Source organism: Triturus cristatus, chromosome 12, assembly GCF_964204655.1.
Source record: "Triturus cristatus chromosome 12, aTriCri1.1, whole genome shotgun sequence".
Classification (NCBI taxonomy): Eukaryota; Metazoa; Chordata; class Amphibia; order Caudata; family Salamandridae; genus Triturus; species Triturus cristatus.
Window position 1 is genome coordinate 757,741,354 of NC_140595.1, and position 144,179 is coordinate 757,885,532.

At 45.1% G+C, this 144,179-nt stretch overlaps 1 protein-coding gene across 1 annotated transcript; it reads left to right on the forward strand.

Moving 5' to 3' along the window:
* The first annotated feature begins 46,288 nt into the window (after positions 1-46,288).
* LOC146782726 (extracellular calcium-sensing receptor-like) lies at positions 46,289-104,859 on the forward strand. The gene is made up of 5 exons (XM_085637210.1): positions 46,289-46,370; positions 73,487-73,581; positions 79,418-80,248; positions 103,729-103,852; positions 103,931-104,859. Exons 1-5 carry the CDS (start codon positions 46,289-46,291, stop codon positions 104,857-104,859), a joined length of 2,061 nt encoding a protein of 686 aa, XP_085493336.1.
* The last annotated feature ends 39,320 nt before the right edge of the window (positions 104,860-144,179 follow it).

Genomic DNA, 144,179 nt, shown 5'->3' on the forward strand with positions numbered 1-144,179 from the left:
GACACGGAAAAACAGATTGAAAAATAATAAAAATAACATGGACTAATTAACTTTGTAACGAGAGAGAGAGAAAAAAACAACTGTCACACTCTGGTGTTACTGCCAAACTTGAGCGGCTTCTGGTTAAAGAATTCAAGCTGCTGAACTGGGTAAGAAGACGCCTTTTTTAGGTGCTACTTTCTAAATCGTGCAACGACGAGCAATATTTACTTTAGAATAACGGCCCGAAAATCTACACGTGCCTCATCTCCAGGGATGTATTTACAATCTGAGGCCAGAGTATAAAAATGCTCAGATATCTGTGGAGGGCTTGTTGCTACAAACCGGCTGTTTGTAATGAATATACTGTGTAAAACGTTTTGAACAGTTGTCAGCCCCAAGACACCCCCTACCCCGCCCAGTAGCACATGGCACGCAGTGGTGCCCTTCTCCCCTCTCCGATGCCTCCTACCTCCAGGTGGACTCTGGGCGCAGGGGCTGAGGGCAGGTGGCGGGCTCCTCTCTCATTGCGGGCGGCGCAGCATTACTTGCAGTGCTGGAGTTTATCCCAGCTCGGAGCCCTCCTCCTCAGCCATTCAAAGTGCTCCCGCTCACAAGCACCGGCTCTGCTCTGGTTCCGCATTCCTGGGAGCCCTCGGGCCTGCAGATGCTCAGAAGGTACCCCCTGGCGGCAGCCGAGGGGCGCACAGCTGTGCACGGCAAAGAGAGCATTGAGACCCTTCGGTTACCTGTCTCCTGAGTCCAGATTTTACAGATATTTTTCGGTTCTTAAAACACGAACATGTTTACATTTCATTTCAGGGCAATCCGGCACGCACAGGTCTCAAAACAGCACCTAGTGGCTCCATTTCAAAAGCATGCCCCCAGTCCCCCGATGGTGTCACGGTGTCACCCCATGCAATGGTGTCACCCGGTGCGGTCTGCATCCCCCGCACCCCCCTAGTGACGCCACTGGCTGGAAGGCATGTAGAACACTGGTAGAAGAAAACCCCAGCACTAACTACGACTCCATAATCAGGGACAATTTAGAACCGACTAAGATTTTCAGCAGAATAGGGATTGGTATATAGCGCCATTTGACCCTAAGTTCCTGATCTTTTGAGGTCAAGCCAATCTATCCTGGACTGCTTGGTACTCTTGTAAGATAGCTGTGTGTTCTTCTGTCCAATGTTTTTCAGTCAATATGGGAGAAATCAAAGCATACCAGGGCTTCAATAATAGTAAGCCCTTCCAAAGTTAAGAAATCCTATCAGTTCTTGTAACGTTTTTAATGTATTTGGAGGTTCTAAGGTGGCACACTTCTGCAGGAAGTCTGGTGCCAGACCATTATAGTTTGTACTCGAGAAAAACCACATCCAGATAATGATGATCTTAGATTTTTTTTAAATGATTGTATATCTCTAAGCGGTCAGTACTGTCACTATCTGGTCCACCTTACCTAGATGTGGATTCATGTTCACAACTGAAAAGCAAATATCTTCACTATATAATAACATCTTTGGATCTTTCTGTAAGATCTACATGATATATACTTTGAATACACCAAGACTATTCTTATAGCCAATAGGCAAGTGATTGAACAGAAATTAAATCTGTTTGATAGGAAAGTGGTTAAGTACTCACTTCATTTTGACAGAATGAATAATTGGAAGTGTCCAGGGCCATTTTGTAATTTTTCGGTGGATGTGAGGTTAATAGGGCCTGGATACAAACATTCCCATTTTTAAAACGCTCACGTTTAAAGTTTATATCTTTTTATACGATGTCTTTTAGAACACTGTGATTGTGAGCTTGAATGCAATAGTGTTCTTATAAAGTGTTTTGCCCACAGAAAACATCTGTGGTGGCAGTCCCTGGACCGCCAAACATGCGGTCCACCCAGCGTATTAAGAATACTGTGGTAAGACCCCAACAGGCCCTCCGCAACTGCCGAGGATCAAGGATCCCACGGTGGTGAGAGGTCAAAATATGCCTGCAGGGCCACTGCAGCACTGACGAGCATATTAGGAATTTCCTCACCACAATGCAAACTGTGGCAGTGAATAAAAAAAGGAGGGCCTACAGGGCGCCCTGTTACCACAGGGCAATGGGGTGCCTACAGGGGGGCACATGGTGTGCATTCAGCCCTTTTCCTGTATGGAATAGACTGCACTGACCATGCGGTGCAGCAGCAGCCTTTGATGCTGCCATTGCAGTGCCTTTTTGATGGGCATCCCTGTGGGGCTGCCAAATTACCACCCGCACGACAAAAGGAAACTCATAATCTGGCAGGCTGTGTCAGTATGGCTTTGGCAGTGTGGGGGCACTCTCTCAGACTGCAAAAGTTTTATTATGGCCAACAGACCATGTCAGTTGCAGTTATGATATAAAGCTTTCGCATTCGGGAAACTGGCCTTGTGACAGCCTTTAAGACTGGGTTTGGAGTTACAACAATTATGCATTTCCCTTAGACCAGTGATCTTTCTTTCACAAGGGCTGTCTGAACTGCAGTCAGTATTGTTTCTGGAGGTGCAAAACATATCTCTGCATTGAAATATAAATGTGGTTTATATGCAATCAGTACCATGTCACCCTCACTGAAAGTGACATATGTGCATCCTGTGGTCCTTGCACTTACACAGATCACCAAACGTGTGACATTAATGCGTTAGTGTAAGTGTTTTGAAGCTAGCATGTCGGTTTGTACTGAACGCAAGATCTGTGTATGTTCTAGTGTCAAATGTATGCTTGAAAAGCCTGGACATATTATTTCATAAAACAGTTCTAACCATTGTGCAAAATCTTGTATGTATGCTCTTCCAAAATTTAGAATGCCCAAAAGTGATTTTAGCATTTTGATTGCGTTGCATGGTTGTAAGAGTGCATATTTTTCTAGGAAATGTTCGCCTAGCTCTTTCCTTCATAGTTAGCTCATGTCCCAAGAACAGGACACTGAGGAAGCACGTTTTTTATTTCTAGAAATTGAATTTGCATCCTATTTGAATAAACCCCACACCATTGCGATCTACACTAGCTAAGTGTGTTTCTAAGTCATCATCCATAAGATATATGTCATTCACATACGACAATGCTTCTTGGTCAAAAATCGGTAACAGTCCTGTTACATGGGCAGAGAAACACCCCAGGCAGTTCTTATAACCATGGGACAATTGACAAAATTATTTTTGTGACCCAAGCATGGAAAATGCTGTCAGATACCTGCTTTCAGGTGCTATGTTTTGGCAGAAAAAGCCATTCAAAATTTCTAATGTTCTTTTATACATTTTACGCACAATATTTCTCATTTGAGATGCACTGGGTGCAAACGTGTGAGTGTTACTCTTCAATTGTCTGCAGTCTAAGACTAAGCAGCAAGAATGGTATAGTTTTGATACCAGAAACAAAGGATTGTTCATTATTATTAGTGAGATGCAAGGATCAACAATGCCTTGATATTCAAGTTGTTTTAAAATTTCTATAATTTGAATTTTAGCTTTGTGTTTTATGGGGTATTGTGTTTGCACTTGTGGACTGGACTTTATGGGTATTATATGGTAGGGTGAATTTTCATATCAACCTACATGGTTGCGATACAATACCAGTGCTTGTGCAAGGGCCCACTCATTGGTATACGCCTGTTTAACTGTTTCAGGAACAAGGCTGGAGAAGGATAATACTATCAAACTTTCCCCTTGTGGGACGTTTTGCACAGACGCAGGTGGCCAATCTTTTCAGCCAAGAGAATGTCCTAACCTAATATTAGGTTCTCCAAGAAGTTACTTTAATAGTACGGAGTAGATCTTCTCAATTTGGAGTATACATGAAGTAATAACTATCGGATCAAGTATTTCCACCTGAAAAAACTCTTAAAGAGTCCGGTCACCTATCATGACCTCTGCTGCACTATCATGGCAGTTGCTTCAATCAGACAAAGGGTCATCACCAGAATTGGCTTTCAAGCCTCTTTAACTTGCTGGACAATTAAACATTAATTGAGTGTCCCATTTCCTGCATGCCCAGGCTTGGGCTCTTCCACCCCTTTATGTTCTCTGTGGTTCCCAGTTAGCTGGAGGTCCAGCTGTCTCCGTGACACTCTGCTAGTATATTACTCTCCCTGGTCCCAGGCTACCTCAGGGTCTGTAAAAATGCAAGATTCGTGGCCAGCTATCTACTTGCATTTTGTAGGGAACAGCAATGCATATTTAAGTACCATTGCCTGCATGTTTTTCTTCACTCCCTTAAGCCTGGCTCTTCTACTCTTGACCTCTTTAGTGTAGTTGAAAGGAAGAAGAAAGTCTTGTTATCAACTACAAAATGACCCACTCTTCTCACCACCTAATGGATGATACTGCAGTCTATAACATTAAATGGCTAAACTGCAATGGGCCTAAGGCTTCTCCAAGGATGTATGGCATGCAGGGATACACTCTCCACTGAGCAGAAAGGGATCAGAGCCTGAGGTGCAACATCCTCCATCAGCTATCTTTTGAGAAAAAACACAGTGTAGCTTTCCTCGTTTCATTTGGGCATGTCCAACAGCATGTCGAGCCCTGCCCATGGTGTCCTTCATCCTGCCCGGTCCTCCAGAAATTGCACTCTATTGGTGTGGCCTTATATCATGAGCAGAATATGCTTAGTTTGAGGGCTGAGCTGTCGAGTATTTTTGGTGTCAAATATCCTTTTGGCTAGTTTGTGCTGATCCTCCCTTAGAAGCCCTCAATGCACTGCAACTGTGTTAGTTTCTAAATAGTCCTGATTTGTTTTGATTGCATTCAAGCTAATGCCCAGATAAGTTGTGTTGCTGTCCCTTCCAGATTTGTCAGATCCGGGATGTCCCTTTGTCTTCAGGGCTGGGCTGGGCATGAGTTATTGTTACATTAGAGCATAAGCTATAGTTATTTACAATAACTATAATAACTTGTGTGTATTATTCTTTAACTGAAATTTTCAAACATGTATATTGTCCCTGTAACCTCTGTGCTTTCTCAAAACCCTTCAGACATCGAGCGACGAATAAATTATACAAAAAAAAGAAGCAGAGAACTCAGGCCAAGCAAATTGGGAGAATACATAGTCTTACAATTCAACAGTATGGGTTACATTGCATTGAACCGGCTTTTCCCTATCGACACGCCACCAGCCTGGACAAGAACAAATAGTCATACCAACTCATTTCTGGATTTCAACAACAATGAAATGCTTCCTCTGATAGAAAATGTATTTATTGCATCACCCCGGCAAGAGCGATCATCAATCTCAAATAATAAGTATATCTTTCAATGTCACCCACCGTTTGGCAATTGGCCATACAGCAAATGGCACCCATACAGAGAATCTTAACAGACTGAAATGGACAGATCACTCAATCCCTACAATAATGGATAAATGCAGATTTCTCCTAGGAGGATGGCACACTGTGGATGCAGTACCAACTGAGGTATGGGATTCTCTTGCACAACAACTACTCAGTGAATTCCCGTCTTCCTCACGTAATCCATCAACCTTCAATCAAACACGCATCTTAGCCGAGACAAAAAAAATAAAAACTCAACCCATCTCTGCTCTACGCCACGCCAGGAAACGCCTGGGAGACATTACCAAATACATGCAAGCACAAAAAGCATTTAGGATATCCATTAACAGTGACAAACAAAAAACTGTTGACCAGTTCTGGTTGAAATTAGTACACACCAGCAAAAATTCTAACTCAAAACATTTTGGGTCACTTGTGAATAGGAGGTCACTGGGCTCAATCGGGCAATGCAGTGCAAACATAAGTGAAGACAAATGGGTCCTCTTTTTAATAGATCACTTTAAAGATCATATTAATGGAGATGATCAATATAACATCCATTTATCATCTGAAGCCATGCAGGTTTCACTAGAAGCAATGAGTGATGGCACATCAACTACGCAAAAAAAAACTGCCACCCCTGCTTCAGCCACTAACATTACTGACAGTGTGAACCAGCAAGATGATTTTTCGTCAAAGTCCCTGATGGCCCCGGAAGTCCTAAGAAATAATATTGCTCGCACTATCAGCAACGCTCAATCAGATGGGGCTCCAGGGCCTAATGTTATGATAGTCAAAAATAAATGGAATTCTGTTGCTTTATTCTGATGTTGAAATTTCAAATAAAAATGCTTCTATTTCTACCTGCAAATATTTGTACATTTGTTGCTGTATGGTATGCAGAGGACAGCCTGGCATTTGAAATAATCTAGCAAGTTCCTCTAGATGTTTTTGACAAGTGTCCTCGTTACTGTAGATGCTGTGTTTGGTGTGCTATAGATATATGTATATGTATGCATACATTGAGATTGTAGTTTGAAAAGCTGTTCCCATCATGAAAGAGATAAATTGCTGTGATATTTGAGAGTGGCAGAGAACGTTCAGCTTGAATGGCAATGGCATGGTCTGGGTCTACAGACTATACATCAGATTTCTCAAGGCTTTACACTGCTGAAGGGTCACTCAAAGTGACACAAACTGGGATTTTCTTCCAGCACAAATTTTGAATTTTGAGGTATAGTAGCACAAGTTCTTTGAGCTACTTTACACCAAGAGGGTGGTATATGGGTGTTCCCATGCATAGATTTTCGAGGCCTATCTTCTAAAAAAAGGGAGACAAGGGTTTGGTCAAAACATTTCACAAAATGTTTATAACTTTGCATGTTTGCTCTCAGGTACACACATGTAAAGTTAGAAAAGATTTAAGCTATGCTTAAGCATTGCATTTTGTATAGGCATGGTGCCCTTCCAGGACAGACCTATCCTAGACATTATGCACAGATTACGTACACACCCTTGCACTATGGTTCAATGGTGCCTCCATGGCCTAAGTCAGCCTAAAGTGTACCAGTGCAGCGACTGACAGCAGCTGCGCCATATCTCGGTAGGCTTAGTATGGATGGCAGTGTCCAGCTGTCTCGCTTTCATGTAAAGCAGTGCAGCACTTTTGTTTGTTATATTATGTTATAATAGTATGTAACATATAATTTGGTGAAAATAGAAGCTAGCAAGACAGCTAAAGCTGTTTCTACACCCGACCAAAATGATACTGCAGATGTCAATGTTGTTCTACGATCACTCAAAGTTTGTTAATCTTTAGCATTCTGCCTCTATCAGGACCACTGGCATTTTGTTACAGAGGAAAACAACATCAAGCCTAAAACTATATATCAACATAGGGAAATTATGTGGTGTAATGTGCCTTTTTTGATAGTATTTCATCATTATTTTGAACTTTTTACATATGGTACAAACACTGTCTGGACAAAGGTTTGACGTCATTGGTATTGGTTTAATTGATGGCTTGTAATCACAGCTGTAAATAGTAATATAGTTCTTCAAAAACAGATGTTAGGAATACACAGGAATCATAAATGATATTTGCTAACCTTTTTTGATGTTTCTTTAATATTCATGTCCTAGGTTTGTCTTTCAAAACTATCAATGGGTCCAAGCCATGGTATTTGCCATTGATGAGATAAATAGAAACCCTGACCTCTTACCCAACATCACACTGGGCTTCCAGATCTATGACTCATGTGGCAATCCACTTCTTGCTCTTCAGGGCACACTATGGATGCTGACAGGGCAGAGAAAGCACATTCTGAACTACAGCTGTCTAAGGGCTGGTCTTCTTGCTGGAATTGTTGGAGATGCTGGTTCCCTGTGCTCCATCCCTATGGCACGAGTACTGGGATTGTACCGACATTCACAGGTAGGATACAAAATAGTATCCTGTGCTAAGGGCAACTATATGTCTATATTGTTTTAGAATTGTTCACGCAAAACATCTCTCTGTTCAATTTCATATGGTGTCAATGATGGGGATGAAGTTTTTAAAGGCCACAATGAATACAGAGATCTTGGTTTCTGAAATCTGGAAACCGGGCTGATATGAGCTTGTAGTAACTCTAATTGACTTTATTGGAAATGTTTATCTATATCTACATTTACACATATTGATATATCTATAGCAATGAAAAGACTTAGGGGATCTTTATGCATTCTTTATCTACAAACTAAAACTTAATCTACACAAATATAAAAAAATTGTAGAGCTTAATTTATAATCTACAGAACCATGCACACTCCATACACAGTGTATAGAGCTTGGTAGTCACGATATATTAACTATAACATGCGTGTTCTCATTGCACTGCATAAACCATTTCATATTCTATTACTTATACCAAATAAAATACCAACATTTACAAAAACACTTATGACATCACGGATCACATGTAGAGAGGTGAGTTGTAGTTAATGTAGTGTGGGTATCGAACTCAATAAAATTTGTGTGGAGGTGCGTGAGTTATAATAATTTGAAGGTGTTACGCACATGATACACTAAAAGTTTAAGTATAACTTTAGATTTTCTAATATTTGTGTAGTTTAAGTTTCATCTGTACCTCAAGAATAAATAAAGGTATAGGAACTTTGCAGTGTCATAGTGTGGAGTTGCACAGAGTGGAATAGCACAGAGATTAGTGGTGTTGAGTACTCCACTCAGTAGTGTAGAGTAGAGTGGTGTAGAGTGGAGCTTTGAATGTAGCAATGTGCATTGGAATATTTTACAATAGAGTGGCATAGAGTGGAGTGGAGTTTAAGTTTGGTTCATATCTAAAGAATGAATAAAGTTATAGTAATTGAAAGGTAGTGCAGAAAGTATAAATTTAAAGTATAACTAGAACTTTAGAATAAGTTTGCTTTGTACAGAAAGATAACTACAATTTTCCTAAATATAACAAAGGTTTAACCTTTGTTTTACTTTGAATTTCAATATTTTTTTATTTTAATAAAAATGTGGTTCAAATCAAAGAGTTCTGTGTCATTGAATGGAGTGTTGTTAGATAGAGTTTCGTACAGTAGAGTGGAGGAGAGTGTCATACAGCGTAGTATTTTAGAGGGTAGTGTTGTAGAGTAGAGAACAGTGGAGTGGAGTTGAGTGTGGTATAGTGCAGTGGCATTCATTGGAATAGGGTATGGTGGAGTAGCGTAGAGTAGATTGTTGCAAAGGGAAATATAATTGAGTGAAGTGTCATACAGTGGAGTGCTGTAGGGCGGAGTGTTATACAGTGGAATAGTGTAGAGTGGTGTGGAGTGCAGTGGAGTGACATGCAGTGGAATAGCATCTAGTGTAGGGGCATACATTGGGGTGGTGTAGACTTGAGTAACATAGAATGGTGTGGAATACAATGTAATAGCATACAGTAGAGTGTTGTACAGTGGAGTGGCATATGTTGGAGTGACGTACAGAGGATTGTCATAGAGTGGAGTGGCGTACAGCAGAATAACATACAGTGTAGTAGCGTAGACTGAAATGGCACAGAGTGGAGTTGTCCCATACCAAAAATAAGCTTTGCTTAATTTATGCAAGGGTCTGAACTTTCTAACTTATTAGACTTAAAGACTCAGTCTTAATCTTTAGTTTAGAGGTAAAATGATTCCAGGTGAATATTGCAACCCAACTTATCTTCCAAAAACACAGAGATAAGATGTTTCAGGTATACTAACAGATTCCCTGTTGTCTCCTAGACCCATGGTAGTACCAGGGTATAAATATGGTGATCGGAAGAACCCCTTTAATTGTCAAGGAAATGCTTATATTCAAGTCAAGACTCGAATACCAACTAAGACACAGTTTGTATTTTACAAGCACAATTTATTTATTTTAAAAAATTGCTAAAAGGTTGTGTGCTACGATCAATAAACAGATTAGGCCTAGATATTGAGGCAAGGAGGAATGTATAACAGAATCAAAGCTCAACCACTTTATGGATTTATGCCTCTCTAGGTCTACCCGAGAGTTCCCTAGACTCCCTAGATCAGTATGCTAGGCAATCCTGATTTCTAATTCCCATTCACTACATATTAGTCTTGTTTGTTATCATCTGCCATTCTAAAAGGCTATTGTCATTTCTGACTCATTGGGAGTGACGCAATTTATACCTCTTGCCAAGTTTGGCCAGGCTTGGGATTCAAGCTAGCATCTTCAAGCACTCCACAAATGAGAAAGAGAGAAAGGAGGGCTTGAACTGCTCCATTCTGTGCTGAGCACTTATCTCCAGCTCCCGTAAAGGGAAGGCTCAGCTACTCTCAACCTGGTTGAATAGATCGTCTGCACCTGTGCATGAGTTCCTCAGTCCCACACCACTGCTCCGACTGACAGAGTTCTCACTCTTTTACCTTAGGTTCTGTCCAGACTTATATAGAGAATCTGACCAGAATTGTTCTCATTGTACCAACCCGGAGTGCACTGCCTTGACGCATGAATTGGACAAGTCTTGGAATTTACTGTCACACTATCTGCACATCCCCAAAATTGTTTGTACATCTTAAACTCCTAATAATCTATGCGTGTTGCTTATCTATAGTGTGCAAATCCTCATCTTTGAATTTAACTGAGGACATCATTCAAATCATAATAGGTAATCCCCATGGCAACATTCGACTGGGATCTGAAAGGAATTTGTTGACATTGCATCACCTACACACAGAAATATGCATCAAAACAATCCTAATGTGATGGCATATTTGAAGAATCATGTTAAAGATGCAAAACTCATGCATAAAAAATGGAGGAATTAAATAGATCAGTTAACACCCCACTGTTGTCAGAAAGTCTCTGGAAAAGTCCAAAAACTGTATTATATGCACAGTTGAAAAGGAGATAAATGTTCATATAGATACAAAATGCATGCATATTCATTCCTACATTGTTTGTACTTGTAATCCTAAATGGATTATTCCAAGTACATAGAAAAGTGGCAGATATTGCAGTACTCCATTGTTTTAACTCTGCAAACCTAGAAGCATCAATCAAAACTTGGAGCATGAAATAAAACCAAGCAAAGCATTGACTCACAATATATCCATTTGTACAGATATTCAAAAAGCCTTGCATTTCAGAAGAAGTCAGAGATCAAATATATATAATGTAATGCTCAAAAGTCTGGAAACATATGTGCATTCATAACAAAAACCTCACCACCATTATTTGGAAGAGAAACCTTTGCTTGATAACCAAAGTAAATCGGGCACTGATATTTTTCAAAGCCAATTAGGAAAAATGAAGTGGCACAAACAACAGTGAAAAATAATGGCCTTTGTAAGTCCCCAAAAATAAAGTTCTACTTGTGATTTACCTAAAAGTTCATGAATAAAACCTTGTCCTACTTTCTTCAGTATTTCTATGCCATTCAGCGCCCAGATCACATACACAGTGAAAGCTGTAGCATCTGATCCGGCATGCATGCAGCGTAGGCCACATTATCCATAACATCCATGAACTCAAAGGAGAAGGTTTCAAGCTCCATTTCACCAATTGCTGAGGAAGGAGACATCAATGGCCACATCACAGAGTCCATATGATTAAGCTGCTGGTCTAGCCAATAGTCTTGGATTGATTCAATGGTCACTAAAATTAGAAAAAGTGTTTTGTGATTTGCTCTCACTCTCATAAGACCAGCAATATCCTGGTCGGCCATTGGATCTTCAAGAAGGATTTCCAGGCACAAGTTAAAAGGATAGTTGAGGCACCAAAATAAAGGGCACATGCTTCGACCTGCAGTCTGCAAAAACTCAGCAACCAGAAGTCAAAGAGTTTGATAAGACGACCTCCTCCCAAACACATCAACAGCCACTCTCTGCAAAGTTGTTCATTGTAGGACATCACTTAATTTTAAAGAAAATATGCATCCACTGTGGAGAAATAGATAAAACACCACAGCATTAGAGCAATAGCGAGGATCACAAAAACTACTTGAATGCCAAATGCACTTGCAAACAGCAAGTGGGAGATCGATGATAAGATGCCTGCAATCTTCTGAAGCAAACACAATAAAATAGAACTGACAATCTTATTGACATGAATGACTCCTGTTTTAAAGGAGCTATTAAATATCCTATGCACCAGTTGTATAAAGTGGACTGGAAATTGTGTTCTCAGAAGGGCTAGGACTTCAGCTGATGACCTTGCCACTTGCAATTTAACATTTTTAGCAGTGGAAGTTAACACAACTTCTTTCTGATAATAATAGTATAACCAGTTTACTCATTTTATTGTTTTTTAAAAGCATCAGTTTTCTTTCAAGACCAAGGCAGAGCCTACAAGATATCAGTTGGCCCTGGAAAAATTGTTATGTCACAACATTGCACTGATCTGGAAATGGTTAATAGGTGGCACACTCAGGTTCTCATACTACAACCAGTGGAATTCCCTAAGAAAAATGCAGAACCATTAGCGAATTCTGTGCATTCTGTGGTAATGTACAACAAAGGCCTAGCACTTAGAAAACACTGAAGCCCAGGAACATATGCACTACAAAGTCCATGCACCATGACTGAACTGCATACCAAGGCTTTGGATAGCAGAGAATTTCAAGTATTCACACGGATACAGATCTTCTTGTCTTCACTAAAGCATCAGTATGAAAACGGAAATGACCACTCATGTTTCAAATACTGTTAATTAATTTCCTCATACCAGTGGACAGATGTATAGTTCAAACATTCAATATAGTGAAAAGTTGTTACTGGAAAAGCTATAACACCCTGAAGCAACCAGGTGATATCAGCCAAATCACCCACAGAAAATGGAATGTGTTTCTGTTTTGCTTTGGAAGTATCCCTGTGTTTGAGACTTTGGTGCCGATTAGGATCCTGGAAAAAATTTCCCTGTACGACTCGTATCCGGTCTTTTTACCGTACGAATCGTACAAGTGCCGTACAAACTGCCAAGTACGATTCGCATGGGAAAAAGTCCATACGAATCGCATTGGGAATAATTGCCCACACGTCCTCGGGTCGGAAAAAGTGTCCGACACGTCCCCGGACGATTTACCGTACAAATGTGAAAAGTGAAGTCCGACCGCGCAAGTACGATCTGTCCCGTCCGTCCGAATGTACACCCGTATGGAAAATGCACCGTACGGACCGAACTCCCATAGCAACCATGGAGACATGTGCCCGCATACGCGCCGACCCTCCCCCAGCCCCCGTGAGTACGCGCCGAACCCCCCCGCTGAACCCCACCCGTGTATGTACACCCGTGTACGTACGAGTCGTACCCCCACCCGTGTATGTACACCCCCACCCGTGTATGTACACCCATGTATGTACGAGTCGTACCCCCACCCGTGTATGTACGGTGTGTACCCCCAGAGCGTAGCTACGCGCTGGGGGTATGCACCGTACATACACGGGTGGGGGTACGACTCGTACGTACACGGGTGTACATACACGGGGGGTACGACTCGTACGTACACGGGTGTACATACACGGGGGTACGACTCGTACGTACACGGGTGTACATACACGGGTGGGGGTACGACTCGTACGTACACGGGTGTACATACACGGGGGGGTTCGGCGGGGGGGGTACGACTCGTACGTACTCGGGGGGTACAACTCGTACGTACACGGGTGTACATACACGGGTGGTGGTGTACATACACGGGGGTACGACTCGTACGTACACGGATGTACATACACGGGGGGTACGACTCGTACGTACACGGGTGTACATACACGGGGGGGTCTGGCGCATACTCACGGGGGCTGGGGGGGGTACGGCACGTACCGGGCCCCCTAATCTGGTCGTTTCGTGGCGTACTTCGCTTTTCCGGCACTTTTTGGGTGCCGTACAAATATTGCCGTCCGGACTGCTGTAGGTTTGAATCGTACTTCCTGGCTCGTGAAACGCTGCCTGAAAGCGTCCCGACGTCACGTCGGAGCATTCCCGGATCACATTCGTATGTATATTTTCGTCGGTCGGTGTTTTTTACGATTCGTACGGAAATGGTGTTTCCGTGCGAATCGTACTTCCATGTTTCTGATGTTTTTTTCCCGGGTACGAGTCGGACGGAGAAAACGCTCCGACCGACGGTTCGTACCCGGTTTTTCCAGGATCCTAATCGGCACCAAATTGTATGACCTGAAAGTGCACCCAAATGTAATAACCACTAGGGTACCCATCCACCCACAATTGATTTTAAAGCCCAATCCAAACTCAGGATTGCTTTCAGCTGTGCCTTACCGTGCTGTAGCATTCTCATGTCAGTGTTAATCAAATCCAAAGCTGAAGAAACAACATGATTCAATTTGAAAATTCTTTCTGACAGTGTAGTCATGCCATTGTCAACAACTTGAAAGGTCATTTATAAATTCGCTTTGTCAATCTGTTAAAGCCTAGCTGCAGCTTCCTGCAGGGATGCCTTCCAAATGTCATTATATACTTCATAGAGAAACCTCTTTGGTAGAAACATGTGTCCCCAAAACAAAGTCACTGAATCCATGCCCTTGTGAATCGATGCCATTTCACAGATTCCAAGAAGTGAGACTGCAACCATTTCTGACTCAATTTACCCACACCTCAAATTGTAACAAACGCAGTTGTGTCTCACATTTTGTAGCGCAGTTCTGGTCTATTAGCTTTAAAACCAGTGTCATTTAACAGGAAACAGTTCACACAAATATCAGTTGACCAGAGTTCCCACTACTCAGAAGCAAATTGTGACATGTTGTATGTACCATTTACAATCATGTCAGGTGTAAGTTCATTTTAAATATTTCATTTAAATTTAAAGTTAGTCAGCTCTCCTGCCACAAGGATTGATTGTGTTTGCATGTTCTTTATGGCAGCAATCCCTAGGCATGATGTCTTCTGCATGGATTTATTCAGAAAAAGCAACATGCCACTTGTTTGGCTTGGATATCCAGCTCCTTAAACTTGAGCTCATGCTCCAACTATTTCTCCTCCAGCCTCAATTTAGTCAGCTCAAATGTCCTCTTTTGCTTCCTCTCCTCCCTCCTATCCTCCAACTCCTTATTGGACAGTGCTCAATCCGAAACACTGCTCGCTGCTCCATCCATCCTGAGTATCCGGTCCATCCATATCCTCTGCTGGGGTAGAGTCAGTCTCTCCTAGGAACTCAGGACCCTGGTCTGGGTTCTCCCTCCCCTCCTCATCCTCAGACCGTGCTCCTCCCTCCTTATTGTCAACCACCTCTTCCTATCCTGAGGTGGCCTGCCATCTTTGTGCCTCCTCAAAGGCCCTGAGGGCTACCAACAGATCCACTCTTGTAACCTTGGTTGCCTTTAACCCCCTCTGTGTGCCAAGCTTCAGCAGCTCATACTTGCTGAGGGTATCCACATTGCAGGTATCCATTGTGCAACAAGTGAAGGTTTAGGGTACTAAAAATTTTAAACAGGGGTGTCCAATGGAAATCTAAGGCAGGAAAAAGGAAAAAAACTGTATGGTTCTTGAAAAATGTGGATAGTAGTGTACACCAAATTACTGTGAGGAACTGCACAAACACAAGTCCTATACTCACCGCTGATCACAAATGTTAGAAAAGTCTCTAGGTGGCAGACGTATGCACCCTGTCTGAGCAGCGACCAAAATCCTAGTCAGGGTAAATCAGATACACTGCATAAATTAACCTATTGTCACCCTCTGGTAGCTTGGTACAGAGCAGGCAGGCTTAACTTAAGAGTCAATGTGTAAAGAATTTGTGCAACACTTATTACAGTAAAACAGCCAAAACCACCACACAGAAATAGACCACACCTGGTTAGAAAAATAGGGCTTGAGTTTTTGAAAAAAATAAGACCAAAACGACCAACATCTTTTAAATAGAATTAGATTAGAAGATTATCTTGAAATCAGTGCTTAAAAGTCAACAGCGTTAAATTTTACTTGAGGTCACAATGGACTGGATCAAATCTGAAAAGTAAGACTGGCCGCAATGGACTGCGGGTTGAAAACAAATGCCATTCAGGATCCGCTGAAACAGTGCCTTTGTATGGAGCAAGGGTAGACATCAAAGACTCCCTGCATCAGTTCTGATTTATGCAGTCAGGTCGATTATTTGAAATTGATGCTCGCAGTTGGTGTCAAGGGGTCGGCGCTGCATCGTTTTTGAACCTTGCAGGCGGGCTCCGCTTTGTCATCGAATCAGCAGTATGTCAACATTGACGGCAAATGCATAAGTTCCTACCGGCGCAGTCAGGACTGTGTGGGTTTTTTAGTAGAACAGAACCCCACTTATGAAGCCCTAGACTGGAGGTGGCACTTCAGCAAAGGGTAGGACTCACAGTTGGAAGAGTCCAGGTGCTGCATGGAGAGTTGCAGGTGTTGTTTTATGTCACTGAGATTGCAAAAACAGGAGGCAAGCAGTTAAGCCCTTGGAGTCACTTGGGGTTCAAGTTGTGAAATTCCAGTCCTTCTCACCCAGGCATAAAGCAGCAGAACTCAGGGCAGTGCAGCAGAAAGCAGTTCTCTCAGGGCAGCATTCCCACAGAGTAGCAGCCCTTCAGCAGCAGAGCAGTCCTTCTTCCTGGCAGAGTATCCACAGGTCCAGCAGAGTACTAGAATGGTGGTGTTTGAGGTCTAGTATTTAAAAAATGCAAAAAGAACTATTGATGGACAGCATGCAGAACAATTTCATACATTCACCCCAGTACAGAGATCTGGGCCTAAATCCATCGTTTTTTTGCTCACCATGCCATTCCAGTTTGGATCCAGCCATATGCAAATCAGTCTGGATTTAGGCCCAGATCTCTGTACTGGGGTGAATGTATGACATTGTTCTGCATTCTGTCCATCAACTGTTGTTTTTGCATGAGTTCTAGTATTTATACTTTGTTGCCCTGGTTCTGGAGGTGGGAGGAATTTCAGGAAGGATCATTTGAATTGCACACAGGTTCTCCCTTTCCTGCCCAGGCTCTGGACACAGTACAGAGTGGTTTACATCTCTTTGTGTGGAAATAAGCACAGCCCTTTTCAGATGCAAGTGTCAGCTTCTCCCACCCATCTAGCTCAGGAAGGCCCATCAACCTGGTGATGGGCAATCAGGATGTGAATGACACACCTTGGCTCCCTTTGTGTGTTACTGTTTAGAGGAATGCAGAAAGCCGAGCTGTCACATAACCAAGACATGTATTGGAGGCAGGCAGAGACACACAGGGCGGTGCAGAGACAGAATATCTAGTCAAAAAATGTCTAAATGCACCAATCTCGTGTCAAAAATATTTTGGGTCTGGAATATCGACAGACAAATTCTCGTGGTCAAGAATATCGATTGTAGGTAAGTAATATTGAGTTAAAAAATATTGCATGGTTAATATCGTTTGCAAAAATATAGTTGTTAAAAATATCGATTTTTATTAATGTTATGCTTTTTAGTATATATTTTATATGTGTGTGATGTATGTTTTTTGTATAAGAATTGCTTGTATGTTTATTATATGAGTTAAAATATTAGTTGTTAATGTATTTTTATTTGAATGTTGCAGTTTTAGTTCCGTAGCGGCTTATGGGTTTATAGGGAAATAGGGTGGGAAGTAATTTATTTATATAAAATGTATTTATTATTTGTAGTAATTATTATTATTATTGTTTTAATTTTGCGTTTTTAGTTCTGTAGTGGGTTGTTGGTTTATAGGGGAATAGGTTGGGAAGTAATTTTATTATATTACATGTATTTAATAATTCTAATTTATTAATATTTGTTTAAATGAGATGTTATAGTGTTAAATGTGTAAATTAATTTATTATTATCGAATAATTAGTTGTTAATTAAATTAATGAATTGGCAAATAATTATGGTAATGGTGTACTTAATTTTAGGTGTGTGTTGTGGTGTTTGTAGGTGAAAATGGTGAGAAGTGTGGGATTTAATTAAAGAATTAATAATTAGTTAATTCATTTGAATTAATCAATTACTAAATAATGAAGGTAATTGTGTAATTAATTTTAGGTGTGTGTTGTGGTTTTTATAGATGTAAATGGTGGGAAGGGTGAGAAGTAATTTATTTTTTATTGATGGATTATTAATTAGTTGTTAACTGATTTAAATTAATTAATTAGTAATTGATTATGTTAATTTTGGAATTAGTTTTTAGGTGTGTGTTGTAGATATTATAGTGTTAAAGAATGTGTACTCAATAAATGGTCATTATTTTTTTTATTAATGATAATGATATTTTTTAAATTCATTATTAATTATGTTAAATTTGGGATAAAAATTAAATACAAATGTTGAAGTCTTCTTTTATTGGTGTGGTGTTAGAGGGTAGCAAATAATATAAATATAAATATGTTTTAAATCATTTTTTTTTGTTAATATTTGCTACTTTTAAATAAATATTTTTTATACATGTATTTATTAATTTATTTTATATATTATTTGCACATTTTTGTTCTATGGAAATAATATTATAATATGTGTTCTTTTATTTGTGTAATATATTTAATCGTATATTTTTTAAATATTGTTTATTGATACCTAACAAAATTTAAATTCTTTCATTAGTTTAAATGTTATTAATATTTTTTGTTTTTCTGCTATCCAACACTTTCCCTACTGTTGCAGTCACTGGAGTGGGAATAGTAATTATTACCCCTCCGCTATCCAACACTTTCCCTACTGTTGCTCCCTTTGGAGTGGGAATAGTAATTTTTACCCCTTGGCTATCCAGCACTTTCCCTACTGTTGCACTCACTGGAGTGGGAATAGTAATTTTTACCCCTCCACTATCCAATACTTTCTCTACTGTTGCACTCACTGAAGTATGAATAATAATTTTCACCCCCTACTACACAATAAAGTTCCTACTGTTGCACTCACTGTAGTGGAAATAGTAACTTTTACCCCTCCGCCATCCAAATCTTTCCCTACTGTTGCACTCACTGGAGTGAGAATAGTAATTTTTACCCCTCCGCTATGCAGCACTTTCCCTACTGTTGCACTCACTTGAGTGGCAATAGTAATTTTCACCCCTCCGCTATACAACATTTTCCCTACTGTTGTAATCTTTTGAGTGGGAATAGTAATGTTTGCCCCTCCGCTATCCAATACTTTCTCTACTGTTGCCCCCACTGGATTAGAAATAGTAACTTTTACCCCTCTGCTATCCAACATTTACCCTACTTTTGCATTCGCTGGAGTGGGTATAGTACATTTTACTCCTCCGCTATCCAACACTTTCCCTACTGTTACACTCTTTGTTTTGGGAATAATAATTGTTATCCCTCTGCTATCGAACACTTTACCTACTGTTGTATTCACTAGAGTTGGAATAGTAAATATAAATATTCCGCTATCCAACATTTTCCCAACTGTTGTATTTATTCTATTGCAAAATGTATGTTTTAATTTTTTAATACTTTGTTTGAATTAATTATAGAACATTGTTTTTATTTTAAATTATTGATATTTATTTTTATATAATTTGAAAAGTAAAAAAATCTAATAGAAATAAGAGTTAAATTATTTTAAAGTAAATGTATGTATATATTTGTCTGATGATATGTTTTTAAATTAAGTTGTTTTTTATTTAGTTAAAATGTATATTAAATTTAAAATATTGTGTTAAAGATAATATTAATATTTTATTTATTTATTATATATTATTATTATTTTTTTTTTTTTAAATCATTGTTTTTTATATCTATATTTTTTACTTTGATACTTTTGATTCCATATTTTTGTACTTACCGGTTTAGGTAAAGGGAGTTGATATTTACCCTAAACTCCTGAGGCGGAAGCCGGGAGCAACGCATAGCACAAAATCGTAGTTCTTTTTAAAACTGTCTGAATTTGTGTTTGTTTTAAACCCCCTGTGCACTTCTCCCCCCTGCACTCACCTGTGTCACTGGCAAACAGCTGATTGATCGCTGTGGTACACAGGACCCACTTGAAGCCGCCATTACCGGCCGCGAGGAGACCAGGACACGCCCCCTCAGGGTGGCCACGCCCACCGCCCACGAAAACAGATAAAAGCGTGCTCTGATTACGAGAGCTGCACTTTACCCTAAACTCCTGAGGCGGAAGCCGGGAGCAACGCATAGCACAAAATCGTAGTTCTTTTTAAAACTGTCTGAATTTGTGTTTGTTTTAAACCCACTGTGCACTTCTCCCCCCTGCACTCACCTGTGTCACTGGCAAACAGCTGATTGATCGCTGTGGTACACAGGACCCACTTGAAGCCGCCATTACCGGCCGCGAGGGGACCAGGACACGCCCCCTCAGGGTGGCCACGCCCACCGCCCACGAAAACAGATAAAAGCGCGCTCTGATTACGAGAGCTGCACTTTACCCTAAACTCCTGAGGCGGAAGCCGGGAGCAACGCATAGCACAAAATCGTAGTTCTTTTTAAAACTGTCTGAATTTGTGTTTGTTTTAAACCCACTGTGCACTTCTCCCCCCTGCACTCACCTGTGTCACTGGCAAACAGCTGATTGATCGCTGTGGTACACAGGACCCACTTGAAGCCGCCATTACCGGCCGCGAGGAGACCAGGACACGCCCCCTCAGGGTGGCCACGCCCATCGCCCACTCACACCCCCTCCGCCCATCTGTCTGGGCGGAGGGGGTGTCTGGCTCCGTCTGGCTCCGTCCGGGCCCAACCGGGCCCAGCCGGACCCAGGCCCAGTTACTCTACCAGGCAGCCCTCGTGACCGTGTGATATATACTGGAGAGGCACTTCGCGTACTACAACCTAAGAAAATTCTTGCCTGTCACCACACACATACCGAAGGTAATACCTTCTCCAATTGTATGCGCTGCAACCCAACTCCCGCGAACTTGACAAAACCCGCACTAAAGATGGGACTCCTTAACTGTCATTCCCTCCCCAAACATGCGATCGAAACCAATCTGCTTATTCAAGATCAGGATCTCGACCTCCTGTTTTTAACGGAAACATGGCTCTCAGATAGCACCGACTCGGACATTGTCACGGCCCTTCCCCCAGGGTATCTTTGCCAAGCCCTACACAGACCCAAAGGGAGGGGAGGGGGGGTAGCTATAGTCTTCAGGGAACTATTCACCTGTAGAACTTCCAACGCTCACATTGAGGACTGTGAGAGCTGTCAATTCTCCATTCAAACGTCCCCAGCTCACTCCCTGTCAGGGCTACTGATCTACCGCCCCCCAGGTGCTCCTGGTAATTTTATTAATGCTGTCATCGAATCAGTGACACAGCTAGCTTCGTCCACCTCTAACTTCCTTATGCTAGGTGACCTAAACTTCCACTTCATGGACCCTACGGATCGGTTAGCTTCTGACCTTCGGCAAGACCTAACATCTCTAAACATCCGATTGGTCAACAACGCGCCTACCCATGAGAAGGGACACTTGTTGGATCCCATTCTCACTAATATAGCTACCATTACCACCAGACCTCCCGTAACCCTTCCATGGACAGACCATTTTATGGTCCCCATATTCTGGGAAATTTCCACCACGAACTCCCTAACGTCTAAAATCCAGGTTACCGACCGACGATGGCGCAAACTCGCACCTGATGAATGGGCCGCCGCCCTCACAGACTCCATCCCCGAACCTTTAACCGACCCTGCCATAGCTGACAGACAGTTCAATGAATGGATCACCTCCTCATTAGACACACTTCTCCCAAAATCTGCGATGCTTAAACATCCTAAAAGACTATCCTCCGCTCCCTGGTACACCCCAGAGCTCAAAGCTCTGCGTCAAGAGTGCAAGAGAACGGAACGCTCCTGGAGAAGATTTAAATCAGAGATCAATAAAGACATCTATTCCATCTCTCTATCTACCTATAAAACCGCTATCCGAAAAACCAAAAGCATGTTCTTCCAGGGGAGAATAGAGAAAGCTGGATGCTCCCGTAAAGAATCCTATGCCATCCTTAAAGAGCTGTTGAAAACCCCAGAACCGGGACCGAGACACCACACTGACCCCAAAGCTGATCAGGAGAAATGCCAACAATTGGCTAATTTCTTTCACGACAAAATTCAAACAATTCTTGCCTCAATTCCCTCTGTGAATTCGTGTGAAGAAATTGCCCCCTCGTACCCTCCATCATCTATCTGTCTCTCCTCCTGGGGCCAAGTTACCACCGAAGAAGTAGGAAACACGCTCAAATCCATGAAGAGCGGATCCCCCAGGGACCCTGCCCCATTCTGGATCCTTAAGGAGGTAGCCCACACGATCACTCCCCCTTTGACCCATTTGATTAATGCCTCACTCCAACAGGGAGTTGTCCCCCCGAGCTGGAAGACGGCGGTCGTAAAAGCCCTATTAAAAAAACCATCCCTCGACCCCGAGAATCTGGCGAATTACAGGCCCATTTCCCTTCTCCCAGGAGTCAGTAAGATCGCGGAAAAACTAGTCAACAGGAAACTCTCGCAGTTTCTCGAGGTCAATAATAAACTAAAAAGTTCCCAGACGGGCTTTCGACCAGGACAGGGCACTGACATCGCCCTCCTGGCAGCGGTAGAAGAGGCCAGAACACTATTGGACAGAGGAGGATCAGTGGCAGTGATCCTCCTCGACCTAAGTGCGGCATTCGACACCGTCAACCACCATCTCCTTATTAAAAGACTTAAAAGAGTTGGCGTGGAAGGCTCGGCCTTATCCTGGCTTTCATCCTTCCTAGCTCAACGGACCTACCAGATCTGGGAGAAGAACGCCCGCTCCTCCGAAATGCCCCTCCAATGTGGTGTGCCTCAGGGCTCCTCCCTGAGCCCCACATTATTTAATATCTATATGTCCACATTGGAGGAGGTCATCACCCCATTCGGAGTGAGCGTCGTCAGCTATGCTGACGACACACAATTAGTAGTATCTCTGTCTCACCCCAGACAACAATCAGCAGACCTATTCAACTGCCTTACGCAGGTCCATTGCTGGATGAATAAGTCAGCTCTAAAATTAAAGGGGACAAAAACCGAAGTCCTGCTCCTCGGCCCGAAAGGCCTCTCACTCTCCCCTAACATCTGGCCCGCTTGCCTGGGCCCTCCCCCCGACCCAAAAGAAGAGGTTAAGAGTCTGGGGGTCTGGATCGACACTGACCTCTCGTTCACAGTTCAGGCTAAGAAAGTAGCTGGGACCTGTTTCGGCCTCTTAAAATCCCTGAGAAAAGTCCTGCCCCTCTTACCCTTCAACTCACAAAAATTGCTAATTCAAGGCCTTATACTATCAAGGCTTGACTACAGCAACGTGATTTATCTGGGCACTCCTGAAGCGACTCTCAACAAGCTTCAGAGAATCCAGAATACCGCAGCCCGGATTATCACAAATACCCCTGCCAGAACTTCCGCTAAACCTGCTCTAAAAAACCTCCATTGGCTTCCCATAAGGGAGCGAGTCAAATTCAAGGCTCTATGCCTAGCCCACAAACTTCTGCAAAAACAAGGCCCCCCAGTCCTTAGTAAACTCATCACTCCCTATAAAGCCACAAGATCCCTCCGGTCTGACACAGAAAATTTCATTACTTCCCCCAGATTCAAGAAAGCCCGAGCCGGAGGAAGACGCTTCTCAGTTCAAACCGCACGTCTTTGGAACTCGCTCCCCCGCGACTTGCGACTCGAACCACAATACCTTCGCTTTAGGAAGCAACTAAAAACTCATCTTTTTCCCAAATAACTCACGCCTTCCCCTACACTGAGTCTTTGTCCCCTCCCCCCCCTCCTCCTCACCTCTGTTTTGCCCCTGGCCCACCGAACTGGAGAGTTAGGGTTCTCGTTAGCGCTGGGATACCTCAGGGTGACTATGCGCTCTACAAAAATAAATAATAATAATAATAATAATTTTTGCATTCTATATTTTTCATCTATATTTTTGCTGTTGATATTTTGTCAGTGAACCACACAGGGCTTAGGAACAGAAAAATTTAAATTTCTTAAAAGGTGCATTTTCCAAGTTGTAATCATAAATCCAACTTTACCATTAAAGAAGATTTATTATATGTACCAAACACTGCTATCCTATACCTTCTCAATCAGGAATTATACTAATGGATGTATTAAGTAATCACCAATGTTAGCCTATGAGCGGGGTAGGCCTCACAGTAGTGCACAACTAATTTGGGAATTTTTCACCACCAGGACAAGTAAAATTGAAAAGTATATGTCCTGCCTTTCACTTACACAGCACCCTGACCTATGAGCTACAGAGGGCCTACCTTAGGGGTTAGTTATATAAAATAAACAGGGAGTTTAAGACTTGGCAAGGGGTTTTAAATTCCTAGTCAACATGTACAGCTCTGCCCTTGCAGGCCTGAGACATGTTTAAAGGGCTTCTTAAGTGGATGGCACAATTCGTGATTCAGGCCCACTAGCAAAAGGAACAAATGATGGATGGAATGCTGAACAATGCAAACATATACCACCAGTCACAAGGATCTGGGTTTAATACATCGTTCTTTTGCTCCGCACACCACCCCAGTTGGGACCCAGCTATATGCAAATCAGTCTTTATTCAGCCCCTCATGGGAACATTCCAGCCCAAATTGCCAAGCCAGGTCCTCCCTGGACCAGAAACATGCATCCTGGGAACGGTTTCGGGTCATCACCCCTCATCGGCCATGCTAGCTTGAATCCAGTGGCCAGTGAGCCCGGGACCCATGTCTGGGCATATGCTTCCCACTTAGGGCTACAAAAGCAACAGGAACAAATGATGGACATAATGCCGAACAATGCAAACATTCACCCTTAGTCACAAGGATCTGGGTTTAATCTATTGTTCTTTTGCTCACTACGCCACCCCAGTTTGGACCCAGCTATATGCAAATCAGTCTTTATCCTGCCCCTCATGGGAACAGTCCAGCCCAAACTCTCCAGCCAGTTCCTCCCTGGACCAGAAACAAGCATCCTGGGACCTGTTTTGGGGCATCACCCCTCATCAGCCAGGCAATGATGAATCCAGTGGCGCAGTGAGCAGGGGACCCAAGTCTGGGCATACCCCTCTCAATTAGGGCAAATAAAGCAAAAGGAACAAATGATGGGCGGAATGCTGACCAATGCAAACATTCACCCCTAGCCACAAGGATCTGGGTTTAATCCATTGTTCTTTTGCTCACTAAGCCACCCCAGTTGGGACCAAGCTATATGCAAATCATTCTTTATGCTGCCCCTCATGGGAACAGTGCAGCCCAAACTGCCAAGCCAGGTCCTCCCTGGACCAAAAACAAGCATCCTTGGACTGGTTTAAAGGAATCTCCCCTTATCAGCCAGGCTAGCTTCACTCCAGTAGTGCAGTGAGCACGGCACCTACGTCTGGGAATACCCTTCCCACTTAGGGCAACAAAAGCAAAAGGAACATATGATGGACGGAATGCTGAACAATGAAAACATTCACCCCCATTCACAGGGATCTTGGTTTAATCCATCATTTTTTTGCTCACCATGCCCCCACAGTTTGGACCCAGCTATATGCAAACCAGTCTTCATCCTGCCCCTCTTGGGAACACTCCATGCATGCCATGCCCCTCATGGGAACACTTCAGCCCAAACTGCCATGTTCACTTTTCCATGCCATGGTTCTTCTCGGTTGTTATTTCTCTTAACTCTCTTTGTATTCTTTAGTTGTTTTATTTGTCTTGTCCAAGTGAGAGCTATCATCCAAAATCGTTGCGGGATAATCTGCCATATGGGCAGTTCCTGAGGCTGCGACAGAACTGTTCCAGCACAGAGAAATACAACGTGCATGCTGCAAGGTTAAAAAGCAACCTACTGGAGAGACATTATCCTGCCAACCTAGTCAGAAAATCGGCGAAAAACGCTCTCAATAACAACTGAGAAGTCCTATTGGAACAGCCAAGTGTCAAACAAACATCATCCAAATTGGTGTGCGTAAACACTTACAGTTCCCTCTCTAACATAGTCAAGAAGTCAATACTACATAACAGGAATATCCTCAATAAGGGACAGCTGACCCTTAAAAAAACCCTGTTTGCGTTCAAGAGAGGCCGTAATCTGAAAGATAGCCTTATTCACATCAGACCTCCACCTAAAAATGCACCAAGATCTAATACTCTCTGGAAATTACCTAACGTCCAGGGCCATTATCCATGTGGGTCCTGTGCTGCTTGCGCCCAAAAAGAAATGTGACCAAGAGTATAGACATAGGAACTTCTAGACCCTGGGTCCTAAAACAACACAGCAATTGTAATAGTGAGCGGGTTGTCTACCTCATTACCTGTCCTTGTGGCTTGAGGTATGTGGGGATGACTACAAGGAAATTACGCACCAGAATCCTTGAACACAAAAGCATGATCAGGTGTGCAAAGCAAATTACGAGACTCACTAAACACTTTTTTGACATGAAACATGGAGCGGACTCGCTCAGCTGGATGATCCTCGACAAACCCAATTTGAATGCAGCCACTCCTGGTCTGGCAATCAAACTTCTCAGACTAGAGCAGAGATGGGTGTATATGCTGGGCACCGCGGAGGCGGGCTCAATGATGAGACCCCTTGGTTGGCGCTCTCCTGAGAACCATCCTTCACTTTGTGGCATTCTACTGGAGAGCCACAGTTCTTGGTACCCCCCGGCATATACGTCCATGTACTTATATGCTCATCTGCATGGGTGCAGTTTTTCAATTTACACACAAGAGTCTTCAACTCGGCAACCTCTCTGCCCCCGCATGTATGCTCTTGCAGTTATAAGCTTTTATGCACCTTTGCCGAGTTCCAATGCATCCTTAGGCACTGTGCTCACATGGGGTAATTCCCAGTCTGGTCTATAGCAATACTGTCCTTTACTGTAACATAGAGCATTTAACAAAACAGAGCAAGGTGTGCCCTTAGCCCTTGCCACGCACTTCCTGCCTGGACGTCTTTTGCAACCCTGCAATTCACTGACATGGCACACTTCACCGTGGTAGTTCCCAGGCGGTCTCCGCCTGAACTACATCTCCCATTATACCCTAGCTTCCGGCGGACATCCAACCGCGTTTCTCTCTGCAGCTGTTACTCGGCAGCACTAACTGAGCCTGCCTATTTAACCACAATGGCTCTGAGGCACTGTCCCCCTGCTCCCTGGACGGGCATCACCTGGTCCCTGGACTCCACAACTGGTAGTAAGTTTCGGCTGAGCACTGCCTTGCACCCCTTTGCAGTTGTTCTGAGTTCGGGCAGCGCGATTCCAACACTTCACGATTGCTGAGTAGGCACCTCCACCTGTCCTTCCCCCTTGCGGCATTCCCACCCGAGTTAGCTTTGCCGCCAGCAGAGTAGATGTTTGCTTACACTGCTACTACGCTTTTCCGCCAGCCCTGTCAGCGCTGGCGCAGTTAGTTCCCTACATTGAACCAGGGGTCCACTTGTTACTCCACCTCACCACCACCGGCAGTTTTAGACCCCTGGTCCATGTTCTCCGGTCACCCGGTCCACCACCTGATAGGACCGGAGCTCTTCCCCCAATAGCCCTGAGAACCCCTCACAATAGCTTTGAGAAGAATTCTCAAAGCCCGGCCCCTCTAGTGATGTCTTCCTTTTTACAATCCTCCTGTGTCGGGTCAGACATCTCTGGATCCCCACCCTTTCACCTCTAATTATTTTGTTTTTGTTTTTACTTTGCCTTCAGGTAGGCCTTTGTTACCATACCAAACACGTGCCGGGTCAGACATCTCTTGACAACCTATTTGTTTTTGTTTTTATTTGGCCTTCAGGTAGGTCCTTGTAACCATACTACACCTTAGAATGACACATAGACCTTATTCATTGTGGCTGCTATCGGCGGTCCTTTTCATGTGCGCCCATCTCTGCTCTTACCTCTGTTTCTCTGATTCAGTGAGTTTGTTTAGACATACAGAGTTGCCTGACTGCCAAGGGACAGATAAACACTAATCCCCTGACTGTTCGAGTCGCAAAACACATACAACATCATTGCCTTCTGTCTCAACATCCCTCTCTTGGGGTTTTCTGTTTCTAATGCTACAAACCTTCTTTGATTTGTCGCACGTACCATATGGCTACTATGCCTGCACAGATGCGGTGAACTTTACAACCTAAAGTGGTGAGTCACACATCGCAGTTTATTTCACATTGGTCTAATATGTTAATGTGTTTCAGTGTACTACTTAGGGGCCGATTCCGATGTCGGTCGGACTGAGGTCCGTCCGACATCGGTCAGGAGCCGTAACCAACCGGCCTGCAGTCGTCGGTTACGGTCCTCCTAGTACGATGCAACCGAACAGGGTTCGGTCGCACTCGCATACATCACAATGCAACATGCATTCCGAGCGGAATGCATGCTTGCATCCTGGAAAGCAGGGGTGCAGTTCATCCCTGCACCCTGTGGGCGTCACCCTAAGGTGCCTGCCACCGGGTGCAGGGATCCACAGAGGGGCACCATAGGTGCCCCCAGGCCACCATACAGCAGCCTTGCACCCATGGGGGCCCTACTGGGGGCCCCCAAAGACAGTTTCCGACTGCCTTTTTGTGCCAGAAAAACCGGCACGAAAAGGCAGTGAAAAACTGCCATCGTACTCCCTCGGTCGCAAAGAGGTGGCCGGGGGAGTACTGAGGAATTCCGGATGGTGGACGGGCTCTCCGAGCCTGTCGTCCGCAATCCGGAAATCAGAGTTGGATTTCTTTCCGACCGAGCCCATGAGAATGGCTCGGTCGCAAATTAATCCGGCCGACACAATCCAATTCGGTCAGAAGGGCTCCGACCGCCGGTCGGAGCCCCTCCGACCGAAATCGGAATCGGCCCCTAAATGGGAGGATTAACTGTATGTTGTACTCACGCTACATCTAAATCAACAATTTTGTATGCAAATGTGACATGCTGTTCTCTGTCTCCATCACAGGTTGTGCGTTGAACATACTGAACAGCCAATTCACTGGTTCAATGTTTTATACCATTATTTATCACACGTGTTTTATCATGTTCTTTCATGTTTTGTGCACCTATTAATTGCAGTAGCTAAACCTTTTGACCCTGAAGAAGGCTGCGACACTAGTTTAGGTCCTTTGGACGAAACATGTTGGTCTTGCACTAACACAGAGGCCTCTAATGACGGCACCTGAGTTACCAGCTATTTTCAGTTTTTAATCCTGACTCCGGGTAGCTGAATAAAGTTGCAGCATAGCAAACCCCGTAGCCAGTTTTATTCACTCACATTACAGCACTGCACTTTTTCTAACACACCAGGCTCACAAAGGGTTTTAGTACACCCGCTCCTGCTTTCAATAAAAACTTGAGCTCCTCCCTCACAGCGAAGGGGTTGTAGCCTGGGTGGAGACTAGGTCTCTCACGTGAGGAGGCACCCCTATGATGAAGCATGACACCTCTGGTGTGTGAGGGGAACCGTCCTTAAAAGGGGAATCCCCTTTGTATGCAAGAGTACACCAAGTCTGACCTCCCGTTCACTTCAGACCCGTGGCCTTTTCTGTGATATGATTTATGAGTGGGGAGGTGGCCCACGCAGGTCCTAAAATCTCCTCTAGCTCCCTTGTGTGATTACATTAAAAATAAACTTTCATATCTAACAAAGTTTTCATCTGTAGTGATTGAAACAAAAAAACATGTCAAAAACACCAAACAGAACTGCAAAGCAAAAATCTACAATTAAAATGAAAAGGAGACAACATCCACTAAGTTAAAATTCATGCCTGCAATGTACAAATGTAGCATTCAATACAATCATCATCGATTGATTTCTAAAATAGAAAAAAAATATTTACTTTAAAGCCTACAGGCAAAATGTCAGAAACAGCAAAAAATGCATACATACCCAAAAAAGCGAAACTGTTATTAAAATATAGAGGACATACTTATAGTAAGGAGACAAAAGATACTGGAAATGCACCAAATATTATTCAAATGCATTCTATGGCATGGCTACCACATAAAATGGTATTTTTGAAAGTTTTAGGTAATATAACCACCTGGTTTTACTGAAATTGAAGTCAGAAATATTTTACAAGGCATAAAAGAGGCCAATATAAGCTCACAAGAGCCAACACTAACACGATTAGAAACATTTATACCAAACATTCCTGCTCAAATATGAATATAGATTAAATAAAGGAAAATACAAGAGGATTTTTAGCAAAACAGGAACAAGTTGTTTTAGTAAACGCAGTGGCCAGGAGAGTATCAAAAGAGGTGCGTCTGAAAGTACAGAGGTTTTGACTGCACATATATACATATAAACTTGACCTTTGGAAAAACTAATGTGTTCCAGTGTGCGCATGTCCAGGTGTCCGGAGTTGTGAGCGCGTGATCACTCCGTGCAGTGTACATGTTGTGTCCTGATTGGCTGAGTGTGCCTAACTACATGTGGCATTTAACTTTGTGGGATTTTGAAAATAGGGGGCTTTGGCTAAACATGTTTTATTGGGTCCAATCTCCCTGGTCCTTTTCGATGTGTGACTACCTATCTGGGGGAACGATCAGGGTTTTCCCTGGGTGCACATTTGTCTTTGGGCTAAGTGTATCTCCCACCTGTAACCTCTCAATCAGTAGGCTTGGGTTTGGGTCCCAGGGCCTGTCTGACCGCGTATCTCGGACTTGGAGTTGATGGGGAGGTAATTTCGGATGAATCCAACAGCAATGATACGAGTTCATGTGTGCGAGCACATGTAACATGGTGGTCCTTGATATCATATTTACGAATATTCTTATTATTATATGAGCAGTTATTACATCGCACATGAACATTGCAGTCACAGATTGATGCCATTATGTGTTCATAAGTTACGGTGTACTTCAACGTTGGATCTACTGGTATTGACATCATTGTGTATGCATTTATTACAGTGTACATCAATATTGTATTTATTGGTACTGCTGCTGGTATGGATGCATACATTAGAGTGTACATTTCTATCCTATTTATCGATCTCAACAGTATGAACATACAGACATATCCCACACCTACAAATTACATATAAAAACAACAATTGGCAATGCCAATTGGTTCTTGCCATATTGATGAGTTTAGTGTTGTAGTTTTACATAAAGAGCATTATGATAATGCTAATTTACGCTAACCTGCCTATTTATTCACATTAGACTTACTCCAGCTCTTTCTGCCTAGCTGCTCCCCAAGTGGCCGCCATGTTCCTCGGTCTATTTAACTGTCTTGATAGAAAAAGACCAGCTGCAAAGTTCAACATGGTAGTTGCTGCTTGTTTGATTTTTGATAGGCAAGTTGGTTTATTTAATAGCAGATAGTTAGCAGACAATTTATTTAAGGGAAGGAGTATTTAGAGTATAGTTTCTCATTGCATGTTTGACATGCTTTTGGGCATTTTTAAAGGTTTGCTCCATCTTTAAAAACATACTATCAAGTCATGTCCCTGTCTACATCCACGTCTATGGCCCCGGTGTGCCCAACCATTAAGGTATTAGCTCTATCCGGCAGTGAAACCACAAGCAACGGCACTCAGGCCAGCCTAGCGAGAAATGAACCTCAGGACCCCTATGCTGGTAGAATGGGCAAGTGAACGGACAAACCATTGGGAGCTTTGGTTCATGTACCAGCTCCGGTAGTGGTGGTAACCGATCCTACACTTTCATCTATAGTGCCTGAAATTAATTCTGTGGTCCACCCTGCGGTGAACCTTTCTAATAGATATTCTGTCTTGGGAATACAAGAGAGGCAGGAGCAGGAGCAGGCACAGAGGCTTGAAGTTAATCAAAGTGTCCACAAAAGTATAAACACTTCTGTTCCCAAGGAGCGTGTTGCTTCGGCCTCTACCACGCATTCATTAGCTGATATACTTTTGGCTATGAAAGAACAACAGGTTTATAGTTTCAGAGATGAATCAAGCAGAGCTAGCTAGCAGGTTCTCTCTATCTGAAGCAAATCAGGCTGCTATTCGATCATTGGCCCAGAAACTAGAAGAAGTTACCGTGAGGACCGATGTAATTGAGTCTGAGATTCCTAAACTAAAAGAAGCAATTCAAATGACTTCTGCTGACCTGGTAAAGTTATCGACTCAAAATAAGGAACTAAAGGATGACCTCGAGTGACTGGATAATCACTCTAGGAAAAATAATCTGAAGTTTCTAAATATCCCGGAAGCTCTTGAGGGGATGGATATTAAGGGGTTTGTGATTTCCTTACTAAATGGCACAGTTTTGAAAAACTCCCCAAGCATCGATCTTGTACATGAAATTCAAAGAGTACATCGGGATCCCTTTAAGAGAAACCCAGCAAGGCAGAAACCTAGGAAAATACTGGTGAACTTTTTGTCCTATTCAGTCAAGGAGATGATTTTGACTGCTGCACTCAAGGAATGAGTGATTTCTTCTACACTTCCAGATCTACCCCCTTCTCCTTCTCTATTAGATCTGATATCTCCCACATAACTACAATGAGACAGTGGGAGTTGCGGAAGAGGTTAGCAGAACTAAATAGTTTGGGGCGAAGGCTCAATTGAGGTCTCCTGCCACATTACGTGTGATGTCGAACAATCACATGCAACTAATTTGTACAACTGAGGAGGTGGACGCCCTTATTGTTAAGATCCAAAGGGAAAAGGAGGGCAATGAACGAGGGATCAGGGGTTAAGGGGGTTCTCAGCTTCAGGTCCCAAGTCCTTAGAGTTAAGAATTAGTTTATAAATGTTACCCGAGGGGGGGCAACCGAATAGGCTTAGCCTACTGGAAGGTAGGGTTCCTCAGGGTGAAGGAGGTCACAGGGGGGAGGGGGGATTGGTGGGGTTCACTGGGTGGGGAGCAGGGGGTAAAAAAACCAAAAAATAATTCTCATCTCTTGTGTATTTTAAGAAATGCTGTCTAACTGGAGAAAGGGGTTCATTAGTCGATGGCAGGTAATCTTAAAAGGGGCAGTAAACTCTGTTTTATCTCTTGGAACGTGAACAGTTTAAGGTGCCCATGCAGGCAAAGGTTGATATTTAAGTACCTAGAACTCTCCCCAGCCCAGGTCATTCTTTTACAAGAGACACATTTGACTTCTGCAGAATCTCGTTCTATTTTTATAAAAATCATTTGGATAAACTGTTTTTGTTTTTCGCAACAATCAATTAACAGTAGATGTGTTGCAATCTTGGTTAAGAGGGGGACCCCCTGTGTAATCAAATCTGTCCAGACGGATCAAACAGGGAGATGGATAGTGGCCCAGATGGACTATCGGGGATTAGAATTAGCTTGTTCATCCTACTACGGCCCTAATTTGGATGATCCCTCATCTATCTGTAAGCTGAAAGCTAAATTGATGAAGGTGACTCCCCCCTCAATTATAGGAGGCGATTTTAATGTCCTCCTTGACCCATTTAAAGATAGGTCTAATTTGAGCCGTGTAAGAGGGGCTCCGAGATCTCGTCGGGCCATGAAAAATTTGCTGTATGATATGGACCTGGTAAATGTCTGGAGGGCCATGAGGGGAGACCTCCAGGGGTTCACATTCTACAGCAAAAAATATCACCATTCATCAAGAATCGATTATATATTAGTTAATAGGGAAGTGTTAGATAATTTACTCAAGATATCTGTACTACCCAGTCACCTCTCCGACCACGCTCCCATTTCATTTTCATATTCCAGGAAAGGTAATATTCCACAAACTAGATGGACGTTGAATAGACTAATCCTGTTAGATCCCGGAATTATTCAGTCCATTAACACATCTTCCTCAGAATATTTTTCATTAAATATGGGTTCTACGACCATAGACTATGTATGGGAGGCTTTTAAACTAACCTGAGAGGCATACTGCAAGATCTAATAAGTTTCGTAAATCGGGCTAAGGCCCAGGAACTACATTCTATTGAGGAAAGGATTGTGAAATTAGAAGCCGAGAGGAATCACCTCAATCAGGAGAGTTTAGATAGACTGGTACAAGTTCAGAAAGACCTGGAGGGGTGTGGTAAATTTAAATTACCTAGACTTAATTTATGCGGTAAAATTCAATAAGAATAACTCAGTAAAAATAAGAGGCAGAATCCGTGGTATTTGAGGTTATAAAAGGGAATTTATTCCTTACAAAGGAATTATGGTTAGAACCAGGCAATCGGGTTCCGTCACCACGAAGGTTCAGGAAGGGATCGGCGATACATTATTGACAGGTTGTCATATTTATAATAAATGCATTACAGTAAAGACAGATGCAGGAGGCGTAACAGCTGATAGGAAAGATAAGAATACACATACGTAATGAAAAAGGCGTTACAGTAGGCGTGCATAAAGGCGTATACTAGAAACGTCATTAAGAGGATGTCACAGGTGGGTGGATCCATAAGAGAATCCTGCAATGTCAGCAGAAATACATGGCAGAGATGCGCGCGCAGCCGCATGACGTGTGATTGACGTGTAACTAGAGGGTGAAGGGGACTTGACATTTAGCCCTACATGAGGAGACAGAAGTCTGGGATGTCAGAACAACCTAATCCCAAATCGTATCTAATATCTTGTGTTTAAGGAACTATATTATCTGGAAGGAAAGGTCTCTCGGACAGAGTCTATTCTATACTGACTGCTAGCGCGTGTACAAGCGTCTTAGTGTCTACATGAGATGCGAGGGGGCATGGGCCTACCATGGCAACAAAAGCTATGAATTACTTGCACGGAGACAGTAAGGCCGGGCCCTTTGCTCTGTAGCTGGAAGGATGTTTACCTAAACTACTAGACAGGAATGTATTGGATGAGGAGCGGAGCAGATAACTTGAAGGCTGAATACAGTCTTGGCAGGCAACAGGCCGGGCCAGGCACCGTTAGCCGCGCAGGAAGTAAGACAAAGGTCATTGATACAGATGCAGGTCCAGGCTGGAGCATTCAGAGGCAGAAGGCAGGAAAAGGCTCGATGGCAGAATTCAGGGCCTACCTTGCCAGAGCTGTAAAACATGAAAAGTACACCATATAAAGTCGGTGGCAAGGCATACTTAGGAACGGAATATTTGACCCATTCATGGCAGATCTGAAAGAGGACATGTTAACGTTGGACGCATATGTATTTGCGTCTTCATAGCTGGAAGTGGAGGGAACATACATGTACTTGTAGCATGTACATGGAGCCGTTGGGGTCTAAGATAGGGGACACAATTTGCCATAAAAATTCATATTTCCTCATTCCCTCCTTGTCCCCTACGGACCCTTCATGAAATATCGATCCTCAGGAATCCATCAATCTGTTCATGTAACATCATTTGCTCTTCTTTCTTCTTCCGGGATTTTGAATGAAAACTTGAATGTGGAATACACGATGTGGCACACAGACCACAAATCGCTGGCCCACATTGTAGACACAGGCAGCAACTGAATACTATGAGAAGGCCAATACCTAGGAAGGATAAGACTTTCCATCCCCAGGCTGACAACACGCTCCAGAACCAACTGGACCATGTCCAGGTGCCTGGATTCTGATGTATCTGGTTTGCAATCTTGTGAAGACGAGTTATTGCTTTATATACTGATGGCGCGTTTTCTGGAATGAAAACACAGCAACTCGATCCGATGACCCTACAGGCTCCGCCCCTATCGGCTAGGATGACGTCAAGGACAAGACGATTTTGAAGAACAACAATCCGCATCGCAGACTGCTCCTCTGTTAAGTTGCCTAGGGCGGAAGTAGTTTCATTCACTACTGCTTCAAGGGTTCTGGTTAATCTACGTATCAGTTTACTATTAGTGACAACACCTATGTAGGGAAAGAAACCTTTATTGAAATCTGTGTATTGCTCCCATGCTGTTTCAGTGTAGTCAACAATCGGGATATCTCTCTGGGGTCTATTGTGTACTAAATGGGTATTCCTATGATAATCAGGAGGGGCTAGGAAAACAGGTGGCAGAAGGAATGCAATGTAACAGGTACCATCCCAATCTAGAGGTAAACGGATATATGCGGTATGACCACATATGAAGTAGGAATGACGGGAAACTCTAAATGTAGACTTGCCTTGATCACTGAATTCGATCACAGTGGTACATTTACTATGACCCATGTGTACTGAACCATTCTTTCTTACACATAATTCACCTTTAACTGAAAATACTGACATAGCGGGCAAGACTGGTGCAGCTTCGGATTCAACATTCAGAATCATGAGGTTAAGTGTAAAATTACCTAATCCATATACTTCATTTTCTAGGTCAGTTCCTGTTCTTTTGGGAAGTCCCTCCTTGTTAGGATAGCAGACTTTAAGCAAGACTAAGTTCAGGTTTCCCCATACCCAGTTGCTCTGGAAAATTACAGTATTTCAATCTAAAGAATTAATCAAACTAAACCATGCTCCACAGGAACCATTATGTGTGAATGGATACGGAAAGAGGGGCAGAACTCCCTTGTATTTCTGATAGGGAGGGAGTCGGCCACATATCCAACAATTTGTAGCATTGCTGGTCTGATGGGAGTGATGTAACATACTAATGAATGTGTTGTTGCGCAGCGCAAATCTGTAGGACAACTCATGTGGAGGTAATTCACTAAAAGAATGTTCGGCAGTAGCATTGTAAACAGAATGAGCACGCTTGAAAATAGGATAGTACATGTGCAACAGTATACTTGCAGCAATAATCAACAAATTTAGAAAAAACATAATCAACAATGTCACTATACAGTGACTATGAAGTGATTTACAATATGCACGTTTCTTGAGCTGTTTCTGTCTATCTCTCTCTCGATTTCGGTCTGGAGGATACATGTCAGAGACTAATTCAACCGATTCACCTTGGAGAGGACTTAAACAATCGAATTGTCTGACTTGCTAGACCTTAGTTTCAGTTTATAGTTTTGTGATTCGGTTTTCTCAACCAGGGGGAGTTTTGAGTCAGTCTCTGGAAGGGGGCAGGGCTGAGAGTTCAGATCAGACGGCAGTCCATGAAATTTCCTGATATGGCTCGAGTGTAGCCAACCCTTGCGACCCTCAATCTTCACTGCTGTCCTCGTGGTCAGAAGTACCAGTTTTGGCGTTTGCCAGCGAGGCTCCAACGGGCTCCTCCTGTCGAAATTTCTTATGAAGACAAAGTCTCCAGGAACCACTTCATGGGGCTTCACCTCGGTGTTGTCGGGAAAGGCTGCAGCTACCTGTGAACGGCAAGATTGTAGTGCAGACATCAAGGAAGCAAGGTAATCTGTCAGCATATTACAATCGACATCAGTGATTTTACGAGGTATAGGCGTCCCCCACATATTTGGTGGCCTACCGAAGACCACCTCGTACGGGGATAGCCCTGTGCGAGAATGTGCTACCATTCTCATGTAAAAGAGTGCAACTGGTAAGGCTACTATCCAGTCGACGCCGTTCTCTCTACAGATTTTTGAAAGTCGAATTTTCAGAGTCTGGTTATGACGTTCCACGAGACCTGCTGCCTCGGGATGTCGGACACAGTGGAATTTCCATTGATAGCCTAACAAGAGTGAAATGTGTTTCATTAGCTCGGATGAGAACGGTTGGCCGTTATCTGAGTACACGATACGGGGCCAACCATACCGTGGGAAGAATTCACGAACTAACTGTTTGGCAGTAGTCGGGGCAGTGTAATCTGAGACGGGATATGCTTCTGTCCAACGGGAAAGAGCACATACAATTACGAGGACATATTTGAATCCTCGACAACGTTCCATCTGGATATAATCCATCTGGAGGACTTCAAAAGGGTGATCGGGAGGTTGAAATCCACCTTGCTCTACAGGAATGCTTTTACCGGGGTTGAACTGACAACAAATCATGCAAGTTCGGACTTTCTGTTTGGCTGCAGCTCGTAAGTGTTTGTTGAACCAAATGTGTTGAATGCTGTCTAACATAGCTTTTTCTCCCAGGTGCGCTGGACTATGTATTGTGTTAATGATAACTTGAACCATGGAGTCGGGGAGAAACCATATAGATTTTCCCTTCGTCATCCATCCCTGATCTGTTTGGATCCCTCCTAATTCAGTCCATTTCTTTATTTCCTCTGGTGTAGCATGTGTCTGTATGTCAATTACATCAAGGGCGGGATCCTTAACTGTCATGCAGTGTGTCGATGTCGGAACTATTGTCTTTGTCATGTCCGTTGCGTGATTCCGATTCTGAGCTGTCTGTTTAGCTGTTCGGTCTGCTAGGTCGTTACCCTGGGAAATAATATCGGTGACTTTTGTATGGGCCTTACACTTCATGATAGATATCGAAGTAGGCAGATGTATCGCATCTAACAGAGCTTGAATGAGGGGACCGTGTTGAATGTTGGCACCATGAGAAGTTAAATAACCTCTCTCTCGCCAAAGGACTCCGAAGTCGTGTACAACTCCGAATGCATAACGAGAATCTGTATATATGTTAACTTTTTTATTTTTGGCTTGAATACAGGCTTGTGTCAGAGCGATGAGCTCTGCTGCTTGAGCTGACAAAGTGTTAATACAATTCGTTTCAATGACTTCAGTGTCTGTTGTGACTGCATAAGCGGCCACTAACTCTCCTGTACTTGTTCTCATACATGAACCATCCACATAAAGTGTCAGGTCTGGATCTGATAATGGAATGTCTGTCAAGTCTTGTCTGGGTTTCGTCGTAATAGTAATGACTTCAATACAATCATGTGCCAATGGGTCTGTTTCACTTAATGGCAAAAGTGTGGCAGGATTTAATGTACTACAACGTCTGATTTCTATGTGTGGCTGGAACAATGTTAGTTCATAACCCGTCAGTCGTGCTATAGTCAAGTGTTGTGTTTGTGTCCGGTTCAAGAGAACCTCTACTGCGTGTGGTACTTGTACTGTCAATTGATGTCCTAATACTATGGAATCGCTTTGTCTGATCGCTAAAGCTGTCGCTGCGACTGATTTCAGGCACGCAGGAAGAGCCTGAGCTACGGGATCTAATGTGCTAGAAAAGTAAGCACATGGTTTGTGTGATCCTGCTTGTTCCTGAGTGAGTACTGACAAGGCAGTACCTTCGCGTTCTGTAACAAAAAGTGTAAAAGGCTTACTGTAACATGGTGTCGCTAAAACAGGTGCTTGGCATAAGGCTTTCTTTAAGTCTTCAAAAGCTTGTGTATGTTCTGGAGTCCAAGGGAGGACAGTCGATGTCGCTGCCTCCTGGGTTGTCAACTGAATGAGTGGTTTTGCTAGAAATGCATATTGGGGAATCCACTGCCTACAGTACGAAGTGAGGCCTATGAAGGCCCGTACCTCCTTTTGTGTCTTGGGTGGTGGCATGTTTACAATTAACTGGATGCGGTCAGGTGTGAGCTGTCTCCCCCCCTTGGACAGCAAGTGCCCAAGGTACACAACTTGCTGGGCACAGAATTGTAGCTTCGAAGGGGACACCTTGTGCCCCTTGTCGGCCAGAAAATGTAAAACCGTCAGTGATGCTTTTTCACATTCGGGTTCGCTTCGTGCGGTGATCAGTAGATCATCGACATACTGAAGCAGTGCAGTGTTAACAGGCATGTGGATACTGTCAAGTTGTCTTTTCAGTGCTTGGCTGTAGATGCTAGGACTTTCTGTAAATCCTTGAGGCGCGCGTGCGAATTTAAAGCTTCGTCCATTTAAACAGAATCCGAACAAATATTGGCTTTCCGGATCGATTGGGACGCTAAAAAAGGCGTTCTTGAGGTCAATTACAGTAAAGAACGTTGCTTCTGAATCAATAGCTGTCAGTAATGAAGAGATATCTGGGACCACGGGATATTGTGGTACAATGCATTTATTCAATTCGCGCAGATCAATAACTAATCGATATACTGGGGGTGCTTTTGGATCAGTTCGTTTAAGAATCGGAATGATCGGAGAATTACATACATTGGAGTCGGTTTCCACAACCACTCCTTGTGCAATGAGCTCGTCAATGATTTGCAGTAAAGCCACTACAGCATCTGGAGGTAACTTGTATTGTCACATTCGTGGTAATACCACTCCTGCTTTGAGTGTGACTCGATATGGTGTAATGTTCATACAACCTACATCAGTGGGGCCTTGTGCCCATAAATGTGCAGGTAGATTCTGTAACCGGTGATCCATGTCTCTTGACACGTAGTGACCTTTAAAGTCACGCAAAAATAGTCGTACTCCGTCCGGAGAACAACATATTATAGCTCCTAGAGCTTTCAATGTCTTTATACCTAACAAGTTTTCTGGACATGATTTAGTAAGCAATAGATCTGTAGTCCGTGTCAATGGACCAACTGTAAGAGGAAGAGGTTGCGATACTTCGTTAATAGTAGGCTTTCCTGAAAATCCAAGGGAAACATTTTGTGAGCCTGAGAGGGGTGCCCCTGGAACCTCGTCGTGACTTATAGTTGTTCTGCTTGCCCCTGTATCAAGTAAAAACTTTCTGTCTTTCCCTAATACTTGACTCTGTACATAAGGACCCTCTTGATCTACGGGAACCTCAATAAGGGGTAAGCCAACTTCCCTCTCTAGGCTATTTCATGTGTATCGCTGATAATCTGGATAGTCATTTTGTGCATACTGGTACATCTGTTGTGTCGTGTTTTGTGTTGCGGCAATAGGCTGTGACTGTGGTACCGCTACGGTCTGTTGTGCAGCTTGCATAGGCTGTACATTCTGAGGTGCTTGTTGTTGGATCTGATCCTGTCTAGGCAGGCGTGGTCTCTCCTTGGTTTTACCCGTAGAGATATTATGTTTCAGAACTGCACAATCGTTTATATAATGACCTGGCTGTTTACAATAGTTGCATGTCCCTTTAACGGGAACCGCTGAATTACTGGACTGTGTCGCACCCTTTTTATGACCGTCAGCTGGAACTGACTGGGCAACAAGCATTTTCATTTTTGTATCTTTCATACGTCTCTGTTCGTGTTCTTGTTCTTCTCTAATTCTATTCTGGTGATACTGTAACATTTGTAACATTTGTGACGGAGTGTTAGCTTGCCAAGTGCTCTCAACTTTCAATACTCTGTTTTTAACCTGGGGCAGGGAATTCTCCACTAGTTTTGTTACAAAAAGATGTGGATATGACTCGCTATTTGCTTTTAGGCCGCTATTAATACCAAAACATTTTTCAAATCGGGAATAGAAATCACTAGTGTCTTCATCGGGTTTCTGTTTGCAGGCTGAGATTGCACCCCAGTCTTCCTTTTTCGTAGTTAATAAACGTGGCAATACTTGTACTAATAATCCTGGTAATGCTTTAGTTTTGTCCCCAAGCCCTACGCCTGCAGTTCGGGCATTTTCTTCGTTTTCTAATGCTGTCCAATCAATCTTTTGGTCTCCCACCTCCCATTCCTTTTCTTTGAGTTTCTCGTAAATACCGGCAGGCAATAATACTTTTAATATTTTCATAATGTCAGGATAGGTATAATCACCCATGAGTAACATGTCCTTTAGTTCACGGTGAAAACCTGCTGGATCTTTGTCATGGCTGGGCACTAATTTTTTCATTTCCAATAGTTCTATTTTAGTTATAGGCGTGTACACGAACACGCGTCTAAAAGTATTATCATCATTTCTAACTGGTTGTACTTCGCGTAAGGGATTCTGTCTGTCTATGTAATACATTTTTCTTTCCATGGAGGGAGCTGGATCATGTTCTGGACATAGGAAGGCACTGTATCGATGCCGATGTTCTAGAATTTCTTTAATTAGATCGGTACCCATACCTCTCCATTTATTCGTGAGTAATTCTATCAGTATATCAGGTAGGGGACCAGGATCGGAGTGTTCGTTTTTATACAATATAAGGAGGTGTTGTATCATGTATATACCGGCTAAACGCTGTTCGTCTGGTGTGAGATTCAGAAACGTGTGTGCTAGCGCATCATCACTGTATTTTTCAGAACTGTCAGCCCATTGTACTGCTGACCTGGCTAATTCTTGTTCATCCATAGAATCGAGCACATGGTACCCCCTTCGTTCTCGGAGTAATTTATCAGTAGCCTGGAATAAGTGTTCAGGGGTCCTTGGTTTTGAGATAGCTGCTTGAAAAATTCTGTTACATTCTGGACGTATCGGACGCATTGTATTATTAAAAGATTTTCCTTTTCCTACATAAGCTATCCTTTCTCTAGCTGGTAATTCTAATTGTCCTGTGCTCATTTCTGACTGTTCCTCCTCCTCTCCCTCTGATTCAGTTTTATCTGCCTCTAATCTTCTTTCATGTATTCGTTCTACTTCTTTTCTGATCTTTCGGTGCATAACTTCTATACTCTTCTGTTTATCATGTTTTCCATCTGCTATATTCTGACCCCATCTGGTAAGTACCTGCATTTCCTCCGGATCTACCTCAGGCCTATCTCTGTTTCTGATCAAGCAGTTTATGAAAAGCGTAACAATAATTTTTGCATGTCCACTTTCTGGTATTCCATGGCCTCGCCAATACTTTCAGGACCTTCCCCTGTTTGGATAAAGTGATATATTTTGTCTAGATGACCAATCATTCCTGGTAGCGTCATTAGATAGGTCGAAACTCGTCGTAAACGTACTGATGATAGCAACATTCTGTCGTGTTTACCGGGCACTGGATCATATCTACAATCTGTAAGAGGCTCATTAAATATTTTGTCATTAGCTGTTTGGGGTGTACGTTGGTGTGCTAAATCCCTATAAGTCAATCTAGGTGCTGCCGGTGGCGTGGAAAAACCTCCTGTCGCACCTCCTGTTGCACCTCCTGAGGTGCCAAGTCCAAAAGGATTTGTTGGATGTAGGGTAGAGAGTGTAGATGCAGGAAGGACTGCAGAAACAGGTGGAACGTTTAGAACGTGAGGAGGAGTTTGTTGCTGCGGAGGTGGGGGCAGATGATCTTGGGGTTGAGCGTCGTCAACAGGTGGTGTGCGTGGCTGCGCACCATTAGCATATTCGGGGGCGGCATCATCTAAATAGGAAGAAAGGAAAATGTCTTTTGCGGTCTTGGGATGTACTTTAATCGGGAGTAATGGAGGTGGCAGATCTTTTGGTACCTTCAGGGTGGCCTTAGGCAAACCCTCGGCCAGAAGAGGATACATACCATTCATAAGAGTGTTTCGTTGTCTGTCTACTTGTTCTGTTTTTACTCGGATACCTTCGTCAATTAATATGTTTTCTCGGGCTTTGTCTGAATTCTCTCTACTTTTCTCTTCTTTTCTGAACGCTTTCTCTGCGCGTCTATGCGATTCTTTACGCCATAATTCAATGGCATCTTTCTGTGACTGTCTGGCTTTCTTTTTCCATAATACTTCTTCTACTCTCATGATGCAATCTGCATCCCATGTCCCAGCAGCGGGCCATCTCTGACTCTCTGCTAAATCCTTGGTGTAGTCCACCCATAAATCAAGATATAATACGGCATCTAGGCCATGTTTATGATACATAAAGTACCCTGGAGTGTCCCTAGGTGGAATGGGAACAGCTTCCTCGAGTATCCCTTTTCTAGTTTTTATCTGTCTTAATTTCGAGAATAACGGCATCTTGAACCTTGCTACTTGGGTCTTACTCGGACTTGAACACAATTAATACAATAAACACAGTAATGAAGATCGAACAATCACTCATACCACGACATTTAAAACATATCAAAACATTTTAGAACGAACAATAATAATTAGAATAAAACTAGTTAACTGACATAATACTAGATATACTGCTAAACAGTACAGATACACTGCTGAGACAGTGCAGACCGGATCTGTGTACCCAAACCCGTCTTGACCGGCACAAACTAATGTGCACGTCTAGATGCGTCCCCAGCAACGGTACTCACCGGGAAGCACGGAACGGAAGGCCTCGGAAACTGGACTGGACTGGATCGGACTGGACTGGACTCGACTCGTGACTTAGATACTTCAGAACTTCAGAATCTGGTGGGCCTCTGTATACCTCGGATCTTGCTCTCTCAGCTAGGCTCTGGTCGGGATTCTCCGCACTCCTCACCGCCTCGTCTGGGTGTTGATCGCAGCCTCAGTCGCCCCCGTTGGCCTGAGGGAGATACAGGAAATCCTGCGGGTACGCGTAGTTGTCCGTCTGGCTGTGGCAGGAGACCGGGTCTGCAACGCACCTCCGGCGCGTGGGGTGTGAGAGGTGTCCCTGTTCGGGCGCCAATTATGTGGTAAATTTAAATTACCTAGACTTAATTTATGCGGTAAAATTCAATAAGAATAACTAGTAAAAATAAGAGGCAGAATCCGTGGTATTTGAGGTTATAAAAGGGAATTTATTCCTTACAAAGGAATTATGGTTCGAACCAGGCAATCGGGTTCCGTCACCACGAAGGTTCAGGAAGGGATCGGCGATACATTATTGACAGGTTGTCATATTTATAATAAATGCATTACAGTAAAGACAGATGCAGGAGGCGTAACAGCTGATAGGAAAGATAAGAATACACATACGTAATGAAAAAGGCGTTACAGTAGGCGTGCATAAAGGCGTATACTAGAAACGTCATTAAGAGGATGTCACAGGTGGGTGGATCCATAAGAGAATCCTGCAATGTCAGCAGAAATACATGGCAGAGATGCGCGCGCAGCCGCATGACGTGTGATTGACGTGTAACTAGAGGGTGAAGGGGACTTGACATTTAGCCCTACATGAGGAGACAGAAGTCTGGGATGTCAGAACAACCTAATCCCAAATCGTATCTAATATCTTGTGTTTAAGGAACTATATTATCTGGAAGGAAAGGTCTCTCGGACAGAGTCTATTCTATACTGACTGCTAGCGTGTGTACAAGCGTCTAAGTGTCTACATGAGATGCGAGGGGGCATGGGCCTACCATGGCAACAAAAGCTATGAATTACTTGCACGGAGACAGTAAGGCCGGGCCCTTTGCTCTGTAGCTGGAAGGATGTTTACCTAAACTACTAGACAGGAATGTATTGGATGAGGAGCGGACCAGATAACTTGAAGGCTGAATACAGTCTTGGCAGGCAACAGGCCGGGCCAGGCACCGTTAGCCGCGCAGGAAGTAAGACAAAGGTCATTGATACAGATGCAGGTCCAGGCTGGAGCATTCAGAGGCAGAAGGCAGGAAAAGGCTCGATGGCAGAATTCAGGGCCTACCTTGCCAGAGCTGTAAAACGTGAAAAGTACACCATATAAAGTCGGTGGCAAGGCATACTTAGGAACGGAATATTTGACCCATTCATGGCAGATCTGAAAGAGGACATGTTAACGTTGGACGCATATGTATTTGCGTCTTCATAGCTGGAAGTGGAGGGAACATACATGTACTTGTAGCATGTACATGGAGCCGTTGGGGTCTAAGATAGGGGACACAATTGACCATAAAAATTCATATTTCCTCAGGGGGCTAGGCAGGAGCTTAAGAGTATGTTATACCAGAAGTGTAGGGCACAATGGCTTGCGAAAAATATGCAAAACTTCGAATATGGGGAAAAGGCTGGTGCTCTGTTAGCATGGAAAGCCAGAATGGATCGATCAAAAAGTAACATCAATGAATTGATAATCAACAATAATGGAGCTAAATCAAGCAAGGTAAAAGACATGCAACTGTGCCTTCTCTCTCTTTTTTCGGATCTGTACAAGGAGAACCTGGCCTCTCCCCGGGATAAAATACATTCTTGGTTAAGGGGCAAATCCCTGCCCATTTTAACTGAAGCTAGTCGGGCCTTTCTTGACGCTCCTATCACTGTAGAAGAGATTAGGAATCAAATAAAGAAGTCTAAAGATAATAAAGCTTCTGGACTGGATGCTCTTCCGAATGAAGTCTATAAACTTCTGTCGGACGAATTGACCCCGGTACTGTGTACTTTATTTAACTCAGTTTATAGTCCAACAGGTGTGGTTCCTAGATCCTGGAAGGAAGCTACCATAGTTTTGATATTGAAGCCGGGAAAGGACCCACTAAAGGCCTATTCCTATCGTCCGATCTACCTGCTGAATGCCAATTATAAGATCTTTATGGGCATTCTGGCAGGGAGATTGGCTAAATTGGTTCCTAGCCTGATCAATATTGATCAGAAGGGCTTGATAGCAGGGAGGTACATCCATGAACAGACACAATTGTTGATTGGGAATATCAACTTGGCTGTGGTAAGAGCATATCCCTTGGCAGTGGTGGCCTTGGACGCGGCCAAGGCCTTCGACAGGGTTTGCTGGAGGTATCTCTGGGAGGTCCTCGAGGGACTGGGCCTAGGCCCTGTCTTCATCCAAACCTTGAGGAAATGCTACCAGGGAGCCTCCGCAAAGATCCTGCTGAATGGCATTCTGACCCCTAGCTTTGACATCCAGAGGGGAAACAGACTGGGGTGCCCCTTATCCCCTCTTCTATTTAACATTTATATCGAGCCTTCGGCGCAAGCTATTAGATTAGACGATTCAATCTGTCCTTTCAAATCGCAAACTTATCATTGCAAGTTAGCATTGTATGCTGATGATATTATTATATATACTAGTGATCCGGAGGCAGCTATTCCACGGCTCGAAGCCCTTTTGGAGGAATTTGGTTCTATTTCTGGTTATCTAGCCAATTCCTCCAAAACGGAAGTGATGTGTTGGAACATTGACTATAGGGGAGGCCCCATCTGTAACGAGTTGAAGTATTTGGGTATTAAAATTGTTAAAGATCTGAATAAAATCCCCTTGATCAACTTGGAGAAAACCATAAAGAAATTGATCATCTCTTCGCCAGATGGAGAAATCTTCCCTTGACAATCTATGGGAAGGTCAACTTGGTGAAGATGATTATTCTCCCTAAGTTGACCTACGTGTTTAATGCAGTTCCCCTGGTCTTCCCCAGTAAGAGAATCAGTAAGATCCAGGGTAAGATTGGGAGTTTTATCTGGGAGGATAAAAGCGCAAGGATGTCTTGGATCTTGGAAAAAGCTGAAGAGGAGGCTCACTAAAGGTGGGTTGGCCCTCCCCGACATCAGATGGTACTTAATTGCCTTCCAATTTCAGGGTATTAGGATGCTGCTTTCAAACCTGGATGGGACAACATGGGGCAGGCTCCTGGGTGAGATGGCCATGGCTGAGGGGGGAAGTGGAGGAGAAAGTTTTCTATATAAGTTTGGGGCCCCAAGATACTTTAAACGTGTGCGTCTTAAGGTCCTTAAGGCTGCCCTGGAAACATGGTATAAAGTGAGACGCAGATGGGGTATTGGATATTTCTTAGATTTTTCTCCCATATGGGACTCCCCGGGACTCCACTCTGCCTGAGACATAGTCTGGCGATACCAATTAAGAGAGCGGGTGTGGCTAATTGGTCATACTTGATGGATATAGATGGAATTCTCCCATGGGAGGTATTAAGACCTAAGATAGGCCCTGCTCTTTCTAAATTTAAGTATTTTCAACTTAAATCATGGTACGAGGCAGAAGTCAGTGAAGTAAGAGGTGTCTGGGAACTAGAGCGGCTATTGCAAAACATCATTCCAAAAAAGAAAGAGATATCCATGTGGTATACGAGGTTTCTTGATGCAGATGATACGGACCTTCTACCCCAAACATCAGTTTGGAACCATTATCCCCTTGAGCCTAACATTGAAGATTTCTTTGAGCCTTCTTTAAAATTACTCTATAAATACATCAAACCAGCCAGCTTAAAAAATAATCACTTTTTCACCGTTAACAGACTATATTATACCCCGGCCAGGATAGTCAAGTTTGCTCCACTCCCCCCCCAAATGTCCTAGGTGTAAACTACCTAATGCGGACGATATCCACATCTTTTTTGAGTGTCCGGAGTTAAGATTTTACTGGAAAGATGTGGGAGATTCCTTATCCGATATCTTTGAAGTAAACATTGAGATGAACCTACTGTTGGTGTTTTTCAGGGGTAACGGCTCAACTAACTTGGCTTTATCACAGATCCATAGGGGGTTGTTGTTATAACTGATATTGCTTGCTTGGAGGGAGCTATGTATAAGGTGGAAAGATCCTATCCCCCCGAACAGAGAAGACTGGCTTAAAGCCTCTTTTGCAATGGCACGACTGGAGCAAGAGGGGAGCAGGGGAATATCGATCAATATCTGGCAGCCTCTACTGAGCTGGGGCCAGGACTTGCGATCAGTTTTTCTTCGTTGAGAGTAAATAAAAATGTGTTGGTCTTCCCCCCAGGTCCTATGATTTACACCAAGCCCTTACTACCCGGGACTGGTCAGGCCGACCTAGGCAAATGCAGTTAGCCGTAGGGCGCCCAGTTGAAAGATATGACAGCTTTTTAAATCTGAAGAAGCCTTTTGGTGAGATGAGGACAAAAAAAAAAAAGACAGTTAAGTAGAGGCAGTTGAAAAGGAATAAAAGTCCCTAAGGGGAAGCAGACAAGTCCTAGGGCTGACCTCCAGAGCCCACAAAGTACATAGATGTTGGACCCGGCCTCGTAGAATGGCCCTCCGTGCCCCCGCACCACCGAAACCTGGTGCCTGCAGCCCAAGCACGCGGCCCAGCCGACCTTTCCCACCAGGACACCTGCACCAACCCCGGACATCCCCGTCCATGGCCTCTCTCCTTTCGGCCACCCCGGGCCCGCGTGCCCACTCCCTGCAACAAGATGGCCGCCCGGCTCCAGCGCAACCCGGGCCTCTAGGCGCCACTCCGGCTGGAGGACATCACGCTTCCAGGGGATGAGAGAGGGAGGAGCAGTTTCTATCGCACCTCTGAACTCCCCTGGGACGATGGGTTTCGATCGGCCCTCCGGCCTCCCTGCGGGCTGGCTCCGTGCCTGCTGGGTGTCTGGGACTCCTCCCGACCCGGCCCTGAAAGGATCAAAAGACAATAGCAGGAAACCCCGACAAGCGGCCCCCAGGTGACAAGACCCCTGCCTGCGCAGACTCCGGATATCAAAGCGGGGTCGACCTATAACAAGGGGTACTCTGAGACTGTCCGGCAGATTCGACGCTGGAACAACGAGAGCCTGCTGACGTGGTCGCGGCTCCTGGAACTGGAACCCACCTGAGCCCTGCTGAGTGACTCGCGGCTCCCTGAAGATCGTAAGACCTCCGAACTTGTACCTGAGCCCTGCTGAGTGACTCGCGGCTCCCTGAAGATCGTAAGACCTCCAAACTTGTACCTGAGCCCTGCTGAGTGACTCGCGGCTCCCTGAAGATCGTAAGACCTCCGAACGTGTACCTGAGCCCTGCTGAGTGACTCGCGGCTCCCCCAGACTCTCACGGTCCCGCCGGACCCCGACTCCGACCACGTATCCCCCAGCTCGAGGATTGTGAGCTGTGCGCCGGATACGTCCCTGCTTTGAACCGTTACCAGAGACAGTCCCGCTACCCCCTACCTTTCCGAGCGTCTTGAGCCCGTGCTCACCTTGTACATATTTGCAGTGATACCTATTTGATAAAGCTTGTTTCTGAGAATACCCAGTGTGGTCTCTCTGTGTCGTGTGGTGCCAGAAGTACGATCCTAGTTGCGAGATTCCTCCCCCTGGGGAATCTCTCGCCAGTGCCCGGCTACAATACAACACGGGTGGGACTCAGGGAAGTCAGGACCCCTTTCCGGGCTCCTCTGAGGTCGCCGTCTAACATTGGTGGCAAGCGACGGGATTCGGGCCCATCACCTAGAGATCGTACAGTGAACAACGGACGCACGACCAACAAAGATGGCAGAAGGAAGCGCCATGAGCTCCGCAGAAACCAACGCCAACAGAGTGTTCCAGGTGGAGCATCTGGAAGAATACACACACAAAGAGCTAAAACAATTTTGCAAAGAACTTAAAATAGCTACCACTGGCCTCAACAGTAAGGAAGACTTGCAGAAAGCACTGAAAACTTGGGTGGAGACCGGGGCATCCCGCCCGGAAGGCACGGGGGAGCGCCCCGACGAAGCCGAACCCCCTCCAAGTGAAAGCAGCGACAATCAGGTGCAAGGCATTGTACCAGACGGGGGCCTATCCCCGGGAGAACTCGCGGACAGAGAGAGAAGCCGCAGTCATGAACTCGAGTTAGCCAAACTCAAAATCGAGGGCGAATTGAAGTTAGCGGAGAAAAAGCTAGCGGTAGAGCAAATGCGCGTACAAGGCGAACTGGAAGAAAAGAAGCTCCAACGGGAGCACGAAGGAAGAAAGCTCCAACTAGAGCACGAACGCAGCTTAAAAGAACTCGAGCTCAAGGCCCGAAATGAGGACGGGAGGCCCTCGGGGAACCGAGAGACGGCCCCCCCAGCGGAACAGAAGGTCCACATCCCCAAGGATGTGGTCAAAGAATATTATAAAAACGATGACATTCAGCAATGGTTTCGGGCCTACGAGGTCGCCATGACCTCCCATCGGATTCCACAGAAGGACTGGGGGGCGGGGTTGTGGGGGCAGTTTCTGAGCGAAGGAAGGGACACCCTGCTCGACCTACCCCTCTCCCTGCAGACCTCCTACAGCCACATGAAAGAGGCTCTCCTCACAAGATACGGCCTCACCCCAGAAATGTACCGCCAACGGTTCCGGGACTGCAGGAAGATCCCGGGCACCACCTGGGTGGAGTATGTAAACTTTTTTAGTCGGGCCTTCGATGGGTGGGTCAAGGGCAGCAAGGTCACCACCCTTGCCGAACTCACTGACCTCATGTTATGGGAACATCTGGCTGCGAACTGCTTCGTAGAGCTACGTCAACATCTGCTGGATAGCAAGCTCACAGATCCCCGGAAGCTGGCTGTGGAGGCCGACCGCTGGACCAACACCCGGGTCTCCCGGGGCATGGTAGGAGAGTACCCCCGAACCAGTCAGGGACCACCCCGCCAGAGAGGGGGAGGGAACCAGGGAGGGCCGAGAGAGTCCCAGCCTAGCCCCCCGAAGACACCACCTCCACCTTTCCCGGCGCCCCCCCCACCAGTAACAGGGCCCCCTGGGAGACGAGGACACCGGGTGACCGTCACATGTTTTCGTTGCCAGAAACCCGGGCACTACGCCAATGACCCAGAGTGCCCCATGGCCACCCAAGTCACCCCTGCGAGACAGATAGCCAACGTAGCCCTGGGGGAGGAGGTTGAGGAAGCCGAGGAGTGGGAACCCGCCGCTATGGCCCTAGTATCCCTGGGAGATAGGGAAATGATCCCTGGTAGCCTCCTACCGTCCAACACACAGAAATATGGGCAGCTCGTCAAGATCAATGGCCACCAGGTAGAGGCCCTGCGGGACACCGGGGCCAGTATCACCGGTGTCCTCAGGCACCTAGTTCCCGAGGAGCAGATCCTCCCCAATGTCTTTTGCCCCGTAATCTCTGCAGACAAAAGGGAAAGTATGTGTCAGGTAGCCCTGGTGCCATTTGAGTGGGGAGGGGTGATAGGTAAACTCAAGGTGGCCGTAAGAATCTCCCAGCCGGTCGACTGCCTCTTAGGGAACGACCTGGAGAGTTCTCCCTGGAAGCACGTAGAGCGCAAGGCCCACCTAGGAATGATGGGACTCCCCGAGTGGGTGTGTGCCACCACCCGATCTATGACAGCCCGACTCACTCCCCGGAGAGAAGTAGAGAGCACCCGGTCGAAGAAGCCCGTACCGTCCCAGCCGAGGGTCCTCCCGTTCCCCCATCGGAAGGGTCCGTCGCCAGCGACGAACCCGCACCATCCGACCCCGCCCCGGTCCCCGAGTTGGGGGATCTACCCGAGTTGGCCCATTGGCGCCACGAGGGCGGGCCCACCCGGGAAGAATTTTGCCGGGAGCAAGCCACCTGTCCTTCCCTGGTCGGGCTGCGGCGCCAGGCCGAGGGCCAAGCCGCAGGTGACCAGACCGGAACGCACCGAATCTATTGGGAAAATAACATCCTGTATAGTGAGCAGAAATCAGTGGAGCTGGGATCCGGACGGGTACTGGTGGTACCCCTCCGCTTCCGGGATTTCCTCCTGGGCTTAGCCCACGATGTCCCCCTCGCCGGTCACCTGGGTCAGGACAAGACCTACAGCCGTCTCGTGACCCATTTTTATTGGCCTAAGATGAAAGCAGCGGTAGAGGCACACTGCAAGTCCTGCCCCACGTGCCAAGCCAGTGGGAAGAGTGGGGGGAAGCGCAAGGCTCCCCTCCAACCCTTCCCGGTCGTCAGTACCCCCTTCGAACGAGTCGGAATCGACATCGTGGGGCCACTGGACCCCCCCACCTACCAAGGTCACCGTTTCTTCTTGGTCCTAGTAGACCACGCCACCCGCTATCCAGAGGCTATTCCCCTGCGCACCATTACGGCCCCCGTGGTGGGCCGGGCCCTGATGGGGATCTTTTCCAGGGTGGGTTTCCCCCGCGAGGTCGTGAGCGATCGCGGCGCTAATTTTATATCAAGGTATATGACGTCCCTGTGGCAACAATGTGGGGTGTCCAAAAGTTCACCACCCCGTACCATCCCCAAGGGAACGGCCTAGTAGAGAGGTTTAATAGGACTTTGAAAGGGATGATCGCTGGCCTAGAAGAGCCCCTCCGGCGTAAGTGGGACGTCCTGCTCCCCTGCCTCTTGTTCGCTTACCGGGAGGTCCCCCAGAAGTCCTTAGGGTTCAGCCCATTTGAATTACTCTATGGGCACCCCGTCCGAGGTCCCCTCAGTTTGGTTAAGGAAGGGTGGGAGGCAGCACCCCAGACCACCCCCCGAGATGTGTTCCAATATGTCCTGGCCCTCCGGAACCAGACCAGGAGGTTCCGAGAACTGGCCGAAGCCAACCTGGAGGCGAGTCAAGAAGAAATGAAGTGCTGGTACGACCAGAATGCTACTCTGGTCGAGTTCCAGCCGGGCCAGCAGGTGTGGGTCATGGCCCCCGTGAAGCCTGGCGCTCTCCAGGACCGATGGACTGGGCCCTACAAAGTGGTTGAGAGGAAGAGCCAAGTCACCTACTTGGTGGACGTCCAGTCGCCTCGGGATCCCCTCCGGGTCCTGCACGTGAACCGCCTCAAGCCTCACTTCGTGCGGACAGAACTGAGCCTCCTGCTGGCCACCGATGACGGGGCCGAAGATGAGTCGGATCCCCTCCCGGACCTCCTGTGTGTCAAGGAGCAGGATGGCTCCGTGGAGGGAGTGAACCTCTCCCCAGCCCTCACTGCCCAGCAACAAGCGGACTGCCGCCAGCTCCTCAGACAATTTTCTGACCTCTTCTCCCTGACCCCCCGGGTCACCAACTGGTGTGTTCACGATGTGGACACCGGGGACAGCCCGCCGGTGAGACACCGAGCCTACCGGGTTCCTGACCGGGTCCGGTCCTGTATTCAAGCCAAAGTCTCGAAGATGTTGACCCTGGGGGTGATCGAGCCCTCTGACAGTCCCTGGGCCAGCCCCGTGGTCCTGGTTCCGAAGGCAGCAGCCCCCGGTGTCGCCCCCGAGCTCCGGTTCTGCGTGGATTACCGGGGGCTCAATGACGTTACCCGAGCCGATGCCCACCCCATTCCACGAGCCGACGAGCTCATTGACCGACTAGGGGCCGCCCGGTTCCTCAGCACTTTCGACCTCACCTGCGGCTACTGGCAGATTGCGCTCACCGAAGGGGCCAAGGAGAGGTCTGCTTTCTCCACCCCCGATGGGCACTACCGCTTCCGCGTGATGCCCTTCGGGATGAAAAATGCCCCGGCCACTTTCCAAAGACTGGTAAATAGGGTCCTGGCCGGGCTAGAACAGTTCAGCGCGGCCTATCTGGACGACATCGCTGTCTTCAGTTCAGAGTGGAGTGAGCACCTCCAGCACCTCCGGAGAGTGCTAACCGCCCTGCGCCAGGCAGGCCTCACCATAAAAGCCAGCAAGTGCCAGATCGGGCAAGGATCCGTAGTCTACCTGGGGCACCAAGTCGGGAGTGGCCAGGTCGCTCCTCTACAGCCAAAGATCGACGCCATCCTGGCCTGGGACCCACCCATCACCCAAACGGAAGTCCGAGCCTTTCTGGGACTCACGGGCTACTACCGCCGATTCATTCAGGGGTATGGCAGCCTGGTCGGCCCTCTCACGGAACTCACGTCTAAAAAACAGCCAAAGAAGGTGCAATGGACGGCTGCCTACCAGGAAGCTTTCGATGCTCTAAAAAAGGCCATGTGCACGGCCCCCGTCCTCCAGGCTCCCGACTACACCAAGGAGTTCATAGTCCAGACCGATGCCTCCGAGCATGGCATTGGGGCCGTCCTGTCCCAAGTGAATGATCAAGGCCTAGACCAGCCCGTCGCCTTCCTCAGTCGGCGGCTGCTACCCCGAGAACAGAAGTGGAGCACCATAGAGCGCGAAGCCTTTGCCGTGGTCTGGGCACTCAAAAAACTACGACCCTACCTGTTCGGCACTCATTTCAGGGTCCAAACTGACCATCGGCCCTTGCGATGGCTCATGCAGATGCGAGGAGAAAACCCCAAGCTACTGCGGTGGTCAATCTCCCTCCAGGGAATGGACTTCACCGTAGAACACCGCCCTGGTACGGACCACGCCAACGCTGACGGCCTCTCCCGGTTCTTCCGCCTCAGCGAAGAGAACCCCCCAAGGTGATGGGCAGTTCTCTCCGGCTTTCAGCTGGGGGGGACGCGTGTTGGACCCGGCCTCGTAGAATGGCCCTCCGTGCCCCCGCACCACCGAAACCTGGTGCCTGCAGCCCAAGCACGCGGCCCAGCTGACCTTTCCCACCAGGACACCTGCACCAACCCCGGACATCCCCGTCCATGGCCTCTCTCCTTTCGGCCACCCCGGGCCCGCGTGCCCACTCCCTGCAACAAGATGGCCGCCCGGCTCCAGCGCGACCCGGGCCTCTAGGCGCCACTCCGGCTGGAGGACATCACGCTTCCAGGGGATGAGAGAGGGAGGAGCAGTTTCTATCGCACCTCTGAACTCCCCTGGGACGATGGGTTTCGATCGGCCCTCCGGCCTCCCTGCGGGCTGGCTCCGTGCCTGCTGGGTGTCTGGGACTCCTCCCGACCCGGCCCTGAAAGGATCAAAAGACAATAGCAGGAAACCCCGACAAGCGGCCCCCAGGTGACAAGACCCCTGCCTGCGCAGACTCCGGACATCAAAGCGGGGTCGACCTATAACAAGGGGTACTCTGAGACTGTCCGGCAGATTCGACGCTGGAACAACGAGAGCCTGCTGACGTGGTCGCGGCTCCTGGAACTGGAACCCACCTGAGCCCTGCTGAGTGACTCGCGGCTCCCTGAAGATCGTAAGACCTCCGAACTTGTACCTGAGCCCTGCTGAGTGACTCGCGGCTCCCTGAAGATCGTAAGACCTCCGAACTTGTACCTGAGCCCTGCTGAGTGACTCGCGGCTCCCTGAAGATCGTAAGACCTCCGAACGTGTACCTGAGCCCTGCTGAGTGACTCGCGGCTCCCCCAGACTCTCACGGTCCCGCCGGACCCCGACTCCGACCACGTATCCCCCAGCTCGAGGATTGTGAGCTGTGCGCCGGATACGTCCCTGCTTTGAACCGTTACCAGAGACAGTCCCGCTACCCCCTACCTTTCCGAGACTCTTGAGCCCGTGCTCACCTTGTACATATTTGCAGTGATACCTATTTGATAAAGCTTGTTTCTGAGAATACCCAGTGTGGTCTCTCTGTGTCGTGTGGTGCCAGAAGTACGATCCTAGTTGCGAGATTCCTCCCCCTGGGGAATCTCTCGCCAGTGCCCGGCTACAATACAACACGGGTGGGACTCAGGGAAGTCAGGACCCCTTTCCGGGCTCCTCTGAGGTCGCCGTCTAACAATAGACATATAGGTATATGCTAAAGTATATACAAGAGGTCTTGAATGATCAACCTGAATACACTTCATTACTAAATGACAGCCACAATGAAGATAAAAAATAATTATTTATGCTAACAATAGCAAATTGACTAACATTAATTGAATGTAACACAAGCATGATTGATGGCACTTTGAAGTCGTGACTACCACCATCCACTCAAATATACACAATACATTGTCACAATTAAAATACAATCATCCCATTTGTGTCTGCATTTTTACAAAACATATAAAGTGAATCTTACAAATAAATGTTCACATAAAGAGAACAAAAACACCTATCAAACAGAAAAATCATTATAGATTGAACTGGTACATCCCCAACAGGCCTTTATGGTCTTTGTTTATAAAATTAGTAATCATGCCCAAATACAAACGGGCATCTTGGGGCAGATGCATCTTCATGCTGGGTGCTTCCACTAACTGGAACTAGCTCCAATAACATATCAAATCATCCTCTAATCTTCTATCTTTTAGGAAGGTGGTGAAAACGTGGCTATTTGTCTCAATATATTCACCTAATGCACTAAAAGCCTCAAGTACAATCACAGTAGCTAGCGCCAGGACACCCATGGGTATTTGTGCGCTTAACAAGTTAATTCAACATAACAAAACATAATTAGAAAACTAGCCTACTTGAGTCTCAACAACTGCTCCATCGCTTAATCCTTACAAAATAAATTTTTAATACAGCCAGACACGAGAAATGGGAAACCACAATAATAAGCTCTAGAAAAAGCCCAAATAAACAAAGAAAGATCACAAACTAAAATAAACAGGACAAATATCATAGAAAACAAAATAAAAAAAGACTTCAAACCTACAGAATACTATGTTTAAGAAATATATAAAAAATGTGTTTTATATAAATATACACTAAAAATAATAATAAAAACATATGACATATAAGATATAACCAATTGTTTTAGTACTGTAAATATATTGCAATGGTTAAAAAAATTAAAAAATGTTAAGAATGACATGTTTGTAGCACATTACAGTGTAATATGTCTAAAACATTTGTACAAACCCAAATAAAATGATGTACGCCACAAATATATCATATCTGTAATACAAATTATTCTGTAATAACAAAACAAATTTTTTGTTGGTAATAAAACAAATACAGAACACTGAGCAGTACAAAATTATACATATTTAAAGGGATTTGTGAAAATAAATATAATAATACAATATAAAAAACATGGAAATACTCGCAATTTATTGGCATCATGTTATTATTTTGTGAGGGGGTAGTGTTCTACTCCTACTCCAAACTTCAACACAGTATGAAAAATGTTGGATTTTTGGCTGTTCAGATATACTATTCTGACTCCAACATAATTACATTCTAGAATGCAATTAACTCGGGGTCACATTTTCTATATCCACTGAAAACGTAGCCACATTAGGGAACGTATTAGATTTGGTTGGGCCCATATTTTCTATTTAAACTTCACAATTCACAGCATTGGGGAAAATGTTGGACTTGCGGAGTGGGCTGTCAAAAAAACCCAGATATCATGAAAAAGTAAATTGAGGAAAGTACCAAACAAATTAAAATAATAACAGTATTTACTATAACTTTCAAATGAATAAATATAGATCTATTTAAAAGATGACATTTCTGAAGCAATTCTTTTAAAATGAACATTTTAAAAATAAAATTAAATCATAGAAATGTAAACCTCCCATTGTAAACAATAAGGCCATTTGAAACAATAAATATATTAAAATAAATTCCATTCAATAATTTTCCATTTTTTATATGAATACAAATAAAACAATATTTATCAAGCAACCAAAACATTTTGATTAGACAACATAATAATGGAAAAATGTTACATATTAAAAAAATTATATCAATATTAAAATGGAATTTAGAAAACATTTTCTTTAAAAAATTGCATATAAACATTCACATTTTACATGATTAAAAATAAATAAATGTTTTAAATCAAAAATATAATTCCATAAAATGAAATAAAAATTAAAAAAGTGTATACATGCTGCAAAAGAATTACCAGAACAGCAATTTTAAACATGACAAAATACATCCTATTTCTTCTATAAACCCAATAGTCGACCAATATGAGACTCTACATCTGACTTCATATAGTCACAAAGAAGACCTCTTCTTTTCAGGTGCATTGGTAGTTTTGCAACATACAATGCCTTTCTGTTACTTCCATGCTAAAACTCAACAAGACACACCAAACCAGACTTATTTTCTGCCACGCTTTTCCAATATTGTTAGAAACTGGGCTATTGATTGACTAGGGTGTGAGCCCTGGTCAAGCAGCAACCACCATACTAGTCAGGGTAACGTACAAGCAAATGCCAAATTAACCTGTGCTCAAACCCCTGGTAGTTTGGCACAAGGCAGCCAGGCTTAACTTAGAGATGCTTCAAATAGTAAAACAGTGAAAACACCACACAAAATATCCCTTGCCATCTTAGACAAATAGAGCATAATTTCATAAACAAGACCAGATTGACAAACATCTTATCAGTAGAAAAGTTATGACTTTTTAAAGATAAACTGAAATATAACGCCTAAACGCATAAAGCGTCAACCGTGTCCATCTGTTTGTGCTGGACCAGGTCAAAGTCAAAAGGTCAAGCCAGATCAGTTCTCCTCAAGGTATACATTCTCACGTTTTGTGCCAAGAGTCCCTTTCATGATGGAGGGGGTCATGAGGAGAAAGGAGAACTTTGTGGGGGTTGGTTGGTGTGGGTGAAGAGCAGGCTGGGCATCAGAGATGGGTAGGCTGGTGCTGCACAGGGTTGATGCTACTGTGGGAAGAGATGGGCTGTCATCAGCTTGCGCAAATATTTGATGTGAGTGGCACTGTTCCAGTACGCTTGGGCCTAATTGCACTGACAAAAAACCCAAAAGCTTAAATTTTTGAGCTCAAGAGCACCACCACAAATGCAGGACCTGAGAGGCCCTGATAGTGAGGCAAGAACTTCTCTGAAGTAGGGTCCAGGAGCTGTTGGGGAGCCTTTTAAGTCCCTGATGCTCAGATCAGGAGGCTAGAAGACTAGGCCTTTGAGTCACTCTGGGGTCCTGGGTTTAAGATGGGCTGCAGGTCCATTTCTTCCTTTCAAGGCAAGAGGGCAGCAGGCAGGAAATCAGCACAACAGGGCAGCAGTTGCACCCAGTCACGTGACCCAAGACAAGCTGCAGGCACATGGACTAAGGGCAAGAAAATGCCAACTTTCTTAAAGTGGCATTTTCAAACTTGTAATGAAAAATCCAACTTTACCAGTAAAGAGGGTTTACCACTACAATTTTATAGGTGCCAAACATGACATATCTACCTCCTCTCAATTAGGAATTACAGCATATTAAATGTAATAAGGAATGTTATCCTAAGGGAGGGGCAGGCCTCACAGTAGTGAAAAATGAATGAAAAACAAATTTGGGAGTTTTTCACTGCCAGGACATGTAAAACTCAAAATTAAATTAAATCGTTTAATTATACAGCACCCTGCCCTATGGGCTACCTAGGCTCTATATTAGGGGTGACTTATATGTAATAAAATAATTTTTATGGCATGGCTGGGGGGTTAATGTCTAGGTCAACATGGCAGTTTAAAACTGCATTCAGTCTGCAATGGAAGGCCTGGGACATGTTTTAAAGTGTTACATAAATGAGGGTCACAATAAGTGCTTGAGGTCTCCTGGGAGCATGTGTTTTACAGGCCCCGAGTTTAAGGATACCACTCTATAAGGGATATATGAGTAAATTAAATATTCCAATTAGGTGTATGCCAAACAAACATGTTTACAGGAGTGAGCTCAAGCACATTAGCACTGGTAAGCAGAGGTGAAGTGCACAGAGTCCTAAGGCCAACAAAAGCAAAAAGTCTACCAAAACTTGGAGGCAAGAAGGCAAAATATTTGGTGGAAGACCACCCTAAGGCTGACAGGTCTAACACATATCATAACTTGTTACAAAAACAGGCCACAGAGAAGCACACGTTACTTCAAGGCAGTAACTATGAACTTCACATAGACCCCCACATGCTATTATAACCTAATATTGTTTTTGCTTGTATATAAGTAACATATAATTGTATACATTTATCACTTTAACCTGATTGGTGGAGTCCCCTGTACCATAAAAAATGTTTAATGAATGACTAAATTGATGACACAAGGCACTTCCTAACAAAATAGATAGGAGATGAACGTGACCACCATGCTAGACCACCATGCTAGAATTAACTTACAGTCAACATTCTCACTTTAGTCCTCAAATGCTGTTGCTGCCTTTCTATGCAGTTCAACACCAGATAATATTCTGAAGCAATATTATACTGTGCTCCACTTTCCTAAACCATAATTCTCAGTCACATGCCTCATGCTCAGGTGTGCAAAGAATGCCACGCAAGTACATAGACATTATATCCTAAAATCCTTAAAGTAATAGCTGCTGGTTAGAAAATTGCATGACAGCAGGGTAAAATCAAAATTTTAAATTATAAGAACTTTTTCCTCACCATGACATACTGTCATCATGCCAAGATAAATAGCTGAACAATCAACCAAAATGTTCACAAAGTATTTCAGATAATTTTGAAATCAATCAGTCGGCAAGAGTGCCAGTCCACAGTCCCAATTAATGAAAGTCACTCTCACTCATGTATGTAGCAGATCACAACCAAGTAAACTCAATAAATGCATCAAAATCTACCTCTAACTAACAGTAAAATCCATTAGACTCTATTTCCTTCAAGCTTAAAACCAAAATCGGAAAGTTTTTTCCCCTTAATTGTTAAGAAAAAACAGACTGACATAATATGTGCCTCTTTTCGGGAAATTACACTAGGATGTTGCGGTTTTGGTCTGGAAACTCGATAGAGTTACAACAAACAGTACGAAATCCATGGGTCTAAAACAAAAGCTAAGAAAATATGTGCTCTAAGAGCTACAAACAGGTAAATGTTTAATCTATTCAGAAAGAGACACTAAATGCCTATTCACTGATACACCTCATGACCGATGAATATTCTTTATTAATGAGTGGTTTTTGTATTACAGGTATACTCCTCTTCGATTCAAATGAAAGACTGAAGAGGGATTGGGTACATTGAAAAAGTTATATTTAGTATCCTTTTTGTTGCACTGGTTTTCACTTTGTTTACAGTAGCACTTGGTATAGGTCCTGACGAAAGCCTGACCCGAGTTTGGGCATTATGGCTGAAACATGTTGACCATTTTTCACACTATCACCAGAGCGGTTTTAAATCCATACCGCTGGTGCTCTGGTTTTAATCCTGGCAAAGGGTGTATGTGAATAAATCCCTGTTTGTACAACCCTTATCCAGTTTTACTTCACACTGTTGCACTTATATTTTCTGCTCTGTACCTTCACTCATACTTTTGTTTTTCACATGAGGATTTAGGATATCCTATTAGATACTCAAAACATCCCTGTGCTCCTCTCTCTAGTTGAGAGGGTTGTAGCCCTCCAAGGAACTAGGTTTTCTTGGAGAGGAGAATCCCCATGATGAAGCATGTCACCTTCGCGATGAGTGAGGAATTTGGTCCTAACAAGGGAAATGCCCTGTGGCGCTTTTAGGTAGGCATTTAGTGTCTCTATCTGAATAGATTAAACATTTACCTGTTTGTAGCTCTTAGAGCACATATTTTCTTAGCTTTTGTTTTAGACCCATGGATTTCGTACTGTTTGTTGTAGCAATGATTGGGGAATAAATCCAGTGTGGTCTTTAAATTTCCCTAAGACCCTCTTGTTTTCAAGCTGTTGAGGTTTGGTAACTCGATAGAGTTACCAGAATATACCACATGAAAGTTTCATAATTTGATACTTGATACTTAGGGGATTAAAGAATTAAAAATGTATTTCCCAGAATACCGAAAGCAGTGCTGCATTAAGCTTTGGAAGAGTATAATTACATTGCATTTCTCAAGTTTTAAAATGTGGCCATTTGAGAAAACATGCAGATATGTATTACATCGAAAGAGAAGGAACCAATATCAATGTATCCTAAAAAACATGTGCAGCACGGCAACTTGCTGCGCTGGCCTGTGGTGCATAAAAGGGAGAGAGAAGAAATGCATCATATCTACTAAGATACTGTACACTTCTGCTCTCTCATAGCACTGGCACACTTCAGGAAGCCTATTGCTAATGCAGGCATCCTTGCCTTCCCATTGTCCCATTTTACTGCAGTAAATAATGAGGGGGAAACAAATATTTCTCCCCGTTCTGCCATCCTCTGTGAGGCATAGCAAATTTATGCAATCCTAGGTGTCCCAACCTTTGTAAATCTGGGATTGTGTGAAATCAATGGGTGGATATATGGGAGCTTCCATGCTCCACCCATGGAACACCTCCCAGAACAAAATGTCATGCAATGGAGTGGCTTGTGCTGCCTTGTGGTACATTTCTTTACAAAGCCACGCAAGGCAGTGCAAATCACCTCTTGCTTGGCTTTGTAAATATCTACTAGCATTTTGTATTATGGCTGCCCTAAAAAAGTGGCGCAACCATGATGCAAAATATGAGTAAATCTAAGCCCACGGTGTCATGCTTCTGCAACCTAAAGAGAATGGTTTTGTCTATCTTGAAATCTGTGCCTGTTTGTATGTAGTCTCAGCATATGCATCATAGATTCCATGTCTAAAGGTGCACCATTTGACAAGATGAGTGCTGGAAAGGAGTTTGAACCAGTGAATCCAACTGAGGGTGTACCATCTAAAATTATGCAGTACCTAAACCTTTCACTGATGCTAGGGACGCAAACGTTGGGTGGTACAGAATATCTGCCAAAAACTGCTCCAAAGTATTTTTTACTTATGGATCCTTACCTGTCAATTTCTGTAGGCTCAAATCTGTTGTGTCATGTTTGTAATTCCTGAGCTATGTTCAATCATAACTCTTGTCCTAGTCAGTACTTGCTCAGGGTCCTATTTTTTGTACTAAGATTCAGGGGTCGATTCGGACCGACACGGACCCGGACCGAATATCGACCGACACGGACCAGCGCCATGCGACCCATGCAGTACGATGCAACGTGAGTGAATTACAACCGACACGTACAGAATACAAGCCATACGACCGAGCCGTAGGGAAAATAGTGATCCGGACAGAAAACCGACGCGATTTTCACCGACCGACATGAACCCGGAATGAACCCGACCGACCCGTAACTGCGATGTCCGACCCGAGCAGTACGATGCAATGCGTGTAAAACCAGACCGACTCGCACGGAGAGGAAGCCGCACGACCAACACGCACAGACGCGTATCAAACACAGAAGATAGGCAGCATGAACGAGGCGGAGAAGCCCACACAAGACAACAGCAGTGTCTGTTTCCGTCACATGAACGTCTCCATCATGCCTTCAAAACCCAAAGGAAAAAAGACAAAAAAAGGACCAAACAAGCAATGACAAAGCCAATAAATAGCAAATAAAAATAAATGGGACAAAGATACACCCACAACTCTAACTATATAAAGGACTACAATCACTACCATCATCCCTTGCAAACAGGAGACACAGCCAGCAGCAAACACCATTACCCAGCAACCACAGACACACTCACAGCTCACACAACTCACACATCATCAGCACCTCATACAAAAGCACACACACATACACCCAGCAAAACCAACACCAACCCACCCTCACTTGCACCCTCACACACACATCCCTCACCACCACCACCCATCACCATGCCCCCAAAGAAGAATCCAAGGTTCACAGATAGTGAGTTAGAAGTGCTGGTAGACGAGCTCATCAGAGTAGAGCCACATTTGTTTGGTACATTGGTCCAAAGGACCCCCATCTCACAGAAAACCAAGATGTGGGTGAGGATTGTGGACAAGGTGAACGCTCAAGCACCAGCAAGGCGCACTAAGGATGATATCCAGAACAGGTGGTATGACGTGCGCAGGAGGGTCAAGAAACTCAGCGAAAAAGATCACGCCCTGAGTCAGTGCACCGGATGTGGCCCTCCTGCCAAACCAGTCTACTTCAGGACCTGGGAGGCGAAGGTGCGGGACATCCTACCACCAGAGAGCGTCCATGGCCTAACAGACATCCCAGAGCCTGGTGAGTACACAAACAACATACCCAAGATTGTTTGGCAAGGGGACAGTGAAACCATGCCCCGCAAGCAAAGCTACAGTAACCAATAGATAATCAGCCCAAGTTGTGTATGCCAGTCAGACAAACACAATTCCTGCCATCTCAGAGTGACTGAGAACTGTGTCATGACATGCACCAACCTACAAACAAATAGAGCAAGCCAGTGGCACAAAGCTAAATAGACATTGCCAGACAGTTTGCCACCACAAACACACTACCTCACAGTGCAGCTGACTGACAGGAAGGAATAGTGGGGATACAGGTGAAGTGAGTGTATTCAAAAGCATGATGGGGCCTGTAGTCACAGATAATGCTCCCCCTCCTGATTGGCTCATCAAGACCTCTCTGAAACATGCCCACATCACAGGGAGTGGAAAATGACTGACACGATGGCTGACACTGGGTCCTGCTGTGAGAGCACAAGGCCCTGCTAGGGGTTGTGTGCAAATCAGAAGCTGGACACCACTGACTGACATCCTGAAAGACAACTTGCATGCCCTACAATGGAAGAACGTTTCATGATGGGAAGGAGGACTGACAGCCCTGACCATACTTACCAGCATGTGGAGACACCCCCCCTCAACACAAACTCCATATAACTCACTGGGTAGAATGCATTGACACACACCTCAGTGAAATATCAGCAAAAGATACCCCGTAGTGGGTGCTGCTGTGTGAAGCACAGGGTCTCTCTTTGGACTTGTAGCCAAACAAACACCAGGATTTCACAGTCAGCCATCTTGCCATTGCTGTCACACCCCCTCACAGGGAAGCAGAGTCAAGAGGGAGGAAGTATGTGCATGCTGGGAAGGGGGGTGTAGCCAAGACCACGATGGGACTTGCAGTCACAGACAATCTACACCCAGCCACATGGCCCAGCAAGCTCAAACTGAACCATACTCACCTCACAGGGAGTGGGAAGGGACTGACAAGATGTCTGACAGTGGGCTCTGTTGTGGGGAGCACAATGCCATGCTGGGAAATGGCCAACAACAACCATCAGGACTTCACAGTCAGCCATCTTGCCATTGCTGTCACACCCCCTCACAGGGAAGCAGAGTCAAGAGGGAGGAAGTATGTGCATGCTGGGAAAGGGGGTGTAGCCAAGAGTATGATGGGACTCGCAGTCACAAACAATCTAAACCCAGCCACATGGCCCAGCAAGCTCAAACTGAACCATACTCGCCTCACAGGGAGTGGGAAGGGACTGACAAGATGTCTGACACTGGGCTCAGTTGTGGGGAGCACAAGGCTATGCTGGGAAATGGCCAACAACAATATCAAACTCTGTCCATGACAAGCTCGGAAAAAGCAGTGTACAGGCAGGCATCTGTTCGAAAAGTAGAAAATGTCATGTTTGTGAACCATCGATGCATGTAGAAACATAACTCACATTGTGTGTCTCTTCCAAACACAGGTGGTGCTGGACATCCAGCACCAAATGATGAGGATACCCAGTCCCAGACTCTGGTGGACACTGAGCTCTCTGGTCCGACTCTCTCACTGTCCTCATCGGATGACGACGACCAACCTGGCCCCTCCGATGTGAGCCATCATGCAGCACCAGCAGCATCAACATCTGCACCCCCTGTACCCACACCTCCAGCATCTGGACACCGACAGGGCACCCCCGCCAACACGGACAGACCAAGGCCAATCAACACCCACAGCACAGGGACATAGGACCCCCTGGAAGCTACAGCAAACACCACCAGCAACACCACCCAAGGGGTCACAGTGTCACCTGTGCGTCCCGCTGCTGGTCCTGCCCATGTGGATAGGGGTGCTGGGAGGGGTGGGAGGCAGAGGGCACGCCTTGCAGAGGGGTCTGGACTGCATAATGACCCCCACCTGGCACGCATCTTAGATGCGTACTAGGATAGCACCGGAGGATTTGGCCAGGTAGTGGGGATCCTCAAGGACATGCAACACGAGCAGGTCGCCTACCATGCCCGTATGGAGGCCAAGTGGGATGCCATTACTGCGGTGCATCGGGACATACTCCAATAACTCCGCCAGATCAACACCAACCTGTCCACACCTCCCTGTGTGTCCACAACATCTGTTGCAACACCATCTGCCAGAGCCACAGGGAGGGAGGAGGACTCTGGCGGAGCGTCCCCTGCACCGCAAAGGCCTGCACCTGAGGATCCCCCCCACAGAAGAAGAGGGATCGTCCGAAGAAGGACATGTGAGAGGTAGATGTCCCAGCACATCCCCCAGGACCTCTAAACCTGTTCTGGACAATGTTCTTTGTGAGCAACCCGTTCACCTTGTCCAATCGTACACAACTCGCCCACATGACATGGAGGGTTCATGTTGGGCCAATGTAGCAGATGACTGTGGACTTTACTCTGGACATTTCAACTACCAGCACTTCCAACTTTAATGTGAACTTTGGATTCCAAAACCAATGTACAGCACCCACCATCCTGTGCACTTCCCACACACATGTTTGAATATAATCTCACCAGTACACCATACTTGCCTCTGTTGTGATTCCAACTTGTTATGTTCAGGGAGATGTCATCCGCTACACAAGACAGTGCATGCCAAATACTGCAACAATGTGACCAACGTAAGGTAAGTTGTGGTGATGTGACACATGTGAGGGAGACACACCACTATGGCACCACAACACATACTCACCATGGCCATGTTATTCATCACACACAATGATGGTGACCTGAAACACATTGGCATGCACAGACACAACACCAACCCCAGTAAGTGGTAACAAGTCCACAGGTGAGGTAAGCAGATGTCACTCAGATGTGGGAAGACAGACAACGCACATAAGAAAGCGTAGCACAGGTTCATTACACATCAGCAACACGTTTATTCCACAATAGTTGCATGTTAATTCTACTTAATAGTGGACACACGCTCACAATGTGTTGGAGAATGGAAGTCCAGGGATGTGTGGTACATCAGTTGATGGGAATTGTCAACTTTCACACTGGTGTTGGCTTCTGGGTGTTGGGGGTCAGTGTTGACCAAACAACAGGCAAAGTACCCTGGGAAGGACAGACACAAGACACAGTCAAAAGCACAGAAGAACAGGAGAGAACTGCAATACCCATGCACAAAACATGTTGCAAGACACCTACACAAAAACTAGTTAGCAGTACTACCCTATTGTGGAGTACACACCACCTGAATAGACACATCACTGCATGCATCCAGTCAAGTGGCACACAGACACACTCATACAGCAACAGAGCTGCCACAACACATTCCAGGATACCTCCATACATTCACATAACAACCCTTGAAACTCACATTCAGGTGAAGAAGTTGTTGATGAGCTGTGAGCGGACATCACCCTAATCCTCATCATTACTGGCATCTTGGCCCAGGCCGGTATCCTCCACAGGTGCCGGAGGTTGGTCATCGTCATCCTGGAAGAGAGGCACCTCCTTCCGCACTGCCATGTTGTGTAGCATGCAGCATACAAGGATTATTTTGCACACCTTTTCTGGCTCATATGGGTGGGACCCTCGGGTCTTGTCCAGGCAGCGAAAGCGGCTTTTTAGGAGGCCGAATGTCCACTTAATCACCCTCCTGCTCCGACCATGTGCCTCACTGTAGCGCAGCTCGGCTGGTGTCACAGGGTTAATGAGGGGTGTCAGCAACCACGGCATGTTGGGTTATCCGGAGTCACCTATACACACAAAAATGAACAAGTAGCTGAGTTTTGTAGGAGTGCGGAATACAATATTGACAAACACACACAATGAGAAACAGTCAGTACACACACACAAGCCAGGCATGCTGAGCTGGCATCTGTGACATCAGCGTTGCAATGCGACTACTCCTCATAATGTAGGCATCGTTTGCAGAACCAGGGAACCGTGCACACACATGTGTGATAGACATGTCAGCAAGACATACCACCAGAGCATTGATGGAGTGGTAGTGCTTCCTGTTCCGGTATGCCTGCTCATGTGCCTTTGGTGGTATCAGGGCCACATGTGTCCCATCAATTGATCCGATGACGTTCGGCATCCTCCCCAGTGAATAGAAGGCATCCTTTATTTCAGGAAGTTCAGCTGGGCTAGGGAACATGATATACAGGTCTAGGAAATGCAACATCCCCTCCAAGATATCGCGTAGCACCCGACTAAACATCGTTTGCGACATACCACCAGCAGTAGCCACAGTGTACTGGAAGGTACCAGTGACAAAGAAGTGCAGGGCTGCCATCACCTTCACCTCTGGGGTCAGTGCTGTAGGGTATGTCCGGACAGGTAGCAGATGTGGTGCCAACTGCTCCATCAACTCCTCAATCAGTGGCCTGGTGAAGCGGTACCGTCTGATACAGTCGCGTTCTTGCATGGTTGCAAGGTCTGGGAACGGTCGATGGACAGCTGGTGCCCTGCAGTACAGAGATGCACAACGGAAGATTGTCAGTTCATCCACCCATGTGGCCATGACAAGGCTCAATATCACATGCTTGATCATGACATTACACAATGTACTGAGGTGTGTGCTGTTGGGCATGGACACATATGTCACCTACATGACCACCACCTCACATCTCAGTTCCACATGTCCACATGAGTCCCATGTAGTGCAATGGCCAATCATCTGGCTGTGTCACCCAACCTATGTACTGCTGCAACGTTCAAAACACCCACCACAGTGACAAGTGAGGCCTGATGTCTCCCAGGCATCACAGATCTTTGCCATGCAGAAACCCAGGGTCCCTGTATTGCCATATCGACACAGCAATCGACATAGCGTATCACATACACACCACAAGGCAAGCGTAAGTCCCACAGGTAATGGCCACTGTTGTTCCTGCAGGCCCTACATGTACGTCTCTTAGACACACACCCCTTCAATATTGATGCATATACCACATGGATGTGGAGACTGTCACCCATTGGGCATATTTAATCAGAAACATCTGAGACACAACATGCACACAGACTGTGGGTGCACATTATTATTGTGGCTACAGGTCTCACTGTGACATACATGCCATCACCCACAGGACTCAGGTAGTATGTGACATGTCCTAAACATATCCAACCTGAAACTGTGTCCGTGGCTCATGCCCATCAATGTACAATTGCACATCACAGTGGTAATGTGCACAACACCCAAAGGATTCTGCCCCATGTACACATGCACAGACTGGGAGTGGCTTCACAAAGTGCCACCCAACAAACCATATGTGCCCCCCCCAAACACCCAGGGAATGCAGCCTAACATGCCATGGGACACTGTGTGGCCAATGCTGTAGTGTGGTAGGTTTGCACAGGTGTCCATGGCCAGTAAATGTGTGTTACATCCGTATAATAGTCACACCAATGATGTCCGACGCGGGTGACAATGCGTACGCATTGCACGGTCCATGACCGAGCCGTGTGTACGCTTTGTCATTGAATGCAATGAGGTCCGACGCGGGTGACAATGCGTATGCATTGCACGGTCCATGACCGAGCCGTGCGTACGCTTTTGTCCTTGAATGCAATGAGGTCCGACGCGGGTGACAATGCGTATGCATTGCACGGTCCATGACCGAGCCGTGCGTACGCTTTGTCATTGAATGCAATGAGGTCCGACGTGGGTAACTATCATGCATACGCATCGGACAGGCATGGTCTGAGACAGGCGTACGCCTTGGCCATTGAATCGTATTGAGACAGGTGCATGTGTATTTTCAAAATACGCGTTGTACAGTCAGTTGAATGAGCCGGGCGCACCCATTGGCTCAGGACTGTCATGGAGACGGAGGCGGATTCAAAACTTGTACGAGTTGTGCACTGGAAATTCAGTTGGATGCCTACAACAATGTTGCAATTTCAAGTGTTCCATGAAGGTGAAGATTTGAACGATGCGGAAGGCGTGTACGAGTCGTACATTTAAATGGATTGGCCAGATTCATAGAATGCAACCGTGTTGGACCTATCACTTGGGACACATGGCACAGATTCTGCCTCTGCAGCACAGATATAAGGCTGGCTGGCCCCCAGGGAGCTCACTTGCCTGCACTACATGCTACTGGACCACATCCCTGCTACCACTGCTGCTGTCTCTGCATCCTCTGGTTCCTGCTATGGCACATACTCTGGAGAGGGCCCCAGCCTTCACTGAGGAGGAGAACCAGGCCCTGCTGGACGGGCTCCTTCCACAGTACAGCAAGCTCTATGGGAAACCAGGGGAGCAGGTGAGTGTGCAGTCCACTGCCTTCCTAATTATGCATGTTGTCTGACTAGCAGTACTAGCAGTGTGTACACCAGTGGCAAGCATTCTCACTGACCACTTTCATCCCCCAAAGTGTGTAGGTACATGTAATGAACAGGTGTCCTACTGCTAAAGAGCATTAGTGCAAGCTTAAACTATCCAGGCATTGTTAACATGTCAGACATGCAGGGCATTTGTCCGTCACCATCGTTGCACTACCTGTGTAACTCATTTCCCTTTGTGATGATGACATGTCTATTCAAATGTGTGCACTACAAAAATGGGGCATGTGTGTTAATGTACTTTTCACTTTGTCATCCTCAAAGGTTGATGCCCACCAGAAGCAGGAGATATGGCTGACCATCGCCCGGGCTGTTCGTTCGGTGGAGGTCTACAAGCGCCGGATCCGTAACTGCCAGAAGAGGAGGCAGGACCTTTGGGGCTGGACCCGGAGGATAGCTAGAGTCCAGCTGAAGCTGTCACCTCCACGCAGGAGGGGCGGACACCGGACCCTGACTCCCCACATGCTCCGGATACTGGCGGTGGTCTTCCCGGACCTGGATAGGCAGCTGAAGGCCAGACAGCAGCAGGGAGGGGGTAAGTCCATGCCTAATCTGTGTACTATGTCTGACATGCTAATTGCAGTCTTTTGGCCTGGTTACACTGCCACATTACATAGGTCTTGTAGTCCAATACTCAGGTCCCTCAATTGTGTGATGCACCCTCCTCATCTGTTCCACAGGTGTGGCCCCTACAGTCTGTTGCTTGTGTCTCTAGGGCACTGTGTCCCTGCAGTCAGCTATGCTTCCGCTACCGGACAGCATCTGTTCGTGTAACTCTGTTGTGGGTCTCATGGGTGGGTCAATTGTTTACACAATGCCTGAGATCTGACATGTGATCTGTGTGTGCCCTTGAGATGTGTTCCAATTGCTGGTCTGACTCATCACATGTGGCTGGGGTATTCCAAACAAACTCAGGCAGCAGGGGACTCAAATTTCGGGGCCTCAGGAGTATGTATATCAAGTATGTCACACTTGCTTAGCCACCTGACTACTGTCCAGGGCCTAACACTGTTTCAAGTAGACCTGGCCAGTCATGCCTCCTCAAGGGCATTTAGAAACACTCTGTAATCCCACTCCTGTGTATCAAATTACAGGTTGTGCTTAGTGACATGTGCCCTCAGGTGTCTGCCTCTGTGTCATTAGGGTGTGGCTTGTTGTTACGTACAACTGGGGTGTCCATGATTCAGTGTCAGCATGACATCTGAGATGTGACTGTGAGAGACAAGACCTGTGTGACATATGGGTGTGTGATCATCTGACAGCGCACAATGGTGTATGCAACTGTGTCCTTCATGCAGCTGGGTTACATGCATGGCAGACTGTGATGTGTTAATGTACAGGGAGTTGTGTTTGCAGAGACTCATATGTCTGATGTGCATGATGTGGGTCTTCTGGGTCCTGTATATCTTGTTTGCAGGGGATGGGCAAGTGCGCTGGTCATCTGCAGAGTTAGCTTTACCCTTGAGGTAGGATTGTTAATCAGTGCATATTGTTGTTGTCTGGATGCCCTGCCTCTGTGACAGGAGACAGTTTTGACTGACTTTCAGGGCATCCCAGTGCCATGGCATTTAACTTGCTATGAGTGATCCTGCATTGTGTTCAAGTGTGCGCCATGCACCCCATTGTGGCATTGCCCATCAGGACATGAGAACATCATAGTGTGTGTTGCTGGCATGCATCACAAGCATGTGAAATGAGTCTCTACCCATCCCTTCATCCGGATCCCTGTACTGAGTCAGTAGGAAGAGATGTGCTGTGTGTATAGTGACATACTCCTACATGTTCACTTGCATGTCGAACTAATGTGTAGGTGGTGCATGTTGGCACATTGGGGTGTTAGCATCCAACATGCAACAGACATATGTGTGAAAGTCAAGGAGGAATATGTGTGCCATGGTTGATGTTGAGTATTGCAATTGGCTTATTCTAAACAGTGCTGTCACTTTGAGCTGTGTTCAGCTGATGATGCCAGGGCTTGCCCTGTGATGTGATGTACTCACTGTGGTGTGTGCAGTCGGTGCAGGTGACTGATGTTGTTCTCTTATTTCCTATACCTATCCAGATACATCCACGACCACAGGAGGGGACAGCTCCTCAGACCAGGAGGAGCCACGGAGCGTTACAGGGACAAAAGGAGAGGAGTCGGGGGGATCCAGTGGCGCGGAGGGTGAGTGGAGCCACACCGAGGAGTCGTCAGCACCACCCTCCCCAGCTGAGGGCCACAGCAGCTCTGAGGATGACTCCCTTGTGGAGGTGGGTGTCAGCAGCCACCAAACCCCAGCTAGTGAGGCTGTCCCCACCGCCAGCACACCAGCCACCACCACCACCCTCCCATCGGCTCCCATCCCAGAGGTCCCTGTTGGCTCCTGTGTTCGTGAGCATGTCTCCTTTGTGCCAGGCACCGCACCCCCTGCCCCTGTGTCCCCTGCTGCCCTGAGTGAGGAGTCTGTGGACTTACTTAGACAGATCCATGTAGGGCAGACGTCGATGCTGAGGGCCCTCCATGCACACACAAGTCTGTTGACACAACTGGTGTCATTCATGGAGGGCATTTCCTTGGGCATATCTGCTCTACAGAGGACCAATCAGTCCATGGCCTCCTCCCTGACAGCAGCAGTGTCCCTCCTCCTCCGCACCCCTACTACCCCTGCACCACCCACGATCCCTAGCAGCCTACCTGTCCCAAGCACACAAACACCCAAAACAAGGTCTAGATGTGCACACAAGCAAGCGCAGGGGACTGATACCACACTCACAGGGGAAGGTTTGCAGACACACACACAGTCACCCCAACCACTCCGCAGTCCTCCGAGACCTTTCCCTCCCAGCCCCCTTCACTTGCATCACCTTCAACCCCATCTCCCCAGAAGCTCTTCCTCTGTGACCTTGGCCTCTTCCCCACCGACCCAGCAGATCCTGATTACAAGGGGAAGAGGACGTCCCCACACACAGAGGGGAGTGCCCCTCACACCCAGATACCCTCCCCCAGGCCCAGTCAGACTGAGACCCCCACCTGCTAGTCCCCCAGCACCGGAAGAGCAAGACCCCCCCGCCACCACGCAGCTCCAAGGCAATGTCCCCCTAGCACTTGCTCCTCCACACCTGGTCAGATGGTTAGTGCCACTGATGTGGGGACCGTGCCCACCCTGTCCTGCTGACATCACCTGCCCCCATTCCACTCCCATGGATGTAGGCACTGCAGTGGTGACCCAATCCACTCCATCTGACCTGCCCCCTGGAGTTGTGCTGGCACCCACCCCATCTGACTTGCGCCCCACAGTTGTGACAGCACCCACCACTTCAGTCAGCTCCACTGCAGTTGCAAGTGTCTTGCCTGCATCCACCACCTCTTCACTGCCTACTTCTGCTGTGCCCTGATCCTGTCCCTGTGATGCCTGGCCTGCCCCCATGTATGCCCCTCCGAGGGGATGACACCGGTCCTTAGCAGTTCAGGCAAGCAAGGTGTGACAGCTGTCACTCTAATTCACTATTTGGCATTTGAACATGGACTGGCCACTGGCCTTTTGTTTGAACGGACGTTTAACTTTTGATATGCTGAATAAAGTTTTTTTCTTTATCTCTGTGAACTATATTTAGCTGTACATTATGTTGATGATGTTTAACATGCCCTTGCACCTGTGATGTTTGCTTTCCAATGTTGAATACTGATGTGTTGCTGTGAGGTACTCCCTGTGGTCCATGAGATATGTATCCTATTCTGGTGGGTATCCATGATCCATGGCATCCTTTTCAGCTACCTGGGTGTGTCAGGATCAATTATTTGTGGACATCTCTGTGAACATTTAATTTGCATGGTCACATCTCTGGCTTGCACCCATGCACATATGATATGCTTCACATTGTCCAATTTGTCACTTCCACAGACTTGGTGCGCATCACCACTGAACCTACAGGTGTGGGCATCATTGGTATAGGAGCAAATGGGTTCTCTGTTCAACTTGCTAAACATATGTTTTGGGTATGTGCAGATGACTTAGGGGAGACTCATGTACACAGGCTGTTGTGACCTAGCGTTCATTGTGTGGTAACTGATGGCTGACTGGCCAAGTGTTCTGCAGGCATGAGTGAGACGTGCGGTGAATATGTTTGGCGCAGCTGGGCTTCCACAGGAGTTGTGTCCCCTCAAGTAAGTGTGTTGTCCCGTGACATAGCCTGGGCCCATGGTGTGTGTTGTATGAGCATGTGTGTGTGTCCACATCCCTGTTCATACACAGACAGTGTTCCCTTGATATGTTCCTGTTGTTGATGCTTGCTGAGTGGTACTGGGTTCATCCCACTACTTTTCCAATGGGCTACCAGATGTGTGGGTGCAGGACACACTACTGTTAATTGGTGTATCATCATTGGGATTTGTCAGTTCTGAGTGGTGATGATGTTGTCAGACACAGATGGGACACAGTCAGGGTTCCCCAAGGCACCTGTTTATTTGCTAAATCATGTAGTTGTGCCTAGGTGGTACCTTTCAGTGATTGAGACCTTTGTATGTGTGTGTGACTGCTCCCACTTGTCGGGTTCATGGCAGGTGTCAGCATGTGTGCCTTGTGGTTCTCCATGGCTTCTGCATTGTCCTGGGACTGTGGCAGGGATTCTGAAGGTTACATGAGCTTTGAGGTCATGGCCATGTACCGCATACTGTGCAGTATGTCTGTCATTCCCCAGGGCTGTTAACTGTCCTTGTGTGATGTGTCTGTACACCTTAGTTCCTCCCAACTTTCCTGTGTTTGTCATGGGTGCATGTGCAATGTCACCTGTCCATGTGGGCTTCACAGATGCACATTGTTGCAGTTCAGGGTGTGTGGTGTTGAAGGTGGACTGGTGTAAATGTTTGCATGGATGGTCCCCTAGCTCCCGTTTGTCCATGGATGAGGGGCCATGCTGAGTGATTTTTGATTGTTTGTGTATGTGTGATGTACATTTGTGGAACAGGACACATATCTGGGTTTCCCAGTTTGTACGACATCTGCCTTTGTCATCACAGTGGAGGTGTCCTGCATGCTTGTGTCACCCCAATGTCTGGTCCCTGCGGGTAGTGCTGTTGTGTGTCAGTCTCTTGCTGTGTTAGTTGGTGTTCATTCCAGCTTGTGTTACATGTGTCTGTTGTGCTCCCTCTCATCTCACAATGCCTGTTTGCCCACTAAGGGTGTCCCAATGATGGTTTACTTTTGTATGGCACTGTGTCCACATCTCTGTCACTGTGGTTCAGCCCCCCCCCTCATGTGTTGTGTAGTTGCCTGGGGATACTGTGACACACATACACACACATGCTGTGTCAAATGTGCAGTGTGGAGTTGCCTGTTTGTGTTTGTGCATATGCACCAGTGCATTGGTATTGCTGTTGTGGACCTTTGTCTGGATGCTGTTTCTGTGACTTTCACTGCTGTTCCTGTGAGTCATATCACATCATTGTGCACATTCATCATGGTTGTTAGGTGCCATTGCTGGCATGGAATGTGAGTTTGTGAGCTGACACCTACAGTCTACACATTTTGTTTTGATTAGTGTGTCTATTTTCGAGATGTGTGCATGCTTGGTGATGGTCACTTCTGCTCTTGTGTCAATGTACACTATATGCATTGTCAGCCCCCATGGGTGGTGCTTGTCTGCACATGGCCGAGAGTGTGTTATGTTCTCACAGCACTGTTAGCCTCACCAAATCTCTGTGGGAATGGGACACAACCACTGGTTTGCCACAGAAGTGTTTAATGTGTTGGGAGCAGGAATCATACATGCTGTTAGTTATTTGCAGCTTTGACCATGATGACACTTACCTTTTGGTCACTTTTATGAGGGGGGTTTAGACCCCATCACCACAATGCTCAACATCTGCTGCAGCTTGGAAGCCCACACTTAACTTCTGTTCTACACAATGAGGGGGTATTCTTTTTACATTGCCACAGTGCTATAGTGATGCTTGCCTTGTGTATGGCACACTCATGTGTTGGTCACACATGTGCTGTTAGTTACATTATATGTTCAAAGTCATAATCACTGTTGTGGGCATTTGTCACAGACAACAGACTGTTGTTATGATATTAAGGGGGATGTATTTAGCTGAAATACCTGATGTTGGAATATGCTGGATGTGTGGCGCATCACACATCCTATGGCTGGGGGTGGCAGGGGTGATGTGCAACATATGCCCTATGGGTGGGGGTGGGGGTGGCAGTAGTGATGGGCAACAGGTCCCCTATGAGTGGGGGTGGCAGTGGTGATGGGCAACATAAGCCCTATGGCTGGGGGTGGTAGTAGTGATGGGCAACATACGCCCTATGGCTGGGGGTGGCAGTAGTGATGGGCAACAAGGTCCCTATGGCTGGGGGTGGCAGTAGTGATGGGCAACATAAGCCCTATGAGTGGGGGTGGCAGTAGTGATGGGCAACATAGTCCCTATGAGTGAGGGTGGCAGTAGTGATGGGCAACATAGTACCTATGGCTGTGGGTGGCAGTAGTGATGGGCAACAGGTCCCCTATGAGTGGGGGTGACAGTATTGCTGGGCAACACATGCTCTATGGGTGGGGGTGGCAGGGGTGATGGGCAACATAAGCCCTATGGCTGGGGGTGGCATTAGTGATGGGCAACATAGTCCCTATGGCTGGGGGTGGCAGAAGTGATGGGCAACATAGTCCCTATGAGTGGGGGTGGCAGTAGTAATGGGCAACATAGTCCCTATGGCTGGGGGTGGCAGTAGTGATGGGCAACAGGTCCCCTATGGGTGGGGGTGGCAGTAGTGATGGGCAACATAAGCCCTATGGCTGGGGGTGGCAGTAGTGATGGGCAACATAGGTCCTATGGCTGAGGGTGGCAGTATTGATGGGCAACATAGTCCCTATGGCTTGGAGTGGCAGTAGTGATGGGCAACATAAGCCCTATGGCTGGGGGTGGCAGTAGTGATGGGCAACAGGCCCCCTATGAGTGGGGCGGCAGTGGTGATGGGTAACATAAGCCCTATGGCTGGGGGTGGCAGTAGCGATGGGCAACATGGTCCCTATGGGTAGGGGAGGCAGTAGTGATGGGCAACAGGTCCCCTATGAGTGGGGGTGGCAGTGGTGATGGAAACATAAGCCCTATGGCTGGGGGTGGCAGTAGTGATGGGCAACATAGGCCCTATGGCTGGGGGTGGCAGTAGTGTTGGGCAACATAGTCCCTATGAGTGGGGGTGGCTGTAGTGATGGGCAACATGGTCCCTATGGCTGGTGGTGGCAGTAGTGATGGGCAACATAAGCCCTATGGGTGGGAGTGGCAGTAGTGATGGGCAACACAGTCCCTAGGGGTAGGGGTGGCAGTAGAGATGGGCAACATAAGCCCTATAATTGGGGGTGGCAGTAGTGATGGACAACATAGTCCCTATGAGTGGAGGTGGCAGTAGTGATGGGCAACATAGACCCTATGAGTGGGGGTGGCTGTAGTGATGGGTAACATGGTCCCTATGGCTGGGGGTGGCAGTAGTGATGGGCAACATAAGCCCTATGGCTGGGGGTGGCAGTAGTGATGGGCAACATAGTCCCTATGAGTTGGGGTGGCTGTAGTGATGGGCAACATGGTCCCTATGGCTGGAGGTGGCAGTAGTGATGGGCAACATAAGCCCTATGGCTGGGGGTGGCAGTAGTGATGGGCAACATAAGCCCTATGATTGGGGGTGGCAGTAGTGATGGGCAACATAGTCCCTATGAGTGGGGGTGGCAGTAGTGATGGGCAGCATATTCCCTATGAGTGGGGGTGGCTGTAGTGATGGGCAACATGGTCCCTATGGCTGGAGGTGGCAGTAGTGATGGGCAACATAAGCCCTATGGCTGGGGGTGGCAGTAGTGATGGGCAACATAAGCCCTATGGGTCGGGGTGGCAGTAGTGATGGGCAACATAAGCCCTATGGCTGGGGTTGGCAGTAGTGATGGGCAACATAGTCCCTATGAGTGGGGGTGGATGTAGTGATGGGCAACATAGTCCCTATGGCTGGGGGTGGCAGTAGTGATGGGCAACAGGTCCCCTATGAGTGGGTGTGGCAGTAGTGCTGGGCAACAAATGCCCTATGGGTGGGGGTGGCAGGGTGATGGGCAACATAAGCCCTATGGGTGGGGGTGGCAGTAGTGATGGGCAACATGCTCCCTAGGGGTGGGGGTGGCAGTAGTGATGATCAACATAAGCCCTATGAGTAGGGGTGGCAGTAGTGATGGGCAACAGGTCCCCTATGGGTGGGGGTGTTTGTGTTGCTGGCCATGCAACCCCTATGGTGGGCTGTTGTTAGTGGCCAGGATGTGGATCCTCTGTTTGTGTGTGCCATTTTGCGGCTACATGTTGTTTGTTTATGTGGTAGGTGTCTGACTTACCGCCTGCGCTGTCGGTGTCGGTTCCTGAGCCGGTCATAGTTGTAGAGTACTGGTATGACCTGCGCAATGGGATTCATGATGTGTTTGTGTTGTACATGCTGCTTGTTGCTCCGTCTCGTACGCACTGCAAGCTGGTTCATCTAATAGCCGTGTATTGAGTTGTGGCGCGAATCTTAGCTGATATGCTTGTTTTCTGGATGCTGTGACGTCCCGTACGCGGCGACGCGTTCAGTGTGTAGGAAGTACACATCGTACTTGTCGTGCCGGAAATTGCTATGGATACTGCTTCCGGGCGACTCGGTTCGGCATTAGGAGTTACGGCTCGGATGGAGAATGGAGCTTGAATCACAGCGTACTTGCCGGTCGTGTTTTTGGCAGTTCTGCGCATCGTATTTCATCTACAGGACAGACCGGCTCCGGGTACGTGTCGGTCACACGGTAAGGCTACGGACAACTCTCAGAGAGCTGTCTGACCCGGTATCGGAATCGGCCCCTCAGTATGTAATTATTTCGATGCTTGGCTCACAAGTTAGTAACCTGGAAGTTCACTCTCCAGGGTTTGTTACTAGAATATCCCATTTTTAATATAGGGCTACCATATTATTTCAACCAAAATATTGACAACCAATCTATATACAAGGTGAGAATAAATAAGTGAGTAAATATTTACTATACTTTATCCCAAATATATAAACTTTGACAATATGTATATATCTTCAAGATATGTGGACGTGGAGTTATGAACAGGAATCTGTACCAATCTGTTTATAGCTACATTGTCAATATTGTTTTTATTTACATTTTTGGGCTATCATATTATGGGAGCATGCTATGAAACACTTAAGGTTCTGGCATACAAGGCACAGCGTTCCAGTTCTAGGTTTTATTTTTGGTAGCAGCATGCATAGATAAAGATATATTTCACCATGAATGCTCTTATAGCTCAATTCACTTTGCAAACTGGTTAATCCTAAATCGAAATCACCAATTGTAAGCCCATACAATGATTTAACACCCAGGTTCATATTCTCATTCCACCAATTACACTGTCCAATCCTTACCCTGTCAGTCCATCCAAGCCAAATGTACCATAATACTTATCCTGATGACAGAAACACTCATGTTCTCTTCATTTCCAAATTTAGTGAGCTTTTCAAGTCTAGAACATGTTTATGTTTTTCTTCTCCATCCTTTCATAATGATAACTTATGTCCATATATTTTACAGTGAAATTAATTAACTGAAAGGCTGGTCAAAACATTATCTTCTGCGGCAGGGTTTAGTCTTTTGTTGAATTGATCTCCTCTACCAATACATCAGAGAAGTGACATAGTGAAGTGAGTGTCCATCATCTCATGGCAGTGCTCCAAGCACAATTTCTCCTAAAAATGACAGGACTCCCAACTACTTAGCATCTTGGTAAAATCAGTTATTACTGCTTAAAAATGTCTACATTTCTGACTTTACAGATCAGCTATTTTTCAACTAGTCCTGTCCTGAGTGACCGGAACCAGTTCCCTTCCTTCTTCCGGACCATCCCAAGTGATGACTTCCAGTCCAGGGGACTGGCCCAGTTGGTAGTTCACTTTAATTGGACCTGGGTTGGTATTCTTGCAGAAGACAATGACTACGGCCGTCATGGGGCTGAAATATTACAGACAGAACTTCATAAAGCTGGAGCTTGTGTGGCCTTCTCTGAGAATATCATCCTCAATCGAGCAGACAGGAATGCACCCCATATTGTCCAGATTATGCAAAATTCAGCAGCTAATGCTGTGGTCATATTTGGCCTGGATTCACATTTGGTTCCTCTGTTTGATGAAATAGTGAGGAAGAATATGACTGGAAAGACATTCATTGCCAGTGAAGCCTGGTCAACATCAGCACTCCTATCTACAGACAAGTATTTGAAAATCCTCTCTGGCACAATCGGGCTTGCGATTTACAGTGGAGAGATGCCAGGTTTCAAAGAATATGTAAACAATGCCCATCCTTCAAATTTTCCTGACGATAACTACATTAAAACTTTCTGGGCAACAGCTTTTGGTTGTAGGTGGCAAGATCCAGAAGTACTGCCGGGTTCATGGGATAACAAAACAAAATTATGCACAGGGGCAGAGAGGATTGATAGTGTCAATGGCATCTTTAATGATGTCTCCCACCCTAGATTCACGTATAATGTGTATCGGGCAGTTTCTGCCATTTCAGTGGCTTTACATGATCTCAATACATGTCGAACACCAGGAGGACCCTTCTATCGTGGAACCTGTTCCAGTGTATTGGACTTCCAACCCTGGCATGTAAGATAACAAGTCATTTGCTGCTAGATATAGTTTGAATATTCAATTAACGCCATGAGATCAACAGAAGACACAAATAATTGGCTTATTATTGTGTTTAGGGAATCAGAGTGCACGTTGATGCCTTTACTTTTGAGATTCAATAAATGTGTTTAAACTGTATCACAATCAATCATATTGTTTTAGTTCACAGGCAACATGGTGGTTAAACCTGGACTTTTAGTGTGAGGCATAATGCATTGTGCTATGTGAACACTTATTTTTTTTTCAAATAGAGACACCATGTGTGAGCTCCAAATTTAATAGTTGCATGACATTCAGATAGTAGACAGGCTACTATGGAAAACATTCACTCTTATTTAGAAAGACACAGGAAGACCAGTAATTCGGTGATGTAGGACACTGCGTTCTTTCAAATTGCATTCAGAGGATACTCTAAGAAAGGGTGAATTACCACTTCATGAGCTGGAGTTACACATCTAATTCCTTTGATAATTCATTTTCAGTGCTTTTCTTTTAAGTTTAAAAGATAAAGTTTACTTGTTAATTAAAGTAGCGCAATCAACGAAAGTGCAGGCAAATAAATTCAATATGATGTGCAAAGTATGACAAATCTTAGTAAACTCTGGAACTTAGTTTTCAAAGGAAAAGAAAAAAAACAACATAGGAAAGAGAGAGAAAAGTAACATAGCCATATCTTATCAGAAAGAAGTTACACATGTCAAATATCATTGCTAAAAGATAAGTATCAAAGTGGGAAATGAACAGCAGATTATAGTGATTATCCATATTGGTAACATAAAATAAAGTCATTGAGGTTTAAATAACTGTTGTTCTGAGGGTTGCATAGCAGCTGTTTCTTGCAGAGCAATACAGGAAATTCATCGCAGGTAACCAAAGAAGATCTATTTTAATGGTAAGAGCAATTGAATTGATGTATGCTCTAACAGGTCTAGGATTTTAGAAAACACCATACCACCAAGTTTGAAGCGATTACATTTGCATAATCTTTCCATGCTTTGGTAACCTATTGAAAAGCAACTGCTAGAAGTAAATAAAGCACCTGAATATTATCTGATTGGGAGGAGTAGTGCTCTGGAATACTCCCCCAAAAATATTAGTGAAAGTGAAGGGTACATGTGTGTGAAAGATACTGCTGATCTGTCTCCAGACTTACCACCAAAATTGATTGGTAGAGGGACAGCCGAATAACATATGTTTGAAGTTGGATGAAGTACTATTGCTGGATCAACAGGAGGAGGGGAATGTAGAGTTCATTTTATGTAGAGTGACTAGAGTGATCAAAAGTATATTTTAGATAAAAAATAATGTTTGGACAACATTAGCTGCTCTAGAGGATTTCAGTATTTTTTTCAAAATTGTGCTCCATATGGGAAATGAAAAATAAGTCTGTACGTCAAATTCCCATTGCATTTCCACAGCTGTATTTGCTTGAGTTCTGAGCGAGATGTTAAATTCTTATATGTTTGGGATACTGAGAGAAAGTTGCAAAGTAGAGGAGATATGCTAAGAACCTGAGGAGGAGGGATGCAGGCGTTTATCATATGCACATCTGATGATTGAAATTATTGCTGCATATTTAGCCTGATAATGAAATGAGAAACATGCTTGAGCTAACATAGGAGGAAGAAAAGAGTCATTATGAAAAAGTTGATAAATCCATTTGAGTCCTTTACCGTGCCAATCTTTCCCAAAAATGGGTTTATTGTTTAATTTAGTATGTTTATTATGCCAAACTGAAGAATGCAGAAATTGTTATTTAGTATTCTGATGGGAATTGTAAATAGGTTGGAGTAGCTTACATGCATTTTTTTAATATGACAGGGACAAGGATAAAGGTTTGTAAGAAAAGGATCAGAAATAAGAATTCTTGAATAGAAAAGGAGTGGAGAAAAGATTTTTCAATATCAACCCATAAAGGAGGAATTATAGAGTTGTTGTCAGTCAGGGAAAAGGATGCTTGATTAACCCCTTGTGTGCCACGCCCTTTCCCCGCCCTGTGCCGGGCGTTGCATTAGCGGACGGGGTTCATGACGAGCTGGACTCGTCATGGGCACAGCGCGACCGTGCTCCATGACGAGTCCAGCTCGTCATGGGCACAGAAGGGGTTAAGAAAACATTCCGTATAGTACGAGCAAAAATCAGGAAAATGATCACCTATCATGTTTACGTTTTTGAAGGGACATGCACGAGTTTTTGTTATTCCCTTAAAAACTTGGATAAAATAGAGTATATTTTTGTAAAATGAAAACTGGGAATATAGTAGGGTTATTAGAAAGATAAAACAATATTATGGGGACTATCATCATTTTTATTGTATCTAGTTGAACTCACCAAGGTAAGAACTGAGTATTTCATCTAAAGGTAGGAGTTGTAAGGTCCCCTTTGGGTTGAAGGATACCTTGTCTTTACTCGAAGCATTACACCATAGTCCAATATCTTAATTCTATCTGTATTGTAATGAAAGAAAGAAGAAACAAAGTCTGCATGAAAACATAATTTATTTAAGGGAGAATTTCACAGTTATCAGCATTTAACTTGTATCGTGTGATGGAAGCACAATTTGTGACTGCAATCCAGAAGGCTGGCAACAAGGATTGAGGATATGAGAGGAAGAGCAAAATGTAATCCGCATAGACTGAAAATGTTAGATGTTTGTCCCCATATTCAAAACCATAAATTTCAAAGTTTAAATGATTTTTCATAAAAATGATTATAGCACAAACAAATGATCTGGAAGAAAGAGGGCATCCTTGCCGAAGACCTGGATGAAATGTAAAAGAGAAATAAGGCCAATAGCTATTGTAGATGCTTCTGGAGCAGAATATAACAAGGAGAAGAAATGATTGAATTTACAAGCAAAGACGAACCTAGAAAGATTAGAAAAAATTGTGGTCAGCTAACTCAGTCAAAAGCCTTTTAAGCATCCAAAGAAATAGCCATTTACAAATGTTTATATGATTTCAACTTACTTAAAACACTGACGATTAATCTGGTGCTATCCAAAATATGCCTACCTTTTTATAAAGCCAGTTTGTTCCCTTCCTAATAATTTAGTTAATAGAGGATTCACGCAAGGATTTTTGCAAAGATTTTATAATCAAAATTAACAAGGGAAATGGTTCTATACTTTTTTCAGATTGTTGGATCATTGCTCTCTTTAGGGATGAGACATATTAAAACATCTTGGAAGGAATCCCCAGCAGATTTAGAGGAAATGAAATGAGTAAAAAGCAGATGTTGTTTGGGTGTAACAAGTTTGATGAAATGTGTGTTAAATTATATAGTGAAACCCGTCTTAATGGAGTAAATAGAAGTGAGAATGTCATCAATATGAATGTCATCTAATGAAGTGAAATCTATTCTAGGATCGGAAGGAGATTTGATATTAGATAGCTATTGAATATGTCTTCCTATGGGATTTCTCAGTGTATACAGATTGGAAAAAGTCTCTAAATTCAGAAACAATATCTTCATTTTTGTGAACTGATTGCTTAGTGGAGGTGAAGATAGAGTCTATTTGGTACGGTCTTATTTGATTTTGAGGTGATTAGCAAGAAGTTTTCTCAATTTATTTTGTCCTCCGTAATATTTGGCACTAGATTTAAGGAGGTATGAGTTGGTGTTTTCTGTGAATATTGTATTAAAAGCAAATTTAGATTTAATTGACTCTTTGTGACACATTTTAGAGTTAGAGAGGTGATTCTCTAACTGTTTAATACAGTTGATATCTGAATATGTAATGTGTTATGCAGGAGACTTGGAAACAAATAAATAGTCAATTTGAGATTTAGATACCCGTATATAGGTTTTCCTGAATCATGTCCTTATATAGGCACAATTCGCTTTGCCCCTATTAAGGCATAGAACCCCAGTCCTTATTTAGGCATTAGCCATGCTAACCAAATACAGGCATGGTCACCTACAGCCATCCATCCCATGTCACAATGAATTCATAGAAACCAGACCCTTAAGCCGAACTGGACTTTCCCTAGCTAGGATTATTGATTTCTCCAGGAACTCATCTATCATGCATGAACAACTATTCTTTAGGGGTTCATCCATGACGTCTTCCTCTGCCCAACTTTACGTCAATGCTAGCATTTCTAAGCACCTTCCATGTATAAATATGCCTTCCCTTACCATGGCAAACTACGGCACGACTCAGTACGACTTGACTGCACGGTTCGCCACGGCAAGTTCGGAAGAGACCATATCCTTGCCTGACGCACTGAAAAGACGCTGTCATCCCTGCTCGCAGAGAATTCAGCTTCCACTATTCTGACTCCCTTCGCTGGGTGTTAGAGTTTGATAACCCCTTTTTATTGAAATGCCCGTCTATCTATTTCTGTGCAACTCTGGAGAAACTAAACATGCACGATCGACTGAGTGAAACTGTTATCTATTGTTTCCACGATTCTGAGACTGTTACGATTCTACGGTAAACAAAGTTGTCATGTTAATGCGGCTGTCAGTAACGAATCCTTTCTTGTTCATTCTTGAAGTTTCTAGTGACCTCTGAGTTAGCTGGCACACACAAGTAATTAAGTTTAATGTACTCGATAGGAGCATACTGACCTTAGTCCTATACAAAAACTATAGTGTATATTATTCTAATGTGCAGAGCCTATAAGGGAAATAGGAACTACACTACAGCGTCAATAACCATATTACAATCACCATCAACATTTGAATAACTATCATTAAAATATAGCAACTTAGATAATACCTCAGGCCAAAAAGATGTATCTGAGGTAGTGGGTGCATAGACATTAAAAAGTTATACGTATTTTATTAATAGTCATGGATGCAGAAACCCATCTTCGCACAGAATCAGTTTCTTGGAAACAAACTTGAATATATATTACGGATTTATGACATAAGACAGCCACTCTATTGCATTTCTCTGTACCTGGGGTAGCAAAGATATGACCCACCCACTGCTTTTATAGTTTAAAAATGTATTTGTTGAGTACATAAGTTTCTTACAATAAAACAATTTCACCTTTTAGCTTGGAAATATGAGTTAAAATCCGCTGATGCTTTATAGGCGAGTCTAAACCTTTAACGTTCCCGTAAACAATTCTTGAGACCATTTAAAAAGTTGCAAAAATATTATATTCTTGGATATGTAATGGTAACAATAAAACAAATCTTTAATAACAATTAAGGGCCAGATGTAGGTGGGCAAATAGCGAGCTGTAATGCTGAAATTCGCAGAATTTCAGCGTTTGCGATCGCTATTTGGCTGCGAGCAATGTAGGTGAGTTTAAACCTACTAGCATAATAAGGAATCACAAAATTGCGATTCCTTATTTTGCTCTTGCATTTAAGGAATCGGAAATTGCGTTTCCTTTCATGCAATGTAAGTATCACAAAAGAAAGTGCACTTTTGCCTTAAGGAATTGCAAATTACCACCAACTTCAACTTCATGGGTGTGGCCTTCAAAACAATCTATTGTCCCTATTAGTCATATATATATATTGTACATACCATGAATGCACTTTTCAATCACCACATATCACTTTCACGGCTCTGTCACTTTTTAGGAGCACCTTGTATAAGTGGTACATTATGCTGTGTTAATTGATCAATATATTAAAAATGTAGATATGTATAAATAAATGACTAAAACGCATAACTGAATCGTACTCATTGCAGAGGTTTTTTACTTTCCCTAAAATAACACTATTGCTGTTATAGTCAAGGACTACTCTGCCTCCATAGGGACCAGTGTATTGTTTAGCTATTGCTTAGCTCTAATCAGATTTTCATTTCCTCTGCATACAATTTAAAGTTCATATGGTACTTTCAAGTAGCTGTGCCAAAATAGACACATTATTGTTGAACAGCAGACAAGAGTCAATACAACAATACATCAGTTGCAGACCTTAAGTCAATAATAGGGGATCTGTTTGCAGCTAAAGTTATAAACTGGTGCCTGGTGCATTCTACCTTTCCTGTTTTCACCTTCTTAATAAATAATTAGGAATTAATTACATCATCATGTTATATATCCCTCCAACCTCCGAACAATGAAATATGCCAATTTAGTCATGTTCTCCCTTTCTATTCCCCAGCTTAACCACTACATTAAACATGCCAACTTCAAGGATGAATTTCAAACAAAGGCTTTCTTTGACAGTTCTGGGAACCCCCTCGCTCAGTATGATATTGTGCACTGGCAGCTGGGAACAGGAGCCAAAATACAACACCGGACAGTCGGGCACTATGATTCCAGTGCCCCCTCAGGGAAGAGCCTGCACATCAATGCCAGCATCATTTTGTGGCCAGGATCTGCACAGGTTAGACCATGTTAAGAGTACAAAGATCTTCCAAAGGTTCCATGAGTCCTTTTCCTCCAACTGATAAGCACAATGCCTGTATAAACTTAGAATGAATGTTGGTGAAGGGACCTGACAAATAAGATCCACAAACTTTCCCCTTCAAGATAAGGATTAATGTATTTTATGTCTCAGTTAAAAAAAATAATTATTTGGAAATGTTCAAATCCTTTACTGGTTTTGGTATGTTTAGAACCTTACTTCAAAGTGTAAGAGCTGAAGGTGACCACCTTGCTTTCTTCCACTCTGGACACTGTATCCACGCCTGCAGTTTTCACCTACAAATTGTTTTCGCATGTTTCTCAGTCTGATTAGACTACAGCCCTCAATATGCTCTGGTGTATCACACAAACATCCAGGACTTCAAACAGTGTTTGTAATGACGTGGAGAGGGTGGTCACCCTATACACAGCTCAATATTGTGTAAATCTAACAGTAGGACACAAACACGTTAAAGCACTTATATATTTGCACATTAGATGAACTCACCAAGCATTTCTATCAATCGAAAATGAGTTGGCAAAGGTATAAAAAAGGATAGAAGGTCCATCTTTTCTGCAAAAGATTGCTATAAAGAAAATGTTCAGCATTTAGCACCAATGCAGCACTGCTTGCCAGAAACACAAGCATCTTTCATTTTAATAAATGAAGTGCAAGTACTTTTGTATCGAAACATATTGATTCATGAAATGTAATTAGACCGGGTGATAGCCTCCTGAAACCAATATCTCTCTGGTGTAATTTGGAAATATGTATAAAAATGCTTTAAACATTTTTGGTTTATAAAACATATAGCACCACAGAGCAAGTCTTTTTAATAAATATGCAAGTAAATCGATATATATTTAGGACTACAATGGAACTATGGTAACTTATTGCGAGTTGCACCTAATATTACTGAGACCAATGACCCTAGTAAACAATTCAAAAAGAATTTAGAAGAACCCTCATGTTGTTTGAAAGCAGACTCTCAGCCTGCTCTTAGATGGTCATCTAAACAGAACTCTTACATCACAAAATGGAAGGACAGAAATGCCTGAAACAATCTAAACAGCTAGTTGTTGTTGCACTGCATTTTAAACCATCATTAAAAACATGGATCAACCATTTCTGAATTGGCCTTGCCCCCACCACAAAAGGGAGAGTCCAGCTCTTCATGGGACTGACAAGATCAACGTTCCTAAAACCACTAACAATCCTATGCCTTGTTTTCACAACAAACAGCTTTTTTGATGCAGTTCATGGATTTTGAAGTGTTGAATTTGTCCCCAGCTCCAGTTAAGCACACATAGATTCTGGGTTGAACCCTGAGAATCCCCTGAGTACTTATTTATTACCATGGGAATTAGTCCAATTTACCTTGCCATTCCTCATTATTTCCGTCAGGATGCTTTCAGATGCATGAGAGATCTGTGGTAACTCCATGGTTTGTATACTTCCAAACTGGGTCAAAAACTGGGCTACCAGCCTCATTATGAATTAATGGAATTTTGTAATAAGAGTTACCCCCATGGCACGACAAGTTAAGAAGTGATATCTGATAATACCCCTTTCTCACTGATGAGCCTCAATAACCCTGGAACATGGCTCGGCTTTGAGGGTGCTTTCTATTAGATAATCTGTATGATAATTGTACCCAATGAGGGATATGGGCCAGTGCTGTTCTCATAAGGAAGGAACAACTCACAAAAAAAGGGAGTTTGAGATCAAAAATGTAAGAAACACCATGAAGGTTTATGACAAAATTCAAGGGAATCAAAGACAATGTAAGGTTCAGTTAGCGTTATAAATCAACCATGAGGCATAGAAATTTGCCATGGAGGAAGTTAGCTATTTAAAAAGATGCACCAATAAAGAGAAACATCTGAAAAATTGTCCATGTTGTACAGGAAATCAACTGAGAATCAGGCAGCATCACTAGAGAATCATGAAGATGTCTATCTCACCCCCAAATTCAAAGGTCTTACATACTAATTTCTAGCATAGAAAGAAATGAAAATGCAATGTCATCATGGTGCAAGCTAACATATCACCATATTAACAATTCCTATTTCAGCATTATAAAATGGCCTCTAAACCCACCATTCTAGCAGTAACCCACTACACGAATATTGGGTTGCCCCTTCTGACCTAAAGTCACATGAATTGTCAGAACAAACTAGATACATGAACAATATAAAGAGTCATGAATGTATCTACAACAGTGTGCTAGAGGGAAGAGTATTTAAAGGCTTCTCCCAGGGAGCTCTTTGAGAACAAAATATCATACAAGTTACAAAATAAACAGTGCATTATTGCTGCCTGTGGTGCCGGTGAGAAATATAAATAAATAATGAATATTAGGAAGGCTTCCATATTTAAAAAGATGGAGTTGAGGATTAATTGAGATCTAGTTAAAGACCAGAATATACTAGAAATTTCATTTCAACTCCAAATAAATCATAATAATAATAAATAATTTAAAGCCCATTTAGTAGAAAAGCAAAATAGAATTACGGTTTGGACAAAATAAATTTTAAAAAAACACAAGAAAATTAAAAACATAATATTACCTTAAATTGATATGAATGAAGTTAGGCATGGGAATGGAGGAAACAAACTAATTTTGAAATGGGTGAAGGGGAGTTGTTGTGATGCTCCCAGACATAATAAAACATGGGTAGGGTTAGAAGGAGGATTGAGAGAAAAAAAATTGAGAAGGAAAATGGTGTGAAAAGAGGGAAGGCATTTGGGAGATCATGCCTCCAGAACAACAATTTTTATAAAAAAATTGTCACCAGGTAAAATGACATCTCGATGTTGGCCACTCGACAGCCCCTACTCTACTGTGTTCTCAATTGAGCTACTGAAGATTTATGACCCTTTAGAGAGAGTCTTGTAGACATTCTTAAACAGGAATGTTCTAAGGGGATTAAGTGGCTGAGTTATGTCAAAAAATCATTGTACAATCTGGGCCTAGCTAATTTCTGGGAAGATCCATCTTCTATCTTGTCCACTTATTGTGGTTAAATCAAGATACTGGGAGAGCATCGCTGCTCTGAATGAATCCTTTAGTTCTACAGGCAGCCTTACGAGGTTCTTGTTATTGCATAAGTTTGTGCCTAAGGCAGAGGCTTTTTTTTATCATATTCGACCACAGCATGCTTGCTCACTTTTTCTGCAGTATAGGTATGGGACTTCGTAAATTGCTGAGCATACATCATCTTGGAATTCTGTAGAGACTGGGCCAAATTTGTGTCAGTCATGTATGCTCCTTGATGAAACTGAGGAACACATGTTTTTCTGCCCTAGACATGCCAGACCTAGAGCTAGATGTATTGTTCTTTTATGTTGTGTTTTGGGATTGACAAATCGAACAATTTTAGAATTTGTAAAAGTCATTCTATGGGCGTGATAGTGATAGCGGTATCCACATTTCTTTTTATGGCCTCGTTTAAGAGACACAAGTTGTCTGTCTCACTATCTAAGATCAGTACCTGCTCTGGGAATGTTCATGAGCTTGTTTTAATGTCACTTCTTTTGTTTTTATTGATGTTTTCAGTATTTAGTACTTAAATATTGAATTTCTGATTTTATCTATTTATGATGAGTACAATATGCTTGTTGATATGTGTTGATGATGCAATGTTATAATCGATCAGTCAATAGCTTTAGATTTTGGTAAGGGGAGAAGGTGATGGGTAAAAGGATCTATAAAGACCCTTTGGGAAAAAAAGCAAGCGAGAGCCCATATTCACATGTGATGCTTTATACTTAATTGTAAACTGCAATATTCAACTATTGCAACAAATGGTTAAGATCTACCTAAGTATTTCTACCTACCTTGTTTTATTTTTCTCATCCAAACACCTTAAGTGGCAAGGGTATGCCTAGTTGTCTGTCCCATAGCATGCTGCATAAATGGAACTGAAACAGCACCTCATTGAGAGGGACAAACAATTCAAAACAATGTGCCTGGAATAACTTCTGGTCCTATGAAAGGAGATGTATTCTGAACCTTAGGTTACACTGCCTCTTTTGTTGCTGGGTCTCCTTTGATTTGCATATGATTGTGCCTGTCTGATGGGGCGTGGGGGTGGAGAAGAAGTGGAATAATGTTCTACCTTCTTTTGAAAGCCTGGGTAAGGAGCAAATAAGAACCATTAAGACAGAGATATCTGCTAACCAGATATAATCTTTTTGGACCTGGTAAAAACAGAGTAGAGAGCTATTTGAAAAATCAGCTGGCCATCTTCCATTGAGTCATGCCTCCTGAAAGCAGAGTTGCCAGTTGGGTACTTCAGCTACTATAGCTACTGTGGTTTGGCCTTGTCAATTTGTAGCCTCTTTTGCTTACAGTACACTCAATCTTGATTGTGACAGGCACCTTTTCCTGGCACGATTTTTCCTCTGCCTGCTTACTCGTATTTTTTTCACTATGATTTTGAGTCTCCGATATTTGGATTGACTTGGGCTTGAAGAGCTCATCCACCTGACATCTGGAACTGGTTCAATCTGAAAAGATATGTAAAATAAAATATAATTACTCTATTGATTCCAATCAACATCCAGACCAGCCTCCAAACTTGGCCTGGTGTGGTTTGTTGCTCCCCTAGTACATTTAGATGCAGCTGATGATGTGTTTGAAGAACTGACTTCCTCTATTTAATAAAAATAGATACTTTAGACAATATGTTCATAATACTTGACACATTGCACAACCTGCCTTATATTATATTTCTCAATACACTATTCCTTTTTTATAATGTTTTACTTAAACCTGGTATGAAAACTATTTTTTCAATTATAACTGGCGGCTATTTGTGCTGTGTCACTTCATTGGCCTAGCCACCATAGTGGACTTGTCAGCTGTCTATTGCTGAGGTTCAGACACAGGTCACAACAACTCTGTGGCCCTAATTCAGAGTAATAATCAAAAGTCTCTGATTTTCAAATAAAGTATAAAACCAGAGAAGAATCTACCAGCTGATGTTCCCCCAACTTATGGTGGGGGACATTTCACCAGTGCATTTTCATCAAGATTCACAACTTCCTTAAGCACATTTTCAATTATCAGGTATCTTATATTTAATGATTGGGACCTCACTCTTCCCTAGCCTGCCATGTTGTATTCCTACAATGAATATATTTGATCAATGAGCAAAAATAATCAACAAGTAAGATTTAATAGAACATTGATCATGCTATCCCTGTTCAATGACAGAACATACAAAGCTCCATCTAAATTCTCCAATGTAGAACAATATTCATGGGTTGGGGCTGGCTGCTGGGGAAAATAAAGTCACTGAGCTGAAGCTCTCACAATAAGCCTTGGCCCAACACTGTATCCACCACATTGAGGTTGCCGTGACATCCTTGGAAGACAGTGTGAGACACAACAGGGGATTCTAGTTATGTGGGAGGCGGCCCTTCAGGGTGCTCAGAGTTAATGGAGGAAGCCTTACAGTACAATCATGGCAAGCGTAGCAGTGATGGTGGCAAATGAGGAGTAGCGGCTCACGGACAGCAGTCATAGAGCAGGCTACTCCTGACAGTTACCCATTGCAGGAGCCTTCTTGCATCTTCCACAATACACATGATTACAGTCTTATATAGCGCGTAGCTACCCGGAGGCATCCCCCTCTAGTAGGAGAGTTAGGTTGAGCGGAAGCTGTGGAGGAGAGGGACAGCATCCCAGTGAGGGAGAGAACCGAGATATCAGTGCAGACGGCTCATTCTGGGCAGCAGAGCAGCCATTCTGGAAAGAGAGAAGAGGGTAGCTCACTTAAATGGCACAGCATGGAATACAAGGAGACCAATTAGCTGCAGGGCCTAGAATATCTCATCCTGCATCATTTACAGGCAGAAGGCCTGCTGGAGGTTTCCATTTTGAGCCCGGACCATCGAATTGGAATGTCTAAAGTCAAGAAGCACTGAAGAGGACCTCGCTGTGAGTACATAAACATCCTATGGGACAGGACTGGAAGCTGAGAGGTAGGTCTGACCTAACATACTCATTCACCACTATCACTGTCACTTGCTTACAACAGAACAGAAGGAAAATACTCACCCCTCTGATATAATTTTTCTAGAGGCCCTCTTTCTCATCAGTTTTAACCTTACCACACAGACTCCTGAATAAAGGATTTTTTAGGGTACTAGTGTGGTCATTTTTAATTCACTCACCTGTTTTCCCCTACACACCTGCACTCACCACTGCGGCATTACTCCTAATAGAACTCTGACAAAGAGCCCTCTTGTGGTGCCGTGGGAGACTGCAGCACCACCTCCACGAGGAGCAACGCCCGATGATGAAGCATGACACCCGCATGGGTGTGTGAGGGCACTTTTTCCAAAAGGAGGAATTCCCCCACCTCCACACTATTCCATCCCCAACCTACACTGTGAGGGAGTCTCACTCACAGTCTCTCCCAGCGACCAAAATAGCCCAGCTCTTCTTGTCTTTTCTTTAGGAACTGTTACCCCTGAGTGATTATTATTCTGCAAGGTGGTGGACTGGCATCTAAGGAGATTTGATAATTTGAAAGAAGTCTGAGGATCGATGACCCAGGACCACCAGTGAAGCATTTGAATGGGAGATAGGCTTGTTGTGCCAGCCCACATGCCACATGGAAATAAAGCCAACATTTCCAGCCAACTAACCGTTTGTGAGGCAGTGGCTGGGAAAGCTGAGAGCACTATTCAGGCTGTTCCTGCACGGATCATGGCGTTGGTGTCAGGGGCATCAGTAGTGTCAGACAACCCTCCAACAATGCTTTTGAAGGAGCTGGCAGAGATCAAAGTGTCCATTAGCACAATGAATGCCACTGTGCCTACCACCTCAGTGGAAGTACAATCTTTAAGGGGTGACATCGCCAGCTTCTAGACTAGGTTATTTGTTGTTGAACAGACACTGGCAGATGTGGAGTCCAGGTGGGACACTAACCCAGTGTGTGGCCCGACATCAGGTCAATCATTGACCTGGAAGCCCAGAGCTGCTGGAATAACATATGTACCTCTGAGAATTCTTGTATAACTGCTGCTTACTCTACTCTTGATGACTTTTAACCCACCCTTGGAATTTCAGTGAGCTCGCAGGGTAAGGTCTCGACATCCCCCTCTCCTGATCATCCCCGGCAATTCCTCACCTATTGCCTTAGACATCCCCAAACCTGTCGGATTCTGGATATGGACAAAAGGCAATGACCATATCTGTCTCATCACACCGTATTTCTCCTTGGAAATAAATCAAATGCAGAAACGTCTCCAGATAAATTATGTGAAATTCAGTCTGTTGGAACCAGCAAAGCTGTTAATCACTTTGGGTGGGGTGGACACAGGAATATGCTGATGAGGAGGAGTTGAAAATCCTGCTGGACACTCTGTACAGCAAAGAGGCTGCAGGATTGGCTATGTCGTCAACTGAGCCATGCTTGCCAGATTCAATGGGGAAGGAGGGGCTAGGAATAGCAACATCTTGGAGGAACAAAGACATCTGGAGGAGGTGACATGGAAGTGGGGAAAGAATCGAACAAATCCCACAGAGACTCTAGGGGGCATATTTACAATGAAATGCTGCAGCGTGGTGTCACAAGCAGTTTGCTACGCTGAGCTGCAGCATTTAAAATACAGTTCACACCTGTGCTTTCCCCTGCACAGGTGCTAAAACAGCAGCCATGCACCAATGCAGGAACACTTACATCATGGTGCAAGGGAGCCTGCATTGCAGGGATGATTGTGTTTGTGCAGGAAGAGATACCTTCCTGCACAAAAACAATCTTCAATGGTATTTTGCTCCTTCCATACATAGAAAGAGCAAAAAACGAGGAGAAATTAAAGTATTTTTCCTTGTTGCGCCATCTTAATGCCTCCCCTTGAAAGGCGTTAGTTTTTTGTGCAGCTTCAGATTTACCAATACCATGACATACCCCTTTAATGCAGAATACTGTGTGAATGAGGGGCATATTTACAAGGCCGTGTAAAACCACAAAAAGTGGCCTTGTGGTCTTTGTAAACATGGGCCAGCACACAGCACCACCAGAGAATCAAAAAAGTGACGCTCCAGTGGAGCTTGTAAATATGCCCCAAGGACTGGAAGAGATAAGCCTCAATCCCTTCTGAAGCCCAGGTGTTAGCCGTATTTGGGCTTGGGGCCAGTAATAATGGTTGACTTATATGTTGTTTATCTGCTTCACATGCCTTTGTTTACTACATAAAAGACTACCATGGGAATGGTGGCCACAGGTATGGGGGTTGAGGGAGGCGGCGCCTCATCTGATCATCCTTGTGGGGTGGAAGGACATGTCTTGGAGTGCTTCTAGTGGAGCAGCCCACGCCACAGATGAGGCTCTGGGAGGTATGCTGTTGTGGGGGGAAGAATATGGGAGGGGGTGCATGATGAATTACAGAAGAGATGGAACATTAATTCAGACTCTTGGCATTAACACACAAACAAAAAAGTCACTAAGAGATATTGTAGACAAGATGGGTACAACTGAGGTGGGGATTGCCTCTGAGGGAAGAGGGACTGGGGGAAAAGCATGGAAGGAAGCTTTGATTAAGTTAAAGATGCAAGGTCCCCCAGAATGTTGATCACTAATGTTATTTGGCAGTGTGAGGGACAGGGGACTTGTTGAGGACTCGGAGGGAAAGCTACCCCAGGAGCTGGAATTCTACTGGTCCCCATTGACTGCATGTGACAACAGTTCTTAGTTTCTCATGAGTTTTTTCACAGGTCGAGGGCTGGGATACTGATGGTCTGACAGCCACTGGGGTCCCTAGCGCTAAGGAACGTTGAGTAGGAGTTTGGGTATTGGTGGACCAACTCTTATTCTGCTTCCTTTTTGCCCTGGATGGAGGGATCTTATATTTTAGATCACAGACACTTGTCTGCAACCTGGGATATTCCCTGAGGGGGGAGGTGACACCCCGCTGAGATCATGACGGATGCCTTATCTGGGCACAGGATGCTAGTTTTCACCATGCATGCAGATCTTAACACCCGTATAGGTTATTTGCAGTTTGCAGGAGGATCCTGGTATATTACAAGGATGCCTGGGAACACAAAACTAGGGGTAGGATGAACTCATAGAATTTGATTCTGCGAAATTCTGTGGAGTTGCATTTAAACTCCATGAGATTCCACGGAGTTCTGCGATTTGGGCAGGAATAGGCATGTTGTGCTGCCAGCGCTGTGATTTAGCACAAGTAGCACATTCACGTGTTGTGCCAGAGAGTGCAGCTACTTGAGATGATTTTGCATGGAATGTGACTAGATTTTCTTCTCAAGCGGCCTCCTTCTGACCAAAACAGTTGTGACTGCCCATAACCACCAGCATTAGAAAAATCTTGCCGGATATCCTCATACCGACCGAAAATTGGGCCACCAGATGCCAAATTTCACGTGTGCTCAACAACTTTCTAGAGCCATGTGCACGTAAAGATTCCACCATGCGGCGATCAGAGGAATTTGGCAGGAACTCCACGTTACAAGAGTAATGAAAGTCACCAAAATTCGTGAAACTCATTGGGCGGAACAGAATTTTCTGCCTGCCCCTACACAAAACCCATCATGTTTCTGTATTTGAATGTAAATTACCTCAAACACTTCACAAAATGTACAAGGTATTCAACTTCTTGGGTCTGACTAGGTCAGACATCACATTGATTCAGGAAACTGATTTGAAGGCCCAGGAATGTGACAAATTGAAGCAATATTGGGTGGGGAGGGTTGTCTATACATGTCCAGGGGTCCTCCCATTCCAACAATCCAAGTCTTTGAGCCATAGGACCTTCTTCACAAGCATCAGCCATGTAGACTGTATACCAAATAGATTGATGGGGAAAGGAGGTACATTTTTGTTAAGCTCTAGACGCAGTACGCATACTTGATTGTGGCGTCAGTATACACACCAGTTGGAGATAAAGCTGATGTCTTTTCTGGGTTGATTAGACTGTTTGTGTCATTTGGAAGGATGAAGTTAGTAATTGGGGGGACAGGAATAAAGTACTTAACCCTGTGCTAGACAGTTTGGGGCAGCCTAACACCAAACACAATAGAGATAGGGCCAGATTACAAGATTTGATCTCTGATTTCACAATGGGGAGCGCTGGTGATTGTTGCATTCCTTGGCTCGAGATTACACCTTTGCTTCCTGTGTCCATTTAGACTATTTCTTTGTTTCGGCTCCTACCTTACAGCATGTGGAAAAAGCATGGAGCATTTCAGTGCTGGTTACTGACCATGATAGCTTAACTTCAATGCTGCATCCCCTCCTCCAGGGGTGTGGCATCTGAATACAGCCAGATATAATGAGGCAACGGTGAAGCAAAAATAGTTTTTGCTGGTTCAACAGTTCCTGTCTATCATTGTAGGGTCAGTGACTTCCCTCTCAAATTTATGCGGGACAGGCAAAGTTAGCATTAGGGTGGAACTAATAAGAGAATAAGCTGCAACTAGAGAAAGGATGTGGCCTAGCGGCTAGGGTGGTCGACCTCAAAGCTGGGGAACTGGGTTTGAGTCTCGGCAGGGATGTTCAACATCCTGTTATTCTGAGAAAATCACCTAATCTCCCGGTGCCTAATAAAAAATAATGGCGTCCGTCTGTAAAGCAACTGGTTGTCATGTAAGGTGCTCTGATACCTTTGGGTCTAGTTTGCGCTATATAAACCCCCACCCCAAAAAAATAGATAGAGCGCAGACCAGATGAGACGAGAAGTTGTGAGAAACCAGGAATTTATGCAGTATTTATTTATTTATGAGATTTATAAAGCGTATGGCTACCCGCAGGCTTCCCAGCGCTGCCGAGAGGAGCAGACATAATGTAAGGTCTCAGGGGAACAGCCAAGTTTTGAGTTTCTTTCTTAAGCACTGTTCATTCTTGGCTAGTTTTAGATCTATATCCATACTATTCCAAAGATTTGGGGCTAGGTGTGAAAAGGATCTTCCATCCCATCTTGATCTCCTTATTTTAGGTGTATTCATCAGGAAGCTGACTCCTGACCTAAGGCATCTGTTGGGAGCGTAGTGGGAGACCAAGGATTATAACATGGTTGGGTCTCTCCTGTGCATGGCCTTGTGGGCCAGGCAAAGGGCCTTGAATTTAACCCTGGATTGGATTGGTGGCCAGTGGAGCTTCTTCAAAGATAATCTAACTGATTAACTGATTCACGTCTGATTAACGTCTGAGACATATTTGGGGGAACCCAGGTACAATGAATTGATGTAATCCAGATGTGAGACTACCAGGGCCTGTACCACAGTTTTCTCGATTTTTCTGGGATTAGGTTCAGGATTTTTCTGATCATCCGAAGGATGTCGAACGCGATGCCTGAAAGTTTTTTGGCCTGAGTATCCATGGATAGGTTCTGGTCTAGCCACATCCCAAAGTTCTTTATGGAAGTTTAAGGAATAGTCTCCAGTTTCCAGGCCAGATAATCTCCTAGGAGCCTAAACTCTATTTTGTCCTCGTTCAATTTAATGCTACAGTTGGCCACCCAGGTTCCTATTTTTTCAAGGCATGGAACTAGTTGCAGATGTCTTGAGTTGGAAGTTTCTGCCACCGAGACCACCAGCTGAGCGTCATCAGCATACAGATAATGGACAATCCGAATTTCTGCACCAAGTGAGGTAGTGGGCTTAAGTAAATGTTAAAAAGGGTCAGGGTCAGGGACAAGCCCTGAGGCACTCCGCATGGGGCTGTGAAGGTATCTGAGAGGATACCTGCCTCCATACATTTGAAGGATCTTTGACTCAGTAATGAGGCCACCCATTGGTTGGCTGTGTCTCTGATCCCAATCTCTTTGATTCTGTGGATGAGGATCTCGTGGTCTACAGTGTTGAAAGCCATGCTCACATCTAAGAGCAGGATTGCAGCCACTCTGACTTGATCGAGAATTGATTTTAGCTTCTCTGTGATCACGAGCAGTGTGGATTCAGTGCTGTGTTCTGGGCGGAACCCCAACTGGGACTGGTGCAGGATTCCATTAACCTCCAGGAATTGTGAAAGGGAGCTATTAACGTGTTTCTCCTCAATCTTTCCCAGAATGAGTAGCAGTGAGATGGGCTGATAATTTCCCATGAATGTGGGGTCCAGTTGGGGTTTCTGAAGCAGAGGTGTCACTGGTGCATGCTTCCATTCTTTGGGTACTAGGCCTTTCTCAAGGAATAGGGAGATGAGGTCGGCCAAATTGTCCTGGATGGGATCACCCCTTGTAGAATGATGTGAGAGGGAGCGGGATCTATTGGGGACCCTGATTTGATGTTACTTAGGAGAAGGCCTGCACGTTCTTTGCTCAACCTAGCGAAGGCGAGCAATGATGGGGAAGGAGTGGGTTTGAGCAGTTCTGGGCATGGGGAGTACTCTGGCTTGTCTGTTGAGTCCATCGTCTTTTTGGGGATCTCGCCAGTGACTGAGTGAAGTGAGTTGTAGATGTTTTAAACTTTATTCTTCAAAAAGGTGGCTAGTTCGTTACATCTCTCCTTTGAGGACTGGGAGATATGTGCGTCAGATTTGATTGTAGTGAGGGATTTGACTATTTTAAACAGTTCTTTGGGAGAGTTGGATGACCTCTCAATTCTCTCCCAAAGAAAACTGTCTGAGCTTTCCTAATATCCTTATGATATTGTTGAATGGCCGCTTTATATGGGGATTTGAGGTCTGGGGCATACGTTTTCCTTCAGCTCCTCTCAAGCTTTTTACAGTGTTTCTTTTGGTCTGCTAGCTGGGGGCTAAACTAGGCTGCTCTATTACTGTTCCGCGTCTCTGTCGGTCTGGGCTTCTTTAAACTTTTATCTATGGAACTGGTAGTCCAGTCTGACCATAGCCTGTGCGTCACATCTAAGTCTACTGTGTTTGGAGGGATATTTGACTCCAGGTGTCCAGTCCAGAACTCAGGGACAAGCCTTGGCCATTTACATCCCAGAACTGGGCAGCCACCTGAGGGCTTGGCTAATGGGGCATTCTCGTACAGGATGGGAATATAGAAGTGGTCTAACCAGGGAGTCTAGATATAAGTAAGGACCTGCAGTATGGGATCATTAGAGAAGATGGGGTCCAGAATATGCCACTTTCCGTGCATTGCAGAGCCCACCCGTTGTATGAGTTGCATGGCCTCAAGGTCGGCCACGAGTCTTCCATATGAATGTTAAAATCACCTAATGTGGTTTAAGCACTTTTTCCTATGATCATGCTGGCCAGGAGATCAGGTAAGGACTCTAAAAAAGATGTGCAGGTCCCTGGAGGCCTGTCCATGAGGCTGCCCGAAAAGGAGGATGTAGGGGAGAGTGTCAGTCTGAATTGGATAGCCTCACAGTTGGTTAAATTGAAAGGGCTAGAAGAACAACTTGAATGTAATTTATAAATAATGGCCATGCCACCTCCCGCTTTTAACGCACAGTTAAGCCTATGTATCCCACAGCCTTAAAGAAGGGTACCTATGATGTCTGGTGTGGAGCTTTCTTTAAGCCATGTTTCGGAGAGAAACAATGCGTCAAGGTCTTCCTCTTCTATGAGCATCCCTATCTCAATGTTGTGCCCTGGGAGGGATCTACAGTTGATGAGGGGCGTATTTAGTAAAAAGCCGCATATTTGACAACTCGGAGTGTGGTTGACATCAAGGGAGTGGAGGCAGAGTGGGGACATAGATGGCCTGAATGATTCTAGTTCCTTTTTTGTGAACTTAATAACCCTTGCAGGATCTGGGTGGAATTGGGCAGAGTTGGACGGGCACAAACGACTTGCCTTTGGCGTGCCAGTGGTGCGCCGGTTGCACGCGTCTGCTGAGCGACTACGCAGCTGTTGCCATAAGTAGTCTGAGTCTGAGTCTAGACCGCTAACCCATCCACTCCGTGACCAAGGGGAGGAGCGATCCTCTCTATGGTACGAGGGGGTGGAGCGGCTTTCCTTCATGCTATGGAGCTTCCACCACTTTTTTGCCCCAGTTTGACCTCTAGATGCTTGTTGTCTGACTCTAATGGTGCCCTGGCTGCTGCTAATCAGACCCATGTCCTGTGTGTTGATTAAAAGTCCATGGTAATTAGGTGCAATTACAATTGGTACTGACAATCTACCTGTAAGTCCCTAGTAAATAGTATGGAACGTAGGTTTAGAGGCACAGTAGATTTAATGCACTTAAACGTGCACTGATGTGTTGCTTGCTGTCATTTTCAAGGCAGCTCTGCTTTTCAGGCTGCTTTTGCCAGTCAATTATGTCCAAATTCACAGTTAGAATTAAATGTACATCCAAAGTCTTAAGCTACCCTATTTTTAAATTTGTCACCCCTAAAGTCTCCCATAAGTGCCCCGGGAGGTGGGTCCATGTAACTGTAAGCAGGGACATTTCAAATACATATTTTGTATGCTGTGGTGAGGGAAAAACTGCCAATTTCATTTTTCCCCATTGTAACACATTGGTTAACATGGGAATACTTGAATAAAGTAAAACTATTGATAGGAGCGAGCTGAAAATATACTTCAAAGTATTAAAATGATAGTTGGAATAAATCCAACAACTTGCCAAGGTTAGATCTAATAACTATCACATAAAATAAGTTATAGAACTTTCTTTTCTGATTAACCAAAATCCAGCATTCCATCAACCTCTCCTGATTGGCCAGCCTTTGACAGGCCAAGGCAAAGTTCTCTGATGAGGTGTGAAGTGGCCTGCATAAAGACAAAGGACATCTGGTGGGAGGAGATCTGCAGCTGCAGAGCAAAAGGCAGGATGGGGTGGAGTAGCCAAACTGATCTTCAAGAGGGAATGACAGTTAGGATAGGACATAGACTCACCTTCACATCCTGCAGCCCCAGCCAGACAGGAGCCCCAGTAATTGAATTAGCAGAGGGACTTGAAGAGGTGTAATAGGGAAACTTAGCCACTCTAGTGTGTTTGCTTAGCCAGATCTTAACCTACAGGAGAGAGTTTCTCAATTTTGGATTTTAAAGGAATAGTACTTTCTGGGACAAGAATATGCCACACTTTGGAGAAAGTTTTCATACCTGAGGGTGCCAACATGCACCCCTTTGGTCAGGATGCTCCATTGCTTGTAACCCAAGAATACTGGATAAATATGGGAGAGCTGTCCAGCAACTCAGATCCTTAACTTGAAACTACAAGAATAAGTAGGACTGCCCTGCTGGGCCCTTGGACAACACAAAAGAGGTCTCCACGTATAAAGCCTGCACCTGATGCACACTTTGATATTTAGCTCAAAAAGGCTGTTGCCTTGGAATGAAATTTGAATGAGTGATCTCCTTGAAAGCAACATGTAAAAAGAGTTCCACCTGTTTAATTTTCACCAAGAAAAACCCAGCTGAACAGCAATGAGTAAACTTTTAAGGATTTGGCTTGCTACATTGTGGATCTTGTAGTTCCAACTTCCCTAGGAGCAGCTCAGGGATTCTGGAACCTTGGATTGGTATTGTGGACCCTTAAAGACCTAATGGAACAACTGGAGAAGAAGGACTGTCCTGCTCGACTCATGGACTGCACAAGAGAAGACTGCACTCAAAGGACTACACCTGCTACCCTCAAAAGGCTTCACAACAAAAGGATATGCCTGCCTTAAAGGATGAGAAGTGGAATCCCAGATCAGCAACAGGTAGAAAAGTGCTGTAAGGGTTGCCTGCAACACCAACACTGAGGACAGCTCCAGCTGACACCTCCAGCTAACAAACCTCACCTGGATTTTACTTGGATTGAAGAGGTGCATTGTGGGAGTTGTAGTCCCAGTTCCCAAGAGGCAAACTAGAGCTTCTGAACACTTGCGTGGTGCTGTAGACCACTTTCCTGCATCAAGAAACACTTCTGGTGGTAAGTGTAACATTTTTACATCGAGGGCGGCCTGGACTCTTGACTCTGTTCCGGTCCAACGCAGCCTTCTTTAACCCTTTGAGAGCTATTAGCTTAGAAGCGCTAGGTTTTTTTCAATCTTTATAAATTCATATACATATGGGTCCCTACACTGGATTTTATTCATTTTAGTGTCATTTTAGTCATAAGAATATTTCATATTTTTTATAAATTGATGTTGGGTTTTTATTGTGTGTTGAGTCTTATTTTTGTACGGTTTCGGTGCTTTTGAAATGCTTTACACGCCTGTCTCCTAAGTTAAGAATGCCTGCTCGCAGCCAGCTACCAATGGCTGACCAAGGGAATACAAGGTCTTATAATGCGATTGTGGCCTTATTACTAGTGGTAGATACCTACTTACCCCTACTAATAACACACATACCAACAGAGGTGAGGAAAAGGGGGGATACATAGTTACATATATTGTGGAATGCGCTTTCTGGTACACTTAGTTCCATTGCTCGATTTCTCATCATTGCCCACCCCTTTGTACCATGTAAAATGTGTTTCTAACTGCATTGGCAACAGTGAAGGTGGGGATTGTGAGACTGTGCAAAACTACATAGGTACCATCCCATGGGCAGCGGTTGGACAATATGTATGACACAGCAAAGTTTGAGAAGATAATATACAGACCCAATGAAAATGTGCAGATTTTGGGAGAATTGTGGGTTAACTTTTCACAAAAATGAGGATGGAAGGGGAAAAGGGATGGCAGCAGAGCAAGGGGTGTATATATTGAGAGTCTGGGTGGGGGATTATGACAGGAATGGTAAAGTGGAGGGGGTGTATGTTTTCTTTTTGGTCAAAATCATTGGTTTCAAGTAGGTTTATAAAGGCGTGGGGAGGGAAAGTAGGGGAGGGGTGTTGCATACATATGGTACCCGGTTTACTGGCTGGACTGTACTGTATAGTTGCTATTGTACCACAAAAACTAAACATTTAATGTTATCAGAAAACTATATTCACATAGGTTTTGCAATAACATACACTCACAGGCCCAATATTAAGTGTATACTCTACAGGTAATAATCTGAGCAGACGCACATAAAACTATTGAGCACAAATGGGAGGGATAGAATCTGTGGTATTGGAAAATAACCTGTTAAGAAGGGCAGAAAAAGTTGAGACCAATCACCATTGTGTAATACTTATTCAAGCAACAGCAGCAATGGCAAGCAAGATTTAAAGAGGACAGGAAGGTGAATGTGTACTCTAAAACTAAACACTAATTGAACAACTTCATGCACTCTTTGACTTCATTTGTTTTTTTTTCTTTCAAGAACCCAGTCTCGGTTTGCACTCCCAGCTGCCCCTCTGGATTTCGAAAGGCTGCTAAAGAAGGACAGCCTGCCTGCTGTTTCTCATGCATTCAATGTTCTCCGGGAGAGATAACCAACCAATCAGGTACGTACATAAAAGTGCTTATGACTCCTACATGAAGAAAAAAATCAGAGATCACTAAAAACCTCTTCTTGCCTACAGACTCTGTGGATTGTTTTAAATGTCCCTGGAATCAGTGGCCAAATGCGGAGCAAAACCAATGCATCTTGAAGCAGACTGAGTTTCTCTCTTATGAAGAGTCATTGGGCTCCAGCCTGACAGTAATCAGCTTTATTCTCTCAGCAGTCCCGATTGCTATCCTGCTACTCTTCATCCATTACAGAAACACTCCCATAGTCAAAGCCAACAACCGCAGTCTCAGCTACCTCTTACTTTTTTCCCTCACTCTGTGCTTCTTGTGCTCAGTGGCTTTCATTGGTTATCCTACGGAAGTCAAATGCCTCATTCGTCAGGTCGCCTTTGGAATTTCTTTTGCTCTTTGTATTTCCTGCATCTTAGCCAAAACCATCATGGTAGTTGTTGCCTTTAATGCAACTAAACCCAACAGTGACCTAAGAAGATGGGTCGGGCCACAACTGTCCTACTCGGTCATTGGTGGCTCTACGTTCATTCAGGTTCTCGTGTGTGCCTCATGGTTAATTATCTCTCCTCCTGCATCTGCATTCAACATTGAATCTCAACCAGGACTCATCATACTTCAGTGCAATGAGGGTTCTCCTTTAGCCTTCTGGTGTATGATGGGGTATCTTGGACTTCTGGCATCCATTAGTTTCATAGTAGCTTTTATGGCAAGAACACTGCCTGACAGTTTTAATGAGGCTAAATTCATCACCTTCAGCATGATTGCTTTCCTCAGTGTGTGGCTCTCTTTTATTCCAGCTTATCTCAGCACTAAGGGCAAGTACATGGTGGCTTTGGAAAGTTTTGCAATTTTGTCTTCCAGTTTTTCCCTTGTCTTTTGCATATTTTTCCCAAAATGCTACATAATTTTGCTGAAGCCGGAGATGAACAAAAAGGAAAGCATCATGGGCAGAGAAGCAAGCCACAGGAACAAAATTAAAGAGACTTAGACATTAAATTGTTCCTTTCAGGGTGGAAAATCCTTCTGCTATGAATTTCTTAGTTTTACATATCCATGAATTTCTGCCACTAATTTACTTTTTAAGCTTGGGATATCCAATGTTATTCAAAGTCACCTATGATTAAGTTCATTGTAGAATAAAGGTTAAAGGAAATTTAAATTTCTAGAGCTCAGGTGAATAAAAATGTCATTAATGTCCGCCGTGACCACAGAAATCCAATATATTTAAGATGTTATCTTACTCCTTAACAAGTATTTTCTTGTCTTTATATTGTTAATGGCCTATACCATAATTTTTAATGTTTGCTTGATGTACCTAATTGCTTTCATGTATTTGGACTCCTATAATTGGTATTAGAGAAAGTTACACTGTCATATGTATGCTGATATAAATATTTATACATATAGGGGTCATTGCGATTGTGGTGAATCTGTCATGGAAAAGGCTGATGAGGATGTTCTTTGCGGGCCCGTTGTAGGCCCCCCTTGTGCTGCGGGGTGGCGAAGTGCACTGGGTGGTAGTGCAGGGAAATGAAAACATTGCATTTCGGACATTGCGGTGGGTGCTGCAGTGAGCAGAACCTGAGGCAATGTTAGAGATAGACGATGCGACTGCCGCAGTGTCGGTCGCATCATAATCTCATGCGCGGGACTGTCGCCTTACAGGCGGATGCTCCCACTACCGGCAACCATGGCGGATGGAAGTCCGTCCGCTATTGTCATCACCCCCATAGTTTGTTGGAGTTATGATCAGTCCAAAAACATCAAAACTTCACTGTGAGTAGTAAAAATAGAATGACTTCTTCCAGCAAGTTTTGCTTAGCATAAATATCACAGGATATATATTGGACTGGCCAAATATAAACATAAAACAAACATTAAATTTGAAGTTCAAAGAAATAAATGGCAATACATTGTATAGTTAGTTACCAATAACTACATTTCTTTAGTTAACAACAACAATATTCAACCACTAATAGCAACATACATAACAATGCTACGCAAACCATATAAAATGTGTTGATGTAAAAATGTAACAATACTCAAAAGTTCCACCCAGGTGAGCTACTGTACATCATCTTCCATACTGCATAGGATATAAAATAAATTTAGTGTTAAGTAAATCCTAGTGTTTTCCTCTCTCTATATCAGCATAACAAAATAAACAGTCTTGCCAGATGAGGAAATTATCCAAATCTAAGATTAAAAAATATCACAGGGCCAAATTGATCTCTGTGTTCGTTGTAAGCCAAACACATTACAATATTCCATTTTCTCCCAGTTTCTCATATTGTATATCCTCTCACTAAAAAGAAAATAATTATGTGAAAGAACATTTTGATAACCAAGGGTCAGATGTACATAGATTCAGATTTGCAATTACCTAATAGCAAATGTATGTGATTTATTAATAGTGATCCCAAACAGCTATGTACAACAGTGACCTACCTCATTAATATTCATGAGATATTGTGACCCATTGGGAATCTCTAAAATCACAGGGATTTTGACCTGCTGGGGCCTGCAGACCACCATGTCTGTGTTTGCTTTTAACTAATGCAGCATTTTCTTTTTACTTAAAGGAAAATCGGATGTATTTCAAAAACCAAATTGGAAAGTTTTCTTTTAATTTTTGTAAAAGTAGGTAGTGGTCTGTGGGATCACTGCCTGCTCTGAAAAATCGTTTTTGCATACATTCACAAAAGGGAAGGGATCACCTGTGGATATCTCCCCCTTTGCAAATAGCTTACCAAATACTTTAAATAGGTGGTATAATGCTAATTATTTTCATCTGCATTCAGGTTACAAAACATTGACACATGCCACTGTGAGTCGCTAATAGGAAGGGACACCCTAATTACGCCCTATCTTAATATCAAAATGCTAACCCATTTTGCAATTTAGTAATATTTTGCTGAATCATGTTATAGGGTTTGGTACATGGGAAAATGTTTTTTTTTCCAGTTTCAAACAGCCTGATTCTGCTAATCTTGCTGATTGTGACCTGAAATAAGCATTGCCCTTATGGCCCCAAGTGTGGTTTAAAACAAGTACACTAAATTGATAAAAACAAGATCAACAAAGCTAGCAAAGAGGAAGAGACAATTGACTAATGATATATATTTACAGACAATTCATCAGTCATATTGAACCATTCAGTATGTATGTGCGTAACTTCAAAGATGTATTTTGATTCCATTCTGCTTGATTTATGTATTCTATGGTTTCAAATGAAAAAGACAAATACTTAGATCCTTATTGTGAAACTGAGCAAAATTATGTCATTTGATTTGATTTCTCTTATGTGTTTCCATGTGGGCTTAATTCCTTAATATTGTGAGTCTTATAAAGAAAGTCATGCATGGGCCTTTTAGAGCATACAGTGGAAAATCTGCTGTGCATCACAAATATATTTTAATGAGATATGCCATTTTCAGATAAGGAATATCAAATTTCCATATATAATAGCTTTTTGTAGATGCTGCACCTTTCCTACATTTCTTTAAAGCCTTTTGATTTAGGCCAACTATCTTTTAAAGGTTTCTCTAGACAAATGTGGAATAAAAAGTCAATAAGGGATTTTGGAATGCAAAATGTTATCATTAGGTGATTCACTATTTTATCATTGATTATCCATCATTTTGCAGTATGTCCCAATATTTAAATATTATTTCTTTTACATTATTTGTGGTACCATTGAAAGTAGTTATAGAACACATCATTTCTTCATCTTTGTCCTTTTTTTATTGTATTATTAAGACTAACTGCCCGATTTAATTTTTGGTGGTTGGGATCTTCTCTGCCAGCGAGTTGAAGTGACTTTGTAGTCCTGGCAGAGTTTCTGACTGCTAAATTTTGAAATGTCTGTCTTACAATGGACAACAGGAACCAACTTCAAGGTGATTCCTGCCATTGCATTGTAATTTTACTGTACGACTCCCTTCAACATGACAGAGCCATATGGCAAACGTAATTTTATTTTCAACAACAAAACCCCAATGTGGGATTTTTGTGCCAGGGACAGGTCGGCAAAACTGACCTGATTGTCCACCTATCTAAGGGGCTCATTAGGATGGCGGGCAGAGGCACAACAGCTGTGCTGGCGGAAAATGACCTTTTCCGCACTGCAGCAGCGGTCTTCGCACCCGCCATATTACAATGGGCAAACATAGCCCATTTTCCGTCCACCGCAGAGCAATGTGAACAGCCAGATATCTGCGCCTGCCACCGCAGCGGAGGGAGCAAATAGAGACCCACCACCGTGCGGAATGACGGCCCGTCCGCCGTACAAATCACGATGCCCCAAACAGTCCATCACACCGCAGCGGAGAAACCACCCACCCTGAGATGACGGAAGCATGACAGCGGAGCGCGAAACCAGACTCACGGTCCCCTCCACCCGGTCCGGACCGCAATGGATCCCGCTCTTCAAGCCTTTCCAGTGCTGTACCTCATCCACTACCTGCAAATAATGGACAATTGCGGACAACACCGCAGGTACGCAATCACACAACACACAACTCCTGGGCTGATACACTGTTCCTGTCCACATCAGACACTCTGGTGGGAACAGGAACATATCCTTCAGTTTCCCACAAATGTCCCACCTGTCAGAAAATCACCCCTCCGCATCCGGGTCACACATCAACCACGAAATCACTGCAATGTCCCGGTCATTTCACCGCAGCGGTAAAAACGCAGGAAAACCTGCGCACAATGTAGTAGGCAGGGCCAGCTCCTGGCATGGGCAGTCCACAAAGATTCACAGGGCTCAACCTCCACCCTGCACACACTAAGCTTGCCACACCCATTTGGGAACATGCTGTGTGCTACTCCTGTGCCCCCCTGCACAATTGACCTGCCAGGTGTATCCAGACCCTGCACCTCACACACCAAAGGACAAGGGAGCCTGTTCTGAAAGGTGGGAGTGAGGAGGAACACCCTGCACAGAAGCTCAGGGGCTGGATAACCCTCCACCTCACACGTACCTCCCACTCATGTGAAGCAAACCGAGTATAATCACAAAATGGAGACTCACACTATACATGAACATCCAATGAACTGTTCACACTGCCTGTCAAGTCACTCACAGACACCCCACACTGGCACTCTGCCACATACTCATACCATAGGTCAGCAGCAAAGGAAGATAATGAATGGGCCAGCCAAAAGTGAAGTGGACAGTGCTGGAAAACCATGGAGCAAGCCACATAGCATGTGTATATCACATGCAAGAGAAGGAACATATCACACCACCCTTAGACCATCAAATCAGACATGGGTTGCACACTGAGTGTAATTAAACCAAAGTGACCTCTGTGCAACAACTCAGGGAGACAGCAAGGCAAGCCATGCATAGGCACAGGAATGATAAGAAGTGTCTGAAGTCAAACAGTGACCAGCCACACATCTGTGTCAACTTACTTGGCAAGTGTATGACAAGACCTCCTCCTGGCCGCCCTATCATATCAGGGATCGGGTCTCTTCTAGAACCATTGTCCACGTTTGTTGACTTTTTCCTACGGCCGATGGTCAGAGAAATGCCTACTTTTCTCCAAGACACGAAAGATGTCTTGCGCCTCTTACCAGAGATTGCATTTAACACCGAGACTGACCTTCTGGTCAGCTTTGATGTGGAATCCCTTTATACCTGCATTCCACAAGAAGAGACACTTGAAGCAATCAGGATCCTTCTAGACAATAGAGATCGTGACACCACCACACCCACACACTTCATTATGGAATGCGCCAGACTGGCGATGATGGAAAACTTTTTTCAATTTGAAGAAACGGTGTTCCTTCAAATCTCCGGAACATCTATGGGGAGTATTTTCGCTCCCAGTCTGGCTAATCTCTATGTCCATCTTTTTGAACAGAATTGTGTGCTAACCAGCCAGAATCCCTTTCAGGCACAGATTGCATGCTGGAAGAGATACATAGACGATATCCTAGTGGTATGGCATGGGTCAGTAGCCACTTTGCTAGATTTCCACTCTTGGCTTAATGCTCAAAACAATTTTTTGAGATTCACAGTAACCCATGACAAAGCAAGACTCCCCTTTTTGGATATCATGATCTATCCGACATTAGGAGTGCTGGGAAGTGAACTATACAAAAAACCTCAGACAAAAAACTCATTGCTTAGTTTCCAAAGTCATCATCCCAAGTCCCTACGACACAATCTTCCAGTAGGGCAGTTCCTGCGGATCCGTAGGAACTGTTCAGATTTGGGTAATTTCCAGCATCATGCTGAGGCACTCTCAAGGCAACTGCAAGTCAGGAAATACCCTACACATTTAGTCAAACAAGCCTGGAAACGGGCGTCAAACAATAACAGGGACGCTCTCTTAGAGCCCCCGGTAGTTAAGGCACCACTTACAAGAATGACTTTTGTCACCACCTTTAGTACACTATCAAATAGTGTCCAGAAGTCGGTGCGGAAACACTGGCGCATCCTCAATGTGGGAAACACAGAGATACCACTACCTTTGTTCTCTTTCAAGAGAGGTACGAATCTGCGCGACAATTTGGTACACACAAGACCGAGGGCCAAAGACAAAGGGACAACATCTACCTTATGGGACTTACCACCAGTACAAGGCCACTATCCATGTGGCTCTTGCACAGCCTGCCCACAGACACAGTTAACCAAATCTGTTGATTTAGGGTTAGAGAAACCCTGGATCCTACGACGGCACACCAATTGTAACTCTGATCGGGTAATTTACCAAATCACGTGCCCCTGTTCACTTAGATACATAGGGATGACCACACGTAAGATAAAGGTCCGTATCAGTGAACATAAAAGCACCATCAGGTGTAAAAAACAAGCGACCAGATTAACTAGCCATTTTCTGTCCCACAATCACAGACCAGAAGATCTGCGCTGGGTAATCTTAGAACAACCCTTTATTCCACCTCACGTTACAGATATCCACAAGTTCCTCTTCATGAGGGAACAGAAATGGGTGTTCAAAATGCATAGCGACTGTGTAGGTCTGAATGACCAAATACCATGGACCTCGCTTTAAACTGACGGGTCGTTTATAAGAATTTGCTTAAACACCCGGGTTGAGATCATGAGTTACACTTTTAGAATGCCTATTTGTAATTTGACTACGTGATTTATTTGTGGAATACGATAACATCCACCACATTTAAGTTAGATATAATATACGCTAACCACGTAGCCTTTGCACATAGATCAAAAAGCACAATCATCTATGAGCATATGGCACTAAGTTATCATTGTTTCGGGAAGCAATCTCCTTATAAATCATAATAAACTACATTTCCCGATGCGCATTGCGTCTATGCCACAATGCCGCGCCGTCATCAGCGAGGGACAGCTTGGAGCCGCCGACCGCGCATGTCAGTAGTGACGCGCGGCGACTCTTCAAATGGGATTCCCTACTGGTGTGGTACACCTCCCCTTCTCGCTCATACACCGCGAGAGGTACCGACGGAGAGGTAGGTGGACAGATATAAACTGACTAGGTCTGGTGCAGTACCCGTAACTTTATTAATCAACATCTGTTAATATGATAACGGTGCCTTGAGTCCCTGGTCAATTTCTTGGCTTAGTTCTGGGGTCTTCCTTAGAATACCGAACAGGAAACCTTTGACTAAGGAAATGCCGTATTGTGGATTTTTCACTGTTCACTCTCCGGTACCACACACATCAGTCACTGGCTTTTAAATAACGCAGTATAGCAGTAGACTTTGGGGTAGAGAAATGATAGTGCTTTAACCAACTGCATGGGCACTTCGTCTGTTTATAACAGAGACATGTTTGCTGACAACCGTCTTTCGACGCTCAGTCGACCGTGAATCTCCTGCCTTGTCTGTTTTTAAGGGTTGCGCGCAATGTACTAATGTTTTAAATGTTTCACTAGCATTTGTTATGTAATGTTTTACGCTAGTACTTTTTCCTTAGAGCGGTGCCTCCTATACCTGAGCAGTTGCCGGGTGGGGTGAGGCACATACCCAGTGTAATTCGGGTGAGTTACAATTCTAACGTTTCACTTGCGGTGATGGACGTAGAATTATTTATTACACTATTTGGTAATTCTGAACTAAAATCGACATTTCATTGTGGATGCGGTTTTTGTAACATGTCACCACTCTGTTTGCATTGACCACTGTTGTTGCTTTTACAGGTATTTACCTGTACCAAGATCATGGTCCAGGTTGTATGTTTTTGAGTTTTTTTGTATTCACTACACCGTTAATATGCAGTAGCTTTCTGGTCCTGACGAAAGCTGGGATAGAGTATATCCAAGAGCTGAAACATGTAGACCAGTCTTTAAGAACACAGTTATTTGTTTGAACTGTATAGCACTGTTTAGTTTTAACTTGGTATCAAGGTAGCACTAGAATAAACACATAATTGTATCTTGACAACCAATTTTAAATCACTTTTTCTTTATCACTTGCACTGCATACATCACCCACTATCATTACGCTTGTGGCCCCTTTGATCCAGTTACACATTTGGGACATCCATCGAACCAATATCTACATCAATCTGGTAGAAGATGGTTCCTTGGTCAAGTTCCCCGGTTCCCAAATGATGAAGCAAGCCACTTGTCGTGGGTGATGGGAACTTTGTTTACGTGTACATACACTCATGGACACATTGTGTACTTTGTTGACACCAGCAAACACCTTGTTCGATATTTGTAGAGTGGTTACACTATTGTTGCTAAACATTCTTTGGACTCTCAGTTCTTCTACTGTGTATACATGTGCTGGATTAGGGATTGAGAACTGTTTGAGTCGCTAAACTACATCCCTTGGACCCCCACTCTTTTTTAGAGATAATTTACTATAAGTGTATGTCATCTGCACAACACACATGGCTCAATGTCAAACTCCATGACTCTCAAACACAAGTAGGACCTTCACACATACCCCTCCTCCACCCACCTCACACCTGCAACACTCAACACCAGTGTTAAACACATAGAATGGTGCAAATGATGTCCTGTGAGTTCACTGACAACCAATAACACTCCCTGGGGTGCAGCCACAAACATCACACCCACACTCAGGGATGCCTGAGCCAATGCTGACACAAATATTTAGCCAAACACTAAGCTCACAAACAACATACACAGAAGTCCAACAAGCCCACATATGGCCAGCCAAACAGTGGAAAGGCAATGTGACCCCAGACAGAACAGGAGTACACAACATTGTCACTCAGGACCAATGTAGATACCGTACCCCAACACAAACAAGAATTGCAAAATCAAAACTCCATCATGAACACTAACTGGGATCAATGGGACAATCAGGTAACACAGACAGAGACACCACACCACCCATCCAGTCAACATGGTGTCATAGTGTAACACAAGCATGCACATGCACAATCCTGACAAGTGACAGGTTAAATATAGGAGGACAAACCACCAATGTGCACTCAAAACAAGATCAGGCACAATAATCCACCTTGCTGCATGTGACGGACACACAAGTAATGCACACTACACTTGCAACACACATCAGAATGTATCACAATGCACAAAATACTCACACACAATGCCATGCAAATAGTACATCACACACACACAGAGCATCTGTCAGTAGAAAGAGCCAACCCAGGCCAAACACTGCATACATCCACATCAAAAACACAACAGATGCACAGACCAATCCATCGCATTGCAAACTCAGCTGGACATCAGGGGGATGCACAAGAAGCAATTACAAGGCAACATACACTGTCAAACCTGCATTCACAACAAGCAGTGTGTGCACACCAACCAAATCAGTAGCACACACATCTGAGTGCCACACCATGTACTCCCACAACACAAATCATCACAGCGCACACAGAACATCACACTCAGGAAGGGTAGCAGTACCTCAGCAAACACACATAGAGAGTAACCATCACTCACAGATGGACAACTAAGGGACACCCAGGTGAAAACAAAATGACCAGAGGACTGTGCAGCACAAACATTTGCACTGCACATGAGCAACCATGACTGCAAAGACCAGTGCAAGAAAATAACACATAACTAATTGGGAAACTGTCCTGAGTGTCACATTGGTCCTGTGCACTGATCAGCACCACAAAGCATAGTGTAACAAATGAAGTGGTAGGGAGGCTCACACACTGGCAAGCCAAGGGGTAGGTGACATGAGATTGAAGTGGTGTGTACATCAGTAGTGGACAGGTGAGGAGTGTACTGTACACAAACACATAGCAGAGTCACTCACAATGGGTAGGCATCAAAAGCACAGATAGGGGATGGTATGACTCCACATCCCACATACCATACTGGAGCCATAAATGGATCAAGTGACAGAAATGCATGAGAAACTCACAAATAATGTCAGTGTAGCTGAGTAGGTCTGAACGGTAACAAGACAAACGGCTGATCCACAAAACACAACACAGACTTGGCAGTCACAAACTATGCATATTCACAACTGGCAGCAACAACAAGTAGGTGTCCCCCAGGGGTGCAAGGACACACCAACACACTGCACAGTGCTCAACCTACAACTCCTACATGTGCCCACAAACAGAGGCACATGGCTGACAGTTCAAACAAACAGGCACTCAGCTTCTGGGTTATACATGTGTGCAGTTGGCATAGCAGGGGCACACACACATCAACACTACTGACAAAGTCACCCCTTCACACTTCATGACCACTCAAGTGAACACTTACAAATGTACCCTTGTGACTAGGAAAACAGGCCATCACAAGATGACAACACATCAACACTGCTGTTTACCTATCAGGAAAGATCATATAGATATGATGTACCCTGGCCAGCCCACAAGTAATCCTGTGGATAGAATTCCCCTCTATTCTGGTATTGCATCCTAACATGACATGTGTACAATTTAGCAAACCTGACCATAGAATGATTAGGATAACAGTAGATCATCACAAACAACCATCATTGCACCCTCAAGCCTCATAGACCAGAAGACCTAAAGTGCCTGTCACCTCTGGCAAACTCTGAAAATTAAAACAAGCAATTGGCACTGTTAAAGTGGCATATAGAGCACGTGTCACATGAAACCATACCCATACATACATTTTATTTAGCAAGGACATTGATAGAGCAGACAACAGGAATAACTGTCTTTATTACATAATACACAAAAGTAGACAAGAACAAGGCCAGTGGTCAGTCCATAGTGCAAAGGAGGTGCATGTGTGCATGAGAACCTGCACAGGGAATGGGCATTCAAAGTTACAAACAGTAAGGCCAGTGACCAGTCCATAGTTCAAAGGAGGGACATGTGTGCATGAGAACCTGTACATGGAATGGGCATCCAAAGATACTAACAGCAAGGCCTGTCCATAGTGCAAAGGAGGTACATGTAGGCATGAGAACCTGCACAGGGAATGGGCATCCAAAGTTACAAACGGCAAGGCCAGTGGCCAGTCCACAGTGCAAAGGAGGTACATGTATGCATAAGAACCTGCACAGGGAATGGGCATCCAAAGTTACAAACAGTAAGGACAGTGGCCAGTCCATAGTTCAAAGGAGGGACATGTGTACATGAGAACCTGCACTGGTAATGGGCATCCAAAGTTACAAACAGCAACACCAGTGGCCAGTCCTTAGTGCAAAGGAGGGACAAGTGTGCATGAGAACCTGCACAGGGAATGGACATCCAAAGTTACAAACAGCAAGGCCAGTGGCCAGTCCATAGTGCAAAGGAGGGATATGTGTGTATGAGAACCTGCACTGGGAATGGGCATCCAAAGTTACAAACAGCTAGGCCAGTGGCCAGTCCATAGTGCAAAGGAGGGACATGTGTGCATGAGAACCTGCAAAGGGAATGGGCATCCAAAGTTACAAACAGCAAGGCCAGTGGCCAGTCCATAGTTCAAAGGAGGTACTTGTGTGCATGATAACCTGCACAGGGAATGGGCATCCAAAGTTACAAACAGCAAGGCCAGTGGACAGTCCATAGTTCAAAGGAGGTACATGTGTGCATGAGAACCTTCACAGGGAATGTGCATCCAAAGTTACAAACAGCAAGGCCAGTGGCCAGTCTATAGTTCAAAGGAGGTACATATGTGCATGAGAACCTCCACAGGGAATGGGCATCCATAGTTACAAACAGCAAGGCCAGTAGCCAGTCCATATTTCAAAGGAGGGACATGTGTGCATGAGAACCTGCACAGGGAATGGGTGACACCGTGCACTTAAATATAAAAGAACTTCTCCCTTGGAATAAACTCACTTGCAACCGACAATCATATATCCAAAGTGTACATCATACACACAAAAAAATATATATATACATCAACAGGAGAGAAGCCCAATATAATTATAGACTGACAGTAAATCATTTAAAAACATTTAACATATTTTATTTGTTTCACATTATTATAAACATTCATTAGTGAAATAAATTCAAAAACACATATTCATATAACATAGGTACAATCAATCCTAATAAAAAGAGACAACGGCGCGTGATATATTAAATAATATATTAAAAAATCATCATAAAAATATATAGAATTAATTAATATAGAATCATAACCCCATTAGGAAATTCCAGACTCACTAGTTCCTCGAATTTAAAAACAACAAGGGCGTTGACGCGTTTCGGTGAGCTGCCAAATAAATGCACCACCTCCATCAGGACTTTTCAGGGTAAGTGTCTCTCTCTTAGATTTAGCACAAACACATATATCTTATGGGGGATAACTAGTACGATGCCAGTTATGGTAAATATATCCAGAATTCACTATAAAAAGATTGGGTTCGACGTTCTGTTTACAAATAGACACACCATCTTCCAAGTGCAGTGTGTTGGAGGGAGGCAGAAAATCCGTGTTTACGACTGTCTCCAAACTCTTAAATAACTCCTTCAAGTGGGACTAACCCCTCTCAACTTGATGGGTATAATCAGGGGGCGAGTACCAAGGTACCTATTGATGTTGAACTTCGCTGAATCGAAATCCCGATATTAACATCAAACCCCTGCAACCGTATGTATCAATACTTGTTGTAGGGACATGCAATGATCCTCCCTTAAAGATGGATGTTGTCCAAAGTGATAAAGTCAATAAATACAATCAATCAGGTCCCCATGTACGGAAAACCTCAATCTTCGAGTGCAAGTCTAAACAGACATCCGTCACGGTTCTTTAATAAGCGAACTTCTCGATAGGCTCGAATGTAAGGTGCTTAAAATAAATACAGGCTAGGTCACACGGTGATATACCACACCTATGAGACCCAAAAAGTTCGCGTCTGATGTCGTCGAAAAGAAATTTGACACCGTACACTGCCATGGTCAGCAGCACAGCTGGGGGCATAACAATGGGCAGTCCAGGTACCGCTATGGGAGAGATAGGTTTGGGAGGGGGACTTTGCCTTACTTGGCTGTCAGTCGAACTGGGAGGTGGCTGATTGTCGGGCCCAGTTGGAGGACTGGACCTGGTAGAGAGAGGACCAGCTGAGTTAGAGGCATCAGTAGCTTTCAGAGCTGGAGGGCTGCTTGGACCAGGTGGTGTGGTGGCACGTGGAGGTGAAGACATGCTGCCGTGAGACACAGTGTGTGAAGGAGAATGTGGAGGGCTGCCTTTCCACTTCTTGGGGATTCGATAGGTAATAATTGTCTTGGTAGGAGTGGGAAGTGGGACGGGCACAACAGGCACACTCTCCACCAAAGGTGCATCAGGTGCAGGTGGTGGCGCTCCCTCTGGGGATCTGCTGGATCTGGCGGTACGCTTGGCCTGGCATGGCTTTTTCCCCTCCATCCCCTGTTGACCAGGTGAACCCTCCACAGTGCCCTCCTGTCCCCGCTTTACATGCGGTGTGAGTGGGAGATGAGGTTGTGGGTGAATCTGCCATAGAGGGCTTTTTCTGTGGCTACTTAGCAGCCACCAGCTTCACAGCAGGCACGGCAACTGTTTGCCTGTCTTTGGGAGCCTCTTTTGGGACAGGAGTGTCCTTGGATGGGGCTGATTATGAGGCATGTGAGTCTGAGGCCTGCTTCTTGGCTTGATGCCCATGAGTTTCACCTGTATGGCTTTTGCCTTTGCACTCCTGTGTGACTTTTGTTTGTTTGGGGAATGGTGTATGCGGCTTGCGCTGCTTGGGGTGTTACTGTTGTGTGCTGCTTGTGGAGTACCTGGAGCCTGAGGGCTGTGGTGTGTGGTCACTCTTGTCAGATGTTGTCTCTGGCAGGGGATTGCCAAGGGGACTGGAGCTGGACTCTGAGCCTGTGACAGCAGAATGGCTGCCGTCACTATGGATGACAAAGACTCAACAGTTCTGTGTAGCCCACCCACGTCAGAATGAATGCCCTCCATGAAGGCAACTACCTGTGTCCACTTCTTGTCATGGTCTTGGAAGGCATTCAGGAGAGTTGTCTGACCCGCACACACAACTGGCGCAAAAGGTCCACAGCCTCAACACTGAGGGCAGCATGGGAGACAGGGGCAGGGGCAGTGGTGCCTGTGGGGAAGGACACCATTCCCTTTTTACTGTTGTGGGCACGTGCCGCACTAGTGGAAGTAGCTGGGAGGGTGGGCACTGGATATTGTGTGGTACAAGAGGAGGCAGATTTCCCACTTCCTGTGCCAGCCAACATCGAGGAATCACCGCTGGCGTCAGATGACGTTGAGGTTGGTGTTTCTGGGCTTGATTCTTCAAGGGTACTGCTGTCCCCCTCTGAGGTGCTGGTCACATCAGTGTCAGTGAGATCATGTGTAGCAGTCGTGCAACATGCCTCACCACTGGTGTACGTCCCCTGTCCTTCTGTGCCCGCGGTAGATGCTTCAAGAGACAGAGACATAGGTACAGTTTAGTGCCATACTCACAATATTCATATGCAAACAAAGCACATAAATCAATTATGATACCCCCATGTTGCACACCACCCTGGGCAGTCTACATGTGCGACCTTAACGCAAAAAACAAAAGATGCATGGTAACATGCATACTTGGCATTAATGACCCATGTGATGTTCACACAGCCAAATAGCTTGCCCGTGCCTCCATGTAACCTGATATACAGATTCTTGTAAGCATACCTACGTGCCTGTAGGTGACAAAGATGTACATCTCAACATGTTGCCACAGTCACGTATGGAGTCACTTTAAGGGGACAACACAGACACTAACTCAAAAATGTCTTTTTGCAATGGCCATAAGCTCCTGCTATCCACAATGTCGCGCTCTGAAGAACAACTATAGTTGCACAGTGGTTTCAGATGTGTAGTTCAGACAATTTCGAGGTCAGGCACTGCACACATCGACGGCAGCACACTAAGATGAGGCACACTACTGTTCACTGCCCAGTGATGTCCATGACTCCCCTAATGCAGCAGATGCCGTAAGGCCACATCTCAGCATTCAGTCTCAAGGGCCATTACATTCAAGACATGAGAAAGTACAAGTAGCAAAAATGTATGACAGCTGCACTCAACACAGAGGCCACTTGGGGGCGTGGCCTGCTGAGCTGCGGAATGGTCACTCTGTGAGCGACCTCCGCCGGCCGAGACTTCATCCTCAATTATCCTGAAAATTAGAGCATTACTGCCGACTTAATCACTGCTCCAATTACACCCAGACGAGTGGTACAACGCATGAGCTGACTGGATTCCCTGCCTCTAATACTTGTGGCAAGACCTGAGCCTGCGGAGGGGTGGACCTGGCCCTGAGCGCTCGCCCTCCTGGTGGGCAGACAGACTGTTTGGCGACTCGAGCCCGGGGCGCGCTGCATGGTGCAGGCCGCGCCCGGAATAGGAGTCCATTGGAAAACCCTGCGAGTGGAGTAATTGGAAGCCGGGTGCCCGGGGCTGTGTAGGTGAGGAGAGCGCCCACATTTGTATGCCAAGTGGCATAGCTTTGGCCCTGTTGTGCATGTAAACACTCTGCGCAGTGATGCCGTGTGCGGGCGAAGGCCTCACAGGCCTGAGGATCAGTGGCGCGATTACTTGGCGCCAGGCTCTGTAGTGTGCACCCATGGGGCATTGGAATTTGCTGGCGAGACCCGCATCTGGGACAGCGCCAGAGTGACCAGTGAGTGAGGGCGGCATTGATCGTGTGGAGGTTGGGAGCGTCCGTCATGCGCCACTTTCTCCCTATAGGCGCAGTGAGTGGAGGCCCAGGTGGAGGTGCGGGAGGCTGGACACTGGCACAGGGAATCCCATCACCGCAGTGCCCTGCAGGACTGGTGGAGGTTTGATGGGCGCATAATCAGGGGCATCCACAAGCCCTCCCTGCCCTTTGTTTGACCTCATCTGGCATTCACACATGTCACACAGGCTTGCTGTCCACTGTTGGCGTGCAGCCTCCATCTTGTGCACCGGGAGGGGAGGCACTGTGACGGAGAGTTCACATCCGTGGAGCTGCTTGTGGCAGGGGAGCGCGGAGACTGACTGGACTATGGACCCCAGGTGCAGCGGCGCCCCTGCCATGCACATGTTGGGGCTCTGCGTACAGCCAGAGGATTACGCATACACGGTCGGAGACACCTGCCTACACAATGGGAAGCAAGACACGAAACAACCCAAGTTGACTTTTGTTCAGCGACGGATCATGAGGCTCACTGAGTCTGATCCAGAGGCGACCACGGAGAGATCATCGGAGTCCCAGGCGGAAGACCGGGAGGAAGATTTACGCATTCTGATGCTTGAAATGCGATCCAGTCTGCAGAATATCGACACTAAGCTAGACACATTGACTGCCCAACTGGACGCCGTTAAAACACAGGTAGGCTCGCATGAGACCCGATTGGATGTTCTCAAGAATTGAGCCTCAGACTTTCACGAATTCCAAGTGGAAACCAAAGAACAACTTCTGCATATGGACAAGGTGTTGGGCATTATCCGTGCTAAGAATGAAGATTTAGAGGCCAGGTCACTCCGCAATAACCTGCGAATCACGGGCATACTGGAGACGACAGCCATAACCAAGATGGAGACCTTCGTAGCTGACCCCCTCCGTGACCTCTTTGAGAACAAACTCTCTGCAGTGTTTACCGTGGATAGAGCACATCGTACCTTGGGCCCAAAACCACCGGTTGGAGCGTCACCTAGACCCATCCTAGCTAAACTCTTGAATTATCAGGATTGAGGTATTATCCTCCGTTTGGCATGAGAGAAGGGGACCATCACGCGCAAAGGTAATCAGTTCTCCTTCTACCCTGACTTTACGCCTGTGGTGCAGGCAGCGAGGTATGAGTTCCTACCTGCTAAACGCCTCCTGCTGAAGGCCCAAATCCCGTACTCACTTCTATAACCCGCACAACTCAAGGTCTCCTATGATGGAACTGCACATTTCTTCACGGACGCCAAGTCCGCCTTAAAATTTGCCAAGCACATTGGTGGGAAGAAGTCCAAGCAAGGTCCCACTTCTGCAGACCGGGCCGAAGACAGGCTGAGTGATAATGACTAACTTATTGTAGCCTGGAACCCTTTTTCCACTTTGTACCACTGACTCTTTAATTATGGCGGGGATTGTATGATGTCCACACTGTGGAACTGGGGGGTCGTTGCTCCAAGTGGCTGCTCTAGAATCTCCTTGGCTTTGATGTGTCTGTCGTCGTTGGGAACTGTATGGTTGGATGCCACTGCAGGTTTTGTTTGCGGGGTTTAATTGGGGCAAGCCGATTTTCTCTGTTTTGTTTCTTATGCTATGCTATGTCACACAAATTGATAGTCTCATCAGGATGTTCACCGTGCTGGGGTACTGTTATCCTCATTTGTTAACTTCTAGGCACAGCTCTGTGCAGTTCTCTTGGCCACCCTGTGTTTGCAGGGGAGCACGCTGGTGGTACTACGCCCCTATGGGAGGTTTCCCTCATGTTCTCATCGTCCTTCTGTTTTTGGGATTGGGATTTCTACAACCTGATTGGGGGTTGGTGTGGGAGGTGGGTTGGAGGGGGGGGTTTGTTTATCTGTTTATAGCCAGGCTAAGACTAAGTGGAATAGATGTTTGTCACTGGGAGGCATTATCTAAGATGCGTTGCTCTGTTCCTGCTCTCTTTGCACATGCTAGAGAAACGGTCGTAAAATGACTAGTCTCAATTTGTTAACTTGGAACACTCGTGGTCTGAATGATGGGCGGAAGTCCAGACTTGTGCATGCATACCTATTAAGACATCAAGTGGACATCTGTGTCTTGCAGGAAATACACCTTAATGTGGTTCCCTCCTCTAAGCTGAAGCACAAAAGGTGGGGTACGATGTCCTCATCAATCTACTCTAATTACTCCCAGGGAGTCGCAGTATTACTCAGAAGAGGACTAGATTGGAGGGAGGGGGCGGCGCAGACTGACCCGGAAGGTAGATTTCTTATACTCATGGGCATTTCGGGTGGGTTTCCCATGGTGATAGTAGCAATATATGGTCCTAATGTCGATCCCCCTTGCTTCTTTCAGAATATCTGGCCCAGAGTCAAAGCCTTGAAGTGTGACACCATTATCTGGGGGTGAGACTTTAATGCCATCCGACACAATGAGCTAGATAGGAAAGGGATATCACATGCGCTCCACCCCTCTGCCAGTGCCGTACTACGAGCAATTATTACAGATGGGGATTTGGTGGATGTTTGGAGGAACTCGCACCCAATGACTAAAGAGGGGACATGCACATCTGAGCATCACAGGGCTTGGTCACGACTGGATTATTGGTTGGTTTCCAAAGACGTGGCCAGCTGGACGTGCGAGGCCACACACCTTCCCAGGTCCTTATCAGACCATGCACCATGTCTCTTGCGGATCGTACTTCCCGACTCGACTCCACGATTATTTACTTGGAGGTTACCCCCACACGCGCTCCTAGACGAGGTGTTCAAGGAAGAGATTAGTGTAGATATTACTGACTATTTTACCCTCAACTCTGGTTCCACCGACATTGAGGCCTCTCTCTGGAAGGCATTTAAGGTCGTTATTAGGAGTAAATGCATAGCCAGACAAGCGGGGGTGCTGAAGGCCATTCGTAGCACGCTGGCTTCTCTCGAAACACAGATCAAGGAGTTGGAAACCAAATCTTTTGCTTCTACCGACGCACAGTCCCTAGCCCTTATGAAGGAGAAGCTGCTTGAATTTGAGGAGCAGGTGGAGCGGGAAGTGACATTTTTGGGGAACCATGCTCGAGCTGGAAATAGAGGGAGGGGGACAGGCCGGGGAAGAACTCTAGCGGCAATAGTTCGGCCCACCCGCTCTACAGCCTATGTTTCCAAATTGAGGGGCACCCAAGGAGTAGCCATTAGGGGCCAGACAGGAATTTTAAATGAATTCCACCACTTCTACTCGGAGCTCTACACCGCCACCCAGGAGTCTGAGCCGGAGGGCCTGCTGTAATTTCTCGACTTTCTGAAACTGCTATGGCTGAGCCAGAGATATCGGGACTATCTGTACTTCCCCTTCTCTGTGGAGGACATTACTCAGGTGATTAAGAGTTTGCCACTAGACATGGCCCCGGGGTCAGATGGTTTGACCACAGCCTTTTACAAGACGTATGTGGAAGAGCTGGCGCCGTATCTACTAGTGCTAATCGAAGAGGCCCAATCATCAGGAGTTTTGCCACCCTCCATGCGTGAAGCAATTATTATAACACTACTGAAACCCGGGGAGCCCGACAATGAATTAGACTCATTTCGGCCCTTGTCATTGATTAATGTGGACGTGAAAATTCTGGCAAAACTGATCGCTAATCGTCTACAGCCACTGCTCCCCTTGGTTGCCCGCCTGGACCAATCGGGCTTTATCCCTGGGAGAACGACCTCTCACAATCTTAGGACAGTTTTTCTGATGTTGCACTATCTCCACCCGGGTTTACAAGCTGCTGGGGTATTTCTTGACGCTACAAAAGCGTTCGACACGCTTGAATGGCCATATTTATTTGCTATATTGGGCCACATAGGCTTTAGCCCGCTATTCATTAATTTGATTTGGCTACTTTACACGCGGCCGATGGCTCGTATTCATGAATGGACTCATATCTGCACCCTTTGCAATCTCGGGAGGCACGCAACAGGGTTGCCCATTTTCCCCATTGCTGTTCGCGATTGCAATGGAGCCATTGGTTGCTCGCATCCAGCAGCATCACACTGCCAGGGGGATTGGGTTTCACTCGAGGATCCTCTTGATTTCCTTATATGCAGACAACGTCACCCTGTATGTCAAGGACCCAGCGCTACACCTGGATACATTCCTCTGCGAATTCATTAAATTTGGTGAACTTTCCGGCATCTCTATTAACTGGGCTAAATCGATCATATTCCCTTTGATGGATGCCACTATTCCGGCTCCTTCTGAGTTCCCCTTCAAATCGGCAGATGAACCGGTAAAATACCTGGGCGTTTGGCTCAGTAGAAATATGCAGGAAATATGGGATATGAACTACAGCTGCGCCGTAACCTGGCTGGAGGAGTAAGTACTAGCGTGGGCTAAGCTCCCGCTCTTCCTGGCCGGGAGAATTGCACTGGTTATAGTGGTGGTTCTCCCGAAATTTCTTTATTTTTTTGCCAACATCCCCATTCCTCTCACGTAACTTTTTTTCAAATCGGTCAGATCACTTCTAGTGTCCCTGGTTTGGGCTGGTGGACAGGCACGCGTCTCATGGGACTTGCTAATGCTCCCATTGCGGCAAGGGGGACTGGGAGCCCCAGACATGCAGCTGTATGCATGGAGCGCTCAGGCTCAATTTCTCTACTACTGGGTACATCCCACTCCGTTCCAGCATCATGTGGCTGTTGAGGCGGACGCTGCCGCGTCTGACCCTCTGCAAGTAGCGCTGTATCAACTCTATAAGCGCCCCCGTGACGGTCTTGACACGGTGGAGACCCTGCGCTGGGCATTGTAGAAACTGCATAAAAGAGCTGGTGCCCCTATACTGTATGCCCCCTCCATGCCTTTGGCTTATAATCCTATGTTACCTTATGGAGTTCCGGTTGCCCCCGGTTCCGGAGGAGGGTGAGGCGGTGCCTTTCTCAGACCTCTTTCTTTACTATAAACTCCATGCCACCAGCCGGTCCTTGCATGGTACGTTCCCGAGCCCCCCGGAAACTTTGCCTGCACTAGAGAACGTGTTTACAACTACCTACTCTCGCAGACTAATTACGTGGATTTATACGCATATGCAGACCTCGGCACCTGTGATGCAGCCCCTGCATTCCTGGCATGGAATGTGGAACTCCCCTGTCTGCTCACAGACGATCATTGGGCTTATTGTTGTGGCCAACTCATGGTGCTGTCCCCGAACTGTAAACTTCGGGTAATACACTTTAAATTTTTACACAGATTTTAAAGGACACCTATTGGGTTGCACCACATGGGATTGAAGGATGATGACAGCTGCTGGAAATGTGGCACGCCCTCAGCAACCTTCCTGCACATAACATGGAGCTGTCTCCGACTGACATCATATTGGTCCAGTGTCTTCACTGCCATCCATCAGATGATTGCCGGTTCTGATGATCCTGACCCCTTGCTGTGTCTGCTGGGATATGTAAAGGACACTCCGGTCATGGCCCGCATGTTGCATGCCATGCTCCTCTTATTTGCCAAATGTCAAATTGCCATACACTGGGGGCAGAGGGAGATCCCTTCTCTCAATGAATGGATAAGAGATGTCACATATGGACATTCACAGTTGTCCACTTTCTGGGAGTTAATGCCCTCCACATCCAGACCTAGGGACATGTATAGGAGCCGTTTGTTTCGTGGGCTGGTGGTTGTAGCGGGGAGAAGGTGCTACACCATGGTGATATGGAGCGGGCGGTCTGGGAGGGGCCATTGTCCGAGAGTATGGATGCTGGTGCGAGATGTGCAGACTAGAGGGGTGATGATAGGGTCACTTCCATACATTAGTATCCACAAGGTATGCATCATCTGGAACGGGTGGGCACAGACTTCCACACCGAGATTTCGTATGGTCCCTTGGTAATGTTTATTTGTACCTTTACTTTGACCACTCTTAATTTTTTTTCCTTATAGAATTGTGGACCGAGCAAGCAATCATCACATTTGCAATTGACATTCAATGTAAAACAGGGTTGATTATGTCATGAATCTATACTGGCTAGTTGGTTTGTTCTTTAATTTTTTATTTTGCAATGTTTGTTGCAGTATATTAAAATGCCATTAAAAAGAAATAAAAACATTAAAAAAACACAGAGGCCACTTACAAGCCATTTCATCACACTGGAAACATCACAGTGCTCCACACTGGCTCAGGGTTGGGATACATACAGTCACTCACACCCAAAGTCACCCTTCGCAGAAAACTCACCCCCAACTTGCTGCTGATGGGCCCTAAAATATCCATCCAGCTCTGGCTGTGTCACAGTCAAGATGCGGGCCATTAGTGGTGTCATGCTCCTGCGCATCAACCTTCCAGTCCGAGGGAGCAGCCCCAGCGTCATCTCTGCCACGTTTTTGCTCAGCCGGCAGATGTCATCCCACCTCTTGTGACAGTGTGTGTGCCGTCGGTTGGAGACACCCAGAGCCCGCACCTTGTGTGCAATGGCCCTCCATAAGGCCTTATGCTAGTGGACTTTAAGCTGCAGGCATGTGAGACAAGAGGAGAAAATATCAGTAACACTGGGTTATGTTCCACTGTGTCTCAGTACAGGAGCATGCATCAATTTAGCACAGCTATTCAGATATGTTTAGCAGAGGCCATACAGCATGTCACGTAGTACTTTAGCATAAGACAATCTTACCTATATGCATGCATGTGTGAGGATGGACACAGTACATGGCCATCTCATGCACATGCAGAATACCAGCACATAAAGCAATGTGAAGAAGGCCCTCATCTGCAATGCAGTTTGTGAGTCAGCAAGACATACATTACATTGGAAATGATGTTTCGGGGGAGACTCACTGGGTTCAACAATGCACACCCTTCAATGTCATTGGCCTGTGAAGGGCTCACTGTGTCATGGAGGTCACATTTAGGGACATGATCTTACATTCCCACACCCTTCTCACGAGGTCTGTCTTAACAATCCACAGGCATAAGATAGCTCATTCAGGAATAGGGAGACAGACAACACATATGTCTCACTCTGTCCATTCAGTGATGGGTCCCTGTCAAATTGGGCAGTAAATGTGCAGGCCAGGGGGCTCACACTGATGTTAAACATGGGCCATCAGAACAGTCACATGAATGTACAAAATGAGAGGGCAAACAGTGCCTACACATGCAAATCTGTACACATAAGGAAACGAATGGAAGGGGTATGTTCTTGAAGTACAACAATCTGCTGTGTCAAATGTGAATTTCCACCAAGAGTGTCACCCTCAGTCATTTCACCCTTGTGCATACTGCTCAAAGATCCATGGTGGCAATACAAAGTCAAACACACTTCAATCAGTACCTTCTGGATGAAAAGTATTTGTAATGTTGCAAACGAGCATGAGGGAACCTCACGGACTCAAACATCCATAGCACAGGCAATGTTTGAAATTGGCAAGAAACCCCATTTTCCTGAAGTCAGCATGCTAGGCAGTGTATCACAAAAACCCACACTCGCAGGCACATACTGCAGCAGATCAACTTCATGTGTGCACTCCCTTCACTCTCCTACTTTCACTCTGAAACACTTATAATGACATCAGGAGCACCATATAGCCTCCCATACTGTGAGAGCACCTCATCCACCAGGACCTCCAGCTCATCTGTGGTGAAGGGACGGGCCGTGATGTTCTCAGTCCTCGCCATCCTTGGGTCTAGGAGACAGGAACAGCAGCAGTTGGTGGTGAAGAGTTGCAGTCAGCAGTGTCTGTAAGCAGTGACAATGTGTGGCTCTCTCCCACACATATATAGCCCCCTGGGGTAGTTTTAGTGGTACTTAGCTGCTGCAAATGGTGTTCCAGGTCAGCTTTTTTCAAATGTGACCAATGACCGGCCCCGCGGTAGCAGAGCACGCCTACCGCGATTTTCGAAAGTGCAATTGTCTGCCGCGATTGTGATTTCCATTGGCTGCAAGGGCATGGGCATTGGCGGTGACACACCACAGGGGCCAGGTGGTCGCTACCACGATCGTGCATCTTTCAATTGCATCCAATGACCGGCCCCGCGGTTGCGGAGCACGCCTACTGCGATTTTCAAAAGTGAAATTGTCTACCGTGATTGTGGTTCCCATTGGCTGCAAGGGCATGGGCATCGGCGGTGACACACCGCAGGGGCCAGATGGTTGCTATCGCAATTTGACAGCATGAAATTGGTGCCTATGGCAGTGATTGTGGTGGAAAAGCATACGAACCACCATTTTGCAATGTGTTTATCACTACCGTGATTACTGTTCCCATTGGTTGAGTGGATATGGGCATTGGCGGTGACACGCAGCAGGGGGCAAGACAGTCGCTTCCGCAATTTGACAGCATGAAATTGGTGCCTATGGCCGTGTTTGTGGTGGCAGGGCATGCCAAACGCCATTTTGCAATGTGTATATCACTACAGCGATTGTGGTTCCCATTAGTTGAATGGGCATGGGCATTGGCAGTGACACACCGCGGGGCTCAGGCAGTCGCTACCGCGATTTGACAGCATGAAATTGGTGCCTATGGCCATGGTTGTGGTGGCAGAACATGCCAACTGCCATTTTGCAATGTGTATATCACTACCGCGATTGCAGTTCCCATTAGTTGCATGGGCATTGGCGGTGACACACAGCGGGGCCAAGACGGTCGCTACCGCGATTTAACAGCATGAAATTGGTGCCTATGGCCATGGTTCTGGTTGGGACCTAACACACCATGCTGTAGCAATGGCAATGGCCAGTCTTAACATTGAACAGTGAACACTTACTATGAATCATGCCACTAGATATTTCAAGAAAATGGTATTGTTACATTTGACTCACTGATGACTACACATGCCATGTCAGTGCACAGGATTACATGCATTGCCATGTACTCCCTCACATGTCACTTATGATATTGTTGAGCATGTACACAGATCTGTGGTGTGATGGACTCTCCAATATGTACACATGTCAATGTGTGATGTGGCTAAGCAACACACAGTGATGAAGGTCTGACTACATAATGTGCCTATTTCACTGTGTACATTGCTTTCCTCATGTACATACTTGATCTTTATGCAAAGACTGTGTGCATTGTGTTGTTAATATGTGCCCTGTTCAACCTACGCAAGAAGGTGTGGCAGGTACAGCAGCTACGTAGAAGCCAGCAGTGTTGCTGTTTCACACATGTGCTGTATCAACTACTCTCAGGGCTGGTGACGCAAGATATTGAAATGTACCTTTTGGCATTCACATAATCTGAATCTGTTTTGGGGGTACTCACTGTGGGAATACTGGACAAGTATACGACTAGTTTAGCTGAAGGTGTCCCTACATGTAAGCTGTGCTGTAAGCTGAAGTTTGAAGCCAGTCATTGTTGGCACTGTGTCAGTCAAACCATAAGATGTTGGACACATCTCATAGCGGGATTGAATTGACCTAGGAGGCGACCAAATGTGCATCGTCCATTCACATTTCTTGCGGACATGGAGGATGAGGACATCCTATGTAATTTCTGTTTGGATCGACCTAACCTTCCAGCCTTATGTGGTCAGTTGGAGCCAAATCTGAGGCCTTGCAGGACCTAACCGACTGCTTTGACACCAACGTGTAAGGTGATGGCGGCCCTGCATTTCTTTGCAATTAGTTAATTCCAGTACATGGTTTCCAGCACAGGTGGGATGTTTCAACCAATGTTCAGCATGGTGCTATGTGATGTCCTGTCCGCTATGATGACCTACAAGGAGAGCTACATTTATTTTCCCAGGAGACATGAATTGGCAGCTGTGTAGGGTGATTTTTATGACCTTGCCCACATCCCAAATATTATTGGTGCCATTGACTACACATATGTTGGCCTGATTCCACCACAGGCACATGAACACATATACAGGAACAGGAAGCATTTCCATTCCATGAATGTACAAGTGATATGCCAAGCGGATATGATAATCTCCCATGTCTGTGCCAAATTTCCAGGATCAGCACATGACTCCTACATACAGCGTAACAGCATTGTATCACAGCTGATGGCAAATCTGCATCTGGAGTGAGTGTGGATTGTGGGTGAGTATGCAGAGTCAAGTATCATGCTGTCCTCAGCCACAGTCATATTACAACATTGCTCTGTGTATCTCACACCTAGGTGACTCTGCATATCCCAACTGGCCTTAGTTGCTGAGCCCACTGAGGAATCCCAGGACTCCGGGTTAAATCCGCTACAATGATGCCCATGGGAGGACACTTCGTGTGGTGGAGCATACTTTTGGTCTACTTAAGTCATGATTTCGCTGCCTGGACAAGACCGGAGAGGTGCACTGATGTACTCTCCCCATAGTTGCATGCTGCATGCTTCACAACCTGGCCTTGCGCAAAGAGATCCCCCTGATTGTGGATGATGATGAGCAGCTGAGGCCCCCGCCTGCAAATCCACACATGTCCAGTGACGAGGATAGTGGAGAGGAGAAAGGTGTCGACCTGCGTCAACAGCTCATCTACCACTACTTCCCTTGAAGGTGAGTGAAAACGTACAACGGTGCCATTGTCTGCTGATTTTGTTGTAGGTGAAAAGGCCTAGGGGAGCTTTATGACTGCTGCCTGTTGTTGGCTCTCTGCTGGCTGCTAATGTTTCTGGGACAGGGTAGTTATGCACAGCTACAGGATGTCTATGTCGGTACTGTTGCTCATTGTAATGCGTGCAGATTTGAGTACCTTCATGACAAGTGTTGTGTAATGGCTGTAATGCCATCCTCGGACAAGTGAATATTGTTCTCTTGTGTTTTCCTAAGTTCCTTCAGACACTCAATGCCTCAAAACAATCAGTGCTCCTGTTACATTCTAATCATAGTCAACATTGTACATCCTGTGATAAACATGGAGCTGACACAAAAACATAGGTGTGTAAAGAGTGTTTATTTACAATGGGTACATGTGACAGGGAAGTGAATATTTACAAAAAGGTGAAAAGGGAATCAATGAGTTGTCAGTGATGGTAGATAATACAATAGAGGAGTCACCACATTGATGTGGTGACACAGTCCAACAGACGCCTGCCATCAACATGGCAGTGTGGGTAAGGACAGTCAACAAAGTCAATGGCAGGGTGAAGAGAGGTGCCATCATGGCTGGCTCCTTGACTGGCGCTTGGCTGGTGCTTTGTCACATGATCCTCCATTGGTTTTCCTTGGACGGCCCCTTGAGCGTTTGGCAGGGGGCCCTCTGCTGTGGGCTCAGCAGTGTCTGAGGACTCACCCCTCTCTGGGGCCGCAGGGGAGGTGGTGGGACTGTCATCCTGCGGGACACTGGAGGGAGGTTGAGATGTTCTTTGGGCCGCAGGCCTGTCTCTCAGGACACCCACCAGGTGTCCCAAGAGGTCCACAATATGGCCCATACGTGTGTTTATGGACCTCATCAGCAGGCGGGGCTCACGTGCTTCTTCCAGAGCCTGGCCTGTGTGTCCCTGGGCTTGTTCATATGCCCCAAGGACTCTGGCAATGTTTGCCAGGGCTTCGGTCCCAGTGTCCGGTTGATTTTGTCACCCAGTTGCCCTCCCACCTGCCCTGCTGTCCCGGACCTGTGGCATCAACACTCGATGCACCCGCATACTCTCCCTGCCCTCCTCCGATTGTGGGTGGTGTGGGCATCCTCTGAGGCAGGGACAGTGTTGCAGGCAGCACACCAGCACAGGTGGTGGTGGAGGCCGCACATGTTGTTACAGCAGGGGTCAGCACAGTTGTTGGTGCTGAGGTGGTGGCGGTGGTGACAGTGGGGGCCTGGGACTCGTTGCACCCTGGCAGGCCTGATGGGCCAGCTTCTGGGTCCGCATCCAAGGAATATAGGGAGTCTGCATCAGAGAGTCCATGTTCCGGGGGGAGACTGGCTCTGCAGGTTTGTGTTGTCATCTGCAGCTGCCACTTCTTGGTCACCTGTGGAACAGAGGGGAAATGGTCATTAAAGTGCACCCCACATGCTTGCGGTTAGATGTTTTGATGTTACATGTTATACACCACACAGTTTACATTGAGATCCTTTGTATGGCCGCACTGTACTAAGCATCATGACATGATGTGGAGGTACATACATTACTTGTCCATGGTGTGACATGTCAATAGAGAACATGTTCCACATACCGATTGTGTGATTACAAGGATATGTTGTCATCTACCGACTAGCAGCACAACAACTTTATGTGAAGCATCTTTGTTGTTTACTCTGCATGGAAGACATTACATCTGAGCATGAACTAGCCATTGCAATCTCATGCATACCTTTGTCATATCATGTGCTTTGCTTTATTTTTACTACTGACCATGCTTGTTTTGTTTTCATATGGGCCTTGATGCTCTGCCCCCATGGCACTTGCAGATAGCATTCAGTGCTGTGTATTATTGTGCCCTGAATTTCTTAAACATGTGATTTGGTAAGTCACACTTCGGTTTCTGTGACAGTTACATACGCTTAGCTGTCTGCACACTGGAAGTGGCTATTGGATCTATGCCAAGTTTGGTGGGATGTGAGGGCTGGTGTGGCCATATGGCTGCATGCTTTTTGAGAGAAATGAGGGGGGTGCATGCACTGTCTACTTACCTGTTATGTGTCACATTTGGGGTGAATTTCTGACACATCTTTCTGGGTGTGTGGTGCTCCTTCTTGCTCAGCTTTGGAACAAGGGTGCCTGGTGGGAGTTGTAGTGCTGGCTTCCTAACCACAAACCCCTCTCCCTCTTAAGATGGTTCCCTCCATTTGAAGTTGAGCAGAGGGACGGAATAGGTTACACATGGCTCTTTGGTGGGGGGAGTGCTCCATCCTGCTCAAGGTTGAGACAAGAGAGCATAAGATGGCTACCTACCTGTGAGTTTGAATGTAGCAATGCAATGTCTGCCACATGCCTCTGGCTGGGGGCTGCTCCATCCTGCTTGGCTTTGGGACAAAGGTACCTGGTAGAAGTTGTAGTGCAGGCTTCCCAAACACAACCACCCCCTCCCTGTTAAGATGGCTACCTACCTGTTAGGTGAAGGTCGGCAATGCAATGGCTGACACATGGTTGTGGGTGTGGGGAGTGCTCCATCCTGCTCAGGGGTGGGACATGAGAGCATGAGATGGCTACCTACCTGTAAGTGTGATTGGTAAAATACAATGGCTGCCACATGCTTCCGGGTGAGTTCTCCATTCTGGTGTGCTTTGGGACAAGGGTGCCTGATGGGAGTTGTAGTGCAGGCTTCCTCACCACAAACTCCCCTCCCTGTTAAGATGGCTACCTACCTGTAAGTTTGGGGAGGGCAATGCAATGGCTGGCACATGGTTGTGGGTGTGGGGTGAGGCAGTGCTCCATCCTGGTGTGTTTTGGGACAAGGGTTCCTGGTGGGAGTTGTGGTGCAGGTTTCCTCACCACAAACCCCCCTCCCTGTGAAGATGGCTACTACTTGTAAGTTTGGTTAGTGAAATACAATGGCTGCCACATGCTTCTGGGTGGGGTAGGGGGAGTACTCCATCCTGGTGTGCTTTGGGACAAGGGTGCCTGGTGGGATTTGTAGTACAGGCTTCCCAAACACAACCTGCTCCCTGTTAAGATGGTTACCTACATGTTAGGTGAAGGTGGGCAATGTAATGGCTAACACCTGGTTGTGGGGAGTGCTTCATCCTGCTCAGGGGTAGGTCAAGGGAGCATGAGATGGCTACCTACCTGTATGTTTGGATGGTAAAATACAATGGCTGCCACATGATTCTGGTTGGGGGATGTGCTCCATCCTGGTGTGCTTTGGGACAAGGGTTCATGGTGGGAGTTGTAGTGCTGGCTTCCTAACCACAAATCCCCCTCCCTGTGAAGATGGCTACCTACCTGTAAGTTTGGTTGGTGAAATACAATGACTGCCACATGCTTCAGTGTGGGGTGGAGTGCTACATCTTTCTCTGCTGTGGGACAAGAGTACCTGGTGGGAGTTGTAGTGCAGGCTTCCCTAACACAACCACCCCCTCCTTGTTAAGAGGGCTACCTACCTGTAAGTTAGAAGGAATCAATGTCTGTCACATGCTTCTGGCTGGGGTGAGTTCTCCATCCTGGTGAGCTGTGGGACAAGGATGCCTGGTGGGAGTTGTAGTGCTGGCTTCCTAACCACAAATCCCCCTCCCTGTAAAGATGACTACCTACCTGTAAGTTCGGTTGGTGAAATACCATGACTGCCACATGCTTCAGGCTGGGGTGGAGTGCTCCATCTTGCTCTGCTGTGGGACAAGAGTACCTGGTGGGAGTTGTAGTGCAGGCTTCCCAAACACAACCACCCCCTCCTTGTTAAGATGGCTACCTACCTGTAAGTTAGAAGGGATCAATGGCTACAACATGCTTTGGGATGGGGTGGCGTGTTGCATCCTGCTGAGCTGTGGGACAAGGGTGCCTGGTGGGAGTTGTAGTGCTGGCTGCCTGTACTCATGCCTCCATGGTAATGCTTTTAGCTACCTTTAGGCTGAATCAGAGGGAGTGAATGTTGGATCTGTGAGACATGTGCTGGGGAGAGTGCGGTGCACATTAAGGGAATTGGGCCTAGGAGGTGTAGCTTTGTAGTTGTGCAAGACAGTACACAGCAGTGTGATGGTAGACATGTGTTTGTACTTACCAGCCTCCACTCCCCTGGGTATTCCTGTGAGACTCTCTGGATGCAGTATGGCAAGCACGTTCTCCTCCCATGCAGTGAATGTTCTTGGTGGAATGGGAGGGCCACCGCCAGTCATCTGAGCCAGCTTGAGGTTCTTGTTCCTCTCTTCACCTTCCTCTTGAGGTCATGCCAACGCTTCACAATGTCCTTCCTGGTGCGCGGGTCCCCACTGCATTGACTTTGCTGACTGCCCTTCCCTATATTGGTGCTCTGGTGGCTAATGGTGTCTGTTGGACCAGGTTACCAAATAATTGTGGTTCTACTCTGATTACCTCATCTATCATGACTGACAACTCATTGTCAGTGAATTTGGGCATTTTCTTCTGTGCCACGGTGTGTGATGTGCAAATGTGTTCAAGGTGCAGGTGTGAGAGCGGTGAGGGTGATGTAAGTGGTGTGTATGTGTGTGTGTTGTTGTGCTGGTGAGATGTGTGACGGTTTGCCTCTCCTTTGTGGAATAGAGTTGGTTCCTTCAGGGGTGGAGCATTGCAAAGGATTCTGGTCAGGGAAGGGGCTGGTTTTATACTCAGCTATGTGGGTGTGTCAAAATGGAGTATTGCTGTCAGGTGTGTTGTGTAGGTTGTCCTGGGATTTGTATTTTTTTAGTTGCCATGGGCATGTGTTATTGGGGTGTGTTAGGTGTTTTTGGGGGCTAAGCTAGGTTGATGTGTACACTTGATGGCCTTGTTGTGTGTTTGTTTTGTCGACCGCCATAATTGTTCTGGAGCAGGCGCGGTGGTGGGTGTGCAACCGCCCTTCCGCTGGCTCTCCCACTCATCACTGGTTGTAATCGCGGCGGTCGGAAACAACAGATTTTTCCGCTGTCACCTCAATGATATCCTAATTGGACGTGTGGTCAATCCGCTGGCCGTGAGGCGGTTTTGGGTTTTTCTGCCACAATGCTGACCAGCGCGGACAGGTTTTTACCTGCTCCGCCCAATACCAGCGGTCTTTCGTGGCATTGTTCCGCCGTGGTTGTTTTTTTCTGGCAGTTGATTCTAATCTGGCCGCTGGTTTTGCCGCGCTAAGTGTGGACGGTTCATTTCTGCTACCACGGCGGTCGGACTGGTTTTCTTCCCACCATCCTAATCCACCCCTAAATTAGGTGCACGGACATACAGGTCAACTTCCAACAACTCTGACTCTGTAAGGCCATCAGAGGGGTGTAACCACTTCAGAGACGGAGTAGACTCCTCTGTGATTACACTAATGGTCTGTCCACATTTAAATCAGGCAGGCAGACCATTATGTTGGGGAAGGGGTACTCCATTGCAATGGAATACCCTTATTTCCAACATATAAATTGGGCCCTAAGTGTTCTCATGTTTTATGTTCAGGGAAGCAGCTTCATGTTGGGTTCTTCCACTAATTGAAATAGGCTCCTCCAACACATTAAAATTTCCACAAATCTTATATCTCTCAGAAAGGATAAGAAAACATGGCTATTTAACTCTGTATGGTTACTCAATTTATGAAAAGTCTCACTAATGTTTGCAATAACCAGAGCAAAGCCACCGAGGGATATTTGTGGCTCAACAAGTTCATTTAACAACACATAACATAGCAAACTTTTTAAGTAAAGTTCCAATGAATCTTCGTGGATAACCTCTACACAAAACACTGCATTCTGTTTCAAATGATAAGTAGGTATTGCAATTATGCCGTACTCTCAGGAGTGCCCCATAGGGGATAGTGGACTTGAGAATATTACGATGATGACTCCTTACAAGAAGGACAGCGTGGCCAGCTATTGGTTTTATATAGAGATGAGTTGTTAACTTACCTTTCTCTGCCATCACCTTAAGATCCAAAAATAATTCTTCCTCCTTATTCATTGTGCAAGAAAAATATAAATAAAAGTCAATGGAATTAATCAATTCAGAAAGTCAGCAAAACCCTCTCATTTCCTATGCCAAATCACACGAAAATTATACATATATCATAGCCATTCTACAATATCATTAGTCAATTAACTCAGATCCTGTAGCCATTGTACCTACTCCATCCATTAGCCCTTCAAAAGATTGGCATAGCTTGGGGTGAAGCATTGGTGACATGCCTCACTGGCAAATGATCCAGCATTTGCCCTTTGGCTGTGCCCTCTGTACCTGCAGAGTATAGCCAGTAACCATGCGTTGTGGGGAAAGTATACATGGGGTTGTCTTTAGCCATGTGTGTTCTTTGTACCTAGGCCCGAACTACCAATTTGACATGGTCACAATAGTACTTGGAAAAATACAGTATCTTTAGTCAGCTGGGCACTCACTTCCCTACCGAACATAGGGGCCTATTAGGATAAGACTGCCCACCACCCTAGCGGTGCAGGGACCGCCTGCTAGTGGTGCGGTGGTCCCGCACCGGCTATTAGGATGTCACCGTGGCGGTGGCATCCTCTATTCCCAGCATTGTGGTGACAGGCACCACGTGGTGCCTGCCACCTTGTCCGTGACAATGATGTGCATCCCACAATACCCTGGGGGCTCGCAATGGGCCCCCATAAGCAAATACCGCATGGCTTTCCATGGCGGGGTCTCCGCCATGGAAAGCCCTGCACTGCTGCCCATGCTAATATGGATGGCGGTGTCTTCCAGACACCGCAACCATATTCAGCCCCTTTTCTGCCCGGTCGACTGGTCAACTGGCGGAAACCGGCGGATGGTCTTTCCGTCCGCCGGATCCCCCCGCCATACTAATATGGCAGGGGAAATGGGTGGCGGGCGGGGTATGATGTAGGGCAGATCGCCACCGCCATGCGGGCAGTGGCAATCCGCCCTACATCATAATTGACCCCATAATGTGCATGTTATGGCCTTTGGTAAATGTGTTTCTGAGAAAAAGAAACTTATCAAGTCATCTTATTTAGAAGAGGCCTTGAACATGATCAAGAACTTGGTCCCACCCCATTCAAAATTTCAATAACAATGGTGTGTGCATCCCATCTCAAAGTTATGAGAGGAAGCCATCCTGCAAGGGTGATGTCGTTGAGCTTGCTAGTAACTGCAAAAGCCTATTCAGAAAAGCATCTTCGCTGCATTATCGGAAGGGTCTGTGGTTGCAACCAACATTTTAGATAAGGTATCACAGATCTTTGTGCAGCACATACCGTAATACAGATGTGGCCCTATGCAAATGAGGAACTACTTTACATCAGTACTCATGCCATGAGATAGACGCAGGTGCAGAGGCAAAGCAGCAATCAGGGGAGGCACTGACTGCACTGCAAAGAGGTTGTGCATAGTCAGTTTGTCCACAGTGCGAGTCGGTTGGAAGAAGAGAAAGTTGAGGCTTTTGATCTATCAGACACCTCCCTGCAGGTGGGTGTAGTGACTTATTGCACCCATCTGCGTATCCCTACCTCCATTTAAATTGCAGGCCAGGTTGTCACCTGTAAAGTAAAAAGTAGACCGTAGGCACAAAAACTTCATCCTGTTTTTACAATTGCACTGCCCATGAGCAGGGAGGAACTATCAGCTGTGCTGGGTGTAGTGCATTTCTTGTGATAAGGTTCATTGACCCGGTCTTTGCCCAGTGTACCCTGTTAAATGTGTGGCACCGGACAGGCCAGGACAGTGGGCTCTACTTTTGGTTATCACCTCAATCCAAAACAACACACAACATTTGAGCACTGATTCAGAATACAGAGTAATGTGGTTAATGAAAGTATTATTTGTTATGTGATTCACGAAATTGCATCTGTAATCGATACTGGAGTCTTTTACAGCTGTTCTCTCTGTTTGTGACTAAAGGTGTGAGGTGAACATTGCAAGGGATCTACAATGGTGAAATTGCTCGCACTGTGGGGAGAACTGCCACAAAACCCCTAAATATATACAAACAACCCAAGTCTTATTCGTGGTGTGGCACAAATAGGTCCTCCTCTAAAAGACAGTAACTATTCAGCTTCACTCTTTTTGCCCCACCTCATTTGGAGGCTTAGGAACCACTTGGTTTCTGATGGTGAAGTCTAAGCTGGCTCACTGCCTGAAACTGCTACCCAGCCTACAATTCATCAGAGGACCGCTGGCTTTACAGAAGTAGAAGGGGCTTCCCATTTAGGCTGGGCCCTCTGATGTTCTTTTTCCTGGTCATGACCACCAAGGAAGGCATGGTAGGCATTGCTTATTTTGAATTATATAAACATCCCTCGATTTGGGTGTTTGAGTCATTCCGACTCAGTTCCGACTGGCATTAGGAAACTCCTAGTCAGAGACGATTCGTACCACTCAAAGGACAGCGTTCCTGACCGACCGATTAAGATGTTGGATTACAACAGCCTTTCCGACTCGGTCTGAATAACATGAAAAGGCTGTCGGAAACTGACTTTGGGGGCCCCTAGCAGGCCCTTTTTTATCCAAACGTCTCTGTTCGACACTATGGGGGTACCCAAGCGACACCCCTGTAGAACCATGCACAGTGTGACAGGCACCATGGGTTGCCTGCCAGAGGGTGAAAGGTTTTCCCCTTTTATCAATGGGAGCCTGCGTTGTCGGTTGGAACACAGGCTCCCATTGAAGTCAATGGGAGACTTCCCGAACAGTGTTCGGAAGCATCATAATCGGTTGGTTGGAACCTCCGACCGCCAGTCGGTCGGAAAGTTTTCCAACCGACATCCTAATCAGGCCCCATGTGCGGTCGCATCCTGACGCGGTGGTCGGAACCTCCCACCTACGGTTGGTTGGTTCCTATCCGTAAAATGTGTCGGACAGGACTTCGTCATTAGGGCCTAAATATATTAAATAATAACACTCATGTGATAAAAATAAAATATATGTAATGTTTTTGAAAAAAATAAAACAAATATAATTATATTCAAAAAGTAAAACACATATATGTTAAAATAAATGTTTACTTAAATATATTTATTCCAACATACTAAACTAATTTTAATGTAAATTTTAAAGTAATTATTTTCCTGCGTGGTGCATCGTATCTCCTAGCGAAGGTTAATATCCTTCCTTGCTCGTAATCGCGAGTATCTCTTTCAAATTTTTGTTGCTTTCTTATTTGAATTTTTTTCTCGTAAGCAGCCAGACGTTTTTTTATGATCTCCTTCTCCTCATCATGTTTATTTGCTTCCACTGTTTCCAGGATACTGCTTTCAAGGGATTCAATATCTTTTAGGTCTTTTGCATGTAAAAAACGTGAGACAGCGAAGGCTACAGCAGTTCTTGTGTCACTAGCTAAAATACGATGGGCTTCAGTACATCTTTTAGATCCAAAACTTTTACATAAAGGAATAAGCCAGTATTTCCTAGGGGCTCTGTATGCGACACAAAGAAATAATATATGAATTAGTGACTCAGTCGACCTTCCGCACACTGGGCAAATTATTTCAGTATATTTTGTCCAGTTCTTAGTAAAATCCCTGAGTGGTAAAGTGCCCAACCTAAACTGAATATATAATTTCCTCGCCAAAGGTGGGCACAGTTCATTCAGGAATGGCTCAAAGGTATACTGGTCTTTAATTGCCAAAAATTGTTTTGAAAGACTGCAGAGGGTTTTAGTTCCTTGTAGTACGCTTAGCCTGTACTGTCTATATGCCTGTACCAGTTTTACACGAGGGAGCATCAAGGAAAATGCCTCGGGATTAGTCCAGAGTTCAGGCAAACCAATCTTAAAGCACATTTCCTCGATGTAGACAAGCCAAGGAAACTTCTTAAAAGTGCATAGTTCTAGAATTGAGCTAAGGTCACGACAGTTATTATCCAGAAGGAGGTTCTGATCAACCATTGGGCCTGTGGTGGAGGATACTTGGGAAACGGGGATTAATACCTCAAGCAACAATGCATCATGATCACTGTCAAATCGAGAGATGACAGAAAAATCAATGATGCAGTTCCAATAGGATACTTCCACCAGAATATAGTCAATTAATGAAGAGTGGTTAACTCTATTAAAGGTATGTTTCCCTGGCTGATCTGATTTTAGACGGCCATTGCAGGCCCTCAACGAGTGCATAAGAACAAATGCGTTAATTTGCATAATCAGTGGAGTCCAGGCCCTAACCTTCTGAATTTGGGGATCTGGTATTAAACTACGGTCGGTTGGTTCCTATCCGTAAAATGTGTCGGACAGGACTTCGTCATTAGGGCCTAAATATATTAAATAATAACACTCATGTGATAAAAATAAAATATATGTAATGTTTTTGAAAAAAATAAAACAAATATAATTATATTCAAAAAGTAAAACACATATATGTTAAAATAAATGTTTACTTAAATATATTTATTCCAACATACTAAACTAATTTTAATGTAAATTTTAAAGTAATTATTTTCCTGCGTGGTGCATCGTATCTCCTAGCGAAGGTTAATATCCTTCCTTGCTCGTAATCGCGAGTATCTCTTTCAAATTTTTGTTGCTTTCTTATTTGAATTTTTTTCTCGTAAGCAGCCAGACGTTTTTTTATGATCTCCTTCTCCTCATCATGTTTATTTGCTTCCACTGTTTCCAGGATACTGCTTTCAAGGGATTCAATATCTTTTAGGTCTTTTGCATGTAAAAAACGTGAGACAGCGAAGGCTACAGCAGTTCTTGTGTCACTAGCTAAAATACGATGGGCTTCAGTACATCTTTTAGATCCAAAACTTTTACATAAAGGAATAAGCCAGTATTTCCTAGGGGCTCTGTATGCGACACAAAGAAATAATATATGAATTAGTGACTCAGTCGACCTTCCGCACACTGGGCAAATTATTTCAGTATATTTTGTCCAGTTCTTAGTAAAATCCCTGAGTGGTAAAGTGCCCAACCTAAACTGAATATATAATTTCCTCGCCAAAGGTGGGCACAGTTCATTCAGGAATGGCTCAAAGGTATACTGGTCTTTAATTGACAAAAATTGTTTTGAAAGACTGCAGAGGGTTTTAGTTCCTTGTAGTACGCTTAGCCTGTACTGTCTATATGCCTGTACCAGTTTTACACGAGGGAGCATCAAGGAAAATGCCTCGGGATTAGTCCAGAGTTCAGGCAAACCAATCTTAAAGCACATTTCCTCGATGTAGACAAGCCAAGGAAACTTCTTAAAAGTGCATAGTGCTAGAATTGAGCTAAGGTCGCGACAGTAAGATCTTAGCTCCTCTGTGACCCACACTCTTCGCCAGTACGTTAGGGGACGTAAACCTGCTTCTTCGTCTATTGGTTTAATTGCCAAATCAAGACGTAATGGAATTAGAGGGGTACTTTGCGGCAATCCCAATAAAAGCCTAATAAACTTATTCTCAATTAGAGAAAGACGTTTCATCTGGGAATGGCCCCACAGTTCTGCCCCATATAGAGCTGCGTTCCTCACTTGTACTTTATAAATTTCTGCAGCAGGGCCAGGAGCCTTATATGTATTATATTTAGAGGTTCTTAAAATCGCACCAGATAATTGTGCAGGCTGCATAGCTGCTTTATCTAGTTGGGGAGCCCAGGAAAAAGACTCAGAAAGTGTAATTCCCAGGTATTCAAACAATGAAACCTTTTCTAGGGTTGTTCCATTGAGTGTGGGATTAGGTCGAGTTGTGTTAACTGGGTTAAAAACCATGTACTTGGTTTTCGAAATGTTTATTTCAAGCCCATGATCTATACAAAATGCAGAAAAGCTGTCTAAAACACGTTGAACACCCATCGGGGATTTAGATAACAATAAAGTGTCATCTGCAAAAAGCATAACTGGGACCTTTCTACCATTGAGTCTAGGGGAGTCACCGTTGTCCGTCTTGTTAATATGAGATACCAGTGCATTAACATATAGGCAGAACAGGGTGGGGGCCAATACGCATCCCTGCCTGACACCTCTGTCGACTGGAAAGCGCGCTGTTAATTGGCCTGCCTTCCCATATCTGACTTGTGCATAATTGCCAGAGTACAATCTAATGATCGTAACCAGTAGCTCCGAGGGGACTCCCATCTCACGTAGTACAGCCCAAAGTTTAGCTCTCGGAACCATATCGAAGGCTGATTTCAGGTCGACAAATATCAGATAGAGACTGCCACCCTCCACTGATACTGTCTTCCAAAATAGTAATTGCAGCCTTAAAAGTTGGTCCACGGTTGACACCCTTTTCCTGAATCCTGCCTGAAGGTCACTCAAAATGTTCATCTTTTCCATCCATAAATGCAGACGGTTGAGTAATATTCTTGCAAACAGCTTTTGGGCAACATCTATAAGGCTGATTGGCCTATAATTTACAGGGAGCAATGGTGATCCTTTTTTAAATATGGGAAATATTTCAGTTCCTAGCCACGTGTCTGGGATACTCATGCCTTTCATGATAGCATTAAATATGGTCCATAAATATGGTACCCATATAGAAGGTTCTTCTTTATATAGATCCCCCGGGATCTTGTCGAGCCCAGGTGCTTTAGACATGGAAAGAATTTTAATGGCACCCTCTACTTCTGAAGCTGTTATTTCCTCAGTGGATTCAAATTGAACTGATGGGAGGGGGCCCTCCACAGGTATCAGGTCATCTCCAATGGAGTACAGTGACTTAAAATGAACTTCCCAAACAGATGCTGCAATGTTTGGGAGAATCGGAGATCGTTCATCCTTGTTATCCGTGTTAGAGACAATTTTCCAAAAGCCCCTCATATCCTTGTTGGAAAGAGCTATTTTCAGGGCCTCCCATTTTTCAAGTTCCCATGTTTTTTTTTGCCTTTTTAATAGTCTCATTATAAGTTCTCCTGGAGGAGTTCAAGGTAGCCTTATTTTTTGTTTTAATCGCAAGAATGAGAGCAGTTTTAGCCTGTCTGCATGTTTTTGTATACCAAGAGTTGGAAGAATATTTTGGCCTAGATTTACTTGAGGGAGGATTAAAAAAAGTTTTGAGAGCCGAGGTTAGATGGAAGAAAATAGATTCTACCGCTTGTAGATCCCAAACATTTGGAAGTGGGGTGAATAACCTTTCTGTTTCCAGAAGCGCCGGAAGAATCAACCCATAGAGTTCTAACATTTTTTCAGGGGTACGTTTTACTGAGTCCCATCTAATTCTTCTTTTGTTATTATCCAGAAGGAGGTTCTGATCAACCATTGGGCCTGTGGTGGAGGATACTTGGGAAACGGGGATTAATACCTCAAGCAACAATGCATCATGATCACTGTCAAATCGAGAGATGACAGAAAAATCAATGATGCAGTTCCAATAGGATACTTCCACCAGAATGTAGTCAATTAATGAAGAGTGGTTAACTCTATTAAAGGTATGTTTCCCTGGCTGATCTGATTTTAGACGGCCATTGCAGGCCCTCAACGAGTGCATAAGAACAAATGCGTTAATTTGCATAATCAGTGGAGTCCAGGCCCTAACCTTCTGAATTTGGGGATCTGGTATTAAACTACAGATATCCTCCTCGTTAGATAATGTATATGGGAGATCAACAAGCGGTTCAAATTGGCAGTTAAAATCACCCGCGATTATTAGTCTATCATGTTTTGGTAAGTCTGCGATACTGGTAGATAATAAATCAAAAACAGGGGATTCCTGAAAAAGACTCATTGGGAGTGAATAGACATTAATAAGAATTAGTTTAAAATTGGATTTAAATTTGGATTTAAAAGAGAGAACCAGACCTTGAAGATCCAATGAGAAGAAGTCTAGTTCAGAGATGGTACAGTCTAGATAAGTCGCAACCCATAGAGACTTGTTATGCTTGTTTGATCAGCATTCTCTGTTTGATTGGCA

Coding starts and splice junctions, on each gene's coding strand:
- LOC146782726 (XM_085637210.1), top strand. CDS start 46,289: ATGATTATTCTCCCTAAGTTGACCTACGTGTTTAATGCAGTTCCCCTG. Junction 73,582..79,417: donor TTGCTAAACATATGTTTTGG/GTATGTGCAGAT, acceptor CTGACTTTACAG/ATCAGCTATTTTTCAACTAG. Junction 80,249..103,728: donor TGGACTTCCAACCCTGGCAT/GTAAGATAACAA, acceptor TTTTCTTTCAAG/AACCCAGTCTCGGTTTGCAC.